General features: G+C 41.5%; 10 protein-coding genes and 1 long non-coding RNA gene across 14 annotated transcripts; 2 read left to right on the forward strand and 9 right to left on the reverse strand.

Moving 5' to 3' along the window:
- Positions 1-19,416: 19,416 nt before the first annotated feature.
- Positions 19,417-27,006, reverse strand: armc1 (armadillo repeat containing 1). Its single transcript, XM_087788923.1, has 7 exons — positions 26,834-27,006; positions 25,804-26,013; positions 24,551-24,642; positions 23,538-23,730; positions 21,520-21,636; positions 21,081-21,155; positions 19,417-20,900 (listed from the first exon to the last, which is right to left on the reverse strand). Exons 2-7 carry the CDS (start codon positions 25,963-25,965, stop codon positions 20,709-20,711), a joined length of 831 nt encoding a protein of 276 aa, XP_087645049.1. The 5' UTR covers positions 25,966-26,013; positions 26,834-27,006; the 3' UTR covers positions 19,417-20,708.
- Positions 27,007-28,278: 1,272 nt separating this feature from the next.
- On the forward strand, positions 28,279-32,741 carry mtfr1 (mitochondrial fission regulator 1). The gene is made up of 6 exons (XM_087788072.1): positions 28,279-28,988; positions 29,200-29,342; positions 30,513-30,742; positions 30,820-31,057; positions 31,136-31,310; positions 32,046-32,741. Exons 1-6 carry the CDS (start codon positions 28,848-28,850, stop codon positions 32,091-32,093), a joined length of 975 nt encoding a protein of 324 aa, XP_087644198.1. The 5' UTR covers positions 28,279-28,847; the 3' UTR covers positions 32,094-32,741.
- Positions 32,742-34,197: 1,456 nt separating this feature from the next.
- Positions 34,198-53,667, reverse strand: pde7a (phosphodiesterase 7A). 3 transcript variants are annotated; one of them, XM_087788926.1, is made up of 12 exons: positions 52,655-53,667; positions 42,645-42,705; positions 38,960-39,046; positions 38,167-38,330; positions 38,026-38,089; positions 37,397-37,593; positions 37,191-37,322; positions 37,036-37,127; positions 36,081-36,225; positions 35,912-36,008; positions 35,767-35,847; positions 34,198-35,677 (listed from the first exon to the last, which is right to left on the reverse strand). In XM_087788926.1, the coding sequence occupies exons 1-12, from the start codon at positions 52,790-52,792 to the stop codon at positions 35,448-35,450; spliced, it is 1,488 nt and encodes a 495-aa protein (XP_087645052.1). In that variant the 5' UTR covers positions 52,793-53,667; the 3' UTR covers positions 34,198-35,447. The 3 variants fall into 3 exon arrangements, with proteins under 3 accessions (XP_087645052.1, XP_087645051.1, XP_087645053.1); XM_087788925.1 differs by having other exon boundaries at positions 38,960-39,049; XM_087788927.1 differs by lacking the exon at positions 38,960-39,046.
- A 4,391-nt stretch (positions 53,668-58,058) lies between these two features.
- LOC148081865 (phenylethanolamine N-methyltransferase-like) lies at positions 58,059-59,887 on the reverse strand. Its single transcript, XM_087788363.1, has 3 exons — positions 59,728-59,887; positions 58,731-58,941; positions 58,059-58,618 (listed from the first exon to the last, which is right to left on the reverse strand). The coding sequence occupies exons 1-3, from the start codon at positions 59,885-59,887 to the stop codon at positions 58,183-58,185; spliced, it is 807 nt and encodes a 268-aa protein (XP_087644489.1). The 3' UTR covers positions 58,059-58,182.
- Positions 59,888-60,688: 801 nt separating this feature from the next.
- LOC148081866 (phenylethanolamine N-methyltransferase-like) lies at positions 60,689-61,747 on the reverse strand. The gene is made up of 3 exons (XM_087788364.1): positions 61,588-61,747; positions 61,238-61,448; positions 60,689-61,124 (listed from the first exon to the last, which is right to left on the reverse strand). The coding sequence occupies exons 1-3, from the start codon at positions 61,745-61,747 to the stop codon at positions 60,689-60,691; spliced, it is 807 nt and encodes a 268-aa protein (XP_087644490.1).
- Positions 61,748-74,004: 12,257 nt separating this feature from the next.
- Positions 74,005-75,353, reverse strand: LOC148081867 (phenylethanolamine N-methyltransferase-like). Its single transcript, XM_087788366.1, has 3 exons — positions 74,903-75,353; positions 74,553-74,763; positions 74,005-74,440 (listed from the first exon to the last, which is right to left on the reverse strand). The coding sequence occupies exons 1-3, from the start codon at positions 75,060-75,062 to the stop codon at positions 74,005-74,007; spliced, it is 807 nt and encodes a 268-aa protein (XP_087644492.1). The 5' UTR covers positions 75,063-75,353.
- Positions 75,354-79,426: 4,073 nt separating this feature from the next.
- On the forward strand, positions 79,427-104,163 carry LOC148081868 (uncharacterized). The gene is made up of 3 exons (XR_015710887.1): positions 79,427-79,512; positions 89,338-89,409; positions 103,699-104,163. It is a non-coding gene; the product is annotated as an uncharacterized LOC148081868 (long non-coding RNA).
- Positions 88,514-92,398, reverse strand: LOC148081869 (phenylethanolamine N-methyltransferase-like). Of its 2 annotated transcripts, none has more exons than XM_087788929.1 (5): positions 91,741-92,398; positions 90,179-90,238; positions 89,675-89,897; positions 89,324-89,534; positions 88,514-89,206 (listed from the first exon to the last, which is right to left on the reverse strand). In XM_087788929.1, exons 3-5 carry the CDS (start codon positions 89,832-89,834, stop codon positions 88,750-88,752), a joined length of 828 nt encoding a protein of 275 aa, XP_087645055.1. In that variant the 5' UTR covers positions 89,835-89,897; positions 90,179-90,238; positions 91,741-92,398; the 3' UTR covers positions 88,514-88,749. The 2 variants fall into 2 exon arrangements, with proteins under 2 accessions (XP_087645055.1, XP_087645054.1); XM_087788928.1 differs by having other exon boundaries at positions 90,179-90,241; positions 91,563-92,398.
- A 1,955-nt stretch (positions 104,164-106,118) lies between the features above and the next one.
- Positions 106,119-109,120, reverse strand: LOC148081870 (phenylethanolamine N-methyltransferase-like). The gene is made up of 5 exons (XM_087788367.1): positions 108,556-109,120; positions 107,543-107,605; positions 107,039-107,261; positions 106,688-106,898; positions 106,119-106,575 (listed from the first exon to the last, which is right to left on the reverse strand). The coding sequence occupies exons 3-5, from the start codon at positions 107,196-107,198 to the stop codon at positions 106,119-106,121; spliced, it is 828 nt and encodes a 275-aa protein (XP_087644493.1). The 5' UTR covers positions 107,199-107,261; positions 107,543-107,605; positions 108,556-109,120.
- A 9,134-nt stretch (positions 109,121-118,254) lies between these two features.
- On the reverse strand, positions 118,255-119,584 carry LOC148081871 (phenylethanolamine N-methyltransferase-like). Its single transcript, XM_087788930.1, has 3 exons — positions 119,218-119,584; positions 118,867-119,077; positions 118,255-118,754 (listed from the first exon to the last, which is right to left on the reverse strand). The coding sequence occupies exons 1-3, from the start codon at positions 119,375-119,377 to the stop codon at positions 118,298-118,300; spliced, it is 828 nt and encodes a 275-aa protein (XP_087645056.1). The 5' UTR covers positions 119,378-119,584; the 3' UTR covers positions 118,255-118,297.
- A 16,014-nt stretch (positions 119,585-135,598) lies between these two features.
- Positions 135,599-137,133, reverse strand: LOC148081872 (phenylethanolamine N-methyltransferase-like). The gene is made up of 4 exons (XM_087788073.1): positions 137,084-137,133; positions 136,583-136,805; positions 136,232-136,442; positions 135,599-136,119 (listed from the first exon to the last, which is right to left on the reverse strand). Exons 2-4 carry the CDS (start codon positions 136,740-136,742, stop codon positions 135,663-135,665), a joined length of 828 nt encoding a protein of 275 aa, XP_087644199.1. The 5' UTR covers positions 136,743-136,805; positions 137,084-137,133; the 3' UTR covers positions 135,599-135,662.
- Positions 137,134-142,569: the final 5,436 nt, after the last annotated feature.

A 142,569-nucleotide genomic window follows, 5' to 3' on the forward strand; every position in this document is an offset into this window, starting at 1 on the left:
TACTGATGTTAAGGGCATGTGTTGACAAAAATCAGGACCAGTTACTTTGTGACCCATCTAAGTGTGCAAACTAGTCATATCATAACATTTGATTTGGGAAATAGTCTCAGTGGGCCCAGTCTAATCTCAAGATATTACATAGATATTTCCTTACTTCACGTATTATTGCCTCAGTCCCTCTCAGTGAACTCATCACGCCAGCGCGATAAACTCTTTGTGTAGGTTAATCTGTTCTTAGAGCAGTAGAACTACAACAGAAAAACTTCATAAAGAAGTAATCGCCCAAATCCTCCTGATACCTGATTCTGGTATGTTTTACTTCCGTTGACAACAAACAACTGCCTAAAAATGGGATTGTTGTAGTGCATTATGGGAGATCCATAGATGATATCAGTAGTGTTATAGGAGTTCTTACATGAAGGTTATTAATGGCATCATTCATCCCAGGCTGGAAGTTTGAAAAACCTCTACCAGTAGCTTCATGGAACTCTTGGCATGGAAGTCTTAGCTTCATCAAAAGTCTCTGTAATCCGTCCACACTAAGGTAAAGGGTGTGACTGAACCACCCAGAGACCACGGGTCATTATAAGTGTCCATAGACGATCCAAGGCATCTTAATACACATGAACGGACCATATTAACTATGTTGTGTTGCACCATTAAAAGAGACAGTTGTTTCTTGGGAGCACTGAGAGCTCATTATTGTCTTCAGTGAGGAGGCATGAAGCATGTGAGTATGGACTTAATGGATGGTCCTGAATAATGGAGACCCATCCCGGAGTGAGAGGGTCTCATTTAATGGAGCTCAGTCTGGCTACTGTGCAATGTTCAGGCCCATTTCCCCTTGACTCACATTCCGGCGGAGGTTTCTTGACCCCAATGAGACGGCTGCTTTCCCCAGGTGGCACTGAGCGATGGCGCTCCGCAGTGTGGGCGCACGGAGGCGAGGAGACCCCTCTTTGTGCGGCCAAGACCAGACACCCACGCACACACACCCGCACGCCTCCGACACACACTTCACCCCAGAGCCCCCCCCCCCGGCCCACTTTCAAGGAAATTTTTTGACATGAGCAATTATTTGAGGGTCAGAGAATGACAGGTCTATTCCAGGTTGCAACAGGCGCGAGCGGAGGAGACGGCCTGACAGTGGTCCTGGATCACCACCAAGGCTCCAGGACTAAGTGAGCTGCATGTCTGCCCACCTCTCTCTGTTTCCCCCCTCAGGGGGTTTGAGGCGAGCGCTCAGCCTGTCCCTGGATGTTTACACATCATTAGGGTTCTCTCGTCTCGGCGCTGTCCTCCAAGTGAACAGGCTTCTTGTGGGTCTGAGGTGGAGGAAGAGACAGTTTCTAGTCAAGTGTGAAACAAAGAAAGCCGAGCAGGAGCCAAATCGTACAGTGAGAAAACACGTCACCAGGAAAAAGTTTGAGTCTTCGGAGGAACTCAGACTTTTTCACTCGCATGCTGTTACACAACCAGACTGGACCGGACCTGCAGCGCGCGGCTTACGAAAGCAGATTTGATATTATTTTTTTTGTTTTAATGTCTGTCTATTTAAAGTACTGACTCTATTATATTGATATATCTATATATTGGAGCGAAATTCAATTGCATGGGAGGGGCCACATTTTACACTGTGACCGGTGTCAGGACCAGACCAGCAAAATGAACAGAGAAGCCACGAAAATACCAAAAATAACCACAATAAAAAATAATTATAGTATCACATGGCATTATATAACAATGCTAAATGATCTTAAATTCTTATTTTACTGTTTGTAATTCAATTAATTTCCATTTCGTACAGAAAAATTATAAAAGCATTATCAAATGGTAATAAAAATGAAAATTTAAAATAACATAAAAAGGAACAAACTAAATTTCTAATGAGTAGTACAGTAGATCCAAAATTAAATCAAAGCTCTGCTTTCAGAAGCATTTCTGATGTTAAGTATATATATATATATATATCAGTAGTTTATGAGGGCCACATAAATACAGTCAAAGGGCCACATGTGGCCCCTGTGGGCCCGAACTGGAGGAACACAGCCAACATGGCGACCACTGAAAGTAAATCAAACAAGACTTACTCGACACACGATGGCTGTCAGTTGATTAAACATAAAGTAAAGTAAAGTAAATAAAATCCCTGCAACACGTCTACATATGCAGTACATGAGTGTGTTTATACCATAATGACCGCAGCTCCTTCTTATATATCAATTTTCAAACCATATGTTCATTATAATTACTTATTTCACTCAATTAAATTAGTATTGCTCTACAGGGAGGTGTTTTTGACTGTAGCCATTAGCACTTTGAATCACGGGTGTTATATGATGTAATTTAAAGTCAACTAATGTGTTGTTTTAAGTGTCTTAATAATAAATCTTTGACCTCTATTGTATCATCAGTGGGTGTCTGTTTGTACAAAACTCTCTTTTCATTGAAATATTTACATTAGAAAATGATCTTAAGCCCCGCCCACTGAGAGTAGATGAAATCTCGTTTACCGTAACCACACCCACTCTGCTGTGATTGGTCAAACATTGAGGTTTGTCACCAATCATCCCGGAAGGGACTCATTGTATAAACAAAGCGGGAAATTGTTACAGATGGCCGGAGGAGGAGTGAAGCCATAATTACGTCTTAATGAACTCTGCTCCTGTAACCCCTCGTTCGCTGAGATTTTAGGGGAGAACTTTATAAAGTAATAATAACATTGTAATAAAACATGGTCATGATGAGTGATTTAATGCATCTTGGAGAGGGAGACTTCAACATTTGAAACATTGAGTGAATCAGAAAAGTTGTTTTTTTAAGATGAGTTAATCTTTAACTTGTTCAGAACTCGTAGGGCAAGAACTGCAAGTTCATTTATGGACCTCAGTCCCTGTCAAGCTCAAGGTGACTAGATGTATTATTAAAACACGTGTCCCTGGCACAGATTCATTTACGTCAATTTAGCAGATGGTGGATGATGAGTTCAGGGAGCCCACAAAAATGCGCGTGGACCCCTAAACAGGTGCTATAGTCTACCCGGTGGGAGGGCCGGCCCTGCGACCAGTTTGAGAAAAGCACGTTAACTCGGCTCTGACCACCGGGCGGCGGCGATTGTTTCCACAGAGACGAAGAGACGAGAGTTCAGAGAGAGGAGGAGGAAAGCTCGAGCAGAGAAAGTCTGGTGTGCGACACACACGTTACACAACACTGGTAATGAAGCATTGGCAGAAAGCGATAATTATTTTAATTAATGATAATGGTTTTAATGATTCAACATTTCGGCTAATTGATGATGATTGATTGCACGTTACCCAACAAGGAGAGTGAATCAGGGAGGTAATCATGGAGATGACGGCGCAGGTCAACACTAAAGCGCGGCGGAGCGACATCACACGTGCGAATCACAAGCCCACGGACGGAGGAAGCACTTGGACGGGACGGAGGAAGCGTTTGGAGAGCTGACACTTCATCCACTCAAGACTCAGACGAGGCTCGGGAAATGGTCCCGAGTTTGTTTCCAAAAAATCATTTTCTTTTGTTTGGATAAGATGAATAATTCATTGCATCGAGTCGACAACACTGACGTGTTTAAAGGACTTTTTAAATGAGAAACTTTCTCTGCTTGCATCGTACGCTCGAGATGAATGTCGTGGTGATGCACGATAGAGATACAGAGGTTGTTACTTCCAGTTACCGTGAGTGACAAACCCAACCACACAAACGGACAAACGGTTCAAACAAAACTCATCGTCAGTCTCCTTTTAAATCATCAAAGGTTACTTTTAAGTTTCTAGATGAATTGTTGATATTTATAATACAGTGGTCACCAGTTTATCGAGGGGGTTACGTTGCATGCATTCAATAAAACTTATTGACCATTTCATCCTCCACCCGTTTACAATATTTGTTTGACTTTACAAACTGCACGTTGTATTTGAGGCGCCATCTCTCTCCACAACCCTCTCTGTAACATGGACCTGAAAATCTCCCATGATGCTTTGCCGCCCAGCCAACCAATCGCAGCTGTCAATCACCTTTGACTTGGCAACATAGACAAAAGTAAGTAAGTAAATACAGTATTTAAGAAAGGTATTACTGTCCTACATAGAGCACTATCTGAAAAGGCATCATGCGATCAGGACATAACAAATACCAACAAAATAAATCAATATACGGTATTTTTTTTGCAAAATAGATTTCATAGTAATGTCGATTTAAAAAAAAAAAATGTTTAACAAGTTGATTAATTCTACTTTGCATTTAGCGACATTAACACTGAATACGAAAAGCGACTGGTTTACATGTAAAGTCATTATAGACCAATATAAGGTTCAACGATCGTCTTTAATGCTTTTCTGCAGATCCATCTTCGACGAGTCCGACTGTTCAAAATATTAAAGCCAAGATTTTTCAGAGACGTCAAACAGAAAGTATTTTTCCCTCGTACTTCCTTCTTAGACAAAGTGCTTCGATGTTGCCGATACAGTTCAACTATCCAGTGATCATACAAGACCCCCCCCCCCCCCTCCGACCCCTGCAGATTGACCTACTTTTGGAGCTGCCAGTTGAGAGAAGACAGGAAGTCGCTCTGTCAGCAGAAAATCTTGGGTCCCCGTAGTGCAGGGTGTGTTGTCCAAGTCAGGTTTGGTGTGAACACACCTTATGGCTGATGATCTTTATTGAATAGTAGCTTGGAAAGCTTTCAACTCGTTCTGTGCTTCATCAGTTAAGGTTTGAATGTTCAACACTATGCATCATTTTACAAAAATCAACAATACAATACAACTATTTGCATTATTGATTCTTATTGTCTTAAAAGTGTTTTATTTTGACAACAATATGGTATATTCTGGGAAGTTAAATTAGCTTTTGGCTCTTGACATGTCAAAACGCTTGTTTAAGTCCAGTTTATTAATAAAAAACTAGTGAAAATGATTGAAACACAATCTCTATACAATTTTGCAGGATCAGAGAGGGATGAAGGACAAGATTATTATTGGAGACAAATACAAATATATTCTGATTTATATGGTTCTTTTGTAAGATTAAGAGTTTGTCAAACATTGATAGCGTCTCAGCTTCTCAAATGCCTGACATGTCAGTGGTCCTGTCGTCGCTCCTCGTCGCCTCGTGACCCAGAAGGAGACGCTGACGGGCTCTTGGAATCCTCCTCCACTGCATCTCTCAATGATCCTGCCACTTGTCGTGAGGATTTCAGCTTCTCTTCGCTCCATATTCCGAACCTCGCTCCTCCAGCACATGCTAATGCTAATCTCTGGGTGTAATTTCACTGGAGGACGGTGGAGAGTGTCTTGACATCCGACTCCCGCTGACCCGTCTCTCTCTCTCTCTCGCTCCTCGAGGGACGAGTCGCTCCTCCACGTCATTCTCTTTGACTTTAATTAATGAAATGTATGATAATGTGATTTCTTTAATGGAGTGACATTGTCTAATGGTGTTGGGTGATTATGATTAATGTGCTGGAGATGTGGGACTCAGTCGCAGCCAAGATCCGGACCAGGGTTCTCTACTGGTTTTGGACCCGGTTCAGTTCCCCTCCAAGACCTCAGAGAACACTCTGTGACCAGGACTTGTTGCCAGGAATAGTTTGAATAGCGTCGTCACGTGTAGTATATTTTTTTAATTGCTGCTTTAAAAACTCACTCCAGAGCTTCACGTATGCAGCTCATTTAAATGGCTGTGAATGTTAAAACAATATATCAGCAGGGGTCATAAAAAGAAAAGATTAACGTATAATTAATCAATTAAAAACTAAATTCTTCAGTAAAATGGGAACTAATGTGAAAACATTTAAGAGACACTTAAAAAAACATAGTCAGGATCAGAAATTTTCAATTTTGTAAACACAACAAAAGGAAAATTCAAGTTAAATTAAAAGAAAGGAAAATATAACGGCTCCATTAAAAAACTACAATACAACAAATAAAAACGTATTAATAATAAACTTATTTTATTTGTATTTTATAGTTTAACTGTTTCCTATTGTCAGGAAAACACAATAGACAGAAAAATAACTTCCTTTAGAAGCTCACATGACACGAATTAAAGAAATTGTGTTTTGGAAGTCATGGTGAAACACTTTAATACAACATCAATGACACGTTTGTTTTTATTATTTTAAAGGTTTGTATTACATTGTCCTTTGACCTCTCATTATATATATATTTTTATATGCTTGAAAAGTTCTAATACTTCAAATGATCGTTATATTGAGACTCAGTATTGCCGGTGTTGAAAGACAGCATAGGATTTATTTTGGTGTCAGTACAGAACAAGTAAGTATTTGTTCATATAGTATGAAAATAAGATAACACAACAAAATAAGCAATAGAAAAACAGAACCAAGCCTCAATACCTATTTTGATTACACTATCGTTCAAAACAATTTCACTTGATATTATTTATATTATTATATTAATCAAAAAATCCTGAGTAGGAGTCGTTTTCCTACAGAATATTTGTTCTTATCTTCCAAAATGAAGCTTATCACGTTTCAAGCTAATACAAATAGGATTTAAAACTAGAGCTAAAAGTTATATATCTAGTATTATTTATTTAAATTAATCAAAGGATTTAAGCTCATTCATGTAAATAATTTAAAATGTGAAATAAACTAAATCCTAATCATCTTCTCTCTGTAATGGTGCTAAAATGATATTAGCATTAGCATTAGACCGATGCTAGCCTGCCTCACTACGATCACTCTTTTGTTCTCTTTGTGCTCCAGCGTTTCACCTCCAGCAGCTCTGTTCCTCCTCAGGTTTGTTTTTTACGCGACCATATCTCCCCGGCGTAATGACAGGTGTGTTTAAACCACGCTTCCACGTATTACGCTCGGGGGTCAAAGGTCGCCATTTTCAGTCTCAAGTGCGGATCCCCGGAGTGTCAGTCAAGCATGAATCGTATTATCCTTGAAGAGATGAATGTGGCGTGGAGTGAATGAAGGAGGTAATGGCGTGAACCATTGTGACTTATTTCCTCCGACGACGTGAGGAACTGCCCACATCCTCCCGGAGATGTTTCTTTCGTGAGGTACAAATGGACGTGATTTTTTACTTCAATCCAGGTGAGTTATTTTGAGGGTCGCGTGAAGGAGACGAGTGTCTGGAGGAACAGGAGGCTTCTGGGAAGAGCGTCTCCTCAACCGTTTGTCACTGTGATATCCGGTGAATGTGATAATTAATACTGTAATTTAACTAAGCCCACTCCGCGAGGCCCGTAATTAGAACTGATGTCCCTACTTAGCACACCAAGCATCACAGGTGGGCCCAAATTAATCTGCAAATAGAGCTAAATTGCCTGTGTTTAGCGTTTTCCTCAACGTCACTCACTTTGGAGCAAAAATATAAGTGATTAATTCTGATATAACACAGTCGTATACGGGAGGTTAGACGCAGCCTCGCAGCAGACGCGCCGACAACCAGAGACCCTCCGTCGACCAGATGGGATCCAAGACTCCGGCGTCTTCCGGGGAAACTTGGCCGAGCGCTCGCCGACAAATGTTTGCTCCAAACACGAGCGGAAAACATTCGAGGACGAGCGCGAGCGTTCTTGACTTCTCTCGCTCTCACAATGGTTCAGATCGTCAAATTGAATCAGAGGAGAAAGTTGATTTCCAGTCGAAGGAAACAGGAAATGAAGCGATTACTTGTGGAACGAGGCCAGATGAAGGAATGTATTAAGAGTCGGGATGAAGGGATGATCTAGAAGAGAGGAGCGACTGAAAACACGTGTGTGCGTGTTCGTCTAACTTGTGTTTCATTCTTGTGTCATCTCTGGTGGTCATGTTTTAAATAAACAACAAGAATTAACATTCACTTTATAGATGCTGTTGCTCAATTAAATTAAGTTCAAAAGCAATAATCAAGTTAATTAATGAACGAGTTGTAATAATGTAATCAAGTGCATCAGTTTAAGCAAATTGTAGTTTTTAGTAAATGCAGTTAATTAGGATTAAAAATAATCTTGGTTAATATTCGTGTCTGTGGAAATATAAATAAATAAGTTGTACATAGTTAGTCACATTTCTATAACAATACAAAAAGTACTCATGTAATAAAGAAGTAAAGTGGGAGCGCTTTAATTTACTTGCAAAAACACAAAATGACTAATAATATTAGTAGTTTAAATAGTACCACATATATCTTCCAAAAAAAGTAAATATGTATATATATTTATATATATATATATATACACAAACACACATTGATACAAAATATGAGTAATTAATTTTGATGTAAAACACACAACCATTAGTTTTGCAATGCATGCTGGGATTTAAAAAAAAATAAAAAAAGATTAATATCATTTTTTTTTAACAAATATTAAGTTGTTCCATTAGTTGCCAATCAAGGTTTTTTCTTTTATTTTGGTTGCAAGGTTTTTAGTTTTTATTTAGTCCTGTCAAATTATTGTATTATATATACATATGTAAATAAATACAATAATGATGGTCCTGTGTTGTTCTCAGTTTTATTTTGATCTTTAAAGTATGTACTTTTTTGAGTATTGTTTTGATTGTTTAAGCGCTTTGTGACCCTGGTCTCGAAAAGCGCTATATAAATAAATATTACTTACTTACTTACTATTATATTATTATTTTAATTAATAATGTTTAATATGTGTATAATTACAGGAACCTGATCTTTTAAAATAAATATGCTCTTCAAATTCGTTTTAATCTCCTAAAGGTTTTAAGCTGTGACAACATGTGAAGTTGCAGAAGTGTCAGGCAGGAGCTCAGTCATTGGGGAGAGACTCGAAGTACGTGTGGAGATGAAAGTCTCTTTAGCTGCAGGTTGTATTTAGAGAGAGCAGTAGGACGCCACCCACAGGCCTGACATGAGTACTACACGGTTAGTTTCAGTGATAAGTCCATCAAAAGAATGTTGTTGTTTTATATACTTAAGAGTTTAAATGTAAACAAGACATTAAAAAAGAAAGTTCTCCACTGACATGCAGGGAGAAGTCAATTTATTTGTAAATGAACCAACAAAAAAAAACAGGATGGGAAGTTTAATTTAACCACCAAAACCAAACTCTTATCGTGTAATAACTGTCATCAGTGGAGCCAAACCAGTCGATTAAAGCCAACGACAGCCGAATCAAAGGAATCATCACGCGTCCATGAATATTTCATTTTGTGGTGGTGAATAAGACGAGTAATTAGGAGTTCCCACAAATTAGCAAATTGTTATTTTATGTTGATGAGCGATCTTCAGCTTTTCTCTCATGAATAATTCATGACTTGACAAAAAAAAAAAAGAAGTTTTTGTCAGTGAATGGACTCACACATGCCTCAGACGGATCCGTCTTTTCTTCTCTTCACTTGTTTTTTTTTTTTCCCACCAGTAATTCATCTGTGTGTTTTAGAGGATGGAGGTGAGACACAGTCGCACAAAGACGCCTCTGTCTCCGAAGGTACGAGTGCGACCGTGGAAATTTTAAGGAAGACGCTCCTCCAGGAGTTGTTTTGGTGTAAGGGGGGGTGTGTGTGGGGTGTTAATGGGAGGAAGGAAGTGCAGTGAATCAGAAAACAAGAGCAAAACAAATGTGTGATGTGGAAAGAAGGGGAAGCAGCCACCCAGGAGGGATTAATGAAAAGTGGGAGTCTGTGAAATGATGTGGCCTTTGAGTGGGGAGAATGGCCCCAGCAGAGCGTGGCCCTGAAATGAGGTGAGACAAACTTCACCTGATCCACAATTAACGGCATCCTGCGGATGGGTGACACCGGGTCACGGCGCGGGGGGAGGTGGTGTTGGGGGGCGGCTAATGGGAAGAGGGGGGGGAGACGTTCACTTTGAGGGGAATTATCTTGGAGGGCTGCAGACGAGGTTGTGTTGTCGTTTTGACATCAACGCGGTTGTTGTGACGACACGACTTGGTCTTAAATATTCCGCTTCCTAATTCATTAATCTGTGATGAGCAGTTAAACTCACTCGTCTGGATCGTTCTATGGATTATAAAGTAGTGAAATTCACCCATGATGCTCGGTGATTCTCAACTACTGGGATCGGGGCCGTGTGGGTCCAGAGACAGCTTGACTTTGGTCCCTTAATATTTTACGGGAAAATGTTTAACAATCAAAGATGAGTATTTGTTCAATCATGTTCTATCTGACGGTGAAATGCTGCTGCAGGAGTGAGGCCATGGACACCCTGGAAAGGATGCCAGTCCTCAGACTCACATCAACAGAGAGTTATAAGAGGGTTTTAACAGTAGCTTTTGGAACTGGTGGTTGAAAGGGATGAGCTGCTGGTGGTTGGAAGATATGAGCTGCTGGGAGAAACCACAGAAAACATATTTTTTTTTATATTTTAAGCATCATTATTCACACATAGAATCTCTCAAGCCTTTATTTTAGCACAATCATCACTACGCAACTTTGCCTGGAAGATAAAACAAGACACCTTTGTTTAATTTTGTAAAAAAAAAAGAAAAAATACACATGCTGTATGTGGAAACATGGCCACAGAGGTTTCACATTTTGTTCATGATACTGTATCAGTTTCTAACAGCACGGTTTAAATCTTTTTGTTTTTATTTTCTACCCAAAATTCTATTCTACTTGTTTTTTTATTTTATTTTTTTCATCATTATTTTTCTGCTTAATAAATAATTTTAAATTTATTTAAAAGTAAAAATGGATTATAAAACGTTTATTAGTTTTTGTGTTGCAATTAAACTTCCGGCCGCTAGATGGCAGCAATAATTACATCCTCTGCAGCTAAAGGAACAATGAAATCCTGTGAGATCCGAGCAATGACTGAGGATAAGAGGATACAGAGTAGAGTCCAGCAGCTTTTTAAAGCTTCAAAACAAATAAAAGCGGGTACGACTTCATCGAGAGTCATGTCAAGAGTCAAGTACTCGACAATACTACAAATATTTCCTTGTTCCTACAGTATTGCAATATATCAAATTGTCGGTCGTGATACGTAGATTCAGATTCTTGGCACATCTGTAAATATAGCTCGAGTTAAGTAGCTGAGCAGACCGATGTGCTGAGTCAAGATCACAGCGAGAGAAAAATGGAAATAATGATAATAATGATTCGAGTAAGTTCTCTCTGAGGTTGTGTCCAACAAAACATCATCTTCAAGTCTTGTCATCATTTCTGCGCGATGTTGCGTCTGCGTCGTCCATTAACGCGAACGGACTCGGAGAAGAGAGAGGAGCCTCTCCCACACTTTCCTTTTTCGAGCCTGTTAGAGAGATTGATGCTGCAGGAGGTGAGGACAGTTACGAGCGAGGACCTGCAGGAAAATGGTTCTGAACTTAATTGCACGTGCAGCGAGGAGCAGGAGCAGGAGCGGCCATGATTAAGTGGTGTTAGAGACCAGGAACACTTGTTTGCAAGGACAATCTTTGTGTGCTTTTGTCGTCTGCCGGCCGCCTTTATCTTTGTGTAATTCTCCGTCTGATGAAATGTGTTTAAAGAGATGAATTGGGATCGGAGGAGCCATCCTGACATGATTATGAGGGATTCATCTGCAGCCATCTGCCACAGTTATGAAAGGGAGGTGGGTGAGGGAGGACTCGCCGAGAGGGAGGGGGGCCGGGGGGGTAGGGGGGTGGACCTTCTGTTCAACAACTCTGCCACAAAACCCACCGTTACACACAACTGTGGCCAACCATTTAGCATAAAGACTCACTTTGCCTCAGAAGCTTCACCATCATTTTTATACGACCGCGACTGAAGTCGTAGCATTAAGTGGCCTCTGGATTAAAGAGCAGATCCCAACATCGCAGAACGTGCAGGAGTGAACTGGTGAAGCCTCAACACGTTGAAGATGGAATCTTGATTGTTAATTTTAGGTTTTCTATCCGGTCCATGCTGGCTGAAACCGCTGCTAAGGTTATCTTGACTGAGCAAGACCCGGTCAGGACTAGGGTTAGTGTATTGGCAAGAATCTGGCGATACGTAACACGATACAAGGGCAACACTACGGTATATATTGTGATGCTGTAGTAACAAGGATATATTTGTAGTATTGTCGAGTACTTCACTCTGGCGTTGCAGATTTTAAAGACTCTTGATGAAGTCGTAACTGCTTTCAGTTTTGCAACCAAAATATGTCCAAACATCAGCTTTAAAAGCAGCTGCAGTCCACTGTATCCTCTCGTCCTCAGTTATCGCAGCTGTCAGTACCATTTCGCTTTCGCCCTACGATTTTGGTTAGTCCACATACAAAAGATGATCTCGATCAATCGGATCCTTTTACAATCAATCCTCTTTGTCACTTCCTGGTCTGACGACCCGTGTGACTTTCATCCCGAGGGAATGTCTGAACCTCATTCGACGACGATTTTTTGAAACATCTTTCACAAAAAGATATGATTCACTAGTAACTGTATAACAAACAAACAATGACCAAATAAAAAGTTATTCTCATCTTAAAAGGAAAAATGTCGAAATGTTTTGATTACTCGTGAGTTAAAAAAAAAATCGACAAGCGTGAATACATTCTGTAAACCAACAAAAGAAGTATATTCAAGTATTTGTTTGCGGCGTGTGAAATCATCACGTAAAAAGTGTTGGGATTGAAAAAGTAGGATAGACTAAAATAGGACTTACGTAATGACTGCTGCCATCTAGTGGCTGAAAGTTTATCTGCAACACAAAAATGAAGAAACGCTGTTTTATAATCCACAGCATACCTTTTTAAAAACAGATCATAATAATAGAATAAAAAGCCACAAGTATTACTTTCCTTCTTCTCTTCCATGACTGCGTTCCGGTCATTTCTCTTCATAGGTTCCAACAAAAGTCTCCATCTCAGGGTCACTCACTTACTCCCGATTAGAGAACATTGCAGGTGAAATTTGGGTTTGGATCCAGCTGCCGTTCACAGCAAACCTCACGCCTTCACACAGCAGCAGCAGGACCAGACGCCGCAGCAGATGGGTCCGTTTGCTCATCACAACGTCCACTTGTTTGCAAAGGAGAAAAGAGTCCCGTCGCACTTTCCATGAAAGAAAGTCACACGTCCACTTTTGCAGGCCTGGTCACTTTGAATCACAGAATCATTTTCATGACGTAAATATGTATATTTGTGATGTGAAGTTTATGTTAATATATATATATAATAATAAACTGAACTGAACATATATTTATATGTACAGTATACCTTTTTTCCAGAAATTAAAAAACTTAATTTGAAAATATTTAAATAATACTTTATTTTTTCTGTACATATTAAAGGTAAACTAATGTGAAAATGTAACTTTCCTGACTGACTCACATGTTGAAGTCTTCCTCTCTAAGATGAAATAAGTCCATCATCATGACCATGGTTTGAACTTAATACTTGTACGTGTAATTTTGTTCCACATTGACATAATTTAAATAATCATAATCTTTAAAAAAAAAGTGTTACAGTAGATTTGACCTCAGAATCACTGGCGTTAGCATTGTTATCCATTAGCTTAGCAAGCAAGCATAGCATTCAGTGTAAAATATTATTTAGGTGATAGTGTGTATAAAGTAATTTTCATGTACTGCATTGAGTTTTAAAAACCTTATCTCACTATCAAAAAGCCAATAAATCTCAAGAGATTGTGTGGGAAGTTGCCTGCTTGAGACCTCGGCTCATTCACAAAATTTAAGTGACTTTATCTGTGACATTTTCTCAAAAACCCAACTCTCCTGACTCACTCACATTTTTCAAATGTTGAAGTCTTCCTCTCTAAGATGAAATAAGTCCCTTATCATGATCATGTTTTCAAGTTATTACTTCATAAAGTTCTCCCCCGTCTGAAATCTCAGCGAACAAGAGGTTACGAGAGCGGGGTCCATTATGACGCAATAATGGCTTCACTTCTCCTCAAGCCAGCTGTAATCAAACCCCGCTTTGTTAATACAACGAGTCCCTTTGAGTTGGAGGCTTTCGGGTTGAATGTCTCGCATCCTGTCCAGGGTGTCCCCCGCCTCTCGCCCTAAGAAATAGGCTTCAACCCCCCGTCATCCCCATAAGGGATTAGACGGCATTGACTGAACTGTTGTCGTCAGGTAAATATATTCCACACGACTAAAGTTTGACGAGTCGGATCCGAGTTTACTTGAGGATTTGGACGTGATTCAAGAAGAATCAGGAGGTGTGTGCAGCATTTGGAACCTTCTCCTGTTGCGTTTAAAGCACTTTTTTTTTTTCTTTCTCCGGCGCTCACGGATCCATGCCTTCATATCTCAGGTCAGTGCCGGTGCTTAATTACAGGCGTGCTGCTGGCGGCTCCTAATAACCTGTCATTGAGGGGGATTTGAATGTCACACCATATTGTCGGCCCCTAATGGCAGCAGGCAGATCACTGATGAGCCGTTTTGGGACAATTACACAGGACGTGTGTGTGGACGACTGCACCGCACACGTCGTGACAGGAAGTTGACCGGACTCACACACACACACTTGTTGGAACGGTGACCTGCAATCTCCATCATCTGACACACACACACACACACACACTGTTTAACAGAAGCTCGATGGCTTTTATTATCCAACTAATCCAGATATCAGCCGTTTCATCAAGCCGGGAAGATACGCATATCATGAATTATTTTGACACTGGGACCTTTTAATTTTCACCAGCAATATTTCATCCCACCAATCAGCGGCTGAAGTGCTCGTCGCCGTGGCGATGTCAGAGGACCGGTCTCCCCCCTATCCCCCCACCCCACAAAATCCAAATCATCCGGCGAGGGGAGAATAATGAGCTATGGCCACAATTATGAGCAGAGTGTTGGTTTCATCAGGACCGTGTGACGCAGCTGCTGCTGCAGGACACAAATAACAATGTTGTAAAATGTCTTGGTTTGAGGAGAGGACGCCTTATGTGCACGATTACAGTTAAAGAACACAGAGAGGAACTGAGGACGGTCAATGTTGACTCTCGTCATTGTTTGTAAAAGGTTTAAAACTGATATTAGGTGTAAATATAGACGTTTTAAAGTCATTTTTAATAGTCACACAAAGATATTCATAATAGATCATTGAAAATTAAGGTTTGATAATTAACATTTCTATTATTTTTGATTATTTATATATATATATATATATAAATAATACCCTCAGTTATATTTAATGTGTTAAAATATCCACTTATGTGTTGACTTAAGTGTGTCTTTAGTTGATCTTGGACCTCTATTGTATCATCAGTGTCTGTTTGTACAAAACTCTCTTTTCATTGAAATATTGACATTAGAAAATTAACATAACACTGAAAACACCGTTTTCCACTCTACTGTGATTTGTCAAGCATCAAGGTTTGTCACCCCGCGTCATCAACCCCGGATGTTTCTACCTCCAAGGAACTCACATAAAAAAGTGGGTGTGATAACAGCTGGCTGGAGGAGAAGTGAAGCCATTATTGCGTCATAATAGACCCAGCTCTCGTAACCTCTCGTTCAACGATATTTCAGACGGGGGAGAACTTTATGAAGTAATAACTTGAAAACATGATCATGATGAGGGACTTACTACATCTTGGAGATGAAGACTTCAACATTTGAAACATGTGTGCGAGTCAGGAGAGTTGGGTTTTTGAGAAAATGTCACGGATAAAGTCACTTAAATTTCGTGAATGAGCCGAGGTCTCAAGCAGGCAACTTCCCACACAATCTCTTGAGATTTATTGGCTTTTTGATAGTGAGATAAGGTCTTTAAAACTCAACGCAGTTCATGAAAATCACTTTATACACACTATCACCTAAATAATATTTTACACTGAATGCTATGCTTGCTTGCTAAGCTAATGAATAACAATGCTAACGCCAGTCATTCTGAGGTGAAATCTACTGTAACACTTTCTATCTTTCATTTTTTTTTTTAAATATTATGATTATTTAAATGATGTCAATGTGGAACAAAATAACACGTGTCCATATTGAGTCGATGTCAGTGAAGGATACAAATTGTCTCATAAGGATTGCACTGGCGTTGAAAACTATAGTAAGATTTGTGTAAAAGAACACTCGGGGTCTCTCCTGCAAACCCCCCTCCCCTGCAGCAAATGTGACGCTCACAGAGCCTTGGTGACCTTCGCTCGTGCCGGATGTTGACCCCGTATAAAAAGAGGACATTAGGACTCGTTACAACACAACACAGCTCCGCCGCTCCTCCTCAGATAAAGAGAAATGTCTCAATTAAATCTTGCGGTGGCTCCTGCAGCAGAGTTATCGCTGCGCCGCCGCCGCTGCTGATCGTCGCCCTCACACCTACTCAAAAGTTATTTGACATAAATTGCCAGAGTCACATCATTTCCCGCCACAGTCCGAGCCGGATTTACGACACGTCCCATTGACTGAGAGGCTTTAATAAACCCGCGGAGGAGCTGATGGTCCTTCTATCTCTGCTGAATCAGGGCCTATGCAAATACACACCGATGCTGGGGGGAGAGCACTTGATCTGGGTGAGGAAGATAAAGGGTGACGCTCCGAGTATCAGAGGACGCTCCCTCGTGTGCAGTTATGAAAATCACCTGCAGCATATGACCCTTTAAGAAAATAATTTAGCACAGAAAATTACTTTTTACACCAGCGCCAGAGAAGATTATCCAGAGCTAACTGTGCACATCTGCGCCGCGCACACACTGGTCATGAAGGCTCCAACTGACCAGAGAAGTGCAGCCTCAGCTCTTCCTTAAGTGAAACTCAAACATTTGTGATCATGCGGGAGCCACGGAACCACAGGCCTGGTCGGAGTCAACCTCGTAGATGTAGATGATTATTATACCCGTCAGAAATATGACTAGAACAATTTTTGTTTTTGTCAAACTCTTGAGGAACCAAATACTTTTCTTCCAAGTCTTGCAAGGAGGCCTGAGTTCACTGGTTCTGTACTAGTTCACCTAAAATGTTTAAACTTTCTTCAAAGACACGAGAGACAATGAATTAAAAGGACAGGAGGGAATTTGTTGAAAGCTAATGGACACTCAAAGGGAACAAAGCCAAGTGTTGCTTGGGGCTTGGTCACTACACGTTCTGTGTTTGATGAGGCTGAATTAGCCTTTTATTTATCCCAGGAAGACTGACGTTTTTGTTTTGAATGATGACCATGAAAGACCTGGAGGTGCAGCCATATTGGAGGTACTGGAGGAGCAACATGCCGTGCAATAAGGAGATATGATGGATGTCCAAGACAAAAGAAACACTCCTCAAAAGAAAGGAACAGAACTTATTGAAAGGTCGCCTTTTATTTGTTTTTCTGGAGATAAAACCCACGCCCACTCTACTGTGATAGGAACTCATTGTATAAACAAAGCGGGCGCGTTTATAGCTAGCTGGAGGAGGAGTGAAGCCATTATTACTTCACAATGGAATCAGCTCTCGTAACCTCTCGTTCACCCAGATTCCAGACGGGGGAGAACTATATAAAATAATAAGTTCAAAACCTTGTTATTTTGAGGGACTTACTGCATCTTGGAGAGAAATATTCAACATTTGAAACATGCGAGTCAGGAGAGTTGGGTTTTTACATTAGTTGTTGTTTTAAGAGACTTGATCAGCAGGTGTTCAGCAGCAATGTTTTGAAAGGTCGTCTTTTATTTGATTGGTATCAATGTATTAGATCTCTTTGTTTGTAACCAATAACGACCAGAAGCATTTGATTTCAATGTAGTCAGCTTTTGTAAACAGTAGTTCTGGACAGTAGAAGAAGCTTCTGTTCCGACAGCCGTGTAGTTTCACTTTAGTAAATAATCTTCCGATAAAAATGTTGTGATTTTAGTTTTCTTACAATCTACAATATTACAATAGCAATGAGTGTACATTAAAAGTAATTTATAAGAAAAAGTGTTGAGCTATACAAGTATAATCAATTTATGTCAATGTACGCTGCTATCAGCATTTCAGTTACCAGAGAAATAATGTTGCGAACATTTTTGGATGTTAAGATTTTTCCCTCAGTAGATCCTGGTTTAGCTTCGCTAATCCCAAGCGTTCGCTTTCCTCTAAAAACCTTTAAGCATTATTTTCCCAAAATGTGTAACTTTAGACAGTCGATAAAACTTAACGATCTGACCCATCGGCATCAACAAGTTGAATCTCGAGGATGGCGACTTATATACATTTAAAAAAGAAAGCATGTTTAACCAGGGAAATGGTCGTACTACAAAGATTTCCTTTAAGTCAGGGGTGTCAAACCGGTCCAGTAAAGGGCCAGGGTGGTGTAGGTTTTTGTTCCAACCAGTCAAGCACACATGTGTTAACCAATCAGGTGTCGGCTTAACAAGCAACACCTGACTGACAATTAATTGATTACTGTCTTCAGACGCCTGATTGGTTCAACTCATGTGTGCTTGACTGGTTGGAACAAAAACCTACACCACCCTGGCCCTTTACTGGACCGGTTTGACACATGTGCTTTAAGTGATCATAAATCACACCCACTCTGCTGTGATTGGTTGAGCATCAAGGTCTGTCACAATAAGTCATCAATACCGGAAGTCTCTACCTACAAGTGACTCATTGTATAAACAAAGCAGGTGTGATTACAGCTGAATGGAGAAGTGAAGCTATTATTACGTCATAATAGACTCTTGTAACCTCTTGTTCGCCCAGATTTCCGACAGGGGAGAACTTTATGTAGTAATAATTTTAAAACATGTTCATGATGAGAGACTTACTGCATCTTGGAGAGGAAGACTTCAACATTTGAAACATGCGAGTTAGGAGAGCCAACCATCAAAAACAGACATTAAATTATGTCTCAGAGTTTTAAAGCTACTCTGAATTTGATTTTGGAAACATTTTGATTAATTAATTGTCTACATCTAAATCAGGGTTGTAGCCAATCCCAGCTACTTGGGGTGAGAGGCAAAGTAAAATCAAAAGCAGGAAGCAAGAATCCCACAGTTACCAGATATAGACAAACAACCATTCACGCTAATAACAAAACACTTCAGTTTTCAATTAATTCTTCCATTTTTGAGTGTGGGAGGAAACCAGAGTCCACACAAGCACAGGGAGAAGATACAAAAATAAATAAAAATAAAAGGTTTACTCAAAAGTGTTCCCTTTACACACTCAGACCTTCAGCCTTTTCATTGTTCTATTATATTTTAAAACCCTTGATGAGCGCATCATTGTTGTTATCCCGTGACTGGAGCAGTAAATCTAGCATCAAATATTGTTTCTGGCTGATGAGGCCGACAGAGCAAGTTCTCCAGTTTGAGTCTCAGTGGAGCAGCAGCATCAGTCGCTCGAGGCCTCCAGCTGCGACCCACTGCTGCCTACCAGCTACACAGGCCGAGGGGGGGGTGGTGGTGGTGGGCCGGCCTGAGGAACGCCTCGGGGCAGCCCACCAGTCAAGAAAATAAACACCCAAACAGGGTGGCAGCGATGAGAGCAAAGTTGAACAAATAAAACCAACAATGGAGAGAACAAGAAAGGAGCAGATGGCAAATTTAGATTTCATTTTTATCATATTTGCATCAAGTGGGAATCTACAGATTTGCGTTACAGTATATTACAGTCCAAGAACACACCGACTCTTAAAGTCCGAGACGAGCGGGTTCACTTATTGAGGGAAAAAAAAAAAAAAAAAAAAATTAAACGATAAAGGACTAACTTAAGTTGACCGAGCCTCGACACAGAGTTCTGTCAAAGGACGAGGAGAACCATCGCTGATCCATTATTGCTTTGCTCAGAAACAGCGACCGTCCAAGTCAAGCTATCCGGGTCAAGTCCTCCGTCAGCGTGACCTCGACTAACTGTGACGTTTCTGCTCCATCAAAGCAATAAAAGCGTGGTCGTCAGCGCTGGACGTTTCTAATTGTTAACGACACGTACAAGTCAGAGGAGATCACGATTAGACCTGGTGTCAGTCACACGGGCCCGGAGAAGAAACATGAAAAGGAGGATGAACTAAAAATTCTAATTCTTTCACCACAACAAAAATCATCTTTCAGGTATGAGGAATGAGAATTAGGCACCGTTTACAAAATACACACACACACACACAAACACACACCACTTCTCAAGTGCCGGCATCAGTGGTCGTCCGTGAGCTCTGCTGTGAAGACACTAACGGCCAGACGGAGCGAGGAAACTAAAGCGAGAGTCCAGATTACGATAGGAATGGGAGAAGCATGATTCCGGTGCTAGATGTGTGATGTAACTCTGACCCAAAACTGATGATGTAACAGCTTTATGTTGTACTGTTGTGGTTCTGGAACATGTTTGACTCTAAACTTAAAGATGAATAAATAACATTGATGGTGTGTGTGTGTGGGGGGTTGGGGGGGGGGGGAAGGCACGCACAATGATGACATCCAGGCTTCAGGCGAGATTGGCACAAATGTTTTAAAGCATGCTTAATTTAAAAAAGAAAAAAAAAATCAGACTGAAATGATTTAAATATGTTAAAAGGAAAGTGGCTGGGAATAAACTCGGAGCTAAACCATGCAGACCCATACTTGGTAATCCCCCTTCAAGAGTCTAATAATCTGGTTCCAGATTATTCAAAGCAGCGCCTGTACAGATGTGCGTCCACAGCCAGAGGCGGGAGAATACGCTGCTTCGTACGCACGGGAGTTATTGCAGGGTCCACGTGGAAGTCAAGCACTTGTTGCACACGCGTGTTCGAACAGGTCTCTGTCTAGACTAGTGCGGGGTCTTAATCCAGGCGAAGCGGCAGCTGGAAACCATACACCTCGGGGATTTTGGGTTCCGACATGGACGCGGGACGTCGTCACCAGTAAAAGGAGCGAGTCAGGAAGTTGGCGGCCGTGTTGATCCAGCCCATGCCGTCTGTGACGGACCCGACTCGTGTCACGGCCTTGTCCGGCTCCTGGGACGGACTCTCTTCCTCGGGCAGGTAATCTGGGATGTCCTCGTTCTCCTCCACCAGGACTTCAGAGTTCTCTTTGAATGGCATGATGGCCTGAAACGTAGAGCGTTCAGAATTATCATAGTGACAAGTGTTCGGTTTTGACGCCACACAGTGACCGAGAAAGAGTGGGGTTGGTCTGCCCTCTGCAGGCTGCTAGGCGAATTACAATTTCACTTTTCTCTGACCGGAGATTTGACACTCCTTTGTTTCATGCACTTCAACTGTCCTCACCTCTCCTCCGTCTTCGGTCTTCACCACCTGCTGAGCCTTCATTACTTTAGTGGAGTTGATCGCCGTCCCCAACGCCTGCGAGAGGAATCACAGTCTCAGTGGTCGAACACACGATCCACATGATTTTTTATTTAAATTAAGGTTTCAAGGAAATAAAACATCATGGTTTGTGTGCGAGTGTTAATCTGAAACTTGACTTATTCATCTTTTTCTTTTAACTCAGCCACTGACAGATGGAATTTAGAATTGACAGGGTAATAATATACATAAGAAAACAACAGCTTTGCTGAACAAATAATATAATATATATATATATATATATATATAAATAAATGACAATACAACTAAATATAGTAAAGTAAGGATAGCTCTGACACTTTCCACTTCAGTAGCAGCTTAATTTGCCTTGACATTTAAAGTTTGGGAGCAAAAAACTCACTTCAGCTTTGAGGTCAGATCGTATCCGGACGACACATCTCTTGACGGCCATCTGGAAGGTGAAGCTGATGACCCCTCGGATCTTTAACAAGGCCTCCTCGCACAGGCTTCTCCTCGTCTGTGGCGAGACAGGAGGCAGATGAAAGACGGCGTTAAAGAGGTGACAGGACGACTCTGATACGAGCACCAATCACGGGAGTCAGCGGGCAGAACACACGCTAACATATGCACAACATACGAGCTGTTGGAAACGGGGATCTTTCGCTGTGAAAGGCAGTTTACATGTCTGTGATTGCAGCTGCCACAAACTCTTACGCCGCAGCTGAAGCGATCAGGACGCGGCCCACCGGAGGCCGTCTGTCCGCTGTAATGTTATCTGGCTCGGATGCGAGGAACCTGCCGAGCGGCGTTCAGGTTCAATCTCAACGTCCTGCTGTTCAATGCCTGACATTTACCACACAACCCCCGCGACCTTCATCTCTGTCACACAAAACACACCTAAAGCACGCTGACAAGACCCCCCCGGGTGCCAACATGCCTTGAGAACACAACAAGTTTATACCGGCCCGCTCTACTAATGTCAATCAAACTATCAGACCACAACATTTGCAGCCGAGTTGGTTCATCGAATCAGACCATCATCAAATGACAACTGCTCTGTATATTGAGGCACGTGAAGAGATGAGGTCTATGTTGTATTTTCATAAGCAGTCCTCTGGGAATCATCTCGAGACTTGGTGATAGTTCGCCCAAAAACCCACCGACTCAAACACATTTTCTACATAGATTCATGTCTAATAAGGGTTGGGATTATTTTCAGAATAATCTGTTCTTTATAGAGTTATAGACAAAAGTGTTTGTTCATTTTAATGTAGTGACTGGAGCTCAGTTGTCTTCGGCTTTATCTTTGTCCAAAAAGACAGTTAAAAACCTCCAAATACCTCCCTGGTGCTCGTCTTTAATGTCTACCTTGTATTGAAGCCTCCACAATAGGAATTGTTAAAAAAAAAAAGAGGAAATTTTAAGCTTTTTTATTAGCAACGCTTCATGTGTTGCAGACACGTGCAGCGTGTTTTATTGAGGAAAGCCACCTGAGCTTCAGTCGAATAAAATAGAATTTCATTTTTGCCTATGAATACTAAAAGGAATGAATTAGGAAAATACTTGAATTTTGGGTGAACCATCACTTTAAAGTGACTCAAAGAAGAGGTGAAGAAGTAAGAGAATATTATGATTAATATTATTATTATCATTATCAAATACTTTTCTTTTAAAAGTTGTATCTGGTTTCATCCACCTTAAACTTGTGAAGCAATCAAAGATGTTTGAATGAATCAGAATCATTTAACATGCCGTATAATTTAGCTTATTTTACTTTTACATTACATCAAACTAACGTATTAATAAACAACTTTATCAGAAAAATAACAACAAATGAACTAAACTTGATCATTTGACCCGTGGTTAAATAAGAAATATCCTCACAAAAAAAGAGTTTGCGTACAAGACTAAATCGTTGAAGATTCAAACTGAATGGCAAAATAGTTTCTACTAACTATGCAAACCTTCTGAACTAAACATCAGACAACAACAGTCAAATACATGTAAATAACAACAACAGTCAACTCACTAATATACCACAGATAGAGATTAGGTTGAGAACAAACACCTTCACTCATTCAAGTGTTTTGAAAGCAGGACAAATGTCTATTAACAACACCGTCATAAACTCATACATTATCCAAATACAATCTCTTCAAGTGACAGGCGTGTTTAGTATGTCATCTTAACACTATTTGATCACCTAAAAAAACTTGTCTGTGATCAAATATTGAGCTGCATCGTTTGAAAAAGGTTAGACACCAGATTAGCTAAACAAAGGTCTGTGAACTTTGTGTTCTTAGGAAAATCTCTAGACCAGATTAGAGGGATAGAACAATTAAAATGTCTGTCCAGTATGAGAATAAATGATAATGATGGATATTTAATCTGGCAATTGTTTGCCAGCCCATTACTCACAGAGTCGTCCAGTCCATCGATATGCAGGACCACCGTTTTGGCCCGCTTGTTGGTCGAGCCCAGGAAGAACTGGGCTTTACGTCTGCAGGAAGCAGCAGCTGCCTCCGCCTGTTCCGCCTCCTCTTTGCCAGCAGCCTGCAGAATTTCATAAATCTCTGAGGCAAGTAGTTTGGTTTCCCCTGGGGATGTGCTCCTGTAGAAGGACATAAGATGAAGGTTATGTTCACGACATAAATTGTGCATTCTCTCATATACAGAGACTTGGAACTTGTAGGTCTCCAAGCATCATCTAAAGTAACCAAGTGTACTAGAGCTGGACTCAACTGCTCTTCCGCAGCACAGATAAACTAAAACTAAATATAAACTTGTTTTTAAAACATTTCACTTTAAATCCAACTACATGGATTGAAGATTGTTGTGCAGCAATTTTCCCTCTGATTTAATGGATACAATAAAGCAGAAACCAGATCAGGCCTAAGAGGTTTAAGGCAGTTATTATAAACAGTGTTCTTCTCACCGTGTCCACTGGATGGCGCAATAGCAATTGATTTACATTTAATCTGAATCTCTGGCTAGGGTTATCTCTGAACAGCCCTTTTTGGTTTTTGATAGGTAGTGACTTAAAAGTCTAATGGCTTTATAGATAAACTGAAACGGTCAAAAACTCTAAGAACAACTGTGATGAACAGTTTCCGAATGTGCTAGTACTAGTTTGGACAAATTAAATAAAAAAGAAAACAATCTCAATTTGTCATTTAATGTTATTATAACATGACCAAAGCACTTGTGAACAGATTGTCCTCTGAATTTAGGTGAGTTAATGGTTTATGACATCATGTCACTGCTCTACATTAGCCGATTTTTTTTCAGTGATATTATCAAGGTTGGAAATCAAAGCCTTGTGATGATATCAGACATTTACCAGGAGAACAACGATTTGTACATTATTCAAACACTTAATTCAAGAGGAATACACACATTTGCATCAGTGTGATGTAGAAAGACGGACTTACTTTTGTACGACATTCTGCAAACTGAGCATCATGCCTAGCTCCCCCTTCATTTTCTCCCTGTTGGCTCGACATTCTGCCAGATAACGCACAGCCTGTGGAAACATACAAACATGATCTTATACAAAGGAAAGCAAAAAAGAAAGTGCCATTTACCAGTTTATATAATTACGTTTGTATCATCATCAAGTAACAAAAAAAATCACTTAATAAATAAAAAACAGTTCAGAACATTAACATCTTTGTGCAAGTGTTTCCAATAACTAGGCAGCAGGGGTCACTATTGTAAAGGCTGCTGTATTTTTAGCATTTAGTCTCACATATCTACAATAGTGAAGGAAAAAATGACATTGGACCATCAGGAAAACTGTTCTATACAACAACTCATAATTCCTCCATCACAAAAACAGTGGGTTAGCGTTTTCATATTCTTATTCCATTTTTAAAAATTACAATTATTTACCGAATGTACCTATAGTTGCCAAAATATACAAAAGCTTTATGGGATTTTATGTAGTGAGGCTCAAGCTGCAACCATAAAATGATCTAAATCCTTAACTATTAAATATGATAATTATATATTCTCCATGTGTGCCAAATACTTCCAGCTTGAAAATGCAAAATAAGAAAGGGGAAACTTTGATATTTATAAGTTAGTTTGTCTATCATTGATAAAAAGAAACATCAGGTTTGACTATAAAATGCATTATAAACTATAGAAACTAAAGAGATTAACATTTAAAATGTCACTGTTGTCCAGAAATTGGTTGTTAGAAAGAAGGCAACAATAAACATTTAAGAGTCTTGTAAATCAAGGATAGCCCAAGGGATGAAATATGTTATATTAATCCATTTATCTTAAGCTTAAGTGCAAGCAGAATGAGCACCAGTTAGGAAGAAAATCTCTATTAATATAAATTACTTACTTGGAAAGTAAATTTGTACTTTCACCATTTAATAACATTATTTATTACATGAATGTTTTTGCTCTCAGCAGGTCTGAACTGGAAAATAAAAACTTGAATATAGAGTCATCATGAGGGACTTGACATTTTAGATGGTTTGTCAGTGTTTTTTATAGGTAGTTCATTCAGATCTGTTACATAAATATGATGGTCATACAATAGTAAAAATACAGTAATGAGAAGTATAAGAAGATAAAATGCCTATATACTTTAAAAATAAATATTGGTCAAGTCCTTCTAAAAATAAAAAAATCTATAAATTTGAGTGAAAAAATCAGCAACTTTACTCACCAACAATGCAGAGTAGACAACCTGGGGGTTCGGATGATCCAGGAAAAGGATGAGACCTGGTAGGCAGCCTTGATCTTCTACTATGGCCCTTCGGTTCAGCGGGTCGGCAGCGAGGTCCCGCAGCTGGTTGACCACCGTTAGAGCATCCATCTCCGCACTCATGGTGCCGTCCGTCCTGAAGCCTTACGCATCAACACAACTGCTTCAGCTCTACTGACAGAGAAGAAAAAGAACACAAATAAGTTGATAGATTCATATCATTTTACATTAATCAATATCAGAATATGTAAGTAAGTAAGTGGGTAATTTTTATTTATATAGCGCTTTTCCAGACCAGGGTCACAAAGCGCTTAAACAATCAAAACAATATTCAATAAAGTATATATTTTAAAGATCAAGATAAAACTGATAACACAACAGGAGTTCCAGAAAATCAAGGAAAAGCCTGAACAAATAAAAACGTCTTAAGATGTTTCTTGATGGAGTCGGTAGATTATATCAAACAACTAGAACTATAAAAAGTAGTTACATTTTTCTTGTATACATTTTGCTAAACATAGTATACATTTATTTGGAGTAGTATAAAAAACATTCATTCTAGAGCTTCAATTCAATTATACCAAAGAAAAATCTAAACAGAATGTTTGATATAACTTTTGGTGAACCTTTATATTAACAGTTAAGTTGCACATTTTACGTCAAATCATCATCATCTAAATCCCATGTTTGTTGAACAGATGCAGTTCTTGTGCTGGACTTTAAAGACCAGTAACCTCTGGGAAGAGCAGCTGAATCAGCAGAGTCACCGGCGACTGGGTATCGCTACACAAATTGAACTCAGGCATAAACCGACAACATTCAATCTAAAAGCAAACACAACCAAACTACAACATGGTGGTAAATCAATTGTTCTTTAACATTCGTCCACGACCCCCAACTTCACCTCAAAACACGCCCTGTGCTACATGGGCGATCCGGCAGCTAAGCTAAGCTAACTTAACGCTACATTAAAAACAACATGCTACGGTACCGTCAGAAATTCGGTTAATTCATCCGACAACCTTGTGTAGATTCGGTTCGACCTCACACAGAAACAAAACAGAAGCAGAGACCGTGACACGTCAGAGTGAACCTCTTGTAACAGCTTCAGTGACCACAGGCCTGTGTCTCTGTCTTGACAATGCTCATCTTGCTAGCTTGTTGTACTGTGTTTGGGTTTTGTGGCACGTCAAGAGATACAGATGTTTTATGTGTCGGGAGTGCACGGTTCGACGTGCGGGTACCGTTGTAGATCTGACTCCGCCTGTCCGGGGCGCGCTTAAATATATTTCGAGCACATCCAAAAGCCTCATTACTACATCGAAAGGGGTATTTGATTGAGCTGTTCATTATCCAATAAAAAAAGAGGAAGACCTTCCGCCCCTATTTTGATTGGTCATTTTTTCATTCACTCAATGTATTCATCCAATAGCAGCACAGGCACTGGGGACTCCCAAACGAGTTGCCATATGTTTATTGGTTCAAACATGTCCGTCTTCCTACTAGTTACCGCTCCAAGTTTATTCCGTGTCACAAGGTTGTAAATGAGGAAAAAAAGCGATCTACGTCTCACATGGTAAGTATTTATAGAATACTACATTCGTATAGAAGTTGGACCAAACTAGCTTTAAACCAATACACTGTTTAGGGGAAGCTAAAGTTGTTAGCATTAGCTAGCTCAACACTTGGTATTCTTAAGGTGACAGTAGTTTGGAAAGTAATATCGCGTCATTAAAACTACGAGGACACTTTACTTTTGTTCTTAAAACACGTACAAGTCACAAGTTTGTAATGACAGATAATATAAAGTGTAATCTAAACGAAGTATGTATTTCTTTTTGTTGTAAGACCCTCTTGGGTTACTTGAGTTGAATAAATCAATCTTTTTTCCCACATACATGAGAGCAATAGGTTATATTATGTTAAATCTATTTGGATGGTTGTTGCTGTTCAAAACCTTTTCAAAACTCCCCGTTTGTCTCATGCAGGTCTGCCGGGTGGTTTGTTTAAAGGTGACACAAAGGTAATTCTTGCATGCTGTGTTCAGTTTCCCACAGGCCATGAAGCCCTCATCTGTGAACCATGAGTCACCCTCTCCCTGAAGAACCAAAACAGAGATGAGTCGACACCATGAACGCATCGAAATGGATTTGGTCAGTTGACACACGGTGTGATGGCAAATTTAGTTTAGAAAATGTTTGAGTCTTCAACTATTTTGTAATCAAACTATTTTTTATATCAGAATGTTTCAACGGTTTGATAAGCTGAAAAATAGTGTTGTGTTTAACTGTCAGGCTTTGGGATCGGCCAAACCTTACGGATCCTCTCGTAGTATTGTGAGGCGGATCGCCGCCACTCTTCCTCTCAAGCCATGTGCGAGGGTACACTTCCAGGTAAGTTATGACCACTCCTCTTGGCCTCTTTAACGCACTGGACACCATCATTGTCCCACAAACCATTTCAAATGCAGAAAATGTTTGTTCAAAGTTAGTTATTTTCTTCAATTTAAGTTATTATCGTGATCTTACTAATTTTAAAAGGTGCTGTTAACATTGTGCATGTTTATTTTTGTGACATGTTATTTACTTTACAGACAAGTTTGTTCAAGGATTCTGTCTCCTCTCCAAACAACTGAACTTAATTAAAAGCTGTTCTTTTGTCTTCAAACATCCAAGTTAGTCTCCGTTAGCATAAGAGAACAATCAGCCAAATTGTCATGTTATTAGCAGTGTTAACTAGAAGGATAAAAAAATTGAAACGCAGTACATAGTTTTATATTATAATACATTTTTAACAGTTTTAGGTGTACTTATTGAAACCTCTTCGTTTTAATTACCAATTTCACTTGTATTCTTATTGGTGTTTGTAACGCAGTTTTGGATGTTTTTGTTACATTTATTTTATTAATTGAAGTGTAAGCATTAATATAACCTGCATAAACCACTTCCACTCTTGTCCGATATGGTGTAATCATCACAGGTAGAGTCTTCAGTTATTGTGTTCACATGCAAAACACTGGGTTAAACGGACAGAAAACATCTGGTGTTGCATTCAAACTGTTGTTGTCACACCTATGTTTTTCAACTCTGTACTCTCTTTTTTCTTCTTCTCTTGTTTCCAGCTTCCCCTTCACTAATAGGAATGCAGTAAGTCTGCTTTTGGTCAGTTTGTTCAACAACCACTGACAACGTTTGTGCTGATCTAAGAATCACTGACCTCTTTGTCAGTAACCTCTAACAGGTGTCCATCTTGGAACTAGCCTCATTCTTAACTCGATCATAGTTGTTCAAAAGTCGGTTGCCTTAAGACCTCTCGGTTGTTTTGTGTGTTCATGAATGTACGTCTCATCTCCCACAGCTCTATCCATATTCTTCGGAGGCTGGTGTGTTGATCAGTGCCAGACGAGAGAAGAGTTTTGTAGCCTCACTTGCTGATGTTGCCTGGATAGACGGAGAAGATGAAGATCAGGAAGAGGATGATGACTATTATGATCTACCACGGTGAGTTTTACACAAATGCAAGTCTTGTAGTGGGATGAATAAGTAAGTAAAGGTTATTTGTAAAGTGCCTTTCTAGACCAGGGTCACAAAGCGCTTTAACAATCAAAAACAATACACAGTTAAAATACACGCTTTAAAAGGCCAAGACACATACGACGAACACAGGAGTCCCAGAAAATCAAGGAAAAGCCTGCACAAATAAAAATGTCTTAAGATGTCTCACGAAGGATTTAGATTCTCTCCTCTGGTCCGGAAGCGTGTTCAGGAACCATCAGTAGATTCTGATCCAAAGACCTCAAAGCCCGAGCTGGGGTGTAAGGCTGGATCATATTAGTGATGTAAGGAGGAGTCTGACCATGAATAGATCCAAAAGTAAGAACCAGAATTTTAAAGTTGATCCTGAAAGAAACTGGCAGCCAGTGAAGAGTTTTAAGGATCAGGGAAATGTGAGTTCTTCTACTAGAGCAGGTCAGAATTCTCACTGCAGAGTTGTTTTTTTTATTAACTCCAGGCAAGATATTGTTTAACACAAATGTCACAGTCGCTGTGTTGGAATGAAAGTGTAAACACAGAAGAGAAGTAAACTAATGACTTTTCAAAATTATTTCGACCAAATGTCCCCTCTTTATTCCTTATTCATTTTTACTTTTAAGTAATGCATTGATGACATTTGTTATGAGAAGAACAATTTAGAATCAGAAACAAAAAAATGAAAAATAGTTAAACGTGAGACTAAAAGGTGTAAAACTAGAAACGCACTGTAGAAGTTCAAACCTCTCCCAAGGAACAAATTTCATATTCATGTATTAAGCAGAGAATTCATTTAAACAACAACTTCTATAATTGAAGAATTGTTTTTGGCTGGAGGCATAACGGCTGGAGAGGAAATGGAACGAGCCCCAGTGATGTTCGATTTCTGAAAATCTCATTGAAATACATTTAATATTTTGAGTTATTCTGCTAACGGAAGAATAATCACGATCATATCACCTCCTTGTCAGCTTAAGTAAATGAGACATATAGGTTCCCTGAGCAGACCTCCGGACTGATACCGAATATTTGCTCTGAAGAAACTTGAGTGACACCAGTGTCTGTGTGTTCTTGCCTTTACTTGGCCATCTGTCATCATGAGGGCTGTGTTTACAATAATATTGATCTTCTCTGCACCAGATCACGGACACCAGCAGGACTCGTGTTTCGAGCGTGTCCGCCTCGGAGGAGGGTCTTGTCCAGACAGACGTCGCTGCCCAGTCTGCACGAGGAACCTCCAGACCCTCAGGGGCAGACGGTCGCCAACGTCGAGGCCATTCAGAAGATCAGCGTTCTGGAGGTTGAACTCGCCAAACTGAGAGCTCAGATCGCTCAGATCGTGCTGACGCAGGAGCAGAACTCTCAGCCAGGTAGGAGTGAGTCCTCCACTAGATGGCAGCACGCCTCATCTTTTGTCACCGTGTCAACTCGCTTTGTTTCGCCTCAGCAGCTGCCAAAGTGATCCCAGCCCCAGCCCCTGGCACCCAGGCGCCCCCACCTCCGCCTCCTCCACCCCCACCCCCGCCTCCACCTTTGAGTCTTATGAGGACATTTTCAGCCATTGATCTCATTAAAGAACGCCGAGGGACGAAAACATTGGAGACAGTGGAGGTCGTGAAATCTGCCCCAAACATGCTGGACGTTCTGAAAGACATGAGCAAAGTCAAGCTGCGCTCTGTTAAAAGGTGAGAAGACACCAGCACCGTCAGGCGCTCCTCCGTCTCAGGCGGGGTTCATAACCCTCGTGTTCTCTGACGTTACAGTCGCTCGGTCGACGAGGAAGCCAAAGACAAGCACAAAGAACCTGTAGATGCTGCAACACTAATCGCGGAGGCCCTGAAGCGCAAGTTCGCCCACCGCTACAGGTGCGACAGCGTGACGGAGGACGACTTCAAGCTCCCGGACCAAGAAGAGAAACCTCGGAGTCAAGCTCCTGTGGTGAGAAATATGTTTGTTCTGACCCCACATGGTCATCAGATCAAATTTCTGTTTCAAGCGTTTCAGACGATCAACTACAATCGCATATGGAGGAGATGATTGTAAGAAAAAATAATAACAAACCCTCTGAATAATGATGGGTTTCATGTTGTAACCTTTAGAGCCCAGTAGGTAGTGCTCTCAGCTTAAAAACCAGATGAAGTTCTATTGACCTAGTTCTTCAGAACCAAACATTCCAGAGCAAACCTTGCCGTCTAGTGGCCTTTGTAAATGATGACACTGCGTCATGAAACCTCATCAACCCAACAGTTGGTGGCTTTATTTATCAGAATAAAATGCAAGCTTTCATCATCAAACTCAACTCTTTATAAAGCACTTTGAAAAGACATTAAGACGTTCAATAGCTCGTGACATGTGATCTACATGAGTTTGAGAAGGACTGGGAGGAAAATGTATTCATTCTGCTTTTGTTTGAGGTCGAAGTTGAGATTTTATCATAAATGATATGAGTGGGTATTTCCAGTCAAGTCCATGTCGAACATTCTTTTCTTTATTTTCACTTCTGGTTTTATCTGAAGTCGTCATGGTTGGCTGTGATTGAACCAGATGGTATCACAACTTAACTTCTGTGTGAATGTTCTGGTACATATTTGACGCTACAGTGACGTTGAATTTATCACGGCGTGGAGGAACGATTGTCGTGTTGCTATTCTAAACGCATCGTTTGTTTTTCAGTTTGGACAGCACATGCTGAAACCAACAGGCAAACGAAAGTTGGTGTGAGCTTGGAAGGAAGTCGACGGCGTCCCGTGACCTCCTGCTGCCTCCTCTGACATCAGCTGGTTCTGGAAGGGACTTGATCAGAGTCGGACCTCAGGCTGCTTCTAACCATCTCCATGTTGATTGGAAGATGAATCTGGTTCATCAGCACTTTCTTAGATTTGCCTCGGTATTGCACCCTCAGTACACTTATACTTGTGCGTTCATGAACACTATAGAATATTTAAGATGACTCGGCTGTTTTTAGTTTTATAATTAAGACTTATGCTTGAGAGAAGAATTTTCCTTCTGTGGCATTATTTATGCTGTATTTAAACGGTGGCATTTAGTTTTAGAGGATGTTTATCTGAAGGTCCGATTCCTGGCTTGAGTCACACCTCGGTTGACGTCTTTCTGCCCATGTGTAGTTACCCCTGTAGGAATCTTGGACTACCTAATGTTGGGGTCAGCAGGGTCACGTCTGTCACTGTCTGGCCCTTCTGTTCCTGAAAGTGACCAAAAAGCTCACATTCATCGTACCTCAATTGCTGCAGGATTTCGAGGGATGGTGGAAAGTGAGTCACTATGTCTTAATGTACGATTTTTAAAATTGTAAGTTGCATTTATATGTTCCTTTGGAATGCAAAGTGAATAAATAAAAGTTTAAGTCCATGGTGGTTGTTCCTGTCAATCAGCAGTCCTAAGTGTTATTAAATGAGATTAACAGAACAGAAACATTCTAATTTCAAGGCTAATACCTTTTAACTTGATTGGAACACTCTGTGTTACATGGTCCAGGGTCAAGAGGGATAGTGTTACGAACGGTAAGAGCATAGACCTTGGCTCCTTCAAGGGTTTGAGTGATTCAATTTTCTGTCTGTGATGTTACTTGAATAAACTGTAATAGTTATTTGTAAAACGCCTTTCTAGACCAGGGTCATAAAGCGCTTTAACAATCACAAATAATACACAGTTAAAACTATACTTAAAAGTTCAAGACAGATAAGACAAACACCGGAGTCCCAGAAAAATAAGGGGAAAGGGAGGTCCAGGTCAAAGCCACGTCCAGTGTACATCAGAGGTGACGAGGTGGAGATAGTTTACCTCGGTGTGTGGCTGGACAGTAAACTGGACTGGTCTTGCAACACAGACCATGTATATAAGAAAGTTCAGAGTAGACTGTGCTTTCTGAGGAGGCTCCGATCATTTAACGGCTGCATGTTCTACCAGTCTGTGGTGGTCAGTGTCCTGTTCTATGCTGCACAAATAAAAATGTCTTAAGATGTTTCTTGAAGGAGTCAGTAGATCATCAAACACAGAGGGAGAGGAAGATCCTTCCAAAGCTAAGGAGCAACAACCTGGAAGGATTTCCCTCCTCTGGTCCAGAAGTGTGTTCAGGAACCATCAGCAGATTCTGATCCACAGACCTCAGAGCCCGAGCTGGGTTATAAGTCTGGATCAGATCACTGATGTAAGGAGGAGCCTGACCATGAATAGATCTGAAAGTAAGAACCAGAATTTTAAAGTTGAAACTGGCAGCCAATGAAGAGTTTTAAGGATCGGAGAAATGTGAAATGTTCTTCTACAAGAGCGGGTCAGAATTCTTGAGTTTTTTATCAACTGCAGACGATACAGCTTCTTGTTTAGACACGAAAATAAACCGTTACAATAGTCTAAACAACATAAACTTGCGAAGAGATTTTTTCTCAGTTGAAGGAAACAGTTTCTGCTGTGTTGAACTAGAGACATGTCAAATACAACACCCAGGTTTCTCAGGCTCAGTTTGACGGACTGACCTAAGTCAGCCAAATACTGACTCAACCCTGGAACTTTGTCATCAGGAGCAATAACCAGAGTTGTATAATTGTAATGTAACTGCCAGCATTATAAGGTGGTATGAATAACTAGAAGAAGATGGTAATACATTAAGAAATAAACTATAGATTTTGAAAATAATCTCAAAGTTATTAAACGTACTGAAATTTTGAAATCCTAATGTCTGGAGATCATTCATTCACATGCTTATGAATCATGGATGATAAACGATGCTGAGTTTCAAAGTTGACAGTTTTAAAGACAAAGGAAGTCGGGACCAAATTAAAGTGAGACAGACGTCACTTTCACACTGTGGTTGTCAACAGGTTTTATTATTCAAATCGTAACTGCAACAGGCATGTATCAAAAAGGTCAAAACAGCAAAAGCCTTTACAAAATCTGTCTCGACACTCAAGTCTTTCCAAAAATGGCTGTCGCAACAAATTGTAAACAGTTTTATCAACAGTCTTACAGCACTTACAGCGAAATACAAATCAGCTAAAGTCAGAAAAAGCACCTGTTATCTTTCCAAAAATGTAGAAACACAAGTTGTGCCGCTGTACAGAATCAAAGAGAACACAAACGCAAAGAAGTGGAATGTTCAAAAGTTGCTTGAATTTTTCATGTTTTTATACAAAAATCAAAGAGAAAGGGACAACTGGAGTTGCTCCCCACAACAACAAGACCAGGAAAAAAAAAAGGCAAGAAAGGGTTTGACAGATGAGCACACCATGCACTTGATGGGACAGGAGTTGGTTTGGTCACTTAGCATAGTTGTGCATAGTTATAAGGCATCGAGCAATTGTACAGGTCGCTGTGAGACATTCTGTCGATCGCGAGCGCCTCCTTCAGTCGACCTGGTGTCGCTCACGGTCACGTGTTCCTTCCCTCACAGACCAGAAGCTGGCGAGACCCTGAGCGAATGGATTTGTGTGTGAGATGGATGTGCGGAGGGTTCTTCTCACTGGAAGAGTCGCAGCAGAGTCCGGTACGCTCGCGACAGGTGTCGCGGCGCTGCAGGTGGATGTCTCAACTCGATGTCGGACAGGCGGAGCTTCTTATGGCATTGGGTGTGAAATTCTGCTCATGGCTTAAGTGGGTTTTCGGTTCGGACCAGCGCGAGTCCGGAGAAAAGAAGAGGCGTAAACAGTATTTGAAGAGGCAGCAAAAGGACTGGGCTTCTCACATATTTGTTTACACAAGGAAGAATCTTCAGGACTAACGCAACATTAGTCTCAACACTCGTCAGTCACTACTCTTTGTTTTCAAATGGCACTTCAAAACACCAGAAATGTCTACTTCAGCTCTGACCACTTCTCCTGGAGCGTCACACGACAGTGGTGCGTTCAAGGGTGTTCAAATAAATAGGTAAAATGAAGGAAAAACTCAGCAGGAGCCAAATGAGGTATCTATGTATTGCTCTACAAAAGGAATTAAAATTAAATAAATTAAATAAAATCAGTGGTTTATCAGGATGGGAGAGCAACAGGAGAGGTGGGGGTGTGTGTGGGGGGGTGGGGGGAGGGGGGTGGACCAGTGTGTGGGCTCCAGAGAGTAGGAGTGTCAGGAGCGTCTGCTTCCCTGAGGTATTTCTTTGGAGCTGGTTTCTCCAGCGGCTGCTGCGGTGAGACCCTCCTCGGGGTCGCCCTCCTCAGAGACGGACGCCAGCTCCTGGAGGCCGACCCAGCTGGCCTTGTTCAGGCCCATGTGGCCCAGCATGGTCTGGGACACGCAGGTGTCGGAGAAACGAGCCCACTCTGTGAACAGGGGTTCCGCCACATACGTCATGAAGCCTGGAGGAGAGAGAGAGAGAGAGAGAGAGAGAGACGAGAGGTTGGAGCTCCACCATGAGCAAACGTCAAGATGTGGAAGTGCTGCTCACCGATCTGAATGCCGCCGACAGTATTGGCCTGTCTGTCGCACAGAGGGCTGACCTCAAGTTTGTGTTTCCTCTCAATATCTCCTAAAAAACGAGCGCACCAGGTTAGACTCGGAGGCATCCGTGTCATGAGTGTGAGGTGGACTACCTTGCTGGAAGAACTCCTCCGTCACCTTCTCGCTCCACTGCTTGCTCAGCTCCCAGGGTCTGCAGGGGTTACATATGTCTGCACACTTCAGGGCCATCTGGACAAAGAAGAGACTCCGCCATTAGTTACAATATCAAAAGCCTGAGTCTTCTTCGGCGCGACCGGTGACCTGCAGGACGAAGTGGCGATGACTGGCGGTGCTCAAGCACAGGTTGTCCTGGTCCAGGTGCCGACGGAACCTGCACAGGTAGTCGTTCTGTCTGCTGATGTCTGTGGCCAAGATCAAGGAGCCCAACTCTCTCTCAAGGTTCAAGCTGCAGGAGTTGAGAGGCTCGATGAGAACTGAATACATCACACTGGTGCTTACAGGCAGATTAGTCATCACAGATGTTACTGATGGCAGTCAGCCTTGGTTTAAAACTGAGTTTTTCTATGGACTTCACCCTCCTGCGTCACATTTTTGGGAGGACCCGACAAGTTAATGTTCCTTTAAATAAAATTCAAGTTTGACAATTATTGATTAATGTGCATCCATGTGAAGTTTTTTGGGGCCAACTCAGGCCACCAGCTCATTTTACAGTTTTAAAGTAGATTTGATTCTGTACTTGTTGATATCTCGGCCCGTGTAAGATAAGGTACAGAAACATTTGTAGATGTAAATCTTTAAGCTTTAAGGATGGTCAAAAGAACATAGATGACGCGTCTGTTGAAAATGTTTCCTTTTTCATTTTATGCCGTTTTCTGTATAATTATAGGATTTAATTATTTGTAACCTTTTATTTTTACTTGTACTTTTTTAAGGAAGAGATTATGGATTTTAACAAAGTTACAGAGACTTTCAATAAAATGCAACTGATGATGAAGGAAAAAACAAGTTGCATTTGCCGAAGGAGGACACACAGATTATTAATATCAAGAATGAAAAGCAAATAAATTTAAAAAGAAAAAACAGCAGGAATGTCATAAAAAGACTTCTACAGCAGCTGCCAAATGAATCCAGTAAGTAATAAGTGTGACATCATATCATGATACTTTTCAGAGAGTGGTGTTAACACCAGAGAAATAAAAAATACACAGCAGACGAAGGGTCAAAGTAGAACTTGATCAATGAGACGCGGACTGACCTGTCCTCAGCAGGCAGGTGGGAGAACAGTGCCGTCTCTCTCAGCAGTCCCACAGCAGACTTCCAGTGATGATTCTCAAGGACTGAGGTATTCTTTAGAGACAGTTGGAAGTATGTGTGAGACACTTTCACGTTCACAATGAATTCAAGTCCTACCTGATAGAGTGTGGCTAGATAGTGGTCAGTCTTGATGAGGAATGGCTGGTTGACCCCGGGGTGGTCCAGGTCATGGGTGGCAGCGGCCAGCAGTCCCAGTAATATGTCGTAGGAGGTCAGAGATTTAGCCAACTGCAAGCAAACATGGTGACGCCGAGGTCAGCCATTTCAACTGGGATAAAAACGGACAAATCCTCTGATCTCACCAGGGGCTCGCGCATGTAGCAGTACATGGCTTGAGTGACGTCTGCGGCATGGACTGCATTGTGGTAGGGGTTGTCGCTGTGGTAGTCCTCCTGCACCATGACCAGGAACCTCCAGAGTTTGACCATGTCCAGCTGGAAGAGCTCAACCAGGCCGTACTGATTGAGGAGGTGGAAGGTCAAAGTGATAAGACTGTTCCCTGCAAATAACAACAAGAAAATCCTTCAGTTCATGTGTTCGTCCACCATTTCCATGAAACATTTTCCATGCATCCATGAAACCAAACCACAAAATGTACGACATGTTTTTGACAAGATGGGACCGTGAAAAAAGGTGGTGACAAATAAAAATGAGACTGAAATGAAATTTCTAAATAAAAAAAGGAGGAACGGCTATGATGCATTCAACAGCGTAGGACAAATAAAATGCACAGACAAACACAACATTTTCAGTGTAAAAAATGAACTCAAGAAACAAGAACAGAAACAGAGGGTGTTTTTTGGTTGAAGTGGAAAGAAAACATAAGGTACCAATAAAACAATAATATTGTTGGCTTCGAATGAAATGGAAGAAAAAAGTGAAAGGCCATTTAAGATAAAGCATTAAAATGGTTGTAATACATTAAACTCACCATTTGTCAACCTGTCAAAGAGGAAAATGTCAAAGTTCCAGTTGCCGACTTTATCCAACATGCACTACAACAATGGAAAAACACAAGTGAGTTGAATATCATGAGGCAGTCTAGCTGATTAGAGAAGGTCGGGGGTCCTACTCTGGCCTGTCCAGTGTAGTCTTCATCTAAAATGTGGAGAGGGATCTGCTGAGGGATTCCTCGCAGAAGACGGGATGAATGGAGATATCTCTGAAAGCTGAGGAGTCTCTGGACCCTCCTCTCAGGAGTGGAGGTTTCAGATGTGGAGCCACAGCCGAGACGAGCTACAAGTAGAGGAGCACGAGTTCATTACTACACAAATCTTGTGTCGGTGTCGGTTTTGAAGCCGAGTGAGAAGATATTATTCATCTAACATCTTTAAAATTCTAGATGGTAACAGGGATTTTAGTGTCGCTCAACGCTACATGCAAACGAATAGGATGATGTATGTTAGCATATTAAGAGTTGTAAATTAACTGAAAAGCAACATTATTAAAATAATAACAATTGAAACTAGACTCAAAAACAGACAAGGACACACATTAATACTAAGATACAACTGACCAACTCAAACGCCAAACAGCTAGCTAGCATTCTGAGTGTGAGGAACCCAATTCATACACCAAATGTATCTGAAAACCCTTTATCTTTTTGCTATTTTCGAAATGGGATGATGGTATGATAACAAGCCTGAATTTGTATGTTTTGAGCACAGAAACAACCCCTGGTGAAAGATATGTACGTTCAAGCCAACATGGAGAACGAATGATAGGAGAATGTCGGCACAACTATATGAGCACAATGAGCTCAGGTCACGTTTTTTTGGGGGGAGAGCCTTGAACATAGAATCAAGTGGTTAAAAATGGGGGGGGGGGGGACAGTAGAAAAGAGAATCCCTGTTAATGACACTCACCATGAAGAGTTCGGAAGTCGATGCACAGGTACGGTTGGGTGCTTCTCTGTTCCGGTTCAAAACCAACCTGACTTCTTACTCTCACATCTCCTAGAAGAAATCAGCATTTATTTCTCAAACTCTAGCTGTCTGAGAAAAGTCACCCGGCTATTCAAGCCCGTGTGTAAACATGAACAGAAGAACAACTCCAGGCCACAAAGAAATCATTCAAAGAAAATACTTTAATGATTTTGCACTTAAGTCTGATATTACGTTTATACAGGAATTTGATTTATTAGTTTAATTTCACCAAGTTATTCAACATTTCCTGACTGTGCATTTAGATTTTTTTTTTAAAATCCATAATATTGAATTAGATCCTCCTCTTAGAAACGTGAAATTATCCTGGACAGAACTGCTGCTCAAAGTGTCCTCATGGTGCAGGTTTTTGTTCCAACCGATCAAGCATGTACAGTTTAACCAATGAGGTTTCATCTTAAACAAGCAACACCAGACTGACACTCAACTGTTTACACCCTGAAGTTCCTGACTGGGTTAAAGGGGGTGCTTTTGATGGGTTGGAACAAAAACCTGCACCACCGGAGACCCCTGGTTAAGAACATGGGGAAACACATTAGTTAAACAACAGAAAGACTGTTTCTCTTGAATTACTAACGACACACTTGTTTATTCTCTTTATCGCTCCTTCTGCGGCCTGAATGTGTTAGCAGTGTGTGGTTTTGGTGTGCTGCTGCTGCGGTGGATTTAATCTTCTACAAGTCGAGCACAATGAGCCTCCTTGTTTTTAAGTCCTTTGATTGATGTCTTGAAATGGCCCAGTTCATATTCTAAAGCAAAGAAGTTAATGCTGCAGGGAACTGACAGCTGTGTGGCTCTCACCGATTAACCGGGTCCGGCAAACATTTAGGGGGGGATCTATGATCTAGCAAAATAATAGGTCATGGTAATGGTTACTCTTTTATGATACCTCACTTCCTTGTCAATATTTTTTGTTTGTTTTCACCATCAGACATCAGAATCTGTCATCACGTGGCCTGTTTTATAATTATATATATATACTGTATATATATATAATATATATATATAATATATATATATATAATATATATATATATATATATATATACACACATACATACATACATACATACACACACAATAAGTCACAATAAACATTTGTGTGAATTATATAAATTTAACATCATCCAACATACTCTGATCGTTAAGCTTTAGTGAAGATGACATGATCGACCCAGTTATATCCGAAAGAAGATAGGGTGGAGAATAAATGAAGTATATGGACCAGTGTTGCAAGCAGACGCCGTGTCATCTGGACTATTAGTGATCAAAGTTGTTCTAAAGTCCATCTCAGGACAGTTTAGTAATGAGTCAGCAAGAGTCTGTTCTGCAAGAGCTGGTGTGACAGTGCATGCTCAAACACAGCTTCAGTCATGAGCTAATGTTTGCCGTTTCATCCTCCATTAAACACAGCAAGCCTTTTAAACTGACATTAAATTGTGTGAGGCATATTTGACTTGAACAGCTGTTTGAACAACACACTGAAAGCTCCTTAAATACGAAAAGCTCAAAATTACTCTCCAGTGGATTTGAAACATTCTTAAAATTGTTGGCAGAGATTGAAATAAAAGATGTTATGGGAACAAAGTCAAGTTCAAACCGATTTTAAAGAGCAGTCCACATCTGTCACATCTGCAAATACATGTGCACGGGCTCTGCACGTGTGTGTGCGCATGATCACTGATCTTTCAGAGTCAAAGGGTCCATGTTTCCCTCCGGCGCTCCGTGGCGGATGTAGGTCACGTCATTATAACTGATGTGGCCAAAGCTCTGAGTCCAGCTTTTTGAAAGCACATCAGCATTAACTTGCAAAAATCAACACTGGACTGGGCTGAAAACCAGACTGCATTAGCGTGCCTCTCCTTGCACTCTGTTTGATATGAAGATCACCGAGACAGATGCTTAATGCCAAAGACAAATGGGAGTTTACGGTAAATTCTCTGAGCTTAAAAAACAACAGGTAGTGTGTAGGGGCACGTGCGTTTGTTTCAGTCTAATAAGTATTATTATTAAGCTGCGATGAAGAAGAGTGTAGATATATCACGTGAAAGCTTTCACTAATCCCTGCACTGGGCCTGCTGTCTGCAGCTGCCCGCCTACCTCACGATACTCCCTTCTGTGTGTCAAGTCAATGTTTTTGCTGCTCACAAACAGAACTGAGATATTTAGAGAAACATGAGCTGGACTTATGCAGTGCATTGCAGGCCTGAGAAAAAAAAACATATTTAAAGGAAGATACCCAGTGGATTTTATAGTGCGAATCACAACAGGATGACTCGACGGTGATTCACAATGTGTCAGCGAGCACATTTTCAAGTTCATGAAAGGACACCACAGCATCAGTAATGGGACGCCGCACTCCTCCTTGAAGCGTCCTTTTCTGCTGCAGCAAAGCTAAAAGTACTAGTGGCACTGCGATGTCTGGGCGGCCCCATCCCACTAACTATCCCAGCATGACCCAAACATCTCAGAGTTCATATTTTGCAACAAAAAAGTGTGAGCAAATTAAAAAAAATAACTGCAGGCAATTTCTTGATATGCCTTTTGTCAAGCTAGACTAGAGATGAAAGAATTATACTTGTGATTGAAGTGATATTTGACAATGTATTGGGTTTCTTTATGCACAAAGGAATTGCAAGAGTCATTTAGGTGCGGTCTGAAAGAGCTTAAATCACATAAAATTAACCCAAAATAAAGATCCCCAAATCGAGGAAAAATAATGAGCTTGAGAATTTATTAAAAGGATCGATGAGTGGATGACTATTTTTTCTTGGGTTGAATTGGAGTTTCAAACGTATTTTTTATGCTTAAATTAATTTTGTTTTGGCCTTTGGCAAGATTGCATTTGATATGAAAAACAAATCTTCGGTGCAGTCACCGATTGAGGGGTCCAACAATAAATCAAAGACAATCGAATATACAAGTCATTTTTTGGTTGATACTGAAAGCTTGTACCCAAGACATATTCAGATACACATATTTGCACATTTCCCCCACGCAAAATACCCATTATAAAGTATATAAAAAATAAATAATCTTGTAAATGTGACTCTGTAATCAATAAAAAAAAGTTTAAAGATACGAGTCAAAATGCCCATATCAACAACCTTTATATATTTTATAGTTTACTAAACATGTTACACTGTGGCCAGGGGTTGTTCAGGATCCAATCGTACCATCATCCCTAATAAGTAAAAAGTACAATGATAAGCCTGATCAGGCTTTGTTCTACAGGCTTTGACATAATGCATCTACCACGACCATCAGCTTTCACCTCTGTCCTAAACTATTCCTGCTCCATGTTCAGTCTAGCAAAGACACACACACAATAAGAACGACATGCACATAAACAGAAACCTACTTCCTGATTATGATTCCTCAATTTTCAATGCGATCAAACTATTCTTCTACACACACCAGCTAATCCCACTGTGATTGAGAGATTATCAAAAGGCAGAGGATTGAGCGGACATCACGCGAGAGCCTCACATCTTTTGATAATCCCTCCAGCTCTCTCTCCTCACAGCTGTTTCAGCCATTTTGTGGAAATAAAACATTGTGATCGTGAAGCTGCGCACGTGAGTTTGTGTGACGGCAAAACCCTTACCTAGCATACGAATATATAGTGCCGTCTGGTCCGAGCTGTCGTACGAGATGGCCCCACGTCTCTGAGGAAAGAAGAAGAAACATTTGAATGTTATTTTAAAAGTGAATCCAGATTAATGACAAAGTGCTGGTGGTTGTTATGTACAATACACACTTGGATAGCCTCTACACAGAGTTCAAGAATCGCTGGGAAGCTTTTGTCCAAACAGACTGTTGCAGTGATAAACATATTCCAAGCTGCCTATCAGCCCAGACTGCACTTACAGCAGCGCCATCACTCATGAGGAAATGGACACGTCACGCACACCAACAAGAAGCACCATAATTCTCCTTACTTCATCAACACAAGACCATTATAAAGGGCAACTTGTGTGAAAATCCAACTCTGACTAACTCGCATGTTTCAAATGTTAAAGTCTTCCTCTCCAAGATGCAGTAAGTCTCTCATCATGACCAGTTTTGAACTTATTACTTTATAAAGTTCTCCCCCGTCTGAAATCTCAGCGCACGAGAGGTTACGAGAGCAGAGTCTATTATAACGCAATAATGGCTTCACTCCTCCTCCAGCCAGCTGTAATCACGCCCCGCTTTGTTTGTACAACGAGGAGGTGAAGACTTCCGGAATTGATGACACACAGTGACAAACTGTAAAGATGACCAATCACGGAAGAGTGGGTGTGGTTATAGTTAAATTAGATTGAAACTCTCGGAAAAATGTGGTTTAAGATAATTTTCTAATATTAATATTTCAATGAAAAGAGTTTTGTACAAACAGACACTGATGATACAATAGAGTCCAACATCTATTTAAGACACAGTTAAAACAACACATTAGTTTAACTTTAAATGAAAAGACCATTTTCTATACGAAAGAACGTTTTAATGTTATACCTATGCATTTGTATCCCAAATCTCAAATGAAATGTACATATATATATATATATATATATATATATATATATACTTTGGCTTGTGGTTTTAAAAGGTTAAAAACCTACAATAGTTGTAGGTTAAGGGAAAGGAGTTCCAGTTAATTTTTTCTGGAATGTAAACATGAGGCTTACTAACGGCGACATAGAAATTCTGTTTAAAAAATAAAAATAGAAACGTTTCAAACAAACTTTCGCAGCAGTCATCCAGTGGATGTAGATTAGCCGTGGCAGTTGGATTCAATGTTTGCTCTGTGGAAAAAAACAGCTGCTCGAGGCTCCACTGAGATGATGACTCGCCTTTGAACGCACTCGACAAGTCTTTCCGACCAACACTGCACTTTCTCCATTGGGGGTACCCTGGTCTAGAATGACCTATTCTATAAAGTACCTGCACGACACTACAATCGCTGACTCACCCGAGGAAAGGCTAGAAAGATAGACTCCTTATAAATAACTGGTGACTGTCAAAGAGTAAGAGAGGTTTTGGGATGCTGCCAATATAATAAACTGAGTGACTGAGTGACAAGATAGCTTGCAGGGCACGTGAAATGTGTTTTTTTTTTTATTTTATTTAAAGGCGTTTTTAAATAAACCCTCGTCACAATGTGACATAGGCCTAAAGATACACCTAATCATGCACATCTTATAGCTCACATCACCAAAACAAGTCTGCCCGGCACGAACACCTGACAGTGTTGACTGAGCTCATGGCACCTGCCAATACAGAACTAATATTTTACCAGAGAACAAACAGCTTGACTCTGGGGTGGGTAATCTGCAAAGCTGTATTTTAGTGTAAACAGGCCTCAGTGTTTACACACAGCACCGGTGGCTAGTCTAGTGTGAGCTTTATAGATTCTGTGCAAGTATGCATAGCAGGCTTGAGTCCATTTGTGTGTAATGGAGCTGGTGTCTGCCCCAACATGCGTGGGGACTGTATAATTTTGGCCTGGAGGCTGGGAATGCGACTAACCAGCCCCTGCCAACACTTGCCCAAACGAAACTTTTGGCCAGTGCTTGACACACTCAAAACAGGACAAGCAGTTAGCTGGCACCGGACGGTCGCAAGCTTGTGAGGCGGACGGTGCAAGAGATTCACCGTCACGTTATGACCTTGGAACCATCTGACGACAAACATCTCTGCCATGCCTTGCAATGCTAACACACACAAAACCTTATTCATGTCACGGTCCAGCCACTATGAACTCAAGACAATACACTAAGGAGAGCCTCTAGATAACACAATTCTGAGCTACACCGACACTGAACAGATAGATATTTACTGCAATAAATCATTCCCTCTTACACCCAAACTGACCTAATTATGTAGCGCTATCTTTAGAGCAAGAATACATTTGCTTTTTTAAAAGACATCGTCTCAAGCCAAAGACAGGTTGACCCACACCAGCAAGAGCACCAAGAGAAGCACCAGGGTGTGGGGTGACTATAATAAAAAAGAAAAAGGGTTGATGTTTGGAAGCAATCCTAGTAGGGAGGAGTACTGGAAATTCAGCCTTTATTGCAGCAAAATCTGGAACGTAAGCGCCGTCGAAACCAACTCTTTGGTCATGTGGTTGATTTACAGGTTTTGTTAGAAGGAGACTTCAGCAATTGATTTGGTAAATAGTTCTAATCCAACTATTGCGGAATTGTCCTCTAGTCAAGTAATGTTCAGTGTTAAACATTTCTTCCAAAATGCATTAGATTTCTTATTACATTAATTGTTGTTTCCATCAACATTGTTTAATCTTCCAAGGAGAACCTCAGGCCAACATGGATGAATTTGTCATTTAATTGGAAATTTAGATACTTCAAAATATACCAAGTTTACAGGGTTACTCAGAATGACTGCTGCTACTACCGTAAGCTACTAGCTAAGCTAGCAATTATTGCATTGAGTTAAAAAACTGTCTCCACTTCTTCATTTAAAAGAGGACGGAAGCACAGTGCTGTCAGCAGTGTAAAAATAGATTGGATCAGTATCACGAGATTCGTGATACTTAATCATCTTTTTTTACACTGCTGCCAGCAGTGCGCTTCCGTAAAAGAGAAAAAACTTTAAAAAAAAAGCATTTTAAACAAGTGTAAGAGAAGCCAACCGTGTCAATGGAGACATCAAAGACCCATATAAGCATATTACTAGTCCTGCCTACTACCCACAGCAACCTGGCCAAGACATCCATTAGGATTCTCGACTTTGTTCACTTTAATCATTAACAGCCCAGTTAAGAGATATTTAATGAATCCCACACAGATAACTCATTGAAGCAAAGTATCCATAAAAATATTCCTCCTGTTTAACAGCAAGGAAAGGCAATTGATCGCCAATTTAATCCTAAAGTATCACTGCGATGTGTTGGTTTGTGATAGTATTAGAGTCCAGCTTGTCAACTTAACAGGTGAAATGATCGATTTACTTGAAAAGTCTCCATTAGATCATGAAAGCGGTTTCCCTAATTTAATTTCAATGAATATGTTTTACGTCACTGGTTTGTGTGCAGACACAGTGACACATGGATAAGATGATGGATGACAGTGTTGAGCTATAATTGAGGTTATGATGTGCGTAATCAGCATCATTACATTTCAAACCGTTGATATCCTTGTTACAGAAAAGAAGTTAAGGATTTATGTATTCATCTTCCAAAATAATGTTTTGGTAATATTCTCACTGTATCCTCCCTCACTCTTCTCTTTATCCATCTGTCTACCCCCCCCATCCTTCCTCCCAGCCGGTCAAAGCAGGAGGCCGTCAACAATGAGTCAGATTTTGCTCGAGGTTTCTGCCTTCTAAAAGGAAGTTTTTCCTCGCCATAGCTCACTGCACAGTGTTTCGCTTCTTGCTCTTAGTTGAATTGCTGGGATCTGTTTTTCCTTTCTCCACTATAGTCTTACTTCAACTGTAAAGTGTCTTGAGATAACTTATGATAAGACACTTTAAATTAAATTGAATTCTGGATCAGCATCCCATCAATATTGAAAAGAAAAGTTGAAATACTTAGCCAAGACTTAAGAAGAAGACAATTATAATAATTAAGGTTCCCAAGTATTAGTTGAATTTGTTTTGTTATTATATTTTCAATTTCTCAATAGTTTGATTTTTGTCGAAAAAAGCACATTCAAGGCTGTGGTATCAGTATAGGACATAAACAAATGGAATCCATCCATCCATACATGGATCAATAGGTCACGCGAGGGGGCCGAGACAGAATTCCAAAGCCAAGATAAGAAACTAAACCAACATGTAAACAAGGCAACATGGAGGTGCAGCACGCACAACCAACCAACTGATGAAGAGAAAACCGCTAATTTGACCGTCCATACCGTGGTTTACTACTGCGAAGCAAGCCTGAAGTCTTCGTCGTCTTCACTTTTCTCTGCAGCTCAGTAGATGGAGAGAACCAACAAATGTGAACCGAAACAACCTTCACATAATCCTGAGGAATTCTTACAGTAAATATGTGTTTAGTCTTCGTCAACAGCTCATTTGTATTGGTGACGTCTGTTTTTTGTGAGCGCAGAAAGATTAGCGTGATCAGTACACACGCACGTTAGATCGTAAGCTTGATGCTGCCTGAGAAACAATGATCGAGAATTTAAATCTCCACAGCTATTTCAAACATGCATTCTTGTTATCGCTGAAACTAGTGATAGTATCCAACGGCCCAGTGCACATGGCGATCCATTGTTTGTTTAAAATATGGCAAACAACACAAAAACATAAGCGTGAAGGCCCATGTCAACATGTTTTTGGTGGAGCATTGATGAAAAACGTGTGAACTCACACATTCAGGATTATAAGAGCTGAATGGAGCACGGTTTCATACACTGAAAGCTTCCTTCTGAGTTATGACCTCTTACAGCACTGTGCTGTGGAGGACGTCACATTCCAGTAACTGAGTGCTAAGCCATAAACACAGATAGATTTGAAGCGTATGAGTGGATGAGTGTGTGTGTGTGTGCGGGCAAGTGCTCAAGCTGCTGCATACACAAATTCACAAGATGGAATCTACTTGTTAGCAAAGTGTTTTATGAGAACAGTGTCCAGCTGCAGAGTTTCTGCTGGTTTAAGGAGAGGTCCCTTGAGGTGACCACCACCGATGGCTCCGTTCATGGATTGTTGTTATGATCAGAATAAAAAAAAAGTGTTTGAAACCTTCTCACAAGTATTTTTGGTCATATTGACCAAGCAAAGCTTTGTGTGTAAATATGCCTTTGGCAATGCCGTCATTACAGTGTGGAGATAAAGACGTCTTTCTTCATGTTATCACTGCCACTCCTTGCTGATGAAACATCATTTCAAAACATCATCCCAAGGCAAAAAAATCCATCAACAGTCAGACTCTCACCTCATCGAAGCTCTTCAGAACAAAACACTTGTTTGTTGTCGATTATCTGAGTAACATGAACAGTAAAACACTTTAAGAACCAACTTTAAATTGTTTATATTACCATGGATGAAAAGGGTACCGACAGTATTGTAAAGCAAAGATTGATGTGTAAAAGCAGTTTTCAAAAGCCAACAGATTCATGACACAGGATGTACAGTCACGAGTTGAGCAGCAATTGGTCATAGATTTGAAATGATTCATCTTAAAATATGGTGCACTATTTTGATGCAATAGCATGGACACAACAGAAGACATGATAGTTTTGATAGATTGTTTTGGACGTTTATTCTTTATGGTGTTTTGACAGATTGTCAGAGTGAAGAAAGTTGGATAAAGATAAACTTATTTTATTGACTCAAAGCACATCATCAACATTTAATTGATAAAAAAAAATACATTTACATACAAATATTAAATTAAGAAATTGAAATTTCTTTAAATAATATTTTCTGTTGGGTCAGTTTTCATCCTAAGAAAGTGCTGCTACCCTAACTTTCAGCTAAAAGCTTACAGTAAATAAGATTAACATTCAGGCACACCAGTTTGCCCTCTGACATCGTGTCTGTTAGTGTTGATGTGTGGAGTTGGCCTCGCATGGCTGCTTGCACTCAACAATGCTGCACAAAAACAGAGTAGTCATGTGATAAGAGGGGGGCCCCCTTGCAGCGGGGGCAAAAAAAAAAAAGCCAGCAGAAAAAGAGTGTATGTGTCTAAATGAAGACAGGATGTTGGAGCCATCGTGTTCATTTACAATATACTTCTTGTTGGTCTTTGCTTTTGAAACAAGCTCCTCCAAAAAAAAAAACTGGCGTCGTGTGGGTTAAACTGCTCAAGGAAGGTTGTGAAACGCTCAGCTTCTTACCACATCCTGAAACGTCAATCCGATGTCACGGCACAGAAAGAGAAGCTTATCAACTGATTCACAGTTTGAGGAGAAGTCGTTTTTCTTATCATGTTCCACACTCGAATATGTATCTTGTCTGAACGAGGCGTGTTGCTCACGACCATCGTTTGTTCAAAATTATATTCTCCCTAAAACAGATACAGTTTAGTGTTATTTATTTATTTAAAAAAACAATATTAAATACTATAACTTACTTACATTAAAATCATGTTTTTTCATGCCCTGTCCCAAAGTTATACAAAATAAAAAACACTGTAGCACTTACAAGTTCTGGCAGGACATTACTTCACTTAAACCCTTTCAGGAGCCAAGATGGCAAGAGGGAATGTTCCCTAAATTCATTTGATTTAGTTTCTCTTTTGGAAGTGTCTGTTAAGTTTAACCACATCACCACATTAAGGATAGGATGAAGAAGGAAACCACATCTACATGTCGATATGAACCAAGCATACCACCTGATAGACTTCATTGAAATGTTTGTAACTCCTCTATAACGCGTGTTTAGAACCATGTCTGGGCCAGTAAGAAGGACCATGTCATCCACATGACACGAGAGTTCATGGTAGCGCAGCAACAAACAACATTGCCGTATATAATACTGTTATCTCTGATTGCACGTGTGTTAGGCAGTTCAGATGGAAGCCACATGACTCTCCACCGAGTCGAGCTGCAGAAAATTAATCTGCACTGTGCTGCGTTCACTGCAAACCAAAGTATCATTTTCAAGCTCACTTACAAGAGTGGATTAACAGACTTCGTGACGAGCACCACCACGAATAAATGAGCCCTTTTAGGCATTCATCGCCTCATAAACTGCATATTTACACCCAATCAAAGAACTTTATGACCACAAAGTGGCATGCTCCTCTGACGGTCCGCCGACTCATAAAACACACTTTGACGTACGTTTGGAATATAAATCGTCTTTATGTTTGAGGTGCGTTGAGAATCGAGGGAGAAGAAAGAGGCCTGTGAGTGTGCAGAACAAAACAGACACAAAGCAAAGAGAGTCCAGCCATCTGCAAGTATGGACGAGAGCCAAACTCTTGCCCACTGAGCCCAGGCGCATGTTCCACTCTCTCTCTCCGTCCAGCACCAGAACAGACCAGCTCCACAAATGTGCCCTTATTATCACAAACGTGCTTTTCTGGACCTAAATACTTGTAGTGAGGTGATACGGTGGATGTGCATCCATGTATCCTAAATGTTGCACAATTTATTCCACCAATTAGTCTTTTCACCTCGAAATAATGACAGATAAACAGACATGTGACCAAAAGCATTAGCCAACAAAAGTAATCCAGCCATCTAGCTCTGCCACAAAAAAGCAATATGCGCGGTTTCAATTGGTATAATACATACATTTGCAATAATACTAGAATGACTAAACACAGGAGTTACACAAACTTTTCACATTGGGTTGTTATGATATTAACACTGAACATCAATAATTGAAGTTGAAATAGCTTGTTTGACAAGACTTCATAATGGATGTTTGTGTCCAGACGACAGACTGTGAAGTGGCAAGTTGAGAAAGAAAATTATGAGCTTCGTTGTTATGTGTGGCTCTCTATGTAGAATATAATGGGTCTGCTGGTATAAATGGTTAAAGTTGAAATGACACACAAAAGCTGATTTAAAAGACTGTCAGTTTTAAAGTTTGATGATAACGATTACGTTTTTGGATACGATACTAGCAACTAAAGCCTACACGTTGTCCTGATGCTAAAATGTTATGTGCGAGTTTGCTATCCAGCAGCAAAGCACAGTTTTTCTTCAAAAAGTTTTTTAGCCACTAACTCGTAGCCTGGTTTTCCCAGAGGGCTGCAGACACCTACGTGCAACTATAAACGCTTACAGCAGGAAAGAGCTACATGACAGAGTTGCGGTATAGCCTCCACCTCACGGTGTCATAATCTTCAAGATGTTTGATAAAGCTGCTGGCTATTGGAAACAAAACAAAAAAAATGACATCTAAAAACTCCACACACCTTTGACAGTGTATAGTGAGGCCTAAAACTGAGCTGGTAGTGTGATATAAAATATACCTGGATGACTTTTCTTTAGTTTATAGGACACTGCATCCAAAGTAAAGAGCTTATGGAAAAATCGCTATACAAAAAAAATGACTTACTTACTTATTGATCGTGAAAGACCACTTTAAAAACATGATTTCAACCTGTGTTTCAGACTCAGATCAGATCAGATTCAGATCGCTGTCCTTCTATTTATCAAAACCCGGAATTCACTGTACATCTGCGGAGCCTTTTGAATTTTTGAATGTTATATCTACAGTATTATATCAAATCGAACACAGAATTTTCTTTTTCCCCCGACCTTTACTTTTTTTTTTCCTTTTCTAAAATACCACATTTTTTAAAAAGGTAAATATATAACATTGCTTAACCTGTGACCTTTCGCCCCCAAGCAGTGGGCAACAAAACAAGTTGAACTAGAAAGGCACATACTGGGAAGCTGCCCCCCCCCTCCAATATTCAGCCCTACATTTTTTGTAAAATGAACTCACCACTAGTTCGATTCTATGTGTTTTTACATGTCCTTACATGTTTGTGGAGATACAAATTTCCATTAAATATTTGTGAAATTTTTTTTTTTTATTGAAAGCAGTATTTTTATACTGTAACACACAATAAAAAACGAAAACCACATGCCGGTGGAACAAAAGCCATCAGACACGCTAGTATCAAGTGCAGCTTTTCCTTAGCATCAAAGAAACGACTGCTTCTGGGCTCCTGACTTAGACTATTGACGGATCCGCAACACACAGGTCCTTTGACAACCCCTGCTCTACATTAGCCATTGAAGCAACACACCAAGACAGTGTTGGATGATCAAAGTGGACACACATGGCTGCGTACGTAGAGACACAAAGAACTAATGGACAGACCAATAAAGGGGGTATACTGGGGAGCCTTCAGCAATGTGGGAGTTTCACTTCATAAAGGGCTAAATCATACACACTAACACTATTGTCCAAGACCACCGAGGTGGGAGTCTTTGAGGGGTCGATAAAGCAACTATAACACAAGCGAGAAGTTATGCTTATAATCTGCAGGTTGTCTCTTCAGCACATGTGCTCTACAGTATAAACAAAGGCCAATACTACATTTGAGACAAACGTATGTTATAACTAGGGTTATTGAATAAATATTCAAATCATATTTCATAATTTATATAGTTATTTTATGGTTTATTGTTTAATAGATAATAGAAGTGAAATGAATAATTGCTACAAGCAGTCATTTTGTCCTCCTGAGCCAAAGAAAAACTAAAATCTTGCAAGATCCAGACAGTGACTGAGGATGAGAGGATAGTATCCAGCTGGTTTTAAAATCTGATGTTTGGACATATTTGGACTTTCAGTTCTATTAATTCAACTAAAAAAAAAAGAGATGATAAGATGCGACTAAAACCCAAAAACCTCTACAATCGTTACGAAGATTACGCATGTATATTGAATAAATTGTATCATGAGACAAAAACATGGTATTGAAGTATATTGTGGTATTAGTGTATCGCTACAGGATCAAAGTTGGGTCAACTGGGGCCAAATTTAGCTTGTTATCATAAATGGAAAGAGAAAAAGATGGGAAAGAAGGTTTGTGAGTGCAAGATTTAGGGCCTTGATCTCCAACAACCACCTGCAAGATTCCTCTGGATTATTCAGATATTTACAAAAATGAAGTTGGTTGATATTCCACCATGTGTTCCAACAGTAACCACTTGATATATAGATGAAGTTGAGGCATTTGATTTCCATTACCTGAGACAGCTGCCTTGGATCAGGAGCCCCGAAGAGAGAAGAGCTGGAGCTGAAACTTATGGCTCCCCTCCGGCTTAGGACATGCTTGGGAACCGGCCTGTCTAGAGGCAATACCGGCAGCTGGTAACATACTTCCATCGAACAGCCGGGGCTGGATCCAGATCAAAAAAATAATATGTATATGCAGAGAAATATCTGACAGAAAAAAAAAAAAGATAATGGATTTGCAAAAGTCTGGAAAAAATAAGTCCTTTTGTAAAAAAAAACAACAAAAAAGATCAGTTGTCAAACTGCAAAGTGATTCGGTTCATCGTGAAGCCAAAAAAAAAAAACCTTCATTAATGGAGGGATTGTTTCACCTCCTCTGCCTCACCTCGCGTAGTGTCACAGGAAAAAGGGAAAACATACCGATTTCGGCTTTTTTTTTTATTTCTCCTTATTTCACCGAGACACGGGCCCACGTTCGAGGAAATCTTCTTGCCATTTTTTTTTTCTTTTTTCTGGTTGTCGTCCTGTCTTTTTTACGGAAACGCTTCCTCATTTACGGCGCGGAGAAGACGTCCGCTCGTCCGTCGGCGGTCGCGGATATCCATGAAAAAAAAGCTACGACCAGTCGGCGGAGAGAAAAGAAAAATGTCATCAACAAACCATATTGTGTGAACGACGGTTCGAAGTAAGGCAGCTGCTGCGGGAGAGAGTCTCGCTCACAGACGCCGGTTATAGAATCAACATGTAGGGCTTTTCCGTCTTTTTTTTTTGCAGCAGCTGCATAATGAAGGAGCAGTTGTCTGTTCCGGCGATGACCGGAGGGGAACCCCGACGCTTCTGCTCAACCACGACCGCTCCGGCGAGCTTGAAAAAAAACCATGGGAAACTAACAAAAAAAAGAAAAACAACAACCTAAAAAAGCGACAACTAAATGACCATGGACGTGACGCTAAGTCTAAAAAAAAAAAACGCTCTACATTTCGTCTTTTTTTTTGGTTGTTGTTCGTCTTCTGTGTGATTTGAAAGCTCACACCACCTGCCAGAGATGGTGCTGTTGGGGCACCAACACACACACAAAAAAAAACGCCTCTTGTGTTTTGCTCGGCCAATAGACGAGTAGGATTGTTTGTAAGCGGGGAGCTGATTGGAGGAGAATAACTCGCATGTATAGAAGGGTAGCGCGGATTGGTTTTGGGCAGCCGTTTACAGGCAGCGTGGACTTTTCTCAAGGGTATTCCTCCACACAACGGGGCTTTACTCTGCAGCGGGTCCACATTACCTTCCTCCTCTGACTCACGCATCTTGGGGAGCGACTCTCAGTTTGAGATGAAAGGGGAAGTGTGACAGCTCTCTTTGTGTTCCACACACGACTATATTGAGAAATGACAAGAGTGATTGTTTAGTGATGTTTAAGTCCAGAGAGTGGTTTATTGATTGTTTGATCGAGGTAGTGGCAGCACAAAGAAGCTCGATCGATAGAACAAACGAGGGGAAGAAAAAAAAAACACATTATAAAGATTATTTCATTGTGTGCCAGCCTCACGTGCTCGGGGGGGGGGGGGGGCAATTGGTGTGCCATGGTAACAGCCCGGCCTCGTGCCAAAAGAAGGCATCAATCCCTGGCTTTCCTATTTCCATGGCTGACAGTCATACTCCCCATCAGGATGGCCCTCATCTTTCACATGAGTTCAAGAATCGTAGACCATGAAGCCAATGTAAAGACTAAAATACACACTATAAATGACCATTGTGTTGCATTGTTAGAAAACCAACACGACAAAAGTGTAAGTAACATCAATAATTCCAGTATTGATTATGTTCCTTTTCCAGCGTAACCACTAATATGATATATTGAAAAAGCTTAACCCATCATCAACTTTGTGCAACAGTATTTTTAGTACAGTACAGCTGAGAACATTCCTGTGTCCTTTGAAAAGTTTTGCATGGTACACACTTTAAAAGGAGTCTGAATTATAAGGATCGTCTTAGATCCCTGTACATTTTTGTCACATTGAAATAACCAACTGAATTATTTTGCTAATAATAGGAAGTAAGTAAGTAATTTGTATTTATATAGCGCTTTTAATACACTTGAAGAGTCCAATTGCATGAGGATATACGATTATGAGGATCAGTCTTATCCCTAAAGTTATTCAATAATGTAGAGGGAAAACATATGATTGACCCAAAAACGTTCCTAACTATGTTCCTTTTTAATTGATTCATTTCCAATGATTCATTGGATGTTTGTTGTCCACATAAGGTAACAAGAATGAACTTTTAATTACAGTGTGTGTATATACAAATAAAGTTGACCCAGCAGACTTTTAACTTATTTTAAACATTTACAAAGTATGAGCTGCTGACAGGTCATCAGGAAGATACAAACTTTGTTGGGTTTGACTTGTGCCATGTTAAATCTCTTGACTAAAAGTATTGTGTGACATGTTGTGTCCCGGAGGCCTTCAGTGACCCATGGGCTCACAACACTTCATCTGGATCATCTCTGGAGAGCCTCTAATTGAACTACCTGTTACTTTCTGACACCACTGTGCATCATGGGAGTCATTATCTGTTACCTTATTGCTCTCCCATAGATATAATAATCTTTTAGATAGCAGTGTGACTCAGTAGTGTTTTCTGGTAATGTCAAAAAACTCCTCAAGTAACTATATTTTGAAACAATAGATATATTTTCAAGTATGAAAAACAGCCTCAAAATACAACTGTAATAAATGATTAACTATTGCATGGTCGCCTCCAATCATCCTATGTATTATAAGTAAGTATATTTACAACTTTGTGTGTTTTGTTTGTCAAGTTGGTTGCATTTTTTAATCTGTTGTCATCACTATTTATTATGTATTGAACTTGATTAACTCATGGACTTCAGACTCAGTTGTTAATAACTTCCTGTATTATTTCAAAACGTGAAAATAAATAGATAAGAAACGCTATTAAGACGTCACGAACCACTCAATTAGAATATATTGTGTACATGGCGCCATCTTTTGGTGTAAAATATATCGCACAAGATATATTTTATATATTATATATATAATCTATTATTGTACAGCTTTAATGATTTAATATAGTAGTAAATCCACTTCGATTAGTTAAACAGACAAATGTTATCTGTTTATAGGACATTTTATATCGTGAATCTGTCATGTGTATTACTGTATCAGCTTTCTCACTCTTTCATATACTAATTTTAAAACGGTTTACATCTCATCTCCTCGATTTGTTTGTTTGATTTTTGACTTAATTATGAATATTGTTTTAAATTAGGCGACTGTCATAACCCATTTCTGTCAGTAGGTGGAAGCAATATACTACAGTCCCTGACTTAAGTCTTGTCGCTTATTTAAGTTGTAGGCAAAACAAATAATAACTTGACCTGTTGTTGATCAATTGGAACCAGAAATTGCTTATATGGAAGGCAAAGGTCTACTGATTATGCTTATCATACCAAAATAAGTTTTAGTATTATTTAATTACTTTTATCATTTAATTAGGGCAGAAAGGTGGGATTTTGCTTCGACAGATTATAGCTTCACCTGTGACAAATACTGTAATTAAAACACATTTCCAGGTGTGTATAAAAGGGCACAAGCACACCAGATATCCATGTGAAGTGCAACGTGGCCTGACAAGATGCCAAGAATTAAACCACAGACCAAAGTGCTGATCAACAAGAGCCTGAAGACCACGGGCTCTTGTTGACAGACCACGTAAGACAACCGAGAGGAACATTTGTTGCTTCCGACAGTCCAGGGCCAGCCCCTTTTCAACTGCAGCACAACTACATGAGAACTGGTCAACAGCAACCCCTGTAACTAAAAGAACAGTTTGTCGAATTCTCTCACAGAGTGGTCTCCATGGCTGCATTAGTGCAAAAAAAACAGCATTAAACAAAAGACAACAAAAAATCTTGTTGCATTTGCCAAGGCTGACAGCTTGGAGAAAGGATGGACGGTGGAAAAGTGACAAAAGGTGGATTTTTATGATAAATCATCAATTGAAGTGCATTCAAATCGCCACAAATATTGCAAAAGACCTGTTGGAACCCGCATGGACCCAAGATTCACCCACAAAACAGTAAAGTTTGGTGGAGGAAAATTCATGGTATGGGGTTACATCCAGTATGGGGGTGTGCGAGAGATCTGAAGAGTGGGATGGCAACATCAACAGCCTGAAGTAACTAGAAATTCTTGTTGCCCATTACATTCCAAACCATAGCAGAGGGCAAATTCTTCAGCAAGATGGTGCTCTGTCTCAGCCTCACAGTTCCTGAAAGTGAAGAAGGTCAAGGTGCTCCAGATTGGCCAAACCAATTACCAGACATGAATATTATTGAGCATGAACCAAAGAATATTAATGAACTCCTGGACCGCCATCATAAAAGTTTAGCTCAAGTGTACCATTGATCAGAGATAAAACATTGGATACAAGACTTATATCAAGTGATAAATGGACCTGAATCAACGTCCAGAAGGAGCCCACTTTTGATATCACCTGTTGTCAAAATATTCACTTATAGCTTCTTCATCGCTACTAGAAAAACGATGTTATTTCACATCATTGTCTTGTTCATGTATCAAACAGAAAAACTACAGCTGAAACACCTCAATTGAAACTAAATATACTGTTTGAGAGCAGCAATTTGTTTATTCCTACCTTCAGTGAAGGCCTTGTGCAGGGTCCTCATGAGCCACATGGTAAATGTATCTTCTTTGGTAAAGTCTGCAGGTGGATAGCTGTAGTTGTACTGCAGGTACCAAGCAGGGTCAAAACTTTTCTTGTAGGTCCTGCCAATGCTGTGTGTTCTGTGTCCATTTTTGCACCACTTGCATTGATGTCTCTGCTCAGATGTAGGGCTGCAAATCACAGCCAAGTGATTTATGACCCCACAGCTGCAAGATATAACTGTACATTTGCCTGTATTAAGGGTGACCCATCTACCTATTGGCCCTCTCCTTATACTTATAACTATGATACTGATCAGCTTCAACATTGGTGAATACAGTTATGTCATAGTTTAAATACTATCACATTAAAGATTCTTTATTTCTTTTCCTTTTTCGATTACTTCTTACCTATGAGTAACAAGACTCAGTCTGAGGTGCTTTTGTATAACATCAGGGTCACCAACAACAGCTGCCAGGTTACCCTACCGTCTGCATGTCCAGAATGTCTTCAGTACAGAGAGCCAGGATTCAGCAGTTGAAGACAATTGGTTGATGTGGCAATGCAGTGAAAACAGAAAACCAGGAGCAGGAAATAGATTGTATGTGTTTATGTAGTCTTCAGAACACTTGAAAGTACCTTTTTAAGCCTGGTTCCATGATGTCGCATATGTATTATACTGGGCTGATCTATGTTCACAGAAGTGTATAATATAATATGTGGAATGTTGACGGCTGGATGGGTGCCAGGTACTTGCTTAAGTAAAGCCAAATCAGTTCAACTAAACCACGAACAAGACTAAACAAACTGACTCCAATTTCCTCTGTGCCTTCACTTTCTGTTTATTTGCTTCAGTTCTTTTTGGCTTTTGCGAAAAAAATTGAACCGCAATCATCGGTTTGCTCTGGCTTTGTCGGTAATTGGTACACTTCCATTCTAACCAGGCTGAGACCACTCTGACTGAATATCCGACAGATATCGGCCTCAGTGAATGAGTGAACAGGGAGTCTTGCTCCTGGACTGCCATCATAATAGGTCGTCAATAATGTACTTATGAGCAGGAAGTGACCACCAGGCTTCAGCAGAGATAGAACATTGGACAAGGCTACAGAATAGGTGGACAGGTTGAGGCAGGCAGAATCCAGACAGAAGCAGCTGAGAATGCAGTCAGCTCCTTCAGGAGGAACCACTTCAGCACTCACAGGCTGAGGGAGGTGGACGTCCACGTGGACGATGTCTTTCAGCACTTTCCTCAGTCGTGCTGCTTTGTCCTTTATGGCTGAGGGCCTGAATGAACATTACAGAAATTACATATAAACAGACTTTTATTGAATGATAAATGTCATGGATGCGTTTAAACGGAGATAAAATAGTAAACAAAATTAAACATTAAACATACTCTCGTCCCTCCAGCCTGCAGCCGTTCACGAAGAATGGTGACCAGTCAAGGCTGCACTTCCCATTGTCCTCGAACCAGTTCTTCAGCTCGGCACGATTGACCTCCAGGAAGTCACTCATAACCACATGGTCGAATATCTCACAAGCTGACATCACCTGGTAAATAGTTGGACCCGAACCAACGTCCAGAAGGAGCCCACCTTTGATGTCACCTGTTTGTCAAAACATAGACTTTAGACTTAAGCTTCTTTATCTACTGGACACATTTAAAAGAGAGTTTATATATAAAATAAACCCCACTATTAAATTCAAATTGTTATATACATATACGCAATACTTAAATTAATGCTAAAAGATAATCAAATATAAAGTTAGAGAATAATAATATATACTCTGCTTGATGCTAAAGAGCGGGGGAACCTTTGTCCCCACACACACACAAAATCAACATACATGCATACTGATTACTGAGTTGGGACCATCTCAATTCAGTATTAGAGTCCTATCACCGGTAGAATAAACCAGCTACCCCAGGGGGGGAACGAAAGACAGGAACAATCCCATAACGAGTGTGACCTCAGCCTGGGAACATTTGAATTATTAGATTACAGGAGACAACAGGCAAGCTCTTCAGACGGGACACATGGGAATCAGAAAACTTGAAAGAACAATTTGGCAGGAAGACCCGACCCCCCTTGACTAGGAACTGGATTTAAACAGCGCAAGATTTCTACATCTTAACGCTATTCTGTTCTGGACTATCAATTTGTTGGGTCGCAGAAAGAAGGACACCCAGTGGTTCGTGAAGGAAGCTTGTATTTCTTTTGCTTCGAAGTGGTAAATAAACGACCCGAATATACTCTGGATTGTTCCTTTTTCTCCACAAATAAAGTGGCCGATGTCTGTGAACAGACAACGCTTTTGACTTTTATACCACCTACGAAACAACAAAATACACCCCTAAGATCAGCAAAATATGACTTTAATATCATTCCTACCTTCAGTGAAAGCCTTGTGCAGGGTCCTCATGAGCCACATGGTATATGTGTCTTCTTTGGTAAAGTCTGCACGTGGATAGCTGTAGTTGTACTGCAGGTACCAAGCAGGGTCAAAAGTCTGCTTGTAGGTCTCCTTCAATGCCGTGTGTTCTGCGTCCATTTTTTCACCACTTTCACTGATGTTTCTGCTCAGATGTAGGGCTGCACTCTACTAAACTACTGTGAACAATGTAGAGCTAAATTAAACCCAAGTGATTCATGACCCCACAGCTGCAAGATATAACTGTACTGACCCTTGCATCCTATTGGCACTCTCCTTATACTTTTATCTATAATACAGATCAGCTTCAACACTGGTGAATACAGTTATGTCATAGTTTAAATACTATTACATTAAAGCTTCTTTATTAATTTTCCTTTTTCGATTACTTCTTACCTATGAGTAACATGGAAGGACCAACAAGTTGAAGCTAAGGTTTTTGGCAGCTCAGACCGCTATCAATGTAATTTCCCAGGCCAGCTGATCATTCTTCACGTAGAGACTCATTCTGAGGTGCTTTTGTATAACATCAGGGTCACCAACAACCGCTGCCAGGTTACCCTTGTCTGCATGTCCAGAATATCTTCAGTACAAAGAGCCAGGATTCAGCAGTTGAAGACAATTGGTTGATGTGGCAATGCAGTGAAAACAGAAAACCATGAAATAGATTGTATGTGTTTATGTAGTCTTCAGAACACTTGAAAGTACCTTTTTAAGCCTGGATCCATGATGTCACATATGTATTATACTGGGCTGATCTATGTTCACAGAAGTGTATAATATAACATGTGGAATGTTGACGGCTGGATGGGTGCCAGGTACTTGCTTAAGTAAAGCCAGATCAGTTCAACTAAACCACGAACAAGACTAAACAAACTGACTCCAATTTCCTCTGAACCTTCACTTTCTCTTACATTTGCTTTAGTTCTTTTTGGCTTTTGCAAAATAAATTGCTCTGCAATCATCGGTTTTCTCTTGCTTTGTTGGTAGTGGGAAAACTTCCAGTCTAACCAGGCTGAGACCACTCTGACTGAGTAGCTGACAGATATCAGCCTCAGTGAATGAGTAAGTAGGGAGTTTTGCTCCTGGACCGCCATCATAATAGTTCATCTCTAATGTACCCATGATCAGAAAGTGACCACCAGGCTTCAGCAGAGATATAACATTGGACAAGGCTGCAGAATAGGTGGACAGGTTGAGGCAGGCAGCATCCAGACAGAAGCAGCTGACAATGCAGTCAGCTCCTTCAGGTGGAACCACCTCAGCACTCACAGGCTGAGGGAGGTGGACGTCCACGTGGACGATGTCTTTCATCACTTTCCTGAGTCGTGCTGCTTTGTCCTTTATGGCTGAGGGCCTGAATGAACATTACAGAAATTACATTTTAAATAAACAGACTTTTATCGAATAATAAATGTCATGTATTTAAACACAGATAAAATAGTAATAAACAGTAAACGTTAAACATACTCTCGTCCCTCCAGCCTGCAGGCGTTCACGAAGAATGGTGACCAGTCGAAGCTGCACTTCCCATTGTCCTGGAACCAGTTCTTCAGGTGGGCACGATTGACCTCCAGGTAGTCACTCATAAACACCTGGTCGAATATCTCACAAGCTGACATCACCTGGTAAATAGTTGGACCCGAACCAACATCCAGAAGGAGCCCACCTTTGATATCACCTGTTGTCAAAACATGCACTTTAGCTTCTTTATCACTAATGGACACATTTAAAAGAGAGTTTATATTAAAAAAAACACGTACAATTCAACAAAACACACCCCTTAAATCAGCAAAACATTACTTTAATATCATTCCTACCTTCAGTAAAGGCCCTGTGCAGGGTCCTCATGAGCCACATGGTAAATGTATCTTCTTTGGTAAAGTCTGCACGTGGATAGCTGTAGTTGTACTGCAGGTACCAAGCAGGGTCAAAATCCTGCTTGTAGGTCTCCCCCAATGCCTTGTGTTCTGCGTCCATTTTTGCACCACTTGCACTGATGTTTCTCCTCGGATCATGGACTATTTATCCACATCAGTCAGCCTGTTCATCCAATCAGATTCAGGTTGTGTTGGGCAACAGTTGGTGTTCAAAAAAATATATTGACTGTAAATACACATAAGTCTGTCCAAATATTGATTTCTTTACAATGACTAGAGTAGGAGTAAATGTGTCCTGGAAATTGTTTGTCATCTTTTGTCTTGATGAAGCTTATATTCACATTGTGCTTAGCAAGTCATGTGACTGTAGCACATAACTCCCATCCTTGCCTCTCTACCTTGGCTGCCTTTGCATTTTAGAGATCTTTTTAAGATTCTTTCATTTGTTTTTAAATCATTACATGGCCTCGTCCCGTCATACCTTTCAAAGGTGCTCCACCTTTATGCTCCTGCTCGCTGCCTCAGGTCGACCGATTAACTGCTCCTGGAAGTGACAAGTTCAAAGCAGAAGCTCAGAGCTTTTACATGTTGCTCCTCTCAAGCTCTGGAAGAACTTTCCTTTGGGTTTCAACTAAAACTTGTCTTGAATCCCACTTTTCAGTTTTCTCAGCACTCTGCAGCTGTTTTAGTGTCTTTTCTTGTTTTATTTGCTTTTATTGTATTATCCTATTGTTTTTTTAAACTTCCATTTAACTTTTATTTTGGGCTATATTTTATGTTCCTGTACAGCACTTTGTCCCAACTGCTGTGTTTTAAAGTGCTATATAAATAGAGCTAAGTTGAGTCAAGTTCAGGATTTCCTGTTTAATGTAAAATGACATTTACATTAAAGAGAAAGAGGATTAGGTGCATTTAACTGACAACATAACTCAAGTGTGTATTGACTCATAGGCAGGTAAGTAAGTAAGTAAGTAATTTTTATTTATATAGCGTTTTTCCAGACCACGGTCACAAAGCGCTTAAACAATCAAAACAATACTCAATTAAATATAAACTTTAAAGCCTGAACAAATAAAAATGTTTTAAGAGGTTTCTTGAAAGAGTCAGTAGACTCCATCAAGCGCAAAGAGAGAGGAAGATCGTTCCAAAGCTTAGGAGCAACAGTCTGGAAGGATTTCTCTCCTCTGGTCCTGAACCGTGTGCGAGGATCCATCAGTAGATTCTGATCCACAGACCTCAGAGCCCGAGCTTGGGTGTAATTCTGGATCAGATCAGTGATGTCAGGAGGAGCCTGACCATGAATAGCTCTGAAAGTAAGAACCAGAATTTTAATTTACATCATGGAGGCGGTAGTTGAAGCCCAGACTCCACTGAATACACCGCAAATCAGTCGTTGCATTAGATCCTGTCATTGAATTCTGTCCATATTTCCATAATAGTCGACCAATACCTGTCTCTTAACTTCTATCTCTGGAATATAATCTTTTAGAGATAGAAGACGTAGACTATTAAGGTCATGGTGTGTAGCATCTAGACCCTGAATCTCATTTCCAGTCCAAAATGACCATTAGAGATCACGGATAGAGGATAATTAGATCACAGATCACAAAGATCAGTGAACAGAGAAGCAGATCGAGTGCATGAATGCTCTTCCCAAGATGCAACACTAATAGACTCAGGGACTCATTAATTCCTCGCGCTATTAGACTGTATTATTGTGAATATGGGGGCAGGAGTGGAGTGAAAAGATGTTATTCTATGTGAACCCGTGTATCCTTTTCTTTGTGTTATTTCCCTTGATCTATGTTCCTTCTATTTGGTCATTCCCTTGCACTGTGTTCTTTTTATTGCACTTTTGTTCTTGTTTTAATGAAAATATCGTCTGCTGTGAAATGGAAAATTAATTTTTTCAAAGGAGATCTCAGGAGGGATTAATCAAGTCTGTCCGTCCGTCCGTCCCTCCATCTATCTAATGCAGACAAATGATAACAGCTGTTAAAACTCATAGGATCATGTTGTAAATTCTCTGACCCACGAACAGTATTAAATCTTTAGTACGTCAACGCCTCACATGAAGAGCCGACATCCATGGTTGCCGACAGCAGGGCTGCTTATTCCTTTTTACCTCGCTAAAGAGGTTTTTCAAAGAAGTGTATACTGGCTCTATATCAATATCTATTTTAACAAAATCTTTAATTCAATATAGGCTTATTAGATTTTAGTTAGTATAAACGTGTTTGTTTTGATTATTTGGAATTCAATTAATTCAGTTTTAATACTTGATTTGGAATGATTTTTTATTTAAGAGAAATGCTCACAATGTATAACCATATTCATTAAATGAATCTGTGTTTGCTCTGTTGCTTTCTCACCAATGTAATCTTCGTGTGGCACTATATGGATGATAGTTTAGCATGTGATCAGATTCGCGATTATTATTTTGTAATCAGACTTATCTTTGTTTTATTGCATCATTATTGTACGATGCAATCAGGGGGAATGTAAGGATATGACAACTTGACTGTAACCAATAATCCAGATTTAACACACATCTCAAATAGTAACTTGATTAACTGATAATCTTTCATATTTAATTGATATTAAATAATCAATGCCTCTCTTTAGAATTCAAGTGCTCAGCTATTCTTCAGGTCAGGTCACACTGAGAATGTCGTGTACGAGGATCCAAGTAAGTCTTCTTGAAATGTTTGAGTTCTTTAATGAGTTCCTCGAAAACACAAATAATTCCAAAAGGTCGATGCGGCAGAATTCCAGAGCAAAGAAAACGTCCAACAGGAAAACCAAAAGCGAAGGAGAAACAAAAGGAGTCCAGACTGCAGGCGATCTAAAATACAAAAAAAACAAAAAAACAACAACAAACTCAGCGACTAGGAAGGCTGTAACAAAAAGCGCTGGCAAAGTAAATACTATAAACGTCGATGTAGCGTCGGAACTATAATATACTATACATTATGAAAACTAGCTCATAATTCCTTTACATTTTTCCTTATACTTCTTTCTAAATATATCTAAAAATAGCGGATTAAAATATTCATTGTAAAATGATCGATGTTTTCTTTATAAATGCAGATTAATTTGGTGAATGAGAACAAATACGTTTAATAAGTTAACTACTGTGTGTTAATTTATGATCAATATTGATCGTTAATGTAACTCTGATGTGACCATCTCAACATGGCCACTGAGTGCCGCTAAACTTCACATTATCACCATTTCTTGCCTCTTAAAGCAAATGTAGTTTTTGTATCGTACATATTTAACCTATACATGTATAATATGTTTAATTTGCGTCACTGAAAATTGTCAACTGCTCCTTTTGATTCTCAACTGCTGGCAAAAGTGGAGGATTTTCCTGGTAAAAAAATACACCCGTTTTTATCCAGTATAACTACAATTAGACTGCAACATGCATGGCTGTGATTTTTACACATTTAATTTAATACAGTTCCATGTTTTCCCTGATCCAAGACGGACGAGTTATCATAATCATTTACATTTCTGATTAAAATTGTATTTTTGAACAAACTAAAGTAAAATAATAATAATAATAATGATACATTTATTTTATATGGCGCCTTTCAGGGCACTCAAGGTCGCCTAACAATCAGAAAACAATGCAAAAACACAATGAAAAACAAGTTAAAAAGCACAGAGCTTGCAGCAGATTTTCAGTCCATTGGTGAGTATGCCTGTCTAAATAAATGAGTTTTAAGGTGGGATTTGAAGGTGAGAAGTGAGTCCATATTTCTGATGTCCGGGGGAAGGCTGTTCCAGAGGCGTGGGGCGGAGCGGCTGAAAGCTCGAGCCCCCATGGTGGACAGACGAGCAGGGGGGACGTGAAGGTTGATGGAGGAGGCGGATCTAAGTGACCGGGTGGGAGTGTTGATTTGGATGAGGTCAGACAGATATGGGGGGGCAAGGTTGTGTATGGCATTGAATGTATTGAGGAGGATCTTGTATTCAATACGGTGTTTGATAGGGAGCCAATGAAGTTGGTGCAGGATGGGGGTGATGTGACAGATGGCAGGGGTTTTGGTGACAATACGTGCAGCAGCGTTTTGGACCAGCTGGAGTTTATGGAGGAGTTTGTGGGGGAGACCAAACAGAAGGGAGTTGCAATAGTCCAGGTGTGAGGTGACCAGAGAATGGACCAGGATAGCGGTGCTGTTGGGGGTGAGTGACGGGCGGAGGCGGTTGATGTTCCGAAGGTGAAAGTAGGCGGACCGGATGGAGTTGTTGATATGGGTATGGAATGATAAGGTGCTATCGAGGACGACTACCAGACTCTTGACCTGAGGGGAGGGGGAAACTGAGGAGTTGTCAATGGAGAGGGTGAGACTGGGTTGCTTGGTGAGTGTGGATTTTGAGCCAATGAGGGCTATCTCTGTTTTGTTGCTGTTAAGTTTGAGAAAGTGGGAGGAGAACCAGGATTTGATTTCCTGTAGGCAGGCACAGAGGGAGGGGTGTGGGAGGGCGGATGAAGGTTTGGAGGAGACATAGAGCTGGGTGTCGTCCGCGTAGCAGTGAAAATTAATGTTGTGTTTACGGAATATTTGACCAAGTGGGAGGAGATAGATGATGAATAGGATGGGGCCAAGGACAGAGCCCTGGGGAACACCGGAGGAGAGCGGGGAGGTATGGGATGAGAATGATTTTAACTGAATGAATTGAGTGCGGCCGAAGAGATAGGAATGGAACCAGTCTAGGGGAGTGTCGGATATGCCAATGGAGGCTAGTCGGTCGAGGAGGATGGAGTGGGAAATGGTGTCAAAGGCTGCTGTCAGGTCCAGGAGGATGAGGATGGATAAATGTCCAGAGTCAGCTGCCATCAGGAGGTCGTTACTCATTTTTATGAGTGCTGTTTCTGTGCTATGACGGGGGCGGAAACCGGATTGAAACTGTTCATAGAGGTTATTGTTGGAGAGGTGGGCCTGAATCTGTGATGCAACGACTTTTTCCAGAACTTTTGAGATGAATGGCAGGTTTGAGATGGGGCGGAGGTTATTGAAAATGTTGGGGTCTGAACTAGGTTTCTTCAGTAGCGGTGTAACAGCAGCAGATTTGAACTGGGATGGGACGGAACCAGAGGTGAGAGAGGAATGAATAATGGCTGTTATCAGGGGGAGTAGGGAGGGAAGGGAGGCTATAACCAGGGGGGATGGCAGGGGGTCAAGTTGGCAGGTAAATGGTTTGGAAGTCCGGATGAGTTTTGTTAAGTCAGTCGCTGAGGGGAGTTGAAAGCAGGAGAGAGGTACGGAGAGGGGGGGATTGGGAACAAAGTGGGGCGGATGACTAGACGTGTGAGGGGTCAGTTGCTGGTGAATGGTGGATATTTTGGAGTCAAAAAATGCCATTATGGAGTTAGTGTTCAGTGGAGTAGAAGTGTAGTGGAAGGGAATCAGGGGGGCGGAGAGAGTTGTTGACCACTGAGAACAGGGCCCTGGTATTGCCAGCACTAGAACTGATGATGTCTGCAAAGTATTGGGATTTGGTAGATGAAATGGCATCTTTATAATGGAGGATGTGAGCATGGTGCATTTGTTTATGTATAGTGAGTCCAGTGCTATTGAAAAGACGCTCCAGCTGACGACCTTTGGCCTTTAGCTGGCGCAGATGGGGGGAGAACCAGGGGGCAGAGTGGGGGAATGAGACAGACCGGGTTTTAATAGGGGCAAGTGAGTTAAGCAGAGATTTGAGACCAAGATTGTACAACTCAACCAACTGATCCGGGGTGTATGGGGGGGTGTTAGTGGAGAGATTTTCAATGCCAGTTGTGAGGTCGGCTAGGTTGATATTTTTTATGTTACGGAAGGATATGACACGGGGTTGCTTGGTTTTGGACAGTGTTAGACATAGGTTAAATGAGACAAGTTTGTGGTCAGAGATGGGGAGGTCGGCAGCAGAGCAATTTTTAGGAGTGAAGCCTGAGCAGCAGACTAAGTCCAAGGTATGACCTTTACAGTGGGTGGGGAAATCAATATATTGTGTGAGACCAAAACTGTCCAGGCATGAAATGAAGTCCTTAGTAGATGCCAGATTGTTGTTGTCTAGATGAATATTTATGTCACCAAGCAAAATTATATTGGATGAGAGTGAGCAGATGTGGGTGAGAAGTGTGGTGAATTCATCAATGAAGTCCTTGTTATATTTGGGTGGGCGGTAAATGTTGACTAAAACAGTGGGAGTAGGGCCAATTAATTGAAGAGCCACAGCCTCGAATGACTGTGACACAGGCAGAGTAACATGACCGACCTTCCAAGTCTCGCGGTGAAGTATCGCAAGACCTCCTCCTCTTCTGGAGAGACAAGGTTTGCTGGTGTAAACAAACCCAGGTGGTGTACTTTCATTCAACTGAGAAAAATCATCAGGAGTTTGCCATGTCTCACTAAGACAGAGACAGTCGAGTTTGCGGTCGAGGATGAGGTCTTGCAGTAGTTGTCCCTTGCCAGTAAGAGAGCGGGTGTTGATTATTCCAAAGTTGACGTCAGAATGCTGGTTGGAGAAGCCAACGTTAGCGGGCCTAGCTAGGCTAGCTAACGCGCTGTGGTCCACCTTCCTGCCGGTGTGTTTCGGAGGCTGGCGGTGGCCGGAGGACCAGATGGACTGTATGGCAGTGGAGTCATCGATGCTATAACTCCGTCCGGCTCCACGGTGGGTGTATCTCCGGCGAGCGATGTAGGGGAAGCGGTGCAGTGCTGACGGGGGAGCAGGGCGGTAGTGATACCGCAGTTGGAGGAGCTCCGCACTCATGTACTGAATCAAGGTTGACGCTGGGTTTATTAGAAGAGACAGGACAGTCCACAAGAGCACAGAGCTCACAGCAAGGTTGTAGATCCACGTCATGATCCACGGGCTGTTGGTCCGAGCAGCGGTAGCAGTAGCCAGGTATTCCAGGTACGGAAAACCGAACGTTCACAAACACAAGGCCGATAAAACAAATTGAATTTATACTAGGCCCATGGTGGGAATCAACAGTAGCACTTTCATCATGAGTAGAAGGTCTGCTGAAAGCGAGGCATAGAAACATAAAAACTTTAAAAATAACCGGAGAGCAGCGGCAGCTAGTCGCGCCAGCGTTCACTCATGCCAGCTAGCCATGAGCTACTAGTCACTACTACTAGAGTGTGTGTCACGATACAACATCTGACGTAATGTAAGATGTGTTGTGAGTGTTCCTGTAAGACTTAGTTCCTGTGAGTGTGATGCCCCAGTGTGCACTCACAATGGTGATATTTATTTTATTCAATGTAACGTTTCACAAGTAGACGTGTAATTTCATGGTTTGAGCAGCAGAAACAAGTAACCTGTCCGACGTAATTTCATTCATTTGATTTCGGGTCAGTATCTGTGATTTAATGAATGATGCGTCACTGTAATGATGTTTGGATGTCCTCTTCTGTGAAATGACAAGAGAAAGTTTTTGTGAAGTTTGTGTGGACGTTTGTGCGTGTGTGATAGAAATTAGCTACAATTGCGAGTGTAAATGGCTTTGTGTGCATTTGGGCTGTATACAAGTTTATATTGGTATTTTGTTAATGAATGAAACTAGCTCAAGTTGTTTGTTAAGTCAGTGTAAGAGAAAGAGCGAGACAGGTTTGGGAGACTGTTAATGTAGGTTTTAAAGAGAACAGAAGTAAAAGCTATACGGTTTTGAAGTAATGAACAGATATGAATGAACATGTAAACAATGGAATATTAATATGTATTTAGTTTATTGAGGAAGAAGCATGACTAGAGAAAGTAAATAGAAAAGAAAATGACATCAATTATATTACAGCAGGAGAAAAAACAAAAACATAAGAGTAATGCCAGCAAATGGAATTTTAAAAATCAGCCCGATCAGTGAAAGACTGTTCTGTTAAAACAAGTAAGTGATTTGATTACTGCAAAAGTCTGCTACAGATTTGCAAACAGTAAATGCAGCAGTACAGCAGAGGGCGCCAAATGTATCAAATCACATACCTTGCTCAAACTTGATAAAATCCAAAAAGGACAGTATTTTGCGGTCATAAAATTTAAGCAATGCTTTTTGGTCCATTCCTTCAGAAAAATAAAGTCAAGCATGGTTTGTTTTTAACTTACAAATGAGAAACACTTACTTGGACAAGATTACTATCACGGTGTGGAACGGAGAAACCCAGGCGCAGAGGTGATTTGCAGAGACTTGGATTAATTCAGTGGGGAAGGCAGAGGCGTAGTCATACAGTCCAGGAATAGGCAACAGAAGGCAAAGCAAACACGGCGTCAAGGGGCAGAAACAGGTCGATAATCACAACAGGCAGGAATGGAGTCTTGGTCGGGACAAAGGCAAGGAGACAGGGTAGGGATGCTGGAATACTCAGCAGCAGGATACGGGTACTGGAAAACGGTGATGACAAGACAAAGGACGTGACAGAGAGTGGGGGCTTGAGAACACAGGGGAGCAATCAGCAACAGCTGGGGGCGGGACTAACGAGACACGGCTGGGAACAATTACTACTCAGACAGGGGGGAGGTAAGACTAGCACAGACACAAGGGAGCAGATTTCACAATAAAACCGGAAACACAAGGAGGAATATGTAGACTCACGACAATTACACTGCAAGTCCAACCATCTTCGGTCAAAACATTCAGGCGTGTCTCTGTAACTTTACTCCAAAGGAAAGGAAGTCAAATTTGTTTTTTTTGTTAGATGACAGCTTATTGGTTAACAAAAATCAAGACAAATGCAAGAAAGACATTCTCCAATACCTTGAGTATTTGCATAAAACGGGTTACAACTTTGGAAAAAAAGAAGTCCGATACATGGGACATGGTTTAAACAAACAAGGTAGAACAGTGGACCAAGAAAGAAAGGAGCCAAATTTGTAAACAAGTTATACATAGGCCCCGAAGAAAAAACGTGGTTACCAAAATGATTGTTTAAATGGGCGGCAGTATTGAGTCATGGGTTGACCCTTGTCTCAAACAGGAGGGATGGTAGACCAGATAAATGGGATTTATAACACGCACAGGTTTAAATTCCTTCTCAAAGAATATTTGTAAGCGGTGTTTAATCAGAGATAATTCCTAAAGTCAATTGAGACCAAAACTTGATCCAACTTATCATACAGACCATTCACCTAGATTTTATTCAGTTATCTAAACAGAAAGGTGTTGATAATTGTCTAGTACTTATAAACGCCTTCTCTAAGTGGGTTGAGATCTTTCCAAAGGCTAAACCAGATGCACCTACAGTAGCCAAAGCATTATGTAAACACATAGTTCCTCAGGAATTCCGGAGATCATCAGAATTGACACTGGATCACATTTTGTCAATGAAATGATCAGTGATCGCTGGGAAGGACCATTCCGGATTCTCATCACCACCCCTACGACCGTAAACTTGGAAGGAAAAAATCCCCTGGATTCACTTTTCCCACTGCAAATTGCAACATCTTTACAACTCTCCAAGACCTGAGCCTGTAGACCACAACTCATCCAAGCAACAAAAAGACGCAGGACTTCAAACTACTGAGCTGAGACAACAACAGTGTTCTGACAGGGTTTTCATCGTGCTAGTGACCTCTGACTACCCTGGGCACTGCAACAATTTTGCCTCCTTTTTTTCTGCGCCCCATACTCACCACCCTGTTCCTAACCATTTTCTTAATCTGAGCACCATGGGCCTGGTGGGAAACACCGGCCACATGGGACGTCATGGACGGTATATAAAGAGCACACCAAGTCCACATGACCTACAAGAACGACCAAGACGAGAGAAAACGTAAGGGCATTGACCCTTGAGTAAATCAAATGCTCTATTACAAATGTCAAGAAGTAATCCTCTCTGAACATCCAAGTCTGATGATAAAATGTAAAGAAAGCTTTGGTACTTCCTACAAAGGAAAAAGGTGTTATGATATGTTCCAAAAAGGTAAAGAATCATGAAAGTCTACTCTATACTCCAAATCATTCTGGTCTAAACTATTAGGTGTGACACGTAGAACTCGAGCTGAAAGGTCAGTCACTATGAAATGAATCAGACCAAGATCTCAGAAACCAAGCGGAGTCTTTAATTTTGAACCAAGTACATGGTCGTCTCAAGATGTGACTACTTTTTGTTTACCTATACATGACAAAGTCTTGATGAAAATAATTGGGTTAGTTAGCTATCGAAACAGGAAAAATAAGGAATCAATAATGCATTGTGTGGATGGGTCCTAGACCCCTGTTAAGAATTGTGCCATTTTGATGTTCCCCAGAACTGTATGACAGAACTACTGACTAAAGATAACACCAAGCCTAAATGTAAAAAATAAGAACCTTTTTCTTCCAGTAACTTGGTTTGAGCAATCCAAACCCATCTTTAGCAGTGACATAGAGAGAAACCAGAACTTCACTTGTTTCAAAAGTAGTGATACCGCTGATAAAGATGTGGGTAAAATGAATGTGAATCGCACAACTACTATTGAAGTTACACAACACAGGCTGACATTTGGTGGATGTGTGGAGATATGGGGTTACAACAGAAACCTGCCCTCTCAGTGGAACGGACTGTGTACGATGGCTACACTGATCATGCCGGTCAACGCAGTTGCCGTCCAGAATAACACTCTCTTTGGATGACTCCGCCTTGAGTAGGAATAGAGAGCAGTTGGTTGGATGAGCAAGGACGACCCCACTTACATCAATGCCATTGGTGTCACTAGGGGTGTCCCACACCGGTATAAGTTGGCTGATCCCATAGGCTCAGGATTCGAGAATTTCCCTGTTATCTCTACCGTCTTCCCCGTAACGCCCATCAAAAACATAGACAGTATTAGTTACATCCTCTACAATGTCCAACATCTTGGTAATTGCACAGAAGCTGGTTTCTCGGCTATTCACGAACAATTGCATGCCACTTCTCTTTAGTACAAACCAGGGTACCACGGATTCCGAATCCAAATATATTGTCAGGGTATTTTGATGAAAAGTGTTGAGCTAAAACATGAATGTACATTATGATAAACAGGAGGGAAATGTTAAAGAATTTATGTTGCTTATAATTTTATCACAATAAACATGTAGTCATGCTTACTGCGACTCACAATGAGATGGAAGGAATGTGCCCAGTTAAAGTTTCGTTTCCCGAGAAATGACAGTATGTGCATTAAGATACAGTGACCTTCAGCAAGATAAGGGAGCTGAACTCAGCGTGCAGGAGATGACAATGCGCTGGCTACATCCAGCAACAAATAAACAGACTGTTTGTTCTCAAGTGTGTCATCATCTGAAATATGGAATAAAAAGCCAGCACGGAGAGAGTTTCTTCAGTGGTTGGAGACGAGCCGTGCCAAGGCGCCTCTCCACTCCTTTCTGGTGGTAAAATCTGCACTCTGACTGTTTGTTGTTCTAACCCTTGTCTCTGTTCTCATTCCGATTGTCCGGGAGAAATTCCCTGACATTTATCGTTCCAAGTCTTGTGTATTCATTTTAATTGCTTATGTGTGTAGGGAGATCGTGTGGACCGTCTTGAGGAAAGTTTATTTTATTTTTCATATTTTCCAGGTATGAAGTATTTGTTTCGTATTGTGAATAGTTTCTGACTCTGTTTAGTTTTATCCTGTAGATGGTGCCGTTTATATGTATGTATATGTATATGTAGGAGAGTGTACAATTGTAATGTTTATTATTTTGAATTAATCTGTAATGTTGTTGTCCTGCACATACAATCGAAGCCTGTGAATGGGAGATCGTGTGGACCATCTGGAGGAAAGTTTATTTTATTTTTCATATTTTCCAGAGTCTGAGAATGATAGAAAAAGACCGTCTGACCACATCTCTTACACCCGACTTAATCCCTTATGGATCATCATTCACAACTGTATCATTCGGTGTTGTCAGAATCTATGGTACAGCGTATCACCTATAGTAGGCCCCAGAAAAACCTCCGTAAATCTTCTCTGGGTCTTTTTCGTTCTGATGGCCTAAAACACCTTCAATTGTGTAAATTTCAAATGAGATGGGTCTTAAGAAAGATGTGTCTTTATCTATCTTTAGTACAGAGAGCCAGGATTCAGCAGTTGAAGACAATTGGTTGACGTGGCAATGCAGTGAAAACAGAAAACCAGGAAATAGATTGTATGTGTTTATTTAGTCTTCAGAACACTTGAAAGTACCCTTTTAAGCCTGGATCCATGATGTCACATATGTATTATACTGGGCTGATCTATGTTCACAGAAGTGTATAATATAATATGTGGAATGTTGACGGCTGGATGGGTGCCAGGTACTTGCTTAAATAAAGCCAAATCAGTTCAACTAAACCATGAACAAGACTAAACAAACTGACTCCAATTTCCTCTGAACCTTCACTTTCTGTTACTTTTGCTTCAGTTCTTTTTGGCTTTTGCAAAAAAAAGTGCTCTGCAATCATCGGTTTTCTCTGGCTTTGTCGGTAGTGGGAAAACTTCCAGTCTAACCAGGCTGAGACCACCCTGACTGAGTAGCTGACAGATATCAGCCTCAGTGAATTGGTGAGTAGGGAGTTTTGCTCCTGGACCGCCATCATAATAGCTCATGTCTAGTGTACCTATGATCAGAAAGTCCCCACCAGGCTTCAGCAGAGATAGAACATTGGACAAGGCTACAGAATAGGTGGACGGGTTGAGGCAGGCAGAATCCAGACAGAAGCAGCTGACAATGCAGTCAGCTCCTTCAGGAGGAACCACCTCAGCACTCACAGGCTGAGGGAGGTGGACGTCCACGTGGACGATGTCTTTAATCACTTTCCTGAGTCGTGCTGCTTTGTCCTTTATGGCTGAGGGCCTGAATGAACATTACAGAAATTACATTTTCAATAAACAGACTTTTTTCGAATGATAAATGTCATGGATGTAACAGAGATAAAATAGTAAACGAAAGTAAACGTTAAACATACTCTCGTCCCTCCAGCCTGCAGGCGTTCACGAAGAATGGTGACCAGTCGAAGCTGCACTTCCCATTGTCCTGGAACCAGTTCTTCAGGTAGGCACAATTGACCTCCAGGTAGTCACTCATAACCACCTGGTCGAATATCTCACAACCTGACATCACCTGGTAAATAGTTGGACCTGAACCAAGGTCCAGAAGGAGCCCACCTTTGATGTCCCCTGTTGTCAAAACATGCACTTTAGCTTCTTTATCACTAATGGACACATTTAAAAGAGAGTTTAAATATAAAAAAACACCTACAATTCAATAAAACACATCCCTTAAATCAGGAAAACATTACTTTAATGTCATTCCTACCTTCAGTAAAGGCCCTGTGCAGGACTCTCATCTGCCACATGGTAAATGTATCTTCTTTTGTAAAGTCTGCACGTGGATAGCTGTAGTTGTACTGCAGGTACCAAGCAGGGTCAAAACCCTGCTTGTAGCTCTCCGCCAGTTCCTTGTGTTCTGCCTCCATTTTGGCACCACTTGCACTGATGTTTCTCCTCGGATCATGGACTATTTATCCACATCAGTCAGCCTGTTCATCCAATCAGATTCAGGTTGTGTTAGTCAACAGTTGGTGTTCAAATAATTATATTGACTGTAAATACACACAAGTCTGTCCAAATATTGATTTCTTTACAATGACTAGAGTAGGAGTATATGCTTGTCATCTTTTGTCTTGATGAAGCTTAAGCAGAAGCTCAGAGCTTTTACATGTTGCTCCTCTCAAGCTCTGGAAGAACTTTCCTTTGGATGTCAACTAGAACTTTTTTTTTAGTTATCTCAGCACTCTGCAGCTGTTCTAGTGTCTTTTCTTGTTTTATTTGCTTATATTGTATTATCCTAGTGTTGTTTTTTTAAACTTCCATTTAACTTTGGGGCTATATTTTATCTTCTTGTACGGCACTTTGTCCCAACTGCTGTCTTTTAAATTGCTATATAAATAGACCTAAGTTGACTCAAGTTAAGTATTGCTTGTTTAATGTCAAATAACATTTACATAAAAGAGAAAGAGGATTAGGTGCATTTAATTGACAACATGACTCGAGTGTGTATTGACACATAGAAGACATAGACTATTGTAGGTCTATTAAGGTCATGCTGTGTAGCATCCAGACCCTGAATCTCATTTCCAGTCCAAAATGACCATTTGAGATCACGGATAATAGATGATAATTAGATCACAAAGATCAGTGAACAGAGAAGCAGATCGAGTGCACGAATGCTCTTCCCAAGATGCAACACTAATAGACTCAGGGACTCATTAATTCCTCGTGCTATTAGACTGTATTATTGTGAATATGGGGGCAGGAGTGGAGTGAAAAGATGATGTTATTCTATGTGAGCCTGTGTATCCTTTTTGTGTTATTTCCCTTGATCTATGTTCTTTCTATTTGGTCATTCCCTTGCACTTTTTCTTTTTATTGCACTTTTGTTCTTGTTTTAATGAAAATATCGTCTGCTGTGAAATGGAAAAACAATTTTTTCGAAGGAGATCTCAGGAGGGATTAATCAAGTCCGTCCGTCCGTCCGTCCCTCCATCTATCTAATGCAGACAAATGATAACAGCCGTTAAAACTCATAGGATCATGTCAAATTCTGACCCACGAACAGTATTAAATCTTTAGTACGTCAACGCCTCACATGAAGAGCCGACATCCATGGTTGCCGACAGCAGGGCTGCTTATTCCTTTTTACCTCGCTAAAGAGGTTTTTCAAAGAAGTGTATACTGGCTCTATATCAATATCTATTTTATCAAAATCTTTAATTCAATATAGGCTTATTAGATTGTAGTTAGTATAAACATGTTTGTTTTGATTATTTGGAATTCAATTAATTCAGTTTTAATACTACATCATGGGAAATGTACGTTCGATCGTGAATAAAACGGACGAGCTCGCTGCGCTGACCCGGCATCAGAGAGATTTCCGGGAGAGCAGCCTTCTATGTTTCACGGAGACCTGGCTGACGGAGAAGATCCCAGACTCTGTTGTTCCCCTGGAGGGGTTCAAGATGGTTCGTGCGGACCGGGACATGGATGGAAAGAGGAGAGGAGGAGGAGTGGCGGGGTTTATTAATGAGAGATGGAGCGATCCCGCGCATGTCTCCATTAAAGAACAAGTGTGCACTAAGGACATAGAGTTTGTTGCGGTGGGCATCCGCCCGTATTACATCCCGAGGGAGTTCTCACATGTGATTGTGTTCACTGTTTACATTCCTCCCTCTGCGGACGCAGCCGCAGCGAGCGAGAGGCTGAGCGCCTCAGTGTCGGACCTGCAGCTCAAACACCCGAACTCTCTCCTGCTCATTAACGGGGATTTCAACCATGCCTCACTCTCCTCCATTCTTCCCACCTTCACACAATACGTGAAGTGCCACACCCGGGAGGACAAGACTCTGGACCTTTTGTATGCAAATGTAAAAGGTGCCTACACCTCCACCGCCCTGCCCCCCCTCGGCCGCTCTGATCACAACCTGATACGTCTGCGACCTGAATACACTCCCATGGTGAGGAGACAGCCTGCACAGAAAAGAACTGTTAAGATGTGGAATGATGAAGCCAAGGAGAGGCTGAGAGACTGCTTTGAGTCTACAGACTGGAGCGTGTTCTCTCATGGTGATGACATCGACACCTTCAATGACCATTCCACGGATTACATAAAGTTCTGTGAGGGCAACGTCACGCCGACCCGCAAGGTGCGGTGCGTTGCCAACACCAAGCCATGGGTGACCCCTCAGGGAGCAGAGAGGAGCTTAAAGAGGTCCAGCGAGAGCTCAAGAAGGCGATCAGGATGGCCAAGGAGGAATACAAGAGGAAACTGGAGGAGCAACTGGCGCAGGGCAACACAAGGGATGTGTGGAAAGGCCTGAAGAACATCTCAGGTCATGGCCAGAGTGGAGCCAGAGCCACAGCAGGGGGAGACCAAAGATGGGCCACTGAACTTAACCAGTATTTCAACCGGTTTGATCAGGGCCCCCCTCCATCTCTGCCCCCCACTCTTCACAAAGCTGTTTTTCCCCTGCTTCAGCCCCCTCCCCCCAACTGTTCTCACCTCCAAGCCACCTTTCTCCCCCCCAACAAGCCCTACTGCCTCAGCTGCCCAACCCCCCACAGCCACCTCTCTCTGTTACATCTGAACAGGTGAGGAGAGAATTAAGGCAACTGAAGATCAGGAAAGCAGCTGGACCAGATGGACTCAGCCCCAGACTGCTCAGGGACTGTGCTGATCAACTTTGTGAGTTGGTCACACACATCTTCAACCTGAGCCTCAAACTGGAGAAGGTCCCGGTCCAGTGGAAGACCTCCTGTGTGGTTCCGGTTCCAAAGGCGGTGCACGCGAAGGAACCAAGCCACTTCAGACCAGTCGCCCTGACCTCCCATCTGATGAAGACCTTGGAGAGGCTGGTACTCCGCGAGCTACGCACGACGGTGAGCTCTGCGTTGGATCCGCTGCAGTTCGCCTACAGGCCAAAGATGGGGGTGGACGACGCCGTCATCTACCTGCAGCACCGGGCACTGACTCATCTGGAAGCCGCCGGTAGCACTGTGAGAGTCATGTTTTTTGACTTCTCAAGTGCTTTCAACACCATCCAGCCGGCGCTGCTAAGGAAGAAGATGGAGGACGCAGGAGTTGGGACACAGCTGGCAGCATGGACGATGGACTACCTCACCAACAGGCCGCAGTATGTGAGGCTGCAGGACTGCAGGTCTGAGGTGACCATCTGCAGCACCGGGGTGCCTCAAGGGACAGTGCTGTCACCTTTCCTTTTTTCCCTCTACACGGCGGACTTTACCTATGACTCCAGCAGCTGTCACCTCCAGAAGTTTTCTGACGACTCGGCCATTGTGGGCTGCGTGTCTGGGGGGGGCGAGCTGGAGTACAGGTCAGTCGTCAAGGACTTTGTTGACTGGTGTGAGAGCAACTACCTTTGCTTAAACACCGGTAAGACAAGGGAGATGGTGATTGACTTCAGGAAAAAGTCCCCACCACATCAACCGGTGAGCATCCAGGGCTCGGACATTGAGCTAGTGGACAGCTTCAAATACCTGGTTGTTCACCTCAACAATAAACTGAACTGGTCCACACACATCAACGCCGTGTACAAGAAGGGCCGAAGTCGCCTCCACCTCCTGGGGAGACTGAGGTCCTTCGGAGTGTGCAGACCACTTTTAAGGACCTTCTATGACTCCGTGGTAGCCTCTGCTATCCACTACGCTGTGGTCTGCTGGTGAGCAGGCAGCACGGACCGGGACAGGAAGAGACTGAACAGGCTGGTCACGAGGGCCGGCTCTGTCCTGGGCCGCTCGCTGGACTCGGTGGAGGAGGTGGGAGAGAGGAGGACACTCTCCAGACTATCCTCCATCAGGGACAACGCTCTTCACCCACTGCACCTGACCGTGGAGGAGCTGGCCAGCTCCTTCAGTGGCAGGCTCAGGCACCCCCAGTGTAGGACGGAGCGTTATAGAAGGTCCTTCATCCCAACTGGTGTCAGGATATTTAACTCTCTACTTTAAATATCCTGATGCTAATCCGTAGTGTGTTTTTCCTCTCGTGTGTTTTATTTTATTTTTTTTACTTTTTTTGTTTTTATTTTTATTTTATTTTATTCTATTGTATTTTGTATATTTTTAAGATCTTTTTTATTTTATTTTGTATTATCTCTTTTATTTATATTTTTTTCCTTGCACTTTATTTTTTTAAACTGCGCTGTTGTAAAAGTGTGTTTCCCCTCTGGGGATGAATAAAGCTTTTCTATTTCTATTCTATTCTATTAACACACATCTCAAATAGTAACTTGATTAACTGATAATGTTTCAAATTTAATTCATGTTAAATAATCAATGCCTCTCTTTAGAATTCAAGTGCTCAGCTATTCTTCAGGTCAGGTCACACTGAGAATGTTGTGTACGAGGATCCAAGTAAGTTTTCTTGAAATGTTAGAGTTCTTTAATGAGTTCCTCGAAAACACAAATAATTCCAAAAGGTCGATGCGGCAGAATTCCAGAGCAAAGAAAACATCCAACAGGAAAACCAAAAGCGAAGGAGAAACAAAAGGAGTCCAGACTGCAGGCGATCTAAAATACAAAAAAAAAAACTCGGCGACTAGGAAGGCTGTAACAAAAAGCGCTGGCAAAGTAAATACTATAAACGTCGATGTAGCGTCGGAACGATCTGGGAACAAACTTTATTTGTGTGACCCTGGTCTCGAAAAGCGCTATATAAATAAATATTACTTACATGTCTCGAGAAGTGATTCTCTGGCAATGCGTTCACGGACCTTTCAACATCGCTCCTTTATTGCCCAATCTCCTGCAGCTGGTGATTCCTCCTTTGAAAGTAAAAGCAAAAGAACATACCACAGGAAAAACATAGAACTATGACAGAGAAAGACAAAAACAATCTCTCGATGGTGCCAGCTAGTCAAGGACAAGAACACAACATCTGCGCAAGTCAACTGATAAACAGATTTTCTCTAGAAGATCGAACTGTGGTAACTTTCCACGACCAACACGTGGCACGGCCATCTTAGAAGACAAGTGTTTAGAAACACTGACCAATCATACATGCACAAATGACTAGAGGAGTTTACCTAAATATTTATACTATAAAGATCTGCTATTTCATTAGAAATTGTGCATTTGGCACTGGAAGACATCTCTGCGATAGTTTAACAAGAATAAAAGTGTAAATCAGTAACTTAAAGAGTATTGATGATGAAGATGATCTGATCATCCGAGTTTCATATAAATGTGTGACGCTACTGCAACACACATTTTTACATTTATAAAATAAAAACGTTTTGGGTAAAAATGAACAAATCATGTGCATTTATATTGGCGTTTTTCAACAGAGATCGCTCCAATCACACGGCTTCAGCTTACTTTCATTCTGCAGCTTCACTTTGATCAAAAAAAAAAAAGGTAAAAGGTAAAACTTTATTGATCCTTCAGGAGGTCTCCTTCGGGAAATTGTTTTTTACCAATAGCCAGCAATATTTCATAAACAATAAAAAAATAATAATAATAATACATAAAAAATAAAATAAGAAGAAGAACATAAAGAGGAAGAACAAGATGACACAATCTAAGTCTAAAGATAAAGACAAAGAACATAGGTCAAAGAAAAACAACAAAGACAAAGGATACAAAGACTAACATAGAACAGAACATCCAGATACTTTCACTCCACTCCTGCCCCCGAACTCAGAATTGTACAATTTAATAGCCCGAGGGATGAATGAGTCCCTGAGTGTATTTGTTTTGCACCTGGGTAGGAGCATTCGTGCACTCATTCTGCTTCTCTGCTCACTGATGACAGTGTTCAGAGGATGACTGTCGTCATCCATGATGAACAGTAGTTTGTTCAATGATCTCCTCTCAGCAACTGTCACCAGTGAGTCCAGCTTCATTCCAACCACAGAGCCAGCCCTCCTGATCAACCTGTCCAACCTGTTGACACTCCTCTTGGACACATTTCCACCCCAACACACCACAGCATAGAACATGACACTGGCCACCACAGACTGGTAGAACATGCAGAGGAGCTTCTTGCAGATGTTAAATGATCAAAGCCTCCTCAGAAAGTACAGTCTACTCTGAACCTTCTTATATACATGGTCTGTATTGCAGGACCAGTCCAGTTTACTGTCCATCCACACACCGAGGTACTTATAGTTGTCCACTATCTCCACCTCGTCGCCTCTGATGGACACTGGACGTGGCTTTGTCCTGGACCTCCCGAAGTCCAAGACCAGCTCCTTGGTCTTTGAGGTGTTCAGCTGCAAGTGGTTCCTCTCATTCCAGTCCACAAAGTCATGTATCAGACTCCTATACTCGTCTTCGCTGTTGTCCCTGATGCATCCAACAATAGCAGTGTCGTCAGCATACTTCTGGACGAGACTCAGCTCTGAGTGGTAGCAGAAGTCTGAAGTGTAGATGGTGAAGAGGAGAGGGGCCAGTACTGTCCCCTGAGGTGCTCCTGGACTGGACACCACAATGTCAGACTTGATGTCCTTCAGCCTGACATACTGTGGTCGATCAGTAAGATAGTCCGTAATCCAGGAGACCAGACCAGGGTCCACATGCATCTTAGTCAGTTTGTCCTGCAGCAGAGTGGGTTGGATAGTGTTGAAGGCACTAGAAAAGTCCAGGAACAGGATTCTCACTGAACCGCTTCCTTTATCCAAGTGGGAGTAGGTCCGATGCAGGAGGTGAAGGATGGCATCTTCCACACCAACTGCTGGCTGGTAGGCAAACTGCAGGGGGTCTTGCGCGTGCTGGCCTGAGATGTTTGAGGACCAGCCGCTCCAGTGTCTTCATCAGCTGCGAAGTCAGTGCCACCGGTCTGTAATCGTTCAGCTCGCTCGGTCGGATCTTTTTAGGGACTGGAACGATACAGGAAGTCTTCCACAGAGTTGGTACTTTCCCCAGCCGTAGACTGAGGTTGAAGACATGCTGGAGTAGCTCAGCTAGTTCAGCAGCGCTCTTTAGCAGTCGAGCAGACACCTTATCAGGACCAGCAGCCTTCCCTGGACGAATCCTCCGAAGTACATCATGTACCTGGAGTGAGGTGAAGCTGGGAAGTGGTTGTGTGGAGCTGGGGGGGGGCACAAGAAGGTGGGGCAGGTCCTGAGGCGGGCAGCAGTGAGGGTGAGGTGCTCAAACCTGTTGAAAAAGTTGTTCAGTCCATTTGCCTCCTCCACCGTGTCCACTGCAGTCAGAGAGGCCTTGGTCTTGTGTCCAGTGATGGTTTTAACACCATCCCAGACCTCCCTTATTTCTTCTCGGCTCAGCTTCTCCTCCAACCTCCTTCTGTAGGTGTCCTTTGCCTCCCTCAAGCATCGCTTCACCTCCTGCTGAGCTGACCTCATGGCGTCCCTGTCCCTGCTCCTGAATGCCACTTTCTTCCTGTTAAGGACATCCTTGACCTCCTTTGTTACCCACGGTTTATTATTAGGGTAACAGCGGACAGTCTTAGTAGGGGCGACAACGTCCAAGCAGAAATTTAAATAATCTGTTAGACAATGTGTCTGACCCTCGATGTCCTCACCATGAGACCTCAGCAGCACATCCCAGTCTGTTGTTTCAAAGCAGTCTCTGATGGCGTCCTCCACAGCTGGTGTCCACTTTCTGATTGTCTTAGTGGTCACAGTCTGTCTCTGCACCAGAGGAATGTACTGTGACTGAAGGTGGACCAGGTTATGATCGGACCTTCCAAGTGGAGGAAGAGGTTTGGCTCTTTAGGCGTCCTTCAAGTTGGAATAAAGAAGGTCAATTGTCCTGTTATTCCTGGTGGGACAATCCACAGCCTGATGGAAAGTAGGCAGAGTAGAGTCCAGGTTGGCATGATTAAAGTCTCCAGAGATGATGATAAACGCGTCAGGATGTTGATTCTGAAGTCGAGCTGTCATTGTGTGGATCTTCTCACAGGCAGATGCAGCCGCAGCGCTCGGAGGAATGTAAAGACACAGCGCGATCACGTGACTGAACTCACGCGGTAGATAATACGGACGCATGCTGACAGCCAACAGTTCTAAATCTTGACAACACGAGACTTTCTTCACAGTAACGTGTCCCGGACTACACCGGCGTTTATTCACGTACATGATCAGACCTCCTCCTCTGCGCTTCCCACAGGCATGCGTGTCTCTGTCCGCTCTGACGGTGCTGAAACCAGGCAGCTCCACGTGTGCGTCGGGAGTCAGCTGCGTGAGCCACGTCTCCGTGGAGATCAACAAGCTGCTCTCTCTGTAGATCCGCTGGTTGTTGAGGGCAGACAGCTCGTCGATCTTATTCGTCAGTGAATTGACGTTCCCCATCGTAATCGTTGGGATCGTTGGTCTGTGACGTCTCCGATGGTCCGTTAGCTTAGCCTTTAACCTCTTCCCTGTGCGACAGCCACGATACCGGCGCTGAAGTTCGATCGGGATCTCATGACGATCATGCATGGCTGTGATTTTTACACATTTAATTTCATACAGTTCCATGTTTTCCCTGATCCAAGACGGACTAGTTATCATAATCATTTACATTTCTGATTAAAATTGCATTTTTGAACAAACTAAAGTAAAATAATGTAAGATGTGCTGTGAGTGTTCCTGTAAGACTTAGTTCCTGTGAGTGTGATGCCCCACTGTTCACTCACAATGGTGATGTTTATTTTATTCAATGTAACGTTTCACAAGTAGACGTGTAATTTTATGGTTTGAGCAGCAGAAACAAGTAACGTGTCCGACTTAATTTCATTCATTTGATTTCGGGTCAGTATCTGTGATTTAAGGAATCATGCGTCACTGTAATGATGTTTGGATGTCCTCTTCTGTGAAATGACAAGAGTTTTTGTGAAGTTTGTGTGGACGTTTGTGCGTGTGTGATAGAAATTAGCTACAATTGCGAGTGTAAATGGCTTTGTGTGCATTTGGGCTATATACAAGTTTATATTGGTATTTTGTTAATGAATGAAACTAGCTCAAGTTGTTTAAGTCAGTGTAAGAGAAAGAGCGAGACAGGTTTGGGAGACTGTTAATGTAGGTTTTAAAGAGAACAGAAGTAAAAGCTATACGGTTTTGAAGTAATGAACAGATATGAATGAACATGTAAACAATGGAATATTAATATGTATTTAGTTTATTGAGGAAGAAGCATGACTAGAGAAAGTAAATAGCGAAAAGACAAAGAAAACTTTAGAAGAGACAGATGAAATACATTATTACGTTCCAGAAATTGACAACAATAACTGAAACAAGGCAGACATTCATTTACTGTAAAATGAAACCGATTACAAACTTAAAACAGAAATTGTACTACCAATTCATGGTCATCACGTTATTTTTAGTAGATACTGGAGCAGAACGAACAGTAATCGGTGACATCAATTATATTACAGCAGGAGAAAAAACAAAAACATAAGAGTAATGCCAGCAAATGGAATTGTAAAAATCAGCCCGATCAGTGAAAGACTGTTCAGTTAAAACAAGATAGTGATTTGATTACTGCAAAAGTCTGCTACAGATTTGCAAACAGTAAATGCAGCAGTACAGCAGATGGCGCCAAATGTATCAAATCACATACCTTGCTCAAACTTGATAAAATCCAAAAAGGACAGTATTTTGCGGTCATAAAATTTAAGCAATGCTTTTTGGTCCATTCCTTCAGAAAAAGAAAGTCAAGCATGGTTTGTTTTTAACTTACAAATGAGAAACACTTACTTGGACAAGATTACTATCACGGTGTGGAACGGAGAAACCCAGGCGCAGAGGTGAATTGCAGAGACTTGGATTAATTCAGTGGGGAAGGCAGAGGCGTAGTCATACAGTCCAGGAATAGGCAACAGAAGGCAAAGCAAACACGGCGTCAAGGGGCAGAAACAGGTCGATAATCACAACAGGCAGGAATGGAGTCTTGGTCGGGACAAAGGCAAGGAGACAGGGTAGGGATGCTGGAATACTCAGCAGCAGGATACAGGTACTGGAAAACGGTGATGACAAGACAAAGGACGTGACAGAGAGTGGGGGCTTGAGAACACAGGGGAGCAATCAGCAACAGCTGGGGGCGGGACTAACGAGACACGGCTGGGAACAATTACTACTCAGACAGGGAGGAAGTAAGACTAGCACAGACACAGAAGGGAGCGGATTTCACAATAAAACCGGAAACACAAGGAGGAACATGTAGACTCACGACAATTACACTGCAAGTCCAACCATCTTCGGTCAAAACATTCAGGCGTGTCTCGGTAACTTTACTCCAAAGGAAAGGAAGTCAAATTTAGTTTTTTTGTTAGATGACAGCTTATTGGTTAACAAAAATCAAGACAAATGCAAGAAAGACATTTTCCAATACCTTGAGTATTTGCATAAAACGGGTTACAACTTTGGAAAAAAAGAAGTCCGATACATGGGACATGGTTTCTACAAAGGTAGAACACCAAGAAAGAAAGGAGCCAAATTTGTAAACAAGTTATACATAGGCCCCGAAGAAAAAAACGTGGTTACCAAAATTATTGTTTAAATGGGCGGCAGTATTGAGTCATGGGTTGACCCTTGTCTCAAACAGGAGGGATGGTAGACCAGATAAATGGGATTTATAACACGCACAGGTTTAAATTCCTTCTCAAAGAATATTTGTAAGCGGTGTTTAATCAGAGATAACTCCTAAGGTCAATTGAGACCAAAACTTGATCCAACTTATCCAATTCAGACCATTCACCTAGATTTTATTCAGTTATCTAAACAGAAAGGTGTTGAATATTGTCTAGTACTTATAGACGCCTTCTCTAAGTGGGTTGAGATCTTTCCAAAGGCTAAACCAGATGCACCTACAGTAGCCAAAGCATTATGTAAACACATAGTTCCTCAGGAATTCCGGAGATCATCAGAATTGACAATGGATCACATTTTGTCAATGAAATGATCCTAACCACTTTCTTAATCTGAGCACCATGGGCATGGTGGGAAACACCGGCCACATGGGACGTCATGGACGGTATATAAAGAGCACACCAAGTCCACATGACCTACAAGAACGACCAAGACGAGAGAAAACGTAAGGGCATTGACCCTTGAGTAAATCAAATGCTCTATTACAAATGTCAAGAAGTAATCCTCTCTGAACATCCAAGTCTGATGATCAAATGTAAAGAAAGCTTTGGTACTTCCTACAAAGGAAAAAGGTGTTATGATATTTTCCAAAAAGGTAAAGAATCATGAAAGTCTACTCTATACTCCAAATCATTCTGGTCTAAACTATTAGGTGTGACACGTAGAACTCGAGCTGAAAGGTCAGTCACTATGAAATTAATCAGACCAAGATCTCAGAAACCAAGCTTTAATTTTGAACCAAGTACATGGTCGTCTCAAGATGTGACCACTTTTTGTTTACCTATACATGACAAAGTCTTGATGAAAATAATTGGGTTAGTTAGCTATCGAAACAGGAAAAATAAGGAATCAATAATGCATTGTGTGGATGGGTCCTAGACCCCTGTTAAGAATTGTGCCATTTTGATGTTCCCCAGAACTGTATGACAGAACTAATGACTAAAGATAACACCAAGCCTAAATGTAAAAAATAAGAACCTTTCCTTCCAGTAACTTGGTTCGAGCAATCCAAACCCATCTTTAGCAGTGACATAGAGACAAACCAGAACTTCACTTGTTTCAAAAGTAGTGATACCGCTGATAAAGATGTGGGTAAAATGAATGTGAATCGCACAACTACTATTGAAGTTACACAACACAGGCTGACATTTGGTGGATGTGTGGAGATATGGGGTTACGACAGAAACCTGCCCTCTCAGTGGAACGGACTGTGTACGATGGCTACACTGATCATGCCGGTCAACGCAGTTGCCGTCCAGAATAACACTCTCTTTGGATGACTCCGCCTTGAGTAGGAATAGAGAGCAGTTGGTTGGATGAGCAAGGACGACCCCACTTACATCAATGCCATTGGTGTCACTAGGGGTGTCCCACACCGGTATAAGTTGGCTGATCCCATAGGTTCAGGATTCGAGAATTTCCCTGTTATCTCTACCGTCTTCCCCGTAACGCCCATCAAAAACATAGACAGTATTAGTTACATCCTCTACAATGTCCAACATCTTGGTAATTGCACAGAAGCTGGTTTCTCGGCTATTCACGAACAATTGCATGCCACTTCTCTTTAGTACAAACCAGGGTACCACGGATTCCGAATCCAAATATATTGAGATGGAATGTAGACAAGTAATTATAAGGAAAAATGGAAAATCGCAAGAAGTCAGGGTATTTTGATGAAAAGTGTTGAGCTAAAACATGAATGTACATTATGATAAACAGGAGGGAAATGTTAAAGAATTTATGTTGCTTATAATTTTATCACAATAAACATGTAGTCAGGCTTACTGCGACTCACAATGAGATGGAAGGAATGTGCCCAGTTAAAGTTTCATTTCCCGAGAAATGACAGTATGCGCATTAAGATACAGTGACCTTCAGCAAGATAAGGGAGCTGAACTCAGCGTGCAGGAGATGACAATGCGCTGGCTGCGTCCAGCAACAAATAAACAGACTGTTTGTACTCAAGTGTGTCATCATCTGAAATATGGAATAAAAAGCCAGCACGGAGAGAGTTTCTTCAGTGGTTGGAGACGAGCCGTGCCAAGGCGCCTCTCCACTCCTTTCTGGTGGTAAAATCTGCATTCTGACTGTTTGTTGTTCTAACCCTTGTCTCTGTTCTCATTCCGATTGTCCGGGAAAAATTCCCTGACATTTATCGTTCCAAGTCTTGTGTATTCATTTTAATTGCTTATGTGTGTAGGGAGATCGTGTGGACCGTCTTGAGGAAAGTTTATTTTATTTTTCATATTTTCCAGGTATGAAGTATTTGTTTCGTATTGTGAATAGTTTCTGACTCTGTTTAGTTTTATCCTGTAGATGGTGCCGTTTATATGTATGTATATGTATATGTAGGAGAGTGTACAATTGTAATGTTTATTATTTTGAATTAATCTGTAATGTTGTTGTCCTGCACATACAATCGAAGCCTGTGAATGGGAGATCGTGTGGACCATCTGGAGGAAAGTTTATTTTATTTTTCATATTTTCCAGAGTCTGAGAATGAAAGAAAAAGACCGTCTGACCACATCTGTTACACCCGACTTAATCCCTTATGGATCATCATTCACAACTGTATCATTCGGTGTTGTCAGAATCTATGGTACAGCGTATCACCTATAGTAGGCCCCAGAAAAACCTCCGTAAATCTTCTCTGGGTCTTTTTCGTTCTGATGGCTTAAAACACCTTCAATTGTGTAAATTTCAAATGAGATGGGTCTTAAGAAAGATGTGTCTTTATCTATCTTTAGTACAGAGAGCCAGGATTCAGCAGTTGAAGACAATTGGTTGATGTGGCAATGCAGTGAAAACAGAAAACCAGGAAATAGATTGTATGTGTTTATTTAGTCTTCAGAACACTTGAAAGTACCCTTTTAAGCCTGGATCCATGATGTCACATATGTATTATACTGGGCTGATCTATGTTCACAGAAGTGTATAATATAATATGTGGAATGTTGACGGCTGGATGGGTGCCAGGTACTTGCTTAAGTAAAGCCAAATCAGTTCAACTAAACCATGAACAAGACTAAACAAACTGACTCCAATTTCCTCTGAACCTTCACTTTCTGTTACTTTTGCTTCGGTTCTTTTTGGCTTTTGCAAAAAAAAGTGCTCTGCAATCATCGGTTTTCTCTGGCTTTGTCGGTAGTGGGAAAACTTCCAGTCTAACCAGGCTGAGACCACCCTGACTGAGTAGCTGACAGATATCAGCCTCAGTGAATTGGTGAGTAGGGAGTTTTGCTCCTGGACCGCCATCATAATAGCTCATGTCTAGTGTACCTATGATCAGAAAGTCCCCACCAGGCTTCAGCAGAGATAGAACATTGGACAAGGCTACAGAATAGGTGGACGGGTTGAGGCAGGCAGAATCCAGACAGAAGCAGCTGACAATGCAGTCAGCTCCTTCAGGAGGAACCACCTCAGCACTCACAGGCTGAGGGAGGTGGACGTCCACGTGGACGATGTCTTTAATCACTTTCCTGAGTCGTGCTGCTTTGTCCTTTATGGCTGAGGGCCTGAATGAACATTACAGAAATTACATTTTCAATAAACAGACTTTTTTCGAATGATAAATGTCATGGATGTGTTTAAACAGAGATAAAATGGTAAACAAAAGTAAACGTTAAACATACTCTCGTCCCTCCAGCCTGCAGGCGTTCACGAAGAATGGTGACCAGTCGAAGCTGCACTTCCCATTGTCCTGGAACCAGTTCTTCAGGTAGGCACAATTGACCTCCAGGTAGTCACTCATAACCACCTGGTCGAATATCTCACAACCTGACATCACCTGGTAAATAGTTGGACCTGAACCAAGGTCCAGAAGGAGCCCACCTTTGATGTCCCCTGTTGTCAAAACATGCACTTTAGCTTCTTTATCACTAATGGACACATTTAAAAGAGAGTTTAAATATAAAAAAAACACCTACAATTCAATAAAACACATCCCTTAAATCAGGAAAACATTACTTTAATGTCATTCCTACCTTCAGTAAAGGCCCTGTGCAGGACTCTCATCTGCCACATGGTAAATGTATCTTCTTTTGTAAAGTCTGCACGTGGATAGCTGTAGTTGTACTGCAGGTACCAAGCAGGGTCAAAACCCTGCTTGTAGCTCTCCGCCAGTTCCTTGTGTTCTGCCTCCATTTTGGCACCACTTGCACTGATGTTTCTCCTCGGATCATGGACTATTTATCCACATCAGTCAGCCTGTTCATCCAATCAGATTCAGGTTGTGTTAGTCAACAGTTGGTGTTCAAATAATTATATTGACTGTAAATACACACAAGTCTGTCCAAATATTGATTTCTTTACAATGACTAGAGTAGGAGTATATGCTTGTCATCTTTTGTCTTGATGAAGCTTATAGTCACATTGTGCTTAGCAAGCCATGCGACTGTAGCACATAACTCCCATCCTTGCATTTTAGAGATCTTTTTAAGATTCTTTCATTTGTTTTTAAATCATAACATGGCCTCTTCCCGTCATACCTTTCAAAGGTGCTCCACCTTTATGCTCCTGCTCGCTGCCTCAGGTCGACCGATTAACTGCTCCTGGAAGTGACAAGTTCAAAGCAGAAGCTCAGAGCTTTTACATGTTGCTCCTCTCAAGCTCTGGAAGAACTTTCCTTTGGATGTCAACTAGAACTTGTCTTGAATCCCACTTTTCAACTTTTTTTTTAGTTATCTCAGCACTCTGCAGCTGTTCTAGTGTCTTTTCTTGTTTTACTTGCTTATATTGCATTATCCTAGTGTTGTTTTTTTAAACTTCCATTTAACTTTGGGGCTATATTTTATCTTCTTGTACGGCACTTTGTCCCAACTGCTGTCTTTTAAATTGCTATATAAATAGAGCTAAGTTGACTCAAGTTAAGTATTGCTTGTTTAATGTCAAATAACATTTACATAAAAGAGAAAGAGGATTGGGTGCATTTAATTGACAACTGACTCAAGTGTGTATTGACAACTGACTCGAGTGTGTATTGACACATAGAAGACATAGACTATTGTAGGTCTATTAAGGTCATGCTGTGTAGCATCCAGACCCTGAATCTCATTTCCAGTCCAAAATGACCATTTGAGATCACGGATAATAGATGATAATTAGATCACAAAGATCAGTGAACAGAGAAGCAGATCGAGTGCACGAATGCTCTTCCCAAGATGCAACACTAATAGACTCAGGGACTCATTAATTCCTCGTGCTATTAGACTGTATTATTGTGAATATGGGGGCAGGAGTGGAGTGAAAAGATGATGTTATTCTATGTGAGCCTGTGTATCCTTTTCTTTGTGTTATTTCCCTTGATCTATGTTCTTTATATTTGGTCATTCCCTTGCACTTTTTTCTTTTTATTGCACTTTTGTTCTTGTTTTAATGAAATTATCGTCTGCTGTGAAATGGAAAAACAATTTTTTCGAAGGAGATCTCAGGAGGGATTAATCAAGTCCGTCCGTCCGTCCGTCCCTCCATCTATCTAATGCAGACAAATGATAACAGCTGTTAAAACTCATAGGATCATTTTAAATTCTGACCCACGAACAGTATTAAATCTTTAGTACGTCAACGCCTCACATGAAGAGCCGACATCCATGGTTGCCGACAGCAGGGCTGCTTATTCCTTTTTACCTCGCTAAAGAGGTTTTTCAAAGAAGTGTATACTGGCTCTATATCAATATCTATTTTAACAAAATCTTTAATTCAATATAGGCTTATTAGAATTTATTTAGTATAAACATGTTTGTTTTGATTATTTGAATTCAATTAATTCAGTTTTAATACTTGATTTGGAATGTTTTTTTATTTAAGAGAAATGCTCACAATGTATAACCATATTCATTAAATGAATCTGTGTTTGCTCTGTTGCTTTCTCACCAATGTAATCTTCGTGTGGCACTATACGGATGATAGTTTAGCATGTGATCAGATTCGCGATTATTATTTTGTAATCAGACTTATCTTTGTTTTATTGCATCATTATTTTACGATGCAATCAGGGGGAATGTAAGGATATGACAACTTGACTGTAACCACTAATCCAGATTTAACACACATCTCAAATAGGAACTTGATTAACTGATAATCTTTCAAATTTAATTCATGTTAAATAATCAATGCCTCTCTTTAGAATTCAAGTGCTCAGCTATTCTTCAGGTCAGGTCACACTGAGAATGTTGTGTACGAGGATCCAAGTAAGTCTTCTTGAAATGTTTGAGTTCTTTAATGAGTTCCTCAAAAACCCAAATAATTCCAAAAGGTCGATGCGGCAGAATTCCAGAGCAAAGAAAACATCCAACAGGAAAAACAAAAGTGAAGGAGAAACAAAAGGAGTCCAGACTGCAGGCGATCTAAAATACACAAAAAAAAAACTCAGCGACTAGGAAGGCTGTAACAAAAAGCGCTGGCAAAGTAAATACTATAAACGTCGATGTAGCGTCGGAACGATCTGGGAACAAACTTTATCATGTCTCGAGAAGTGATCCTCTGGCAATGCGTTCACGGACCTTTCAACATCGCTCCTTTATTGCCCAATCTCCTGCAGCTGGTGATTCCTCCTTTGAAAGTAAAAGCAAAAGAACATACCACAGGAAAAACATAGAACTATGACAGAGAAAGACAAAAACAATCTCTCGATGGTGCCAGCTAGTCAAGGACAAGAACACAACATCTGCGCAAGTCAACTGATAAACAGATTTTCTCTAGAAGATCGAACTGTGGTAACTTTCCACGACCAACACGTGGCACGGCCATCTTAGAAGACAAGTGTTTAGAAACACTGACCAATCATACATGCACAAATGACTAGAGGAGTTTACCTAAATATTTATACTATAAAGATCTGCTATTTCATTAGAAATTGTGCATTTGGCACTGGAAGACATCTCTGCAATAGTTTAACAAGAATAAAAGTGTAAATCAGTAACTTAAAGAGTATTGATGATGAAGATGATCTGATCATCCGAGTTTCATATAAATGTGTGACGCTACTGCAACACACATTTTTACATTTATAAAATAAAAAGTTTTGGGTAAAAATGAACAAATCATGTGCATTTATATTGGCGTTTTTCAACAGAGATCGCTCCAATCACACGGCTTCAGCTTACTTTCATTCTGCAGCTTCACTTTGATCAAAAAAAAAAAAAAAAAGGTAAAAGGTAAAACTTTATTGATCCCTCAGGAGGTCTCCTTCGGGAAATTGTTTTTTACCAATAGCCAGCAATTTTTCATAAACAATAAAAAAAAAAAAAAATAATACATAAAAAATAAAATAAGAAGAACATAAAGAGGAAGAACAAGATGACACAATCTAAGTCTAAAGATAAAGACAAAGAACATAGGTCAAAGAAAAACAACAAAGACAAAGGATACAAAGACTAACATAGAACAGAACATCCAGATACTCTCACTCCACTCCTGCCCCCGAAGAATTGTACAATTTAATAGTACGAGGGATGAATGAGTCCCTGAGTGTATTTGTTTTGCACCTGGGTAGGAGCATTCGTGCACTCATTCTGCTTCTCTGCTCACTGATGACAGTGTTCAGAGGATGACTGTCGTCATCCATGATGAACAGTAGTTTGTTCAATGATCTCCTCTCAGCAACTGTCACCAGTGAGTCCAGCTTCATTCCAACCACAGAGCCAGCCCTCCTGATCAACCTGTCCAACCTGTTGACACTCCTCTTGGACACATTTCCACCCCAACACACCACAGCATAGAACATGACACTGGCCACCACAGACTGGTAGAACATGCAGAGGAGCTTCTTGCAGATGTTAAATGATCGAAGCCTCCTCAGAAAGTACAGTCTACTCTGAACCTTCTTATATACATGGTCTGTATTGCAGGACCAGTCCAGTTTACTGTCCATCCACACACCGAGGTACTTATAGTTGTCCACTATCTCCACCTCGTCGCCTCTGATGGACACTGGACGTGGCTTTGTCCTGGACCTCCCGAAGTCCAAGACCAGCTCCTTGGTCTTTGAGGTGTTCAGCTGCAAGTGGTTCCTCTCACTCCAGTCCACAAAGTCATGTATCAGACTCCTATACTCGTCTTCGCTGTTGTCCCTGATGCATCCAACAATAGCAGTGTCGTCAGCATACTTCTGGATGAGACTCAGCTCTGAGTTGTAGCAGAAGTCTGAAGTGTAGATCGTGAAGAGGAGAGGGGCCAGTACTGTCCCCTGAGGTGCTCCTGGACTGCACACCACAATGTCAGACTTGATGTCCTTCAGCCTGACATACTGTGGTCGATCAGTAAGATAGTCCGTAATCCAGGAGACCAGACCAGGGTCCACATGCATCTTAGTCAGTTTGTCCTGCAGGAGAGGGGGTTGGATAGTGGTGAAGGCACTAGAAAAGTCCAGGAACAGGATTCTCACTGAACCGCTTCCTTTATCCAAGTGGGAGTAGGTCCGATGCAGGAGGTGAAGGATGGCATCTTCCACACCAACTGCTGGCTGGTAGGCAAACTGCAGGGGGTCTTGCGCGTGCTGGACTTGTGGCCTGAGATGTTTGAGGACCAGCCGCTCCAGTGTCTTCATCAGCTGCGAAGTCAGTGCCACCGGTCTGTAATCGTTCAGCTCGCTCGGTCGGATCTTTTTAGGGACTGGAACGATACAGGAAGTCTTCCACAGAGTTGGTACTTTCCCCAGCCGTAGACTGAGGTTGAAGACATGCTGGAGTAGCTCAGCTAGTTCAGCAGCGCTCTTTAGCAGTCGAGCAGACACCTTATCAGGACCAGCAGCCTTCCCTGGACGAATCCTCCGAAGTACATCATGTACCTGGAGTGAGGTGAAGCTGGGAAGTGGTTGTGTGGAGCTGGGGGGGGGCACAAGAAGGTGGGGCAGGTCCTGAGGCGGGCAGCAGTGAGGGTGAGGTGACCTGCTCAAACCTGTTGAAAAAGTTGTTCAGTCCATTTGCCTCCTCCACCGTGTCCACTGCAGTCAGAGAGGCCTTGGTCTTGTGTCCAGTGATGGTTTTAACACCATCCCAGACCTCCCTTATTTCTTCTCGGCTCAGCTTCTCCTCCAACCTCCTCCTGTAGGTGTCCTTTGCCTCCCTCAAGCATCGCTTCACCTCCTGCTGAGCTGACCTTATGGCGTCCCTGTCCCTGCTCCTGAATGCCACTTTCTTCCTGTTAAGGACATCCTTGACCTCCTTTGTTACCCACGGTTTATTATTAGGGTAACAGCGGACAGTCTTAGTAGGGGCGACAACGTCCAAGCAGAAATTTAAATAATCTGTTAGACAATGTGTCTGACCCTCGATGTCCTCACCATGAGACCTCAGCAGCACATCCCAGTCTGTTGTTTCAAAGCAGTCTCTGATGGCGTCCTCCACAGCTGGTGTCCACTTTCTGATTGTCTTAGTGGTCACAGTCTGTCTCTGCACCAGAGGAATGTACTGTGACTGAAGGTGGACCAGGTTATGATCGGACCTTCCAAGTGGAGGAAGAGGTTTGGCTCTTTAGGCGTCCTTCAAGTTGGAATAAAGAAGGTCAATTGTCCTGTTATTCCTGGTGGGACAATCCACAGCCTGATGGAAAGTAGGCAGAGTAGAGTCCAGGTTGGCATGATTAAAGTCTCCAGAGATGATGATAAACGCGTCAGGATGTTGATTCTGAAGTCGAGCTGTCATTGTGTGGATCTTCTCACAGGCAGATGCAGCCGCAGCGCTCGGAGGAATGTAAAGACACAGCGCGATCACGTGACTGAACTCACGCGGTAGATAATACATGCTGACAGCCAACAGTTCTAAATCTTGACAACACGAGACTTTCTTCACAGTAACGTGTCCCGGACTACACCAGCGTTTATTCACGTACATGATCAGACCTCCTCCTCTGCGCTTCCCACAGGCATGCGTGTCTCTGTCCGCTCTGACGGTGCTGAAACCAGGCAGCTCCACGTGTGCGTCGGGAGTCAGCTGCGTGAGTCACGTCTCCGTGAAGATCAACAAGCTGCTCTCTCTGTAGATCCGCTGGTTGTTGAGGGCAGACAGCTCGTCGATCTTATTCGTCAGTGAATTGACGTTCCCCATCGTAATCGTTGGGATCGTTGGTCTGTGACGTCTCCGATGGTCCGTTAGCTTAGACTTTAGCCTCCTCCCTGTGCGACAGCCACGATACCGGCGCTGAAGTTCGATCGGGATCTCGTGACGATCATGCATGGCTGTGATTTTTACACATTTAATTTCATACAGTTCCATGTTTTCCCTGATCCAAGACGGACTAGTTATCATAATCATTTACATTTCTGATTAAAATTGTATTTTTGAACAAACTAAAGTAAAATAATGTAAGATGTGTTGTGAGTCTGCCTGTAAGACTTAGTTCCTGTGAGTGTGATGCCCCACTGTGCACTCACAATGGTGATATTTATTTTATTCAATGTAACGTTTCACAAGTAGACGTGTAATTTCATGGTTTGAGCAGCAGAAACAAGTAACGTGTCCGACTTAATTTCATTCATTTGATTTCGGGTCAGTATCGGTGATTTAATGAATGATGCGTCACTGTAATGATGTTTGGATGTCCTCTTCTGTGAAATGACAAGAGAAAGTTTTTGTGAAGTTTGTGTGGACGTTTGTGCGTGTGTGATAGAAATTAGCTACAATTGCGAGTGTAAATGGCTTTGTGTGCATTTAGGCTGTATACAAGTTTATATTGGTATTTTGTTAATGAATGAAACTAGCTCAAGTTGTTTGTTAAGTCAGTGTAAGAGAAAGAGCGAGACAGGTTTGGGAGACTGTTAATGTAGGTTTTAAAGAGAACAGAAGTAAAAGCTATACGGTTTTGAAGTAATGAACAGATATGAATGAACATGTAAACAATGGAATATTAATATGTATTTAGTTTATTGAGGAAGAAGCATGACAATTTGAGAAAGTAAATAGAGAAAAGACAAAGAAAAGTTTAGAAGAGACAGATGAAATACATTATTACGTTCCAGAAATTGATAACAATAACTGAAACAAGGCAGACATTCATTTACTGTAAAATGAAACCGATTACAAACTTAAACCAGAAATTGTACTACCAATTCATGGTCATCACGTTATTTTTAGTAGATACTGGAGCAGAACGAACAGTAATCGGTGACATCAATTATATTACAGCAGGAGAAAAAACAAAAACATAAGAGTAATGCAAGCAAATGGAATTTTAAAAATCAGCCCGATCAGTGAAAGACTGTTCAGTTTAAAACAAGATAGTGATTTGATTACTGCAAAAGTCTGCTACAGATTTGCAAACAGTAAATGCAGCAGTACAGCAGAGGGCGCCAAATGTATCAAATCACATACCTTGCTCAAACTTGATAAAATCCAAAAAGGACAGTATTTCGCTGTCATAAAATTTAAGCAATGCTTTTTGGTCCATTCCTTCAGAAAAAGAAAGTCAAGCATGGTTTGTTTTTAACTTACAAATGAGAAACACTTACTTGGACAAGATTACTATCACGGTGTGGAACGGAGAAACCCAGGCGCAGAGGTGATTTGCAGAGACTTGGATTAATTCAGTGGGGAAGGCAGAGGCGTAGTCATACAGTCCAGGAATAGGCAACAGAAGGCAAAGCAAACACGGCGTCAAGGGGCAGAAACAGGTCGATAATCACAACAGGCAGGAATGGAGTCTTGGTCGGGACAAAGGCAAGGAGACAGGGTAGGGATGCTGGAATACTCAGCAGCAGGATACAGGTACTGGAAAACGGTGATGACAAGACAAAGGACGTGACAGAGAGTGGGGGCTTGAGAACACAGGGGAGCAATCAGCAACAGCTGGGGGCGGGACTAACGAGACACGGCTGGGAACAATTACTACTCAGACAGGGGGGAAGTAAGACTAGCACAGACACAGAAGGGAGCGGATTTCACAATAAAACCGGAAACACAAGGAGGAACATGTAGACTCACGACAATTACACTGCAAGTCCAACCATCTTCGGTCAAAACATTCAGGCGTGTCTCTGTAACTTTACTCCAAAGGAAAGGAAGTCAAATTTAGTTTTTTTGTTAGATGACAGCTTATTGGTTAACAAAAATCAAGACAAATGCAAGAAAGACATTTTCCAATACCTTGAGTATTTGCATTAAACGGGTTACAACTTTGGAAAAAAAGAAGTCCGATACATGGGACATGGTTTAAACAAACAAGGTAGAACACCAAGAAAGAAAGGAGCCAAATTTGTAAACAAGTTATACATAGGCCCCGAAGAAAAAACGTGGTTACCAAAATTATTGTTTAAATGGGCGGCAGTATTGAGTCATGGGTTGACCCTTGTCTCAAACAGGAGGGATGGTAGACCAGATAAATGGGATTTATAACACGCACAGGTTTAAATTCCTTCTCAAAGAATATTTGTAAGCGGTGTTTAATCAGAGATAACTCCTAAGGTCAATTGAGACCAAAACTTGATCCAACTTATCCAATTCAGACCATCCACCTAGATTTTATTCAGTTATCTAAACAGAAAGGTGTTGAATATTGTCTAGTACTTATAGACGCCTTCTCTAAGTGGGTTGAGATCTTTCCAAAGGCTAAACCAGATGCACCTACAGTAGCCAAAGCATTATGTAAACACATAGTTCCTCAGGAATTCCGGAGATCATCAGAATTGACAATGGATCACATTTTGTCAATGAAATGATCCTAACCACTTTCTTAATCTGAGCACCATGGGCATGGTGGGAAACACCGGCCACATGGGACGTCATGGACGGTATATAAAGAGCACACCAAGTCCACATGACCTACAAGAACGACCAAGACGAGAGAAAACGTAAGGGCATTGACCCTTGAGTAAATCAAATGCTCTATTACAAATGTCAAGAAGTAATCCTCTCTGAACATCCAAGTCTGATGATAAAATGTAAAGAAAGCTTTGGTACTTCCTACAAAGGAAAAAGGTGTTATGATATGTTCCAAAAAGGTAAAGAATCATGAAAGTCTACTCTATACTCCAAATCATTCTGGTCTAAACTATTAGGTGTGACACGTAGAACTCGAGCTGAAAGGTCAGTCACTATGAAATGAATCAGACCAAGATCTCAGAAACCAAGCGGAGTCTTTAATTTTGAACCAAGTACATGGTCGTCTCAAGATGTGACTACTTTTTGTTTACCTATACATGACAGTGTCATGACAAGTCTTGATGAAAATAATTGGGTTAGTTAGCTATCGAAACAGGAAAAATAAGGAATCAATAATGCATTGTGTGGATGGGTCCTAGACCCCTGTTAAGAATTGTGCCATTTTGATGTTCCCCAGAACTGTATGACAGAACTAATGACTAAAGATAACACCAAGCCTAAATGTAAAAAATAAGAACCTTTCCTTCCAGTAACTTGGTTCGAGCAATCCAAACCCATCTTTAGCAGTGACATAGAGAGAAACCAGAACTTCACTTGTTTCAAAAGTAGTGATACCGCTGATAAAGATGTGGGTAAAATGAATGTGAATGAAAGTCAACGGAGCACCACCAACCCCTTAGTGTTTCGAACAGATTTTCTCCACTCGACAAGTCACCGGTCGAGGAACCTGCTCTGTTCATAGGCGATTCCATTCTTCGGAACGTTAAACTAGCGAAGCCAGCGAGAGTAGTCTGCATTCCTGGGGCCAGAGCGGGCGACATTGAATCAAATTTAAAGCTGCTGGCTAAAGCTAAACGTAAATACAGTAAGATAATTATTCATGTCGGCAGCAACGACATCCGATTACGTTGCTCGGAGGTCACTAAGGTGAACGTTCAGTTGGTGTGTGCATTTGCACGAACAATGTCGGACTCCGTAGTGTTCTCTGGACCCCTTCCCAATATGGCCAATGATGATATGTTTACTCGCTATTCATCATTTAATCGCTGGTTGTCAGAGTGGTGCCCCGCAAACGGGGTTGGCTTTGTTAACAACTGGAAAACCTTCTGGGGAAAACCTGGTCTGCTTAGGAGAGACTGCATCCATCCCACGTTGGAAGGAGCATCTCTCTTGTCTAGCAGTGTTGACAGTTTTAGTGTAACGTGACTCAGAGCACAGATCAGAAGGCAGAACTGCAGTCTTCCACACTCTTCTGCCCTTCTCCCACAACAGCCACCCACCTCTAACCACATAGAGAGGGTCAATCTGACCTGCTTAATAAAACCAAGTAAAAATGTCAGTAGAAGAGCTATTAAAGATAATCTAATTCAAATAAATCTAAATCAAATAAATACTACCATTGTAGAGGACAGGAGAATTAAGTGTGGATTGTTGAATATCCGATCCCTGTCCTCAAAAGCTGCACTAATTAATGAACTAATATCAGATAAAACCATTGACTTATTATTATTAACCGAAACTTGGCTGTCTATAGATGATTACGTATCTTTAAATGAATCAACACCACCCAGCCACACTAACTTTAACGCCCCTCGACGCTCTGGTCGAGGAGGTGGAGTCGCAGCCATCATCAACTCATGTCTGTCAACCTTTACTAGACCACAATGTGATTTCAACTCTTTTGAAAGTATTATACTTAGCGTATCTAATACAACCTTGAGATCAGGTCAGTCACTTCTCTTTGTTGGAGTCTATCTTCCCCTTGGACCTTATTCTGAATTTTTGTCTGAGTTCCCTGAGTTCTTGACCAGCCTGGTGCTTAAATCAGATAAAGTGATTATTGTTGGTGACTTTAACATCCATGTTGATATGGTCCATGATAGCTTAGCTAACAGGTTTAACTCTATCCTGGAGTCATTTGGTTTCTCTCAGTATTTACATGAACCAACTCACTGCTTTAAGCACACATTAGACCTTGTCCTAGCATACAGACTTGAAATTAAAAATGTTATTGTCTCTCCTCAAAATTCAGTTCTTTCCGACCATCAATTAATAACCTTTGACTTCATTTTAAATGAGCCAAGTCTACGGAACAGGAACACTCTCAAAAGATGTCTGTCTGAAAGTGTCGTTACCAAGTTTATGGAAATAATTCCCTCTGTGCTCAGTAAAACGCCTAGCCTCAGTGTGTCAAGAAACTCTACCCATAGTCACCCAGACATTGATAACTTTGTGGGCAGTTTTACAGACTCGTTGCACAATACGCTTGACTTAATCGCACCACTAACAAAAAAGGCTGTTAACAGAAGTAGTCTTGCTCCCTGGTATACTCAGGAAACACGTAAATTAAAACAGGTTTGTAGACGACTAGAGAAGAAATGGCGTTCATCAAAACATAATGAATTCTACCAGGACTGGCAGGATAAGTTAAAAATATACAAGGCATCTCTTCGGAAAGCCAGAGCCAGCTACTCCTCATCACTTATAGAAGCAAATAAGAATAACCCCAAGTTCTTATTCAGTACTGTAGCCAGGCTGACACGGAGCCATCAGTCCATTGAGCAGTCCATCCCTCCTCATCTCAGTAGCAATGACTTTATGAACTTTTTTAATGAAAAAATTGTAACTATTAGAGGAAAGATTCAAGACCTCCTAGATTCGTCTAATTCAACCAGTGAAGCCTCACCGGTCACAGACACTATGACTGATACATACTTTGACTCCTTTCTACCAGTGAGTCCTCGACAGCTGTCCCAGGTTGTTTCCTCCTCAAAGTCCACAACATATCTCTCGATCCTATTCCCACATGGCTACTTAAAGAACTGTTCCCCTTACTTAGCACTTTCATACTTGACATTATTAACCTGTCAATAACATCCGGCTATGTGCCTCAGATTTTTAAAGTTGCAGTAATTAAACCTCTGCTTAAAAAACCCACTCTCGATCCAGAGGTCCTCACTAACTACAGGCCTATCTCTAATCTAGTGTTCATTTCAAAACTTCTGGAGAAAGTGGTAACGAGTCAGCTCTGTGATTATCTCCAGGACAATGATCAATTTGAGGTGTTTCAGTCTGGTTTTAGGGAACACCACAGCACAGAGACCGCCCTGGTAAAAGTAAGTAACGACCTACTGATGGCCTCTGATCAGGGCCATGTTTCAGTTCTTGTTCTTCTAGATCTCAGTGCTGCATTTGACACTGTCGACCACCAAATCCTTCTACAGAGGCTAGAAAACCATTTAGGCATTCGTGGAACTGCTCTTAACTGGTTTAAATCTTACCTGTCGGATAGAACGCACTATGTACATGTCAACCACCTCTCATCGACACACACTAAGGTCAGCTATGGTGTCCCACAAGGTTCTGTTCTTGGTCCAATACTATTCACAATCTATATGCTCCCACTAGGGGACTTGATTAGAAGACACTCTATACATTTTCACTGTTATGCTGATGACACCCAACTTTACCTGTCCATGAAGCCAGATGAAAGAATTCAGCTAACACAATTACAGTCCTGTATCACAGATATCAAGTCATGGATGACCAAGAACTTCCTCCTACTGAACTCGGAAAAGACTGAGGTTTTACTAGTTGGTCCGCAACATCTCAGACAATTATTAACTAATGATCTAGCTTTACAAAATGGACTTGCTCCTGCTACTAGCACCACTGTAAAGAATCTGGGTGTATGCTTTGACGAGGACTTATCATTTAACTCACACATAAAACAAATCTCACGGACTGCTTATTTCCACCTTCGTAACATTTCAAAAATTAGGCATTTCCTTCCTTTAGATGCTGCTGAGAAGCTCATCCATGCTTTTGTTACCTCCAGGCTGGACTATTGTAACTCTCTTCTGTCAGGCTGTTCTAAAAAGTCTCTCAGAACTCTTCAGCTCATTCAGAACTCTGCAGCTCGTGTCCTGACTAAGACTAAGAGGCGCGAACACATTTCCCCTGTACTGTCTTCCCTACATTGGCTTCCTGTAGAATTTAGAATACAATTTAAAATCCTTCTCCTAACCTATAAAGCCTTACATGGTCCAGCACCAACATACATTAAAGATTTAATCCAAACTTACCAACCCTCAAGGACCTTACGATCCCTAAACTCTGATCTACTAGTTATACCACAAATCTCTAAATGTAGATTCGGAGCCAGGGCCTTTAGTTTTCAAGCCCCTCTACTGTGGAACAAACTACCGGCTTCAGTCCGGAGGGCAGACACCCTCTCTATGTTTAAAAATAATCTTAAAACCTTACTGTTCGATAAAGCCTATAATTGCATTGGGGGGACGGCGGAGGCATTGGGCGGACCCATGTTACCGTAGTGACCATGTACCGCCCATGCAAGTGCTGCTGTCCCCCTGGGTGGTGCATGGTGGGTGGGGGCGGTGGCTGGGGGTCAGTACGTGTGATGGGCGGGGCCTCGGCACCTTAGAGACCGTGGACTGCCCATCGAAGACTGCTGGCCCCCCAAACTTCCCTCATGGGGAGGTGGGCTGCGGCTGTTGGGGACGGTCTACAGTTTAAAGACTGGGGGCCGTTCCAGGACGGCTGCGGCCCCACTGCCCCCGCCCTGCCCGCACAACCGTGGCCCCCCTGTGACCCGGGGGACCTGGGCCGGTGCCTGGCCATTGCTCCCCCGGGCTCATGCGGTGGCACTGAACCCGGCTACTGGCCGTGTCCGCAGGGTATTGGGGGGGGTTCCGCCGCCGCTGCTATGGTGGGTCCCCATCTCCTTGACTCGGTCCCCTGCTATGGACTTGTTGGCGGCCTGACGGGCTGGGGGTCCTCCGTCGCCCGGCCTGGCCCCGGGGCCCTATCCCCTGACTGGTTCTTCTGGCTGCCCCTCTGCCCCGGTGCCTGCGCCTGGTGCCTCCCCCTCTCTGCTTCCTCGGTCGTCCTCGCCTGTGCCCGTCCTCTCGCGCCCCCGGTGGTGGTCCGCCTTCTCGCTGGTGTTTGGGGTCGGCTCTGGTGGTTATCTCGCCTGCCGGGTCCTGGTCTCCCGCGGGTTCCTGCCGCGGCTTGGGCCCCTGTGTCTGGATCTGCTGTGCTAGGTACGTGCCCTCTGGCCTGGCTATTTCAACCCCCCCCCCCCTCTATATATCTTCACCCGTCACCGGAGTCTGTATACCTGTGTATTGTCTACATTTGTCCCAAACCCACACCTTTTTATTTCTCTCCCGGAGCCCCAGGGATCCACCTCCAGAGCTGCTGCTGATCCAGGGGTCCACCTCCAGAGCTGTTGCTGATCCAGGGATCCACCTCCAGAGCAGCTGCTGATCCAGGATCTTCACCACGTCATCAGATCCCGAGTTCTCTCCAGCACCCCCATGGACCCTCCTACACTCTCCTCTTTTCTCTCACTATATCCTCCCTCACTCCTCTCCTTATCCATCTGTCTACCCCCCCATCCTTCCTCCCAGCCGGTCAAAGCGGCAGGCCGTCAACAATGAGTCGGGTTCCGCTCGAGGTTTCTGCCTTCTAAAAGGAAGTTTTTCCTCGCCATTGCTCACTGTACAGTGTTTTGTTTCTTGCTCTTTGTTGAATTGCTGGGATCTATTTTTCCTTAATCAACTGTAGTCTTATTTCAACTGTATAGTGTCTTGAGATAACTTTGTTATGATATGACACTTTAAATAAAATTGAATTGAATTGAATTGAATCGCACAACTACTATTGAAGTTACACAACACAGGCTGACATTTGGTGGATGTGTGGAGATATGGGGTTACGACAGAAACCTGCCCTCTCAGTGGAACGGACTGTGTACGATGGCTACACTGATCATGCCGGTCAACGCAGTTGCCGTCCAGAATAACACTCTCTTTGGATGACTCCGCCTTGAGTAGGAATAGAGAGCAGTTGGTTGGATGAGCAAGGACGACCCCACTTACATCAATGCCATTGGTGTCACTAGGGGTGTCCCACACCGGTATAAGTCGGCTGATCCCATAGGTTCAGGATTCGAGAAATTCCCTGTTATCTCTACCGTCTTCCCCGTAACGCCCATCAAAAACATAGACAGTATTAGTTACATCCTCTACAATGTCCAACATCTTGGTAATTGCACAGAAGCTGGTTTCTCGGCTATTCACGAACAATTGCATGCCACTTCTCTTTAGTACAAACCAGGGTACCACGGATTCCGAATCCAAATATATTGAGATGGAATGTAGACAAGTAATTATAAGGAAAAATGGAAAATCGCAAGAAGTCAGGGTATTTTGAGTGTTGAGCTAAAACATGAATGTACATTATGATAAACAGGAGGGAAATGTTAAAGAATTTATGTTGCTTATAATTTTATCACAATAAACATGTAGTCATGCTTACTGAGACTCACAATGAGATGGAAGGAATGTGCCCAGTTAAAGTTTCGTTTCCCGAGAAATGACAGTATGTGCATTAAGATACAGTGACCTTCAGCAAGATAAGGGAGCTGAACTCAGTGTGCAGGAGATGACAATGCGCTGGCTGCGTCCAGCAACAAATAAACAGACTGTTTGTACTCAAGTGTGTCATCATCTGAAATATGGAATAAAAAGCCAGCACGGAGAGAGTTTCTTCAGTGGTTGGAGACGAGCCGTGCCAAGGCGCCTCTCCACTCCTTTCTGGTGGTAAAATCTGCATTCTGACTGTTTGTTGTTCTAACCCTTGTCTCTGTTCTCATTCCGATTGTCCGGGAGAAATTCCCTGACATTTATCGTTCCAAGTCTTGTGTATTCATTTTAATTGCTTATGTGTGTAGGGAGATCGTGTGGACCGTCTTGAGGAAAGTTTATTTTATTTTTCATATTTTCCAGGTATGAAGTATTTGTTTCGTATTGTGAATAGTTTCTGACTCTGTTTAGTTTTATCCTGTAGATGGTGCCGTTTATATGTATGTATATGTATATGTAGGAGAGTGTACAATTGTAATGTTTATTATTTTGAATTAATCGGTAATGTTGTTGTCCTGCACATACAATCGAAGCCTGTGAATGGGAGATCGTGTGGACCATCTGGAGGAAAGTTTATTTTATTTTTCATATTTTCCAGAGTCTGAGAATGAAAGAAAAAGACCGTCTGACCACATCTGTTACACCCGACTTAATCCCTTATGGATCATCATTCACAACTGTATCATTCGGTGTTGTCAGAATCGATGGTACAGCGTATCACCTATAGTAGGCCCCAGAAAAACCTCCGTAAATCTTCTCTGGGTCTTTTTCGTTCTGATGGCTTAAAACACCTTCAATTGTGTAAATTTCAAATGAGATGGGTCTTAAGAAAGATGTGTCTTTATCTATCTTTAGTACAGAGAGCCAGGATTCAGCAGTTGAAGACAATTGGTTGATGTGGCAATGCAGTGAAAACAGAAAACCAGGAAATAGATTGTATGTGTTTATTTAGTCTTCAGAACACTTGAAAGTACCCTTTTAAGCCTGGATCCATGATGTCACATATGTATTATACTGGGCTGATCTATGTTCACAGAAGTGTATAATATAATATGTGGAATGTTGACGGCTGGATGGGTGCCAGGTACTTGCTTAAGTAAAGCCAAATCAGTTCAACTAAACCATGAACAAGACTAAACAAACTGACTCCAATTTCCTCTGAACCTTCACTTTCTGTTACTTTTGCTTTGGTTCTTTTTGGCTTTTGCAAAAAAAAGTGCTCTGCAATCATCGGTTTTCTCTGGCTTTGTCGGTAGTGGGAAAACTTCCAGTCTAACCAGGCTGAGACCACCCTGACTGAGTAGCTGACAGATATCAGCCTCAGTGAATTGGTGAGTAGGGAGTTTTGCTCCTGGACCGCCATCATAATAGCTCATGTCTAGTGTACCTATGATCAGAAAGTCCCCACCAGGCTTCAGCAGAGATAGAACATTGGACAAGGCTACAGAATAGGTGGACGGGTTGAGGCAGGCAGAATCCAGACAGAAGCAGCTGACAATGCAGTCAGCTCCTTCAGGAGGAACCACCTCAGCACTCACAGGCTGAGGGAGGTGGACGTCCACGTGGACGATGTCTTTAATCACTTTCCTGAGTCGTGCTGCTTTGTCCTTTATGGCTGAGGGCCTGAATGAACATTACAGAAATTACATTTTCAATAAACAGACTTTTTTCGAATGATAAATGTCATGGATGTAACAGAGATAAAATAGTAAACGAAAGTAAACGTTAAACATACTCTCGTCCCTCCAGCCTGCAGGCGTTCACGAAGAATGGTGACCAGTCGAAGCTGCACTTCCCATTGTCCTGGAACCAGTTCTTCAGGTAGGCACAATTGACCTCCAGGTAGTCACTCATAACCACCTGGTCGAATATTTCACAACCTGACATCACCTGGTAAATAGTTGGACCTGAACCAAGGTCCAGAAGGAGCCCACCTTTGATGTCCCCTGTTGTCAAAACATGCACTTTAGCTTCTTTATCACTAATGGACACATTTAAAAGAGAGTTTAAATATAAAAAAAACACCTACAATTCAATAAAACACATCCCTTAAATCAGGAAAACATTACTTTAATGTCATTCCTACCTTCAGTAAAGGCCCTGTGCAGGACTCTCATCTGCCACATGGTAAATGTATCTTCTTTTGTAAAGTCTGCACGTGGATAGCTGTAGTTGTACTGCAGGTACCAAGCAGGGTCAAAACCCTGCTTGTAGCTCTCCGCCAGTTCCTTGTGTTCTGCCTCCATTTTGGCACCACTTGCACTGATGTTTCTCCTCGGATCATGGACTATTTATCCACATCAGTCAGCCTGTTCATCCAATCAGATTCAGGTTGTGTTAGTCAACAGTTGGTGTTCAAATAATTATATTGACTGTAAATACACACAAGTCTGTCCAAATATTGATTTCTTTACAATGACTAGAGTAGGAGTATATGCTTGTCATCTTTTGTCTTGATGAAGCTTATAGTCACATTGTGCTTAGCAAGCCATGCGACTGTAGCACATAACTCCCATCCTTGCATTTTAGAGATCTTTTTAAGATTCTTTCATTTGTTTTTAAATCATAACATGGCCTCGTCCCGTCATACCTTTCAAAGGTGCTCCACCTTTATGCTCCTGCTCGCTGCCTCAGGTCGACCGATTAACTGCTCCTGGAAGTGACAAGTTCAAAGCAGAAGCTCAGAGCTTTTACATGTTGCTCCTCTCAAGCTCTGGAAGAACTTTCCTTTGGATGTCAACTAGAACTTGTCTTGAATCCCACTTTTCAACTTTTTTTTTAGTTATCTCAGCACTCTGCAGCTGTTCTAGTGTCTTTTCTTGTTTTATTTGCTTATGTTGTATTATCCTAGTGTTGTTTAATGTCAAATAACATTTACATAAAAGAGAAAGAGGATTGGGTGCATTTAATTGACAACTGACTCAAGTGTGTATTGACAACTGACTCGAGTGTGTATTGACACATAGAAGACATAGACTATTGTAGGTCTATTAAGGTCATGGTGTGTAGCATCCAGACCCTGAATCTCATTTCCAGTCCAAAATGACCATTTGAGATCACGGATAATAGATGATAATTAGATCACAAAGATCAGTGAACAGAGAAGCAGATCGAGTGCACGAATGCTCTTCCCAAGATGCAACACTAATAGACTCAGGGACTCAGGGATTAATTCCTCGTGCTATTAGACTGTATTATTGTGAATATGGGGGCAGGAGTGGAGTGAAAAGATGATGTTATTCTATGTGAGCCTGTGTATCCTTTTCTTTGTGTTATTTCCCTTGATCTATGTTCTGTATATTTGGTCATTCCCTTGCACTTTTTCTTTTTATTGCACTTTTGTTCTTGTTTTAATGAAAATATCGTCTTGTTTTTCAAAGAAGTGTATACTGGCTCTATATCAATATCTATTTTAACAAAATCTTTAATTCAATATAGGCTTATTAGATTGTAGTTAGTATAAACATGTTTGTTTTGATTATTTGGAATTCAATTAATTCAGTTTTAATACTTGATTTGGAATGATTTTTTTATTTAAGAGAAATGCTCACAATGTATAACCATATTCATTAAATTAATCTGTTTGCTCTGTTGCTTTCTCACCAATGTAATCTTCGTGTGGCACTATACGGATGATAGTTTAGCATGTGATCAGATTCGCGATTATTATTTTGTAATCAGACTTATCTTTGTTTTATTGCATCATTATTTTACGATGCAATCAGGGGGAATGTAAGGATATGACAACTTGACTGTAACCAATAATCCAGATTTAACACACATCTCAAATAGTAACTTGATTAACTGATAATCTTTCAAATTTAATTCATGTTAAATAATCAATGCCTCTCTTTAGAATTCAAGTGCTCAGCTATTCTTGAGGTCAGGTCACACTGAGAATGTAGTGTACGAGGATCCAAGTAAGTCTTCTTGAAATGTTTGAGTTCTTTAATGAGTTCCTCGAAAACACAAATAATTCCAAAAGGTCGATGCGGCAGAATTCCAGAGCAAAGAAAACGTCCAACAGGAAAACCAAAAGCGAAGGAGAAACAAAAGGAGTCCAGACTGCAGGCGATCTAAAATACAAAAAAAACAACTCAGCGACTAGGAAGGCTGTAACAAAAAGCGCTGGCAAAGTAAATACTATAAACGTTGATGTAGCGTCGGAACGATCTGGGAACAAACTTTATTTGTGTGACCCTGGTCTCGAAAAGCGCTATATAAATAAATATTACTTACATGTCTCGAGAAGTGATACTCTGGCAATGCGTTCACAGACCTTTCAACATCGCTCCTTTATTGCCCAATCTCCTGCAGCTGGTGATTCCTCCTTTGAAAGTAAAAGCAAAAGAACATACCACAAGAAAAACATAGAACTATGACAGAGAAAGACAAAAACAATCTCGATGGTGCCAGCTAGTCAAGGACAAGAACACAACATCTGCGCAAGTCAACTGATAAACAGATTTTCTCTAGAAGATCGAACTGTGGTAACTTTCCACGACCAACACGTGGCACGGCCATCTTAGAAGACAAGTGTTTAGAAACACTGACCAATCATACATGCACAAATGACTAGAGGAGTTTACCTAAATATTTATACTATAAAGATCTGCTATTTCATTAGAAATTGTGCATTTGGCACTGGAAGACATCTCTGCGATAGTTTAACAAGAATAAAAGTGTAAATCAGTAACTTAAAGAGTATTGATGATGAAGATGATCTGATCATCCGAGTTTCATATAAATGTGTGACGCTACTGCAACACACATTTTTACATTTATAAAATAAAAACGTTTTGGGTAAAAATGAACAAATCATGTGTATTTATATTGGCGTTTTTCAACAGAGATCGCTCCAATCACACGGCTTCAGCTTACTTTCATTCTGCAGCTTCACTTTGATCAAAAAAAAAAAAAAAAAAAGGTAAAAGGTAAAACTTTATTGATCCCTCAGGAGGTCTCCTTCGGGAAATTGTTTTTTACCAATAGCCAGCAATTTTTCATAAACAATAAAAAAATAATAATAATAATACATAAAAAATAAAATAAGAAGAGGAACATAAAGAGGAAGAACAAGATGACACAATCTAAGTCTAAAGATAAAGACAAAGAACATAGGTCAAAGAAAAACAACAAAGACAAAGGATACAAAGACTAAAATAGAACAGAACATCCAGATACTTTCACTCCACTCCTGCCCCCGAAGAATTGTACAATTTAATAGTACGAGGGATGAATGAGTCCCTGAGTCTATTTGTTTTGCACCTGGGTAGGAGCATTCGTGCACTCATTCTGCTTCTCTGCTCACTGATGACAGTGCTCAGAGGATGACTGTCATCATCCATGATGGACAGTAGTTTGTTCAATGATCTCCTCTCAGCAACTGTCACCAGTGAGTCCAGCTTCATTCCAACCACAGAGCCAGCCCTCCTGATCAACCTGTCAAAACCTGTTGACACTCCTCTTGGACACATTTCCACCCCAACACACCACAGCATAGAACATGACACTGGCCACCACAGACTGGTAGAACATGCAGAGGAGCTTCTTGCAGATGTTAAATGATCGAAGCCTCCTCAGAAAGTACAGTCTACTCTGAACCTTCTTATATACATGGTCTGTATTGCAGGACCAGTCCAGTTTACTGTCCATCCACACACCGAGGTACTTATAGTTGTCCACTATCTCCACCTCGTCGCCTCTGATGGACACTGGACGTGGCTTTGTCCTGGACCTCCCGAAGTCCAAGACCAGCTCCTTGGTCTTTGAGGTGTTCAGCTGCAAGTGGTTCCTCTCACTCCAGTCCACAAAGTCATGTATCAGACTCCTATACTCGTCTTCGCTGTTGTCCCTGATGCATCCAACAATAGCAGTGTCGTCAGCATACTTCTGGACGAGACTCAGCTCTGAGTTGTAGCAGAAGTCTGAAGTGTAGATGGTGAAGAGGAGAGGGGCCAGTACTGTCCCCTGAGGTGCTCCTGTACTGCACACCACAGTGTCAGACTTGATGTCCTTCAGCCTGACATACTGTGGTCGATCAGTAAGATAGTCCGTAATCCAGGAGACCAGACCAGGGTCCACATGCATCTTAGTCAGTTTGTCCTGCAGGAGAGGGGGTTGGATAGTGGTGAAGGCACTAGAAAAGTCCAGGAACAGGATTCTCACTGAACCGCTTCCTTTATCCAAGTGGGAGTAGGTCCGATGCAGGAGGTGAAGGATGGCATCTTCCACACCAACTGCTGGCTGGTAGGCAAACTGCAGGGGGTCTTGCGCGTGCTGGACTTGTGGCCTGAGATGTTTGAGGACCAGCCGCTCCAGTGTCTTCATCAGCTGCGAAGTCAGTGCCACCGGTCTGTAATCGTTCAGCTCGCTCTGTCGGATCTTTTTAGGGACTGGAACGATACAGGAAGTCTTCCACAGAGTTGGTACTTTCCCCAGCCGTAGACTGAGGTTGAAGACATGCTGGAGCGGCTCAGCTAGTTCAGCAGCGCAGGTCTTTAGCAGTCGAGCAGACACCTTATCAGGACCAGCAGCCTTCCCTGGACGAATCCTCCAAAGTACATCCTGTACCTGGAGTGAGGTGAAGCTGGGAAGTGGTTGTGTGGAGCTGGGGGGGGGGCACAAGAAGGTGGGGCAGGTCCTGAGGCGGGCAGCAGTGAGGGTCAGGTGCTCAAACCTATTAGAAAAGTAGTTCAGTCCATTTGCCTCCTCCACCGTGTCCACTGCAGTCAGAGAGGCCTTGGTCCAGTGATGGTTTTAACACCATCCCAGACCTCTCTTATTTCTTCTCGGCTCAGCTTCTCCTCCAACCTCCTCCTGTAGGTGTCCTTTTTTTTTTTTTCTTTTTTTTTTTAGAATCCCTTATTAGTCCCGCGAGGGGAAATTCAACCATTCACACATACTGATGTGAGTAGGCACCATCAGGAGCAATCAGGGTGAAGTGTCTTGCTCAGGGACACAACGACACAAGCTTGTCTGGAGCTGGGATTGAACCTGCAACCTTTTGGACTGCAGGCAACCACTCTACCATCTGAGCTATGTCGTCCTTTGCCTCCCTCAAGCATCGCTTCACCTCCTGCTGAGCTGACCTCATGACGTCCCTGTCCCTGCTCCTGAATGCCACTTTCTTCCTGTTAAGGACATCCTTGACCTCCTTTGTTACCCACGGTTTATTATTAGGGTAACAGCGGACAGTCTTAGTAGGGGCGACAACGTCCAAGCAGAAATTTAAATAATCTGTTAGACAGTGTGTCTGACCCTCGATGTCCTCACCATGAGACCTCAGCAGCACATCCCAGTCTGTTGTTTCAAAGCAGTCTCTGATGGCGTCCTCCACAGCTGGTGTCCACTTTCTGTTTCTGCACCAGAGGAATGTACTGTGACTGAAGGTGGACCAGGTTATGATCGGACCTTCCAAGTGGAGGAAGAGGTTTGGCTCTTTAGGCGTCCTTCAAGTTGGAATAAAGAAGGTCAATTGTCCTGTTATTCCTGGTGGGACAATCCACAGCCTGATGGAAAGTAGGCAGAGTAGAGTCCAGGTTGGCATGATTAAAGTCTCCAGAGATGATGATAAACGCGTCAGGATGTTGATCCTGAAGTCGAGCTGTCATTGTGTGGATCTTCTCACAGGCAGATGCAGCCGCAGCGCTCGGAGGAATGTAAAGACACAGCGCGATCACGTGACTGAACTCACGCGGTAGATAATACGGACGCATGCTGACAGCCAACAGTTCTAAATCTTGACAACACAAGACTTTCTTCACAGTAACGTGTCCCGGACTACACCAGCGTTTATATTCACGTACATGATCAGACCTCCTCCTCTGCGCTTCCCACAGGCATGCGTGTCTCTGTCCGCTCTGACGGTGCTGAAACCAGGCAGCTCCACGTGTGCGTCGGGAGTCAGCTGCGTGAGCCACGTCTCCGTGAAGATCAACAAGCTGCTCTCTCTGTAGATCCGCTGGTTGTTGAGGGCAGACAGCTCGTCGATCTTATTCGTCAGTGAATTGACGTTCCCCATCGTAATCGTTGGGATCGTTGGTCTGTGACGTCTCCGATGGTCCGTTAGCTTAGCCTTTAACCTCTTCCCTGTGCGACAGCCACGATACCGGCGCTGAAGTTCGATCGGGATCTCGTGACGATCATGCATGGCTGTGATTTTTACACATTTAATTTCATACAGTTCCATGTTTTCCCTGATCCAAGACGGACTAGTTATCATAATCATTTACATTTCTGATTAAAATTGCATTTTTGAACAAACTAAAGTAAAATAATGTAAGATGTGCTGTAAGTGTTCCTGTAAGACTTAGTTCCTGTGAGTGTGATGCCCCACTGTTCACTCACAATGGTGATATTTATTTTATTCAATGTAACGTTTCACAAGTAGACGTGTAATTTCATGGTTTGAGCAGCAGAAACAAGTAACGTGTCCGACTTAATTTCATTCATTTAATTTCGGGTCAGTATCTGTGATTTAAGGAATCATGCGTCACTGTAATGATGTTTGGATGTCCTCTTCTGTGAAATGACAAGAGTTTTTGTGAAGTTTGTGTGGACGTTTGTGCGTGTGTGATAGAAATTAGCTACAATTGCGAGTGTAAATGGCTTTGTGTGCATTTGGGCTATATACAAGTTTATATTGGTATTTTGTTAATGAATGAAACTAGCTCAAGTTGTTTGTTAAGTCAGTGTAAGAGAAAGAGAGAGACAGGTTTGGGAGACTGTTAATGTAGGTTTTAAAGAGAACAGAAGTAAAAGCTATACGGTTTTGAAGTAATGAACAGATATGAATGAACATGTAAACAATGGAATATTAATATGTATTTAGTTTATTGAGGAAGAAGCATGACTAGAGAAAGTAAATAGCGAAAAGACAAAGAAAACTTTAGAAGAGACAGATGAAATACATTATTACGTTCCAGAAATTGACAACAATAACTGAAACAAGGCAGACATTCATTTACTGTAAAATGAAACCGATTACAAACTTAAAACAGAAATTGTACTACCAATTCATGGTCATCACGTTATTTTTAGTAGATACTGGAGCAGAACGAACAGTAATCGGTGACATCAATTATATTACAGCAGGAGAAAAAACAAAAACATAAGAGTAATGCCAGCAAATGGAATTGTAAAAATCAGCCCGATCAGTGAAAGACTGTTCAGTTAAAACAAGATAGTGATTTGATTACTGCAAAAGTCTGCTACAGATTTGCAAACAGTAAATGCAGCAGTACAGCAGATGGCGCCAAATGTATCAAATCACATACCTTGCTCAAACTTGATAAAATCCAAAAAGGACAGTATTTTGCGGTCATAAAATTTAAGCAATGCTTTTTGGTCCATTCCTTCAGAAAAAGAAAGTCAAGCATGGTTTGTTTTTAACTTACAAATGAGAAACACTTACTTGGACAAGATTACTATCACGGTGTGGAACGGAGAACCCCAGGCGCAGAGGTGATTTGCAGAGACTTGGATTAATTCAGTGGGGAAGGCAGAGGCGTAGTCATACAGTCCAGGAATAGGCAACAGAAGGCAAAGCAAACACGGCGTCAAGGGGCAGAAACAGGTCGATAATCACAACAGGCAGGAATGGAGTCTTGGTCGGGACAAAGGCAAGGAGACAGGGTAGGGATGCTGGAATACTCAGCAGCAGGATACAGGTACTGGAAAACGGTGATGACAAGACAAAGGACGTGACAGAGAGTGGGGGCTTGAGAACACAGGGGAGCAATCAGCAACAGCTGGGGGCGGGACTAACGAGACACGGCTGGGAACAATTACTACTCAGACAGGGGGGAAGTAAGACTAACACAGACACAGAAGGGAGCGGATTTCACAATAAAACCGGAAACACAAGGAGGAACATGTAGACTCACGACAATTACACTGCAAGTCCAACCATCTTCGGTCAAAACATTCAGGCGTGTCTCGGTAACTTTACTCCAAAGGAAAGGAAGTCAAATTTAGTTTTTTTGTTAGATGACAGCTTATTGGTTAACAAAAATCAAGACAAATGCAAGAAAGACATTTTCCAATACCTTGAGTATTTGCATAAAACGGGTTACAACTTTGGAAAAAAAGAAGTCCGATACATGGGACATGGTTTAAACAAACAAGGTAGAACACCAAGAAAGAAAGGAGCCAAATTTGTAAACAAGTTATACATAGGCCCCGAAGAAAAAAACGTGGTTGCCAAAATTATTGTTTAAATGGGCGGCAGTATTGAGTCATGGGTTGACCCTTGTCTCAAACAGGAGGGATGGTAGACCAGATAAATGGGATTTATAACACGCACAGGTTTAAATTCCTTCTCAAAGAATATTTGTAAGCGGTGTTTAATCAGAGATAACTCCTAAGGTCAATTGAGACCAAAACTTGATCCAACTTATCCAATTCAGACCATTCACCTAGATTTTATTCAGTTATCTAAACAGAAAGGTGTTGAATATTGTCTAGTACTTATAGACGCCTTCTCTAAGTGGGTTGAGATCTTTCCAAAGGCTAAACCAGATGCACCTACAGTAGCCAAAGCATTATGTAAACACATAGTTCCTCAGGAATTCCGGAGATCATCAGAATTGACAATGGATCACATTTTGTCAATGAAATGATCCTAACCACTTTCTTAATCTGAGCACCATGGGCATGGTGGGAAACACCGGCCACATGGGACGTCATGGACGGTATATAAAGAGCACACCAAGTCCACATGACCTACAAGAACGACCAAGACGAGAGAAAACGTAAGGGCATTGACCCTTGAGTAAATCAAATGCTCTATTACAAATGTCAAGAAGTAATCCTCTCTGAACATCCAAGTCTGATGATAAAATGTAAAGAAAGCTTTGGTACTTCCTACAAAGGAAAAAGGTGTTATGATATGTTCCAAAAAGGTAAAGAATCATGAAAGTCTACTCTATACTCCAAATCATTCTGGTCTAAACTATTAGGTGTGACACGTAGAACTCGAGCTAAAAGGTCAGTCACTATGAAATGAATCAGACCAAGATCTCAGAAACCAAGCGGAGTCTTTAATTTTGAACCAAGTACATGGTCGTCTCAAGATGTGACTACTTTTTGTTTACCTATACATGACAAAGTCTTATTACCAATAAATAATTGGGTTAGTTAGCTATCGAAAAAGGAAAAATAAGGAATCAATAATGCATTGTGTGGATGGGTCCTAGACCCCTGTTAAGAATTGTGCCATTTTGATGTTCCCCAGAACTGTATGACAGAACTAATGACTAAAGATAACGCCAAGCCTAAATGTAAAAAATAAGAACCTTTCCTTCCAGTAACTTGGTTCGAGCAATCCAAACCCATCTTTAGCAGTGACATAGAGAGAAACCAGAACTTCACTTGTTTCAAAAGTAGTGATACCGCTGATAAAGATGTGGGTAAAATGAATGTGAATCGCACAACTACTATTGAAGTTACACAACACAGGCTGACATTTGGTGGATGTGTGGAGATATGGGGTTACGACAGAAACCTGCCCTCTCAGTCGAACGGACTGTGTACGATGGCTACACTGATCATGCCGGTCAACGCAGTTGCCGTCCAGAATAACACTCTCTTTGGATGACTCCGCCTTGAGTAGGAATAGAGAGCAGTTGGTTGGATGAGCAAGGACGACCCCACTTACATCAATGCCATTGGTGTCACTAGGGGTGTCCCACACCGGTATAAGTTGGCTGATCCCATAGGTTCAGGATTCGAGAATTTCCCTGTTATCTCTACCGTCTTCCCCGTAACGCCCATCAAAAACATAGACAGTATTAGTTACATCCTCTACAATGTCCAACATCTTGGTAATTGCACAGAAGCTGGTTTCTCGGCTATTCACGAACAATTGCATGCCACTTCTCTTTAGTACAAACCAGGGTACCACGGATTCCGAATCCAAATATATTGAGATGGAATGTAGACAAGTAATTATAAGGAAAAATGGAAAATCGCAAGAAGTCAGGGTATTTTGATGAAAAGTGTTGAGCTAAAACATGAATGTACATTATGATAAACAGGAGGGAAATGTTAAAGAATTTATGTTGCTTATCATTTTATCACAATAAACATGTAGTCATGCTTACTGCGACTCACAATGAGATGGAAGGAATGTGCCCAGTTAAAGTTTTGTTTCCCGAGAAATGACAGTATGTGCATTAAGATACAGTGACCTTCAGCAAGATAAGGGAGCTGAACTCAGCGTGCAGGAGATGACAATGCGCTGGCTGCGTCCAGCAACAAATAAACAGACTGTTTGTACTCAAGTGTGTCATCATCTGAAATATGGAATAAAAAGCCAGCACGGAGAGAGTTTCTTCAGTGGTTGGAGACGAGCCGTGCCAAGGCGCCTCTCCACTCCTTTCTGGTGGTAAAATCTGCATTCTGACTGTTTGTTGTTCTAACCCTTGTCTCTGTTCTCATTCCGATTGTCCGGGAGAAATTCCCTGACATTTATCGTTCCAAGTCTTGTGTATTCATTTTAATTGCTTATGTGTGTAGGGAGATCGTGTGGACCGTCTTGAGGGAAGTTGATTTTATTTTTCATATTTTCCAGGTATGAAGTATTTGTTTCGTATTGTGAATAGTTTCTGACTCTGTTTAGTTTTATCCTGTAGATGGTGCCGTTTATATGTATGTATATGTATATGTAGGAGAGTGTACAATTGTAATGTTTATTATTTTGAATTAATCGGTAATGTTGTTGTCCTGCACATACAATCGAAGCCTGTGAATGGGAGATCGTGTGGACCATCTGGAGGAAAGTCTGAGAATGAAAGAAAAAGACCGTCTGACCACATCTGTTACACCCGACTTAATCCCTTATGGATCATCATTCACAACTGTATCGGTGTTGTCAGAATCTATGGTACAGCGTATCACCTATAGTAGGCCCCAGAAAAACCTCCGTAAATCTTCTCTGGGTCTTTTTCGTTCTGATGGCTTAAAACACCTTTAATTGTGTAAATTTCAAATGAGATGGGTCTTAAGAAAGATGTGTCTTTATCTATCTTTAGTACAGAGAGCCAGGATTCAGCAGTTGAAGACAATTGGTTGATGTGGCAATGCAGTGAAAACAGAAAACCAGGAAATAGATTGTATGTGTTTATTTAGTCTTCAGAACACTTGAAAGTACCCTTTTAAGCCTGGATCCATGATGTCACATATGTATTATACTGGGCTGATCTATGTTCACAGAAGTGTATAATATAATATGTGGAATGTTGACGGCTGGATGGGTGCCAGGTACTTGCTTAAGTAAGGCCAAATCAGTTCAACTAAACCATGAACAAGACTAAACAAACTGACTCCAATTTCCTCTGAACCTTCACTTTCTGTTACTTTTGCTTCGGTTCTTTTTGGCTTTTGCAAAAAAAAGTGCTCTGCAATCATCGGTTTTCTCTGGCTTTGTCGGTAGTGGGAAAACTTCCAGTCTAACCAGGCTGAGACCACCCTGACTGAGTAGCTGACAGATATCAGCCTCAGTGAATTGGTGAGTAGGGAGTTTTGCTCCTGGACCGCCATCATAATAGCTCATGTCTAGTGTACCTATGATCAGAAAGTCCCCACCAGGCTTCAGCAGAGATAGAACATTGGACAAGGCTACAGAATAGGTGGACGGGTTGAGGCAGGCAGAATCCAGACAGAAGCAGCTGACAATGCAGTCAGCTCCTTCAGGAGGAACCACCTCAGCACTCACAGGCTGAGGGAGGTGGACGTCCACGTGGACGATGTCTTTAATCACTTTCCTGAGTCGTGCTGCTTTGTCCTTTATGGCTGAGGGCCTGAATGAACATTACAGAAATTACATTTTCAATAAACAGACTTTTTTCGAATGATAAATGTCATGGATGTAACAGAGATAAAATAGTAAACGAAAGTAAACGTTAAACATACCCTCGTCCCTCCAGCCTGCAGGCGTTCACGAAGAATGGTGACCAGTCGAAGCTGCACTTCCCATTGTCCTGGAACCAGTTCTTCAGGTAGGCACAATTGACCTCCAGGTAGTCACTCATAACCACCTGGTCGAATATTTCACAACCTGACATCACCTGGTAAATAGTTGGACCTGAACCAAGGTCCAGAAGGAGCCCACCTTTGATGTCCCCTGTTGTCAAAACATGCACTTTAGCTTCTTTATCACTAATGGACACATTTAAAAGAGAGTTTAAATATAAAAAAAACACCTACAATTCAATAAAACACATCCCTTAAATCAGGAAAACATTACTTTAATGTCATTCCTACCTTCAGTAAAGGCCCTGTGCAGGACTCTCATCTGCCACATGGTAAATGTATCTTCTTTGGTAAAGTCTGCACGTGGATAGCTGTAGTTGTACTGCAGGTACCAAGCAGGGTCAAAACCCTGCTTGTAGCTCTCCGCCAGTTCCTTGTGTTCTGCCTCCATTTTGGCACCACTTGCACTGATGTTTCTCCTCGGATCATGGACTATTTATCCACATCAGTCAGCCTGTTCATCCAATCAGATTCAGGTTGTGTTAGTCAACAGTTGGTGTTCAAATAATTATATTGACTGTAAATACACACAAGTCTGTCCAAATATTGATTTCTTTACAATGACTAGAGTAGTATATGCTTGTCATCTTTTGTCTTGATGAAGCTTATAGTCACATTGTGCTTAGCAAGCCATGCGACTGTAGCACATAACTCCCATCCTTGCATTCTAGAGATCTTTTTAAGATTCTTTCATTTGTTTTTAAATCATAACATGGCCTCGTCCCGTCATACCTTTCAAAGGTGCTTCACCTTTATGCTCCTGCTTGCTGCCTCAGGACGACCGATTAACTGCTCCTGGAAGTGACAAGTTCAAAGCAGAAGCTCAGAGCTTTTACATGTTGCTCCTCTCAAGCTCTGGAAGAACTTTCCTTTGGATGTCAACTAGAACTTGTCTTGAATCCCACTTTTCAACTCTTTTTTTTAGTTATCTCAGCACTCTGCAGCTGTTCTAGTGTCTTTTCTTGTTTTATTTGCTTATGTTGTATTATCCTAGTGTTGTTTTTTTAAACTTCCATTTAACTTTGGGGCTATATTTTATCTTCTTGTACAGCACTTTGTCCCAACTGCTGTCTTTTAAATTGCTATATAAATAGAGCTAAGTTGACTCAAGTTAAGTATTGCTTGTTTAATGTCAAATAACATTTACATAAAAGAGAAAGAGGATAAGGTGCATTTAATTGACAACTGACTCGAGTGTGTATTGACAACTGACTCGAGTGTGTATTGACACATAGAAGACATAGACTATTGTAGGTCTATTAAGGTCATGCTGTGTAGCATCCAGACCCTGAATCTCATTTCCAGTCCAAAATGACCATTTGACATCACGGATTATAGATGATAATTCGATCACAAAGATCAGTGAACAGAGAAGCAGATCTAGTGCACGAATGCTCTTCCCAAGATGCAACACTAATAGACTCAGGGACTCAGGGATTAATTCCTCGTGCTATTAGACTGTATTATTGTGAATATGGGGGCAGGAGTGGAGTGAAAAGATGATGTTATTCTATGTGAGCCTGTGTATCCTTTTCTTTGTGTTATTTCCCTTGATCTATGTTCTTTATATTTGGTCATTCCCTTGCACTTTTTCTTTTTATTGCACTTTTGTTCTTGTTTTAATGAAAATATCGTCTGCTGTGAAATGGAAAAACAATTTTTTCGAAGGAGATCTCAGGAGGGATTAATCAAGTCCGTCCGTCCGTCCGTCCCTCCATCTATCTAATGCAGACAAATGATAACAGCTGTTAAAACTCATAGGATCATTTTAAATTCTGACCCACGAACAGTATTAAATCTTTAGTACGTCAACGCCTCACATGAAGAGCCGACACCCATGGTTGCCGACAGCAGGGCTGCTTATTCCTTTTTACCTCGCTAAAGAGGTTTTTCAAAGAAGTGTATACTGGCTCTATATCAATATCTATTTTAAAAAAATCTTTAATTCAATATAGGCTTATTAGATTGTAGTTAGTATAAACATGTTTGTTTTGATTATTTGGAATTCAATTAATTCAGTTTTAATACTTGATTTGGAATGATTTTTTTATTTAAGAGAAATGCTCACAATGTATAACCATATTCATTAAATGAATCTGTTTGCTCTGTTGCTTTCTCACCAATGTAATCTTCGTGTGGCACTATATGGATGATAGTTTAGCATGTGATCAGATTCGCGATTATTATTTTGTAATCAGACTTATCTTTGTTTTATTGCATCATTATTTTACGATGCAATCAGGGGGAATGTAAGGATATGACAACTTGACTGTAACCAATAATCCAGATTTAACACACATCTCAAATAGTAACTTGATTAACTGATAATCTTTCAAATTTAATTCATGTTAAATAATCAATGCCTCTCTTTAGAATTCAAGTGCTCAGCTATTCTTCAGGTCAGGTCACACTGATAATGTTGTGTACGAGGATCCAAGTAAGTCTTCTTAAAATGTTTGAGTTCTTTAATGAGTTCCTCAAAAACACAAATAATTCCAAAAGGTCGATGCGGCAGAATTCCAGAGCAAAGAAAACGTCCAACAGGAAAACCAAAAGCGAAGGAGAAACAAAAGGAGTCCAGACTGCAGGCGATCTAAAATACAAAAAAAAAACTCAGCGACTAGGAAGGCTGTAACAAAAAGCGCTGGCAAAGTAAATACTATAAACGTCGATGTAGCGTCGGAACGATCTGGGAACAAACTTTATCATGTCTCGAGAAGTGATCCTCTGGCAATGCGTTCACGGACCTTTCAACATCGCTCCTTTATTGCCCAATCTCTTGCAGCTGGTGATTCCTCCTTTGAAAGTAAAAGCAAAAGAACATACCACAGGAAAAACATAGAACTATGACAGAGAAAGACAAAAACAATCTCGATGGTGCCAGCTAGTCAAGGACAAGAACACAACATCTGCGCAAGTCAACTGATAAACAGATTTTCTCTAGAAGATCGAACTGTGGTAACTTTCCACGTGGCACGGCCATCTTAGAAGACAAGTGTTTAGAAACACTGACCAATCATACATGCACAAATGACTAGAGGAGTTTACCTAAATATTTATACCATAAAGATCTGCTATTTCATTAGAAATTGTGCATTTGGCACTGGAAGACATCTCTGCCATAGTTTAACAAGAATAAAAGTGTAAATCAGTAACTTAAAGAGTATTGATGATGAAGATGATCTGATCATCCGAGTTTCATATAAATGTGTGACGCTACTGCAACACACATTTTTACATTTATAAAATAAAAACGTTTTGGGTAAAAATGAACAAATCATGTGCATTTATATTGGCGTTTTTCAACGGAGATCGCTCCAATCACACGGCTTCAGCTTACTTTCATTCTGCAGCTTCACTTTGATCAAAAAAAAAAAAAAAAAAAAAGGTAAAAGGTAAAACTTTATTGATCCTTCAGGAGGTCTCCTTCGGGAAATTGTTTTTTACCAATAGCCAGCAATTTTTCATAAACAATAAAAAAAATAAAATAATAATAAATAAAAAATAAAATAAGAACATAAAGAGGAAGAACAAGATGACACAATCTAAGTCTAAAGATAAAGATAAAGAACATAGGTCAAAGAAAAACAACAAAGACAAAGGATACAAAGACTAACATAGAACAGAACATCCAGATACTCTCACTCCACTCCTGCCCCCGAAGAATTGTACAATTTAATAGTACGAGGGATGAATGAGTCCCTTAGTCTATTTGTTTTGCACCTGGGTAGGAGCATTCGTGCACTCATTCTGCTTCTCTGCTCACTGATGACAGTGTTCAGAGGATGACTGTCATCATCCATGATGGACAGTAGTTTGTTCAATGATCTCCTCTCAGCAACTGTCACCAGTGAGTCCAGCTTCATTCCAACCACAGAGCCAGCCCTCCTGATCAACCTGTCCAACCTGTCGACACTCCTCTTGGACACATTTCCACCCCAACACACCACAGCATAGAACATGACACTGGCCACCACAGACTGGTAGAACATGCAGAGGAGCTTCTTGCAGATGTTAAATGATCGAAGCCTCCTCAGAAAGTACAGTCTACTCTGAACCTTCTTATATACATGGTCTGTATTGCAGGACCAGTCCAGTTTACTGTCCATCCACACACCGAGGTACTTATAGTTGTCCACTATCTCCACCTCGTCGCCTCTGATGGACACTGGACGTGGCTTTGTCCTGGACCTCCCGAAGTCCAAGACCAGCTCCTTGGTCTTTGAGGTGTTCAGCTGCAAGTGGTTCCTCTCACTCCAGTCCACAAAGTCATGTATCAGACTCCTATACTCGTCTTCGCTGTTGTCCCTGATGCATCCAACAATAGCAGTGTCGTCAGCATACTTCTGGACGAGACTCAGCTCTGAGTTGTAGCAGAAGTCTGAAGTGTAGATGGTGAAGAGGAGAGGGGCCAGTACTGTCCCCTGAGGTGCTCCTGGACTGCACACCACAATGTCAGACTTGATGTCCTTCAGCCTGACATACTGTGGTCGATCAGTAAGATAGTCCGTAATCTAGGAGACCAGACCAGGGTCCACATGCATCTTAGTCAGTTTGTCCTGCAGCAGAGTGGGTTGGATAGTGTTGAAGGCACTAGAAAAGTCCAGGAACAGGATTCTCACTGAACCGCTTCCTTTATCCAAGTGGGAGTAGGTCCGATGCAGGAGGTGAAGGATGGCATCTTCCACACCAACTGCTGGCTGGTAGGCAAACTGCAGGGGGTCTTGCGCGTGCTGGACTTGTGGCCTGAGATGTTTGAGGACCAGCCACTCCAGTGTCTTCATCAGCTGCGAAGTCAGTGCCACCGGTCTGTAATCGTTCAGCTCGCTCGGTCGGATCTTTTTAGGGACTGGAACGATACAGGAAGTCTTCCACAGAGTTGGTACTTTCCCCAGCCGTAGACTGAGGTTGAAGACATGCTGGAGTAGCTCAGCTAGTTCAGCAGCGCTCTTTAGCAGTCGAGCAGACACCTTATCAGGACCAGCAGCCTTCCCTGGACGAATCCTCCGAAGTACATCATGTGCCTGGAGTGAGGTGAAGCTGGGAAGTGGTTGTGTGGAGCTGGGGGGGGTCACAAGAAGGTGGGGCAGGTCCTGAGGCGGGCAGCAGTGAGGGTAAGGTGACCTGCTCAAACCTGTTGAAAAAGTTGTTCAGTCCATTTGCCTCCTCCACCGTGTCCACTGCAGTCAGAGAGGCCTTGGTCTTGTGTCCAGTGATGGTTTTAACACCATCCCAGACCTCCCTTATTTCTTCTCGGCTCAGCTTTTCCTCCAACCTCCTTCTGTAGGTGTCCTTTGCCTCCCTCAAGCATCCCTTCAACTCCTGCTGAGCTGACTTCATGGCGTCCCTGTCCCTGCTCCTGAATGCCACTTTCTTCCTGTTAAGGACATCCTTGACCTCCTTTGTTACCCACGGTTTATTATTAGGGTAACAGCGGACAGTCTTAGTAGGGGCGACAACGTCCAAGCAGAAATTTAAATAATCTGTTAGACAATGTGTCTGACCCTCGATGTCCTCACCATGAGACCTCAGCAGCACATCCCAGTCTGTTGTTTCAAAGCAGTCTCTGATGGCGTCCTCCACAGCTGGTGTCCACTTTCTGATTGTCTTAGTGGTCACAGTCTGTCTCTGCACCAGAGGAATGTACTGTGACTGAAGGTGGACCAGGTTATGATCGGACCTTCCAAGTGGAGGAAGAGGTTTGGCTCTTTAGGCGTCCTTCAAGTTGGAATAAAGAAGGTCAATTGTCCTGTTATTCCTGGTGGGACAATCCACAGCCTGATGGAAAGTAGGCAGAGTAGAGTCCAGGTTGGCATGATTAAAGTCTCCAGAGATGATGATAAACGCGTCAGGATGTTGATTCTGAAGTCGAGCTGTCATTGTGTGGATCTTCTCACAGGCAGATGCAGCCGCAGCGCTCGGAGGAATGTAAAGACACAGCGCGATCACGTGACTGAACTCACGCGGTAGATAATACATGCTGACAGCCAACAGTTCTAAATCTTGACAACACGAGACTTTCTTCACAGTAACGTGTCCCGGACTACACCAGCGTTTATTCACGTACATGATCAGACCTCCTCCTCTGCGCTTCCCACAGGCATGCGTGTCTCTGTCCGCTCTGACGGTGCTGAAACCAGGCAGCTCCACGTGTGCGTCGGGAGTCAGCTGCGTGAGTCACGTCTCCGTGAAGATCAACAAGCTGCTCTCTCTGTAGATCCGCTGGTTGTTGAGGGCAGACAGCTCGTCGATCTTATTCGTCAGTGAATTGACGTTCCCCATCGTAATCGTTGGGATCGTTGGTCTGTGACGTCTCCGATGGTCCGTTAGCTTAGCCTTTAACCTCTTCCCTGTGCGACAGCCACGATACCGGCGCTGAAGTTCGATCGGGATCTCGTGACGATCATGCATGGCTGTGATTTTTACACATTTAATTTCATACAGTTCCATGTTTTCCCTGATCCAAGACGGACTAGTTATCATAATCATTTACATTTCTGATTAAAATTGTATTTTTGAACAAACTAAAGTAAAATAATGTAAGATGTGTTGTGAGTCTGCCTGTAAGACTTAGTTCCTGTGAGTGTGATGCCCCACTGTGCACTCACAATGGTGATATTTATTTTATTCAATGTAACGTTTCACAAGTAGACGTGTAATTTCATGGTTTGAGCAGCAGAAACAAGTAACGTGTCCGACTTAATTTCATTCATTTGATTTCGGGTCAGTATCGGTGATTTAATGAATGATGCGTCACTGTAATGATGTTTGGATGTCCTCTTCTGTGAAATGACAAGAGAAAGTTTTTGTGAAGTTTGTGTGGACGTTTGTGCGTGTGTGATAGAAATTAGCTACAATTGCGAGTGTAAATGGCTTTGTGTGCATTTAGGCTGTATACAAGTTTATATTGGTATTTTGTTAATGAATGAAACTAGCTCAAGTTGTTTGTTAAGTCAGTGTAAGAGAAAGAGCGAGACAGGTTTGGGAGACTGTTAATGTAGGTTTTAAAGAGAACAGAAGTAAAAGCTATACGGTTTTGAAGTAATGAACAGATATGAATGAACATGTAAACAATGGAATATTAATATGTATTTAGTTTATTGAGGAAGAAGCATGACAATATGAGAAAGTAAATAGAGAAAAGACAAAGAAAAGTTTAGAAGAGACAGATGAAATACATTATTACGTTCCAGAAATTGATAACAATAACTGAAACAAGGCAGACATTCATTTACTGTAAAATGAAACCGATTACAAACTTAAACCAGAAATTGTACTACCAATTCATGGTCATCACGTTATTTTTAGTAGATACTGGAGCAGAACGAACAGTAATCGGTGACATCAATTATATTACAGCAGGAGAAAAAACAAAAACATAAGAGTAATGCCAGCAAATGGAATTTTAAAAATCAGCCCGATCAGTGAAAGACTGTTCAGTTTAAAACAAGATAGTGATTTGATTACTGCAAAAGTCTGCTACAGATTTGCAAACAGTAAATGCAGCAGTACAGCAGAGGGCGCCAAATGTATCAAATCACATACCTTGCTCAAACTTGATAAAATCCAAAAAGGACAGTATTTCGCTGTCATAAAATTTAAGCAATGCTTTTTGGTCCATTCCTTCAGAAAAAGAAAGTCAAGCATGGTTTGTTTTTAACTTACAAATGAGAAACACTTACTTGGACAAGATTACTATCACGGTGTGGAACGGAGAAACCCAGGCGCAGAGGTGATTTGCAGAGACTTGGATTAATTCAGTGGGGAAGGCAGAGGCGTAGTCATACAGTCCAGGAATAGGCAACAGAAGGCAAAGCAAACACGGCGTCAAGGGGCAGAAACAGGTCGATAATCACAACAGGCAGGAATGGAGTCTTGGTCGGGACAAAGGCAAGGAGACAGGGTAGGGATGCTGGAATACTCAGCAGCAGGATACAGGTACTGGAAAACGGTGATGACAAGACAAAGGACGTGACAGAGAGTGGGGGCTTGAGAACACAGGGGAGCAATCAGCAACAGCTGGGGGCGGGACTAACGAGACACGGCTGGGAACAATTACTACTCAGACAGGGGGGAAGTAAGACTAGCACAGACACAGAAGGGAGCGGATTTCACAATAAAACCGGAAACACAAGGAGGAACATGTAGACTCACGACAATTACACTGCAAGTCCAACCATCTTCGGTCAAAACATTCAGGCGTGTCTCGGTAACTTTACTCCAAAGGAAAGGAAGTCAAATTTAGTTTTTTTGTTAGATGACAGCTTATTGGTTAACAAAAATCAAGACAAATGCAAGAAAGACATTTTCCAATACCTTGAGTATTTGCATAAAACGGGTTACAACTTTGGAAAAAAAGAAGTCCGATACATGGGACATGGTTTAAACAAACAAGGTAGAACACCAAGAAAGAAAGGAGCCAAATTTGTAAACAAGTTATACATAGGCCCCGAAGAAAAAACGTGGTTACCAAAATTATTGTTTAAATGGGCGGCAGTATTGAGTCATGGGTTGACCCTTGTCTCAAACAGGAGGGATGGTAGACCAGATAAATGGGATTTATAACACGCACAGGTTTAAATTCCTTCTCAAAGAATATTTGTAAGCGGTGTTTAATCAGAGATAACTCCTAAGGTCAATTGAGACCAAAACTTGATCCAACTTATCCAATTCAGACCATCCACCTAGATTTTATTCAGTTATCTAAACAGAAAGGTGTTGAATATTGTCTAGTACTTATAGACGCCTTCTCTAAGTGGGTTGAGATCTTTCCAAAGGCTAAACCAGATGCACCTACAGTAGCCAAAGCATTATGTAAACACATAGTTCCTCAGGAATTCCGGAGATCATCAGAATTGACAATGGATCACATTTTGTCAATGAAATGATCCTAACCACTTTCTTAATCTGAGCACCATGGGCATGGTGGGAAACACCGGCCACATGGGACGTCATGGACGGTATATAAAGAGCACACCAAGTCCACATGACCTACAAGAACGACCAAGACGAGAGAAAACGTAAGGGCATTGACCCTTGAGTAAATCAAATGCTCTATTACAAATGTCAAGAAGTAATCCTCTCTGAACATCCAAGTCTGATGATAAAATGTAAAGAAAGCTTTGGTACTTCCTACAAAGGAAAAAGGTGTTAGGATATGTTCCAAAAAGGTAAAGAATCATGAAAGTCTACTCTATACTCCAAATCATTCTGGTCTAAACTATTAGGTGTGACACGTAGAACTCGAGCTGAAAGGTCAGTCACTATGAAATGAATCAGACCAAGATCTCAGAAACCAAGCGGAGTCTTTAATTTTGAACCAAGTACATGGTCGTCTCAAGATGTGACTACTTTTTGTTTACCTATACATGACAGTGTCATGACAAGTCTTGATGAAAATAATTGGGTTAGTTAGCTTTCGAAACAGGAAAAATAAGGAATCAATAATGCATTGTGTGGATGGGTCCTAGACCCCTGTTAAGAATTGTGCCATTTTGATGTTCCCCAGAACTGTATGACAGAACTAATGACTAAAGATAACACCAAGCCTAAATGTAAAAAATAAGAACCTTTCCTTCCAGTAACTTGGTTCGAGCAATCCAAACCCATCTTTAGCAGTGACATAGAGAGAAACCAGAACTTCACTTGTTTCAAAAGTAGTGATACCGCTGATAAAGATGTGGGTAAAATGAATGTGAATGAAAGTCAACGGAGCACCACCAACCCCTTAGTGTTTCGAACAGATTTTCTCCACTCGACAAGTCACCGGTCGAGGAACCTGCTCTGTTCATAGGCGATTCCATTCTTCGGAACGTTAAACTAGCGAAGCCAGCGAGAGTAGTCTGCATTCCTGGGGCCAGAGCGGGCGACATTGAATCAAATTTAAAGCTGCTGGCTAAAGCTAAACGTAAATACAGTAAGATAATTATTCATGTCGGCAGCAACGACATCCGATTACGTTGCTCGGAGGTCACTAAGGTAAACGTTCAGTTGGTGTGTGCATTTGCACGAACAATGTCGGACTCCGTAGTGTTCTCTGGACCCCTTCCCAATATGGCCAATGATGATATGTTTACTCGCTATTCATCATTTAATCGCTGGTTGTCAGAGTGGTGCCCCGCAAACGGGGTTGGCTTTGTTAACAACTGGAAAACCTTCTGGGGAAAACCTGGTCTGCTTAGGAGAGACTGCATCCATCCCACGTTGGAAGGAGCATCTCTCTTGTCTAGCAGTGTTGACAGTTTTAGTGTAACGTGACTCAGAGCACAGATCAGAAGGCAGAACTGCAGTCTTCCACACTCTTCTGCCCTTCTCCCACAACAGCCACCCACCTCTAACCACATAGAGAGGGTCAATCTGACCTGCTTAATAAAACCAAGTAAAAATGTCAGTAGAAGAGCTATTAAAGATAATCTAATTCAAATAAATCTAAATCAAATAAATACTACCATTGTAGAGGACAGGAGAATTAAGTGTGGATTGTTGAATATCCGATCCCTGTCCTCAAAAGCTGCACTAATTAATGAACTAATATCAGATAAAACCATTGACTTATTATTATTAACCGAAACTTGGCTGTCTATAGATGATTACGTATCTTTAAATGAATCAACACCACCCAGCCACACTAACTTTAACGCCCCTCGACGCTCTGGTCGAGGAGGTGGAGTCGCAGCCATCATCAACTCATGTCTGTCAACCTTTACTAGACCACAATGTGATTTCAACTCTTTTGAAAGTATTATACTTAGCGTATCTAATACAACCTTGAGATCAGGTCAGTCACTTCTCTTTGTTGGAGTCTATCTTCCCCTTGGACCTTATTCTGAATTTTTGTCTGAGTTCCCTGAGTTCTTGACCAGCCTGGTGCTTAAATCAGATAAAGTGATTATTGTTGGTGACTTTAACATCCATGTTGATATGGTCCATGATAGCTTAGCTAACAGGTTTAACTCTATCCTGGAGTCATTTGGTTTCTCTCAGTATGTACATGAACCAACTCACTGCTTTAAGCACACATTAGACCTTGTCCTAGCATACGGACTTGAAATTAAAAATGTTATTGTCTCTCCTCAAAATTCAGTTCTTTCCGACCATCAATTAATAACCTTTGACTTCATTTTAAATGAGCCAAGTCTACGGAACAGGAACACTCTCAAAAGATGTCTGTCTGAAAGTGTTGTTACCAAGTTTATGGAAATAATTCCCTCTGTGCTCAGTAAAACGCCTAGCTTCAGTGTGTCAAGAAACTCTACCCATAGTCACCCAGACATTGATAACTTTGTGGGCAGTTTTACAGACTCGTTGCACAATACGCTTGACTTAATCGCACCACTAACAAAAAAGGCTGTTAACAGAAGTAGTCTTGCTCCCTGGTATACTCAGGAAACACGTAAATTAAAACAGGTTTGTAGACGACTAGAGAAGAAATGGCGTTCATCAAAACATAATGAATTCTACCAGGACTGGCAGGATAAGTTAAAAATATACAAGGCATCTCTTCGGAAAGCCAGAGCCAGCTACTACTCATCACTTATAGAAGCAAATAAGAATAACCCCAAGTTCTTATTCAGTACTGTAGCCAGGCTGACACGGAGCCATCAGTCCATTGAGCAGTCCATCCCTCCTCATCTCAGTAGCAATGACTTTATGAACTTTTTTAATGAAAAAATTGTAACTATTAGAGGAAAGATTCAAGACCTCCTAGATTCGTCTAATTCAACCAGTGAAGCCTCACCGGTCACAGACACTATGACTGATACATACTTTGACTCCTTTCTACCAGTGAGCCCTCGACAGCTGTCCCAGGTTGTTTCCTCCTCAAAGTCCACAACATGTCTTCTCGATCCTATTCCCACATGGCTACTTAAAGAACTGTTCCCCTTACTTAGCACTTTCATACTTGACATTATTAACCTGTCAATAACATCCGGCTATGTGCCTCAGATTTTTAAAGTTGCAGTAATTAAACCTCTGCTTAAAAAACCCACTCTCGATCCAGAGGTCCTCACTAACTACAGGCCTATCTCTAATCTAGTGTTCATTTCAAAACTTCTGGAGAAAGTGGTAACGAGTCAGCTCTGTGATTATCTCCAGGACAATGATCAATTTGAGGTGTTTCAGTCTGGTTTTAGGGAACACCACAGCACAGAGACCGCCCTGGTAAAAGTAAGTAACGACCTACTGATGGCCTCTGATCAGGGCCATGTTTCAGTTCTTGTTCTTCTAGATCTCAGTGCTGCATTTGACACTGTCGACCACCAAATCCTTCTACAGAGGCTAGAAAACCATTTAGGCATTCGTGGAACTGCTCTTAACTGGTTTAAATCTTACCTGTCGGATAGAACGCACTATGTACATGTCAACCACCTCTCATCGACACACACTAAGGTCAGCTATGGTGTCCCACAAGGTTCTGTTCTTGGTCCAATACTATTCACAATCTATATGCTCCCACTAGGGGACTTGATTAGAAGACACTCTATACATTTTCACTGTTATGCTGATGACACCCAACTTTACCTGTCCATGAAGCCAGATGAAAGAATTCAGCTAACACAATTACAGTCCTGTATCACAGATATCAAGTCATGGATGACCAAGAACTTCCTCCTACTGAACTCGGAAAAGACTGAGGTTTTACTAGTTGGTCCGCAACATCTCAGACAATTATTAACTAATGATCTAGCTTTACAAAATGGACTTGCTCCTGCTACTAGCACCACTGTAAAGAATCTGGGTGTATGCTTTGACGAGGACTTATCATTTAACTCACACATAAAACAAATCTCACGGACTGCTTATTTCCACCTTCGTAACATTTCAAAAATTAGGCATTTCCTTCCTTTAGATGCTGCTGAGAAGCTCATCCATGCTTTTGTTACCTCCAGGCTGGACTATTGTAACTCTCTTCTGTCAGGCTGTTCTAAAAAGTCTCTCAGAACTCTTCAGCTCATTCAGAACTCTGCAGCTCGTGTCCTGACTAAGACTAAGAGGCGCGAACACATTTCCCCTGTACTGTCTTCCCTACATTGGCTTCCTGTAGAATTTAGAATACAATTTAAAATCCTTCTCCTAACCTATAAAGCCTTACATGGTCTAGCACCAACATACATTAAAGATTTAATCCAAACTTACCAACCCTCAAGGACCTTACGATCCCTAAACTCTGATCTACTAGTTATACCACAAATCTCTAAATGTAGATTCGGAGCCAGGGCCTTTAGTTTTCAAGCCCCTCTACTGTGGAACAAACTACCGGCTTCAGTCCGGAGGGCAGACACCCTCTCTATGTTTAAAAATAATCTTAAAACCTTACTTTTCGATAAAGCCTATAATTGCATTGGGGGGACGGCGGAGGCATTGGGCGGACCCATGTTACCGTAGTGACCATGTACCGCCCATGCAAGTGCTGCTGTCCCCCTGGGTGGTGCATGGTGGGTGGGGGCGGTGGCTGGGGGTCAGTACGTGTGATGGGCGGGGCCTCGGCACCTTAGAGACCGTGGACTGCCCATCGAAGACTGCTGGCCCCCCAAACTTCCCTCATGGGGAGGTGGGCTGCGGCTGTTGGGGACGGTCTACAGTTTAAAGACTGGGGGCCGTTCCCGGACGGCTGCGGCCCCACTGCCCCCGCCCTGCCCGCACAACCGTGGCCCCCCTGTGACCCGGGGGACCTGGGCCGGTGCCTGGCCATTGCTCCCCCGGGCTCATGCGGTGGCACTCAACCCGGCTACTGGCCGTGTCCGCAGGGTATTGGGGGGGGTTCCGCCGCCGCTGCTATGGTGGGTCCCCATCTCCTTGACTCGGTCCCCTGCTATGGACTTGTTGGCGGCCTGACGGGCTGGGGGTCCTCCGTCGCCCGGCCTGGCCCCGGGGCCCTATCCCCTGACTGGTTCTTCTGGCTGCCCCTCTGCCCCGGTGCCTGCGCCTGGTGCCTCCCCCTCTCTGCTTCCTCGGTCGTCCTCGCCTGTGCCCGTCCTCTCGCGCCCCCGGTGGTGGTCCGCCTTCTCGCTGGTGTTTGGGGTCGGCTCTGGTGGTTATCTCGCCTGCCGGGTCCTGGTCTCCCGCGGGTTCCTGCCGCGGCTTGGGCCCCTGTGTCTGGATCTGCTGTGCTAGGTACGTGCCCTCTGGCCTGGCTATCTCAACCCCCCCCCCCCCCTCTCCCCTCTATATATCTTCACCCGTCACCGGAGTCTGTATACCTGTGTATTGTCTACATTTGTCCCAAACCCACACCTTTTTATTTCTCTCCCGGAGCCCCAGGGATCCACCTCCAGAGCTGCTGCTGATCCAGGGGTCCACCTCCAGAGCTGTTGCTGATCCAGGGATCCACCTCCAGAGCAGCTGCTGATCCAGGATCTTCACCACGTCATCAGATCCCGAGTTCTCTCCAGCACCCCCATGGACCCTCCTACACTCTCCTCTTTTCTCTCACTATATCCTCCCTCACTCCTCTCCTTATCCATCTGTCTACCCCCCCATCCTTCCTCCCAGCCGGTCAAAGCGGCAGGCCGTCAACAATGAGTCGGGTTCCGCTCGAGGTTTCTGCCTTCTAAAAGGAAGTTTTTCCTCGCCATTGCTCACTGTACAGTGTTTTGTTTCTTGCTCTTTGTTGAATTGCTGGGATCTATTTTTCCTTAATCAACTGTAGTCTTATTTCAACTGTATAGTGTCTTGAGATAACTTTGTTATGATATGACACTTTAAATAAAATTGAATTGAATTGAATTGAATCGCACAACTACTATTGAAGTTACACAACACAGGCTGACATTTGGTGGATGTGTGGAGATATGGGGTTACGACAGAAACCTGCCCTCTCAGTGGAACGGACTGTGTACGATGGCTACACTGATCATGCCGGTCAACGCAGTTGCCGTCCAGAATAACACTCTCTTTGGATGACTCCGCCTTGAGTAGGAATAGAGAGCAGTTGGTTGGATGAGCAAGGACGACCCCACTTACATCAATGCCATTGGTGTCACTAGGGGTGTCCCACACCGGTATAAGTCGGCTGATCCCATAGGTTCAGGATTCGAGAAATTCCCTGTTATCTCTACCGTCTTCCCCGTAACGCCCATCAAAAACATAGACAGTATTAGTTACATCCTCTACAATGTCCAACATCTTGGTAATTGCACAGAAGCTGGTTTCTCGGCTATTCACGAACAATTGCATGCCACTTCTCTTTAGTACAAACCAGGGTACCACGGATTCCGAATCCAAATATATTGAGATGGAATGTAGACAAGTAATTATAAGGAAAAATGGAAAATCGCAAGAAGTCAGGGTATTTTGAGTGTTGAGCTAAAACATGAATGTACATTATGATACACAGGAGGGAAATGTTAAAGAATTTATGTTGCTTATAATTTTATCACAATAAACATGTAGTCATGCTTACTGAGACTCACAATGAGATGGAAGGAATGTGCCCAGTTAAAGTTTCGTTTCCCGAGAAATGACAGTATGTGCATTAAGATACAGTGACCTTCAGCAAGATAAGGGAGCTGAACTCAGCGTGCAGGAGATGACAATGCGCTGGCTGCGTCCAGCAACAAATAAACAGACTGTTTGTACTCAAGTGTGTCATCATCTGAAATATGGAATAAAAAGCCAGCACGGAGAGAGTTTCTTCAGTGGTTGGAGACGAGCCGTGCCAAGGCGCCTCTCCACTCCTTTCTGGTGGTAAAATCTGCATTCTGACTGTTTGTTGTTCTAACCCTTGTCTCTGTTCTCATTCCGATTGTCCGGGAGAAATTCCCTGACATTTATCGTTCCAAGTCTTGTGTATTCATTTTAATTGCTTATGTGTGTAGGGAGATCGTGTGGACCGTCTTGAGGAAAGTTTATTTTATTTTTCATATTTTCCAGGTATGAAGTATTTGTTTCGTATTGTGAATAGTTTCTGACTCTGTTTAGTTTTATCCTGTAGATGGTGCCGTTTATATGTATGTATATGTATATGTAGGAGAGTGTACAATTGTAATGTTTATTATTTTGAATTAATCGGTAATGTTGTTGTCCTGCACATACAATCGAAGCCTGTGAATGGGAGATCGTGTGGACCATCTGGAGGAAAGTTTATTTTATTTTTCATATTTTCCAGAGTCTGAGAATGAAAGAAAAAGACCGTCTGACCACATCTGTTACACCCGACTTAATCCCTTATGGATCATCATTCACAACTGTATCATTCGGTGTTGTCAGAATCGATGGTACAGCGTATCACCTATAGTAGGCCCCAGAAAAACCTCCGTAAATCTTCTCTGGGTCTTTTTCGTTCTGATGGCTTAAAACACCTTTAATTGTGTAAATTTCAAATGAGATGGGTCTTAAGAAAGATGTGTCTTTATCTATCTTTAGTACAGAGAGCCAGGATACAGCAGTTGAAGACAGTTGGTTGATGTGGCAATGCAGTGAAAACAGAAAACCAGGAAATAGATTGTATGTGTTTATTTAGTCTTCAGAACACTTGAAAGTACCCTTTTAAGCCTGGATCCATGATGTCACATATGTATTATACTGGGCTGATCTATGTTCACAGAAGTGTATAATATAATATGTGGAATGTTGATGGCTGGATGGGTGCCAGGTACTTGCTCAAGTAAAGCCAAATCAGTTCAACTAAACCATGAACAAGACTAAACAAACTGACTCCAATTTCCTCTGAACCTTCACTTTCTGTTACTTTTGCTTCGGTTCTTTTTGGCTTTTGCAAAAAAAAGTGCTCTGCAATCATCGGTTTTCTCTGGCTTTGTCGGTAGTGGGAAAACTTCCAGTCTAACCAGGCTGAGACCACCCTGACTGAGTAGCTGACAGATATCAGCCTCAGTGAATTTGTGAGTAGGGAGTTTTGCTCCTGGACCGCCATCATAATAGCTCATGTCTAGTGTACCTATGATCAGAAAGTCCCCACCAGGCTTCAGCAGAGATAGAACATTGGACAAGGCTACAGAATAGGTGGACGGGTTGAGGCAGGCAGAATCCAGACAGAAGCAGCTGACAATGCAGTCAGCTCCTTCAGGAGGAACCACCTCAGCACTCACAGGCTGAGGGAGGTGGACGTCCACGTGGACGATGTCTTTAATCACTTTCCTGAGTCGTGCTGCTTTGTCCTTTATGGCTGAGGGCCTGAATGAACATTACAGAAATTACATTTTCAATAAACAGACTTTTTTCGAATGATAAATGTCATGGATGTAACAGAGATAAAATAGTAAACGAAAGTAAACGTTAAACATACTCTCGTCCCTCCAGCCTGCAGGCGTTCACGAAGAATGGTGACCAGTCGAAGCTGCACTTCCCATTGTCCTGGAACCAGTTCTTCAGGTAGGCACAATTGACCTCCAGGTAGTCACTCATAACCACCTGGTCGAATATCTCACAACCTGACATCACCTGGTAAATAGTTGGACCTGAACCAAGGTCCAGAAGGAGCCCACCTTTGATGTCCCCTGTTGTCAAAACATGCACTTTAGCTTCTTTATCACTAATGGACACATTTAAAAGAGAGTTTAAATATAAAAAAAACACCTACAATTCAATAAAACACATCCCTTAAATCAGGAAAACATTACTTTAATGTCATTCCTACCTTCAGTAAAGGCCCTGTGCAGGACTCTCATCTGCCACATGGTAAATGTATCTTCTTTTGTAAAGTCTGCACGTGGATAGCTGTAGTTGTACTGCAGGTACCAAGCAGGGTCAAAACCCTGCTTGTAGCTCTCCGCCAGTTCCTTGTGTTCTGCCTCCATTTTGGCACCACTTGCACTGATGTTTCTCCTCGGATCATGGACTATTTATCCACATCAGTCAGCCTGTTCATCCAATCAGATTCAGGTTGTGTTAGTCAACAGTTGGTGTTCAAATAATTATATTGACTGTAAATACACACAAGTCTGTCCAAATATTGATTTCTTTACAATGACTAGAGTAGTATATGCTTGTCATCTTTTGTCTTGATGAAGCTTATAGTCACATTGTGCTTAGCAAGCCATGTGACTGTAGCACATAACTCCCATCCTTGCATTTTAGAGATCTTTTTAAGATTCTTTCGTTTGTTTTTAAATCATTACATGGCCTCTTCCCGTCATACCTTTCAAAGGTGCTCCACCTTTATGCTCCTGCTCGCTGCCTCAGGTCGACCAATTAACTGCTCCTGGAAGTGACAAGTTCAAAGCAGAAGCTCAGAGCTTTTACATGTTGCTCCTCTCAAGCTCTGGAAGAACTTTCCTTTGGATGTCAACTAGAACTTGTCTTGAATCCCACTTTTCAACTTTTTTTTTAGTTATCTCAGCACTCTGCAGCTGTTCTAGTGTCTTTTCTTGTTTTACTTGCTTATATTGCATTATCCTAGTGTTGTTTTTTTAAACTTCCATTTAACTTTGGGGCTATATTTTATCTTCTTGTACAGCACTTTGTCCCAACTGCTGTCTTTTAAATTGCTATATAAATAGAGCTAAGGTGACTCAAGTTAAGTATTTCTTGTTTAATGTCAAATAACATTTACATAAGAGAGAGGATTAGGTGCATTTAATTGACAACATGACTCGAGTGTGTATTGACACATAGGCAGGTAGTATAATAGACATCATAGTCTTTGGTAGTTTAAGCCCAGACTCCGCTTAATACACCGAAAATCAGTCGTTGCATTAGATCCTGTCATTGAATTCTGTCTATATTTCCATTAAAGTCGACCAATACCCGTCTCTTAACTTCTATCTGTGCAATATAATCTTTTAGAGATAGAAGAAGTAGACTGTTAAGGTCATGGTGTGTAGCATCCAGACCCTGAATCTCATTTCCAGTCCAAAATGACCATTTGAGATCACGGATAATAGATGATAATTAGATCACAAAGATCAGTGAACAGAGAAGCAGATCGAGTGCACGAATGCTCTTCCCAAGATGCAACACTAGTAGACTCAGGGACTCATTAATTCCTCGTGCTATTAGACTGTATTATTGTGAATATGGGGGCAGGAGTGGAGTGAAAAGATGATGTTATTCTATGTGAGCCTGTGGATTCTTTTCTTTGTGTTATTTCCCTTGATCTATGTTTTTTTTATTTGGTCATTCCCTTGCACTTTTTTCTTTTTATTGCACTTTTGTTCTTGTTTTAATGAAAATATCGTCTGCTGTGAAATGGAAAAACAATTTTTTCGAAGGAGATCTCAGGAGGGATTAATCAAGTCCATCCGTCCGTCCCTCCATCTATCTAATGCAGACAAATGATAACAGCTGTTAAAACTCATAGGATCATGTCAAATTCTGACCCACGAACAGTATTAAATCTTTAGTACGTCAACGCCTCACATGAAGAGCCGACATCCATGGTTGCCGACAGCAGGGCTGCTTATTCCTTTTTACCTCGCTAAAGAGGTTTTTCAAAGAAGTGTATACTGGCTCTATATCAATATCTATTTTAACAAAATCTTTAATTCAATATAGGCTTTAGATTTTAGTTAGTATAAACATGTTTGTTTTGATTATTTGGAATTCAATTAATTCAGTTTTAATACTTGATTTGGAATGTTTTTTTATTTAAGAGAAATGCTCACAATGTATAACCATATTCATTAAATGAATCTGTGTTTGCTCTGTTGCTTTCTCACCAATGTAATCTTCGTGTGGCACTATATGGATGATAGTTTAGCATGTGATCAGATTCGCTATTATTATTTTGTAATCAGACTCATTATTTTACGATGCAATCAGGGGGAATGTAAGGATATGACAACTTGACTGTAACCAATAATCCAGATTTAACAGAATTCAAGTGCTCAGCTATTCTTCAGGTCAGGTCACACTGAGAATGTCGTGTACGAGGATCCAAGTAAGTCTTCTTGAAATGTTTGAGTTCTTTAATGAGTTCCTCGAAAACACAAATAATTCCTAAAGGTCGATGCGGCAGAATTCCAGAGCAAAGAAAACGTCCAACAGGAAAACCAAAAGCGAAGGAGAAACAAAAGGAGTCCAGACTGCAGGCGATCTAAAATACAAAAAAAACAAAACTCAGCGACTAGGAAGGCTGTAACAAAAAGCGCTGGCAAAGTAAATACTATAAACGTCGATGTAGCGTCGGAACTATAATATACTATACATTATGAAAACAAGCTCATAATTCCTTTACATTTTTCCTTATACTTCTTTCTAAAATAGCGGATTAAAATATTCATTATAAAATGATCGATGTTTTCTTTATAAATGCAGATTCATTTAGTGAATGAGAACAAATACGTTTAATAAGTTAACTACTGTGGGTTAATTCATGATCAATATTGATCGTTAATGTAACTCTGATGTGACCATCTCAACATGGCCACTGAGTGCCGCTAAACTTCACATTATCACCATTTCTTGCCTCTTAAAGCAAATGTAGTTTTTGTATCATACATATTTAACCTATACATGTATAATATGTTTAATTTGCGTCACTGAAAATTGTCAACTGCTCCTTTTGATTCTCAACTGCTGGCAAAAGGGGAGGATTTTCCTGGTAAAAAAAAATTACACCCGTTTTTATCCAGTATAACTACAATTAGACTGCAACATGCATGGCTGTGATTTTTACACATTTAATTTAATACAGTTTCATGGTTTCCCTGATCCAAGACGGACTAGTTATCATAATCATTTACATTTCTGATTAAAATTGTATTTTTGAACAAACTAAAATAATGTAAGATGTGTTGTGAGTGTTCCTGTAAGACTTAGTTCCTGTGAGTGTGATGCCCCAGTGTGCACTCACAATGGTGATATTTATTTTATTCAATGTAACGTTTCACAAGTAGACGTGTAATTTCATGGTTTGAGCAGCAGAAACAAGTAACGTGTCCGACTTAATTTCATTCATTTGATTTCGGGTCAGTATCTGTGATTTAATGAATCATGCGTCACTGTAATGATGTTTGGATGTCCTCTTCTGTGAAATGACAAGAGTTTTTGTGAAGTTTGTGTGGACGTTTGTGCGTGTGTGATAGAAATTAGCTACAATTGTGAGTGTAAATGGCTTTGTGTGCATTTGGGCTATATACAAGTTTATATTGGTATTTTGTTAATGAATGAAATTAGCTCAAGTTGTTTGTTAAGTCAGTGTAAGAGAAAGAGCGAGACAGGTTTGGGAGACTGTTAATGTAGGTTTTAAAGAGAACAGAAGTAAAAGCTATACGGTTTTGAAGTAATGAACAGATATGAATGAACATGTAAACAATGGAATATTAATATGTATTTAGTTTATTGAGGAAGAAGCATGACTAGAGAAAGTAAATAGCGAAAAGACAAAGAAAACTTTAGAAGAGACAGATGAAATACGTTATTACGTTCCAGAAATTGACAACAATAACTGAAACAAGGCAGACATTCATTTACTGTAAAATGAAACCGATTACAAACTTAAAACAGAAATTGTACTACCAATTCATGGTCATCACGTTATTTTTAGTAGATACTGGAGCAGAACGAACAGTAATCGGTGACATCAATTATATTACAGCAGGAGAAAAAACAAAAACATAAGAGTAATGCCAGCAAATGGAATTGTAAAAATCAGCCCGATCAGTGAAAGACTGTTCAGTTAAAACAAGATAGTGATTTGATTACTGCAAAAGTCTGCTACAGATTTGCAAACAGTAAATGCAGCAGTACAGCAGAGGGCGCCAAATGTATCAAATCACATACCTTGCTCAAACTTGATAAAATCCAAAAAGGACAGTATTTTGCAGTCATAAAATTTAAGCAATGCTTTTAGGTCCATTCCTTCAGAAAAAGAAAGTCAAGCATGGTTTGTTTTTAACTTACAAATGAGAAACACTTACTTGGACAAGATTACTATCACGGTGTGGAACGGAGAAACCCAGGCGCAGAGGTGATTTGCAGAGACTTGGATTAATTCAGTGGGGAAGGCAGAGGCGTAGTCATACAGTCCAGGAATAGGCAACAGAAGGCAAAGCAAACACGGCGTCAAGGGGCAGAAACAGGTCGATAATCACAACAGGCAGGAATGGAGTCTTGGTCGGGACAAAGGCAAGGAGACAGGGTAGGGATGCTGGAATACTCAGCAGCAGGATACAGGTACTGGAAAACGGTGATGACAAGACAAAGGACGTGACAGAGAGTGGGGGCTTGAGAACACAGGGGAGCAATCAGCAACAGCTGGGGGCGGGACTAACGAGACACGGCTGGGAACAATTACTTTTTTGTTAGATGTCAGCTTATTGGTTAACAAAAATCAAGACAAATGCAAGAAAGACATTCTCCAATACCTTGAGTATTTGCATAAAACGGGTTACAACTTTGGAAAAAAAGAAGTCCGATACATGGGACATGGTTTAAACAAACAAGGTAGAACAGTGGACCAAGAAAGAAAGGAGCCAAATTTGTAAACAAGTTATACATAGGCCCCGAAGAAAAAACGTGGTTACCAAAATTATTGTTTAAATGGGCGGCAGTATTGAGTCATGGGTTGACCCTTGTCTCAAACAGGAGGGATGGTAGACCAGATAAATGGGATTAATAACACGCACAGGTTTAAATTCCTTCTCAAAGAATATTTGTAAGCGGTGTTTAATCAGAGATAACTCCTAAGGTCAATTGAGACCAAAACTTGATCCAACTTATCCAATTCAGACCATTCACCTAGATTTTATTCAGTTATCTAAACAGAAAGGTGTTGAATATTGTCTAGTACTTATAGACGCCTTCTCTAAGTGGGTTGAGATCTTTCCAAAGGCTAAACCAGATGCACCTACAGTAGCCAAAGCATTATGTAAACACATAGTTCCTCAGGAATTCCGGAGATCATCAGAATTGACAATGGATCACATTTTGTCAATGAAAAGATCCTAACCACTTTCTTAATCTGAGCACCATGGGCATGGTGGGAAACACCGGCCACATGGGACGTCATGGACGGTATATAAAGAGCACACCAAGTCCACATGACCTACAAGAACGACCAAGACGAGAGAAAACGTAAGGGCATTGACCCTTGAGTAAATCAAATGCTCTATTACAAATGTCAAGAAGTAATCCTCTCTGAACATCCAAGTCTGATGATAAAATGTAAAGAAAGCTTTGGTACTTCCTACAAAGGAAAAAGATGTTATGATATGTTCCAAAAAGGTAAAGAATCATGAAAGTCTACTCTATACTCCAAATCATTCTGGTCTAAACTATTAGGTGTGACACGTAGAACTCGAGCTGAAAGGTCAGTCACTATGAAATTAATCAGACCAAGATCTCAGAAACCAAGCGGAGTCTTTAATTTTGAACCAAGTACATGGTCGTCTCAAGATGTGACTACTTTTTGTTTACCTATACATGACAAAGTCTTGATGAAAATAATTGGGTTAGTTAGCTATCGAAAAAGGAAAAATAAGGAATCAATAATGCATTGTGTGGATGGGTCCTAGACCCCTGTTAAGAATTGTGCCATTTTGATGTTCCCCAGAACTGTATGACAGAACTAATGACTAAAGATAACACCAAGCCTAAATGTAAAAAATAAGAACCTTTCCTTCCAGTAACTTGGTTCGAGCAATCCAAACCCATCTTTAGCAGTGACATAGAGAGAAACCAGAA

Source organism: Callionymus lyra, chromosome 4 (assembly GCF_982586985.1).
Source record: "Callionymus lyra chromosome 4, fCalLyr1.hap1.1, whole genome shotgun sequence".
NCBI lineage: Eukaryota > Metazoa > Chordata > Actinopteri > Syngnathiformes > Callionymidae > Callionymus > Callionymus lyra.

Bases quoted from the DNA above. Each gene is read 5' to 3' on its own strand.
- armc1 (XM_087788923.1), bottom strand. From the start codon at position 25,965: ATGAGTGCGGAGATGGATGCTCTAACGGTGGTCAACCAGCTGCGGGAC. The intron at 21,637-23,537 runs GTGAGTAATGGG...GTCTCGCCACAG, and splicing joins TCGATGGACTGGACGACTCT to ACGAGGAGAAGCCTGTGCGA. The intron at 20,901-21,080 runs GTGAGGACAGTT...TCTACGTTTCAG, and splicing joins AGACCGAAGACGGAGGAGAG to GCCATCATGCCATTCAAAGA.
- LOC148081872 (XM_087788073.1), bottom strand. From the start codon at position 136,742: ATGGAGGCAGAACACAAGGAACTGGCGGAGAGCTACAAGCAGGGTTTT. The intron at 136,443-136,582 runs GTAGGAATGACA...TTTTGACAACAG, and splicing joins GCACAGGGCCTTTACTGAAG to GGGACATCAAAGGTGGGCTC. The intron at 136,120-136,231 runs GTATGTTTAACG...ATGTTCATTCAG, and splicing joins TGCAGGCTGGAGGGACGAGA to GCCCTCAGCCATAAAGGACA.
- LOC148081866 (XM_087788364.1), bottom strand. From the start codon at position 61,747: ATGGACGCAGAACACAAGGCATTGGGGGAGACCTACAAGCAGGATTTT. The intron at 61,449-61,587 runs GTAGGAATGATA...TTTTGACAACAG, and splicing joins GCACAGGGCCTTTACTGAAG to GTGATATCAAAGGTGGGCTC. The intron at 61,125-61,237 runs GTATGTTTAACG...ATGTTCATTCAG, and splicing joins TGCAGGCTGGAGGGACGAGA to GCCCTCAGCCATAAAGGACA.
- mtfr1 (XM_087788072.1), top strand. From the start codon at position 28,848: ATGCAAAACACTGGGTTAAACGGACAGAAAACATCTGGTGTTGCATTC. The intron at 28,989-29,199 runs GTAAGTCTGCTT...CATCTCCCACAG, and splicing joins CCTTCACTAATAGGAATGCA to CTCTATCCATATTCTTCGGA. The intron at 30,743-30,819 runs GTAGGAGTGAGT...GTTTCGCCTCAG, and splicing joins GGAGCAGAACTCTCAGCCAG to CAGCTGCCAAAGTGATCCCA.
- pde7a (XM_087788925.1), bottom strand. From the start codon at position 52,792: ATGGAAGTATGTTACCAGCTGCCGGTATTGCCTCTAGACAGGCCGGTT. The intron at 38,331-38,959 runs GTGAGTGTCATT...CTCTACTTGTAG, and splicing joins CGACTTCCGAACTCTTCATG to CTCGTCTCGGCTGTGGCTCC. The intron at 35,678-35,766 runs GTGAGCAGCACT...TCTCTCCTCCAG, and splicing joins TGTCGGCGGCATTCAGATCG to GCTTCATGACGTATGTGGCG.
- LOC148081867 (XM_087788366.1), bottom strand. From the start codon at position 75,062: ATGGAGGCAGAACACAAGGAACTGGCGGAGAGCTACAAGCAGGGTTTT. The intron at 74,764-74,902 runs GTAGGAATGACA...TTTTGACAACAG, and splicing joins GCACAGGGCCTTTACTGAAG to GGGACATCAAAGGTGGGCTC. The intron at 74,441-74,552 runs GTATGTTTAACG...ATGTTCATTCAG, and splicing joins TGCAGGCTGGAGGGACGAGA to GCCCTCAGCCATAAAGGACA.
- LOC148081870 (XM_087788367.1), bottom strand. From the start codon at position 107,198: ATGGAGGCAGAACACAAGGAACTGGCGGAGAGCTACAAGCAGGGTTTT. The intron at 106,899-107,038 runs GTAGGAATGACA...TTTTGACAACAG, and splicing joins GCACAGGGCCTTTACTGAAG to GGGACATCAAAGGTGGGCTC. The intron at 106,576-106,687 runs GTATGTTTAACG...ATGTTCATTCAG, and splicing joins TGCAGGCTGGAGGGACGAGA to GCCCTCAGCCATAAAGGACA.
- LOC148081869 (XM_087788929.1), bottom strand. From the start codon at position 89,834: ATGGAGGCAGAACACAAGGAACTGGCGGAGAGCTACAAGCAGGGTTTT. The intron at 89,535-89,674 runs GTAGGAATGACA...TTTTGACAACAG, and splicing joins GCACAGGGCCTTTACTGAAG to GGGACATCAAAGGTGGGCTC. The intron at 89,207-89,323 runs GTATGTTTAACG...ATGTTCATTCAG, and splicing joins TGCAGGCTGGAGGGACGAGA to GCCCTCAGCCATAAAGGACA.
- LOC148081871 (XM_087788930.1), bottom strand. From the start codon at position 119,377: ATGGAGGCAGAACACAAGGAACTGGCGGAGAGCTACAAGCAGGGTTTT. The intron at 119,078-119,217 runs GTAGGAATGACA...TTTTGACAACAG, and splicing joins GCACAGGGCCTTTACTGAAG to GGGACATCAAAGGTGGGCTC. The intron at 118,755-118,866 runs GTATGTTTAACG...ATGTTCATTCAG, and splicing joins TGCAGGCTGGAGGGACGAGG to GCCCTCAGCCATAAAGGACA.
- LOC148081865 (XM_087788363.1), bottom strand. From the start codon at position 59,887: ATGGACGCAGAACACACGGCATTGAAGGAGACCTACAAGCAGACTTTT. The intron at 58,942-59,727 runs GTAGGAATGATA...TTTGACAAACAG, and splicing joins GCACAAGGCTTTCACTGAAG to GTGACATCAAAGGTGGGCTC. The intron at 58,619-58,730 runs GTATGTTTAATG...ATGTTCATTCAG, and splicing joins TGCAGGCTGGAGGGACGAGA to GCCCTCAGCCATAAAGGACA.